This window comes from Molothrus ater, chromosome 23, assembly GCF_012460135.2.
Source record: "Molothrus ater isolate BHLD 08-10-18 breed brown headed cowbird chromosome 23, BPBGC_Mater_1.1, whole genome shotgun sequence".
Taxonomy (NCBI): domain Eukaryota; kingdom Metazoa; phylum Chordata; class Aves; order Passeriformes; family Icteridae; genus Molothrus; species Molothrus ater.
In genome coordinates, this window is record NC_050500.2 from 5,575,034 (window position 1) to 5,699,798 (window position 124,765).

The window sequence follows — 124,765 nt, forward strand, 5'->3', positions numbered from 1 at the left end:
CCCGTGGGGGGACAGGATGGCACTGGGTGCCCCGTGGGGGACATCCCGGTGCCCTCAGGGCACCCAGAGCCACCGTGCCAATGTGTCTTGGGGTGCCTTTGGCACAGGGCACTTTGGGGTGCCTGGAGCGGTGTCACCTGAGTGTCATCCCTGTGGCACCTGGGTACCCATCCCTGTGAGACCTGGGTGTCTGAGGTGCCATCTCCACGGTGTCTGGGCACCTCTCAGGGTCTGTCCCCATTGTGTCTGAGTTGCTGGGTGCCCATCCCTGTGGGATCTGGGTGTCTGAGGATGCCATCTCCAATGGCATCTGGGCACCTGTGGGTGGCTGGGCACCTCTCAGGGTCTGCCCCCATTGTTGGGGAGTATCTCTGGGTGCCCATCCCTGTGGCACTGGGGTGTCTCTGGGTGTCCATGTCCATGGCATTGGGCACATCAGGGTGCTCCCAGTACTGCCTGCTGGTAATGGGGCAGCCCCTGCTGCCCGCAGACCCCTGCCCAGCACAAGGACCACAAGGACACACTGGTGCCAGCAGTTGGTTTATTTGCCTGGTGTCAGGGCAGGGGGGTCGATGACAAGGACGCTGCCATGCTCAGTTGTTTTTCATGGTCTGGAAGGGAGAAGTTTCTAAGACAGGAGGACAGTACCCCAACACCCTGACACCCCAACACTCCAATGACCCAAAACCCCAGCACGGCATCACCTCAGCACCATGGCATCCCAACACCCCAGGAGCCTGGCACACCAGTGCCCAGCACCTCACACCCCAATTCCCTGGCACTCCAGAACCCAGCACCCTGGTACCCCAGCACCCCAGAGCTCTGGCAAACCTTTGTCCTGGCACCCCAGAGACCCGGTGCCATGGTACCCTGGCATCCCAGCAATTCAGAGCCCTTTTTCCTCAGCTCCATGACACCCAAGCACCCCAATGCCATGGCACCCAGCAGCCTGGTACCTTGGCACTCCAGCATCCCAGCACCCCAGAGCACCCTGGCACTGTGGCACTGACACCTGGTACCCCAGCACCCTGGCACCCTGACAGTCCCATCCCCTGGTACCCCAGAATCAGAGCACCCCAACAATCCGGTACACCAATACCCTGGCACCATGGCAGCCCAGGAGCCTGGCCCCTTTTCCCCCTGGTGCCCTGGCGCCCCAGCACCCCAAAGCCCTGGTACTCCATTGCCCTGGCACCCCATTGCCCTGGCACCCCAATTCCCTGCTGCCTCAGAACCCAGCACCCTGGTACTGGCATCCCAATTCCCCAGCACCATAGTACCCAAGTTCCCTGGCATCCTGACACTGATATCCCAATTCTCTGGCCTCCTTGCACCCTGGCAGCCCAGGATGCCATTCCCTGTGCCCACCTCTGCAATCCAGTCCTCGAAGGCGGACACGCGGGTGAACACCGTGGGTTTCTTGGCAGCGTTGCAGCCCAGGGCTGACACGAAGCTGGCGATGCCGTGCACCTCCCAGGTGCCATCCTCAGCCTGGCAGTTCAGGGGTCCCCCGGAGTCGCCCTGAGGGTGGGGTGAGGCATGGTCAGCACCACAGGGGGCCCGGGATGTGCCCCCTCCCCCTGGAGCGGTACCCACGTTGCATCCGGACTTCTCGGCGCCGCCGGCACAGATCATGGTTTTGCGGATGGCCAGGGCTCCCCACCAGTCGGGCTGGGTGCAGTGCTCATAGTCCACCACGGGCAGCTCTGCCTGCTGCAGCCGGTCCGGCAGAGACCCCCCAGCTGTGGGATCAGAGCACCCGGGCTGTGCACATGGCCCTCCATCCATCCATTGAACATCCATCCATCGTCCACCATCCGTCCAACATCCATCCATCCATCCATGGATTCCATCCATCCATCCATCCATTGAACATCCATCCATCCATCCATCCGTCCAACATCTATCCATCCATCCAACATCCATCCATCCATCCATCCATCCATCCATCCATCCATCCATCCCTCATCCATCCATCATCCACCATCCATCCATCCATCCATCCATCCATCCATCCATCCATCCATCCATCCATCCATCCATCCATTCATCCATCCATCCATTGAACATCCATCCATCCAACATCCGTCCAACATCCATCCATCCATCCATCCATTGAACATCCATCCATCGTCCACCATCCGTCCATCCATGGATCCATCCATGGATCCATGGATCCATGGATCCATGGATCCATGGATCCATCCATCCATCCATCCATCCATGGATTCCATCCATCCATCCATTGAACATCCATCCATCCAACATCCGTCCAACATCCATCCATCCATCCATCCATCCATCCATCCATCCATCCATCCATCCATCCCTCCATCCCTCTCTCCACCTCGCCATTCATCTCCCCATCTGTTCTCCATCCCTCCACCCAACCCTCCCTTACCTCCCCATCTCACCATGCTTTCAACTATCTCCCCATCCCATCCATCCCCCAATCTATCAACCCTTCTATTCATCCCCTGTGTCCCACAGCCCTCCATCCATCCATCCATCCATCCATCCATCCATCCATCCATCCATCCATCCATCCATCATCCCTCCATCCATCCATCCATCCATCCATCCATCCATCCATCCATCCATCCATCCATCCATCCATCCAAGCAATTCTCATCCATCCCTCATCCCTCCATCTCCCCAGCCATTCCCCATTTGTCCATCCCCCATCCCTCCCTCCTTCTTCCCAACCATTTCCCCATCTATCCCTCCAACCCTTCACCATCCCTCTGTCCATCCCTCCTCCCTCCATCTCCCATCCCTGCCGGCTGGCTGTCTGTCTGTCCGTACGCACTGGTGAGCAGTCCCCAGCCGCTGAGCACGCAGGGGTACCCGTTGGGCAGCACGGAGCCAGCGGGCGGCAGCCGCCCCACCTGCACCTGCTCCGAGAGCACGGCCGGGCGCTGCAGCTTCATCAGGGCGATGTCATTGCTGCGGGGGGACACGGCTCAGAGGGGCGGCCGGGGGGGGCACGGCGTCCCCAGCCACCCCCCCCCGGTGACCCCGCTCACCCGCAGGCCGCGCAGAAGCTGAGCCACTTGGGGTGCACGAAGATGTCGTCGGAGTTCACGGGGATGCGCTGCTCGGAGCCCTCCCCGGCGCTCATGTCGTACTCGCCCAGCACCACCTGGTACGTGCGGGATTTGCTGCCGGGAAAGGGGGGGGGTCAGCGGGTGCGGCCCTCCCTCGGCATCCCTCCCGCACCCGGGAGCCTTTCACGCACCCAGGCGCTCTGCCCTGCACCCTGAATCCCCTCCCTGCACCACCCCATGCACCAAATCTGCACCCAAACTCGCCTCTCTGCTCCCCGAACCCCATCTCCTCTGCACCCTGAGCCTCTTCCTGCACCAAACACCAGCCCTGCACCTCCCCGTGCACCCACCCTGTGCCCAAACTCGACCCCCCTCCCTGCCCTCTGAGCCCCCTCCCTGCCGCCATCCCTGCACCCACTTTGCACTTCTCCCCCATCCATGCACTCCATACATGTGCCGACCCCTCCCTGCACCGGCAATGCCCTCCCTGCTCCCAGAACCCCGTCTTGCACTCAGGACTCCCTCCCTGCACCCCACTGCAACCCTCCCGTACTCAGGACCCCCCTGTACCCCCATGAACCCTCTCCACGCACCCATCCCTGCACCCCACATCCCCTCCTGCTCCCACCCCTGTGCCTTGCACTCCTCCTGCCGCCCTTCTGCACTCCCTTCAGCTCAGACTCCCACTACAGCCGCCTCTCCAGCCTGCACCCTGCACCCCTCCTGCACTGACCCCTGCACCCTGCACCCCTCCCTGCACTCTGGTGCCCTTCTGCACCCTTCCCGCACCATCCCTGCACCCCACACCCACCCCCGTATCCAACACCCACTTCTGCACCCCAACACCCAACTCAGCACCCCGCGTCTCTTCCATGCACCTCTCTGTGCTCCTCCCTCCCTGCAGCCCCATCCCTGCAGCCCCTTCCCCACAGCCCCATCCCGCAACTCTAATCCCGGTGCACCCATCCCGGTGCCCCCATCCCGGTGCCCCCATCCCGGTGCCCCTATCCGCAACCCCATCCCGGTACCGCTGTCCCGGTGCCCCCGTCCCGCAGCCTTCATCACCATCCTGGTGCCCCCATTCCCAGAGCCCCGTCCCGGTGCCCCATCCCCGCAGCCCCCATCCCCATCCCTGTGCCCCATCCCTGTGCCCCATCCTCCAGCCCCATCCCTCAGCCCCCATCCCCATCCCTGTGCCCCATCCCTGTGCCCTATCCTCCAGCCCCATCCCCACAGTTCCCCTCCCCATCCCATAACTCCAATCCCTGTGCTCCCATCCCGTAGCCCCATCCCAATGCCCGGTGCCGGTGCACCCATTCCCGGTGCCGGTGCCCTCACGAGATGCAGTGCGCGGCCGTCATCACCCAGTTGGCCGCGATCAAGGTGCCCCCGCAGGTGTGGCGGAAGGTCCCGTCCCGCTCGTACTGCAGCGAGATCTGGGGGGGGGGGGGAGACACAGCTGGGTGCCACCGTGCCCCACACGGGTCCCCCTGTCTCGCTGTCCCCCCGTCCCTCCGTCCCCCTGTCCCCCCCGTCCCGCTGTCCCCCTGTCCCCTTGTCCCCCCCGTCCAGCTGTCCCCCTGTCCCGTTGTCTCGCTGCCCCCTGTCCCCTTGTCCCCCCCGTCCCTCCGTCCCCCTGTCCCCCCCGTCCCGCTGTCCCCCTGTCCCCCTGTCCCCCCCGTCCCTCCGTCCCCCTGTCCCGCTGTCCCCGGTGCCCCTGTCTGTCCCTCTGTCCCTCACCTGCCAGGGCCAGCTGTAGGGCTCCGCATCCTGCCCGTTGACCACGCGGGACTCGGGCAGCACCGCGGCGCGGGCACCTGCGGGACACGGTGGCACCGTCACCCCCGGGCCCCCCGCACCCAGGCGAGCCTGGGGACACGGGGGGGCTCAGGGGACACCTCACCGCCGGCCACCAGCAGCAGGACAAGGCTCAGCACGGCAGCCATGGCTCCAGTGTGGCTGTTCCGGGTCACCCGCCGGCCTTAAATCCCCGCGGGTACCGGGAGCCCCCAAGGGCACCCCTGGGAATGGGCACCCGGTGCCCAGCTGGGTCTTGGGGGGGGGTTAAACATTAACCTTGGCCTTGGGGGGACGTGGCACTGGTACCCGGCCAGCGGGGACCCTACAGATCCCAAACCCCCTGTCCCTGCTGCTGCCACTGCCCCCGCACCCCCTGTGTACCCCCAGAGTGCCCCGTGCGCCTCTGCTCCCCCAGTGCCCCCCACAGTCCCTCTGACTGCTCCCCCAGCGCCAGTGACCCGCCCCGTGCCCCCCACAGTCCCCTCTGTGCCTCCCAGAGCCCCCAGGACCCCCCTGCACCCTCACAGCCACCACAACCACCCCGTGCCCCCCTGGTCCCCCCATCTTCCCTGTGCCCCTGGTGGCCCCTCCAGCCCTCCCCACCCCCTGGGCCCTACAACCACTCCAGTCCCCCCCTATTTCCTGTGCCTTTGGGGTGCCCATAGGGCTCCCATACCCTTCATGGGCTCAGTGCCCCACACATCCTCCCCTCCTGGACCCCCAGAGCCCCTACAACCATCCCGGGTGCCCTCCACAGTCCCCATATGGCCCCCATAGCCCCCATGCACTATACGGCCCCATATATCCCTCCTCCCCGACCCCAAAGCACTTCCAGCTACCCCATATGGCCCCCACAGCCCCCCAGTCACCTCTACTGTCCCTTGCAGCCAGCCCCGTGCCCCCCATGTTCCCACACAGCCCCTATGGCCCCCATATACCCCCCTCCCATAGTCCCTGTGCCCCCCTGTGCCCCCCCTGTGCCCTGTGCCCCTGGCAGCCCAGCCTCACCCCCCTGGCCCCCCCTCCCCGAGCCCTCACAATCACCCCCAGACCCTTCAAACCCCTGTGCCCCCCAAATATCTGCCATGCTTCTTGTGTTTCCCATGTGCCCCAATGACTCCCACAGCCCCCTGCACCCCTACAGCCCCCCCATATCACTTTATGTCCCTGGTGCCCCCCACAGACCCTATAAACCTCAGTGTCCCCATAGCCCCGAGCCCCTGGTACCCCCATAGCCTCTATAGCCCCTCCTGTGCCCCCATAGCCCCTATAGCCCTCCCTGTGTCCCCATAGCCCCTATAGCCCCCCTGGTACCCCCATAGCCCCTATAGCCCTCCCTGTGCCCCCATAGCCCCTATAGCCCCCCCTGTGCCCTCATGGCCCCTATAACCCTCCCTGTGCCCCCATAGTCCCTATAGCCCCCCTGGTACCCCCATAGTGCCCTCTCCACACCCCTGGCACCCCCATAGTCCCCTCCATGCCCCCTCACAGTCCCTATAATGTCCTGATGCCCCCACTGTGCCCCCACCTTCCCCGGTGCTCCCAGAGCCCCCCATGTCCCCCCATTGCTCCCAAAGTCCCTCACGTGCCCGGGGAGTCCCCACGCACCCCAGAACCCTCGTGGAAGTTCCCACAGGTGTTCTCCATGTCCCTGCAGTGTCCCCAGGTGCTCCCATGTCCCTGTAGAAGTCCCCAGAGGTGACACCTGTGTCCCTGTTAAGGTTCCCCGGGGTGTCCCAAGGTCCCCATGCACTCCCATGCCCTTGTAAAAGTTCCCAGGGGTGTCCCAAGGTGTCCCCACGCACTCCCATGTCCTTGTAAATGTTCCCAGGGGTGACCCCCATCCATGTCCCCTCGTGTCCCCATAACAGTTCCTGCAGGTGCCCCACAGTGACACCCCCGTGTCACCCTGCAGCTGCCCAGAGGTGGCCCCCGTGTCCCCACACACCCCTGTGTCCCCATAAATGTCCCCACAGGTGCTCCATGATGTCCTGCACCCCACGACCCTGTAAAAGTCCCCAGGGGTGTCCCCACGCACCCCTTGTCCCCCTAAAAGTTCCCAGGGGTGCACTCCCGTTCTCCCCACACACTTGTGTCCCCATAAAGCTCCCGGGAGTGTCCCACGGTGTCCCCACGTGTCCCTGTGCCAGTTCCCACAGCTGCCCCACGGTGTCCCCATGCGCCTCCACATCCCAGGAGAAGTTTCCAGGAGCGTCCCACGGTGTCCCCACGTGTCCCACTAGAGGTTTCCAGAGGTGACCTCCCGTGTACCCCCATGTCCCCACGCACCCTCATGCCCTTCTGGAAGTCTCCAGGGGTGTCCCCCCCTGTCCCCACACAGCCGTGCCCCAGTTTAAGTTCTCAGAGTTGTCCCCTGTGTCCCCCCCGTGTCCCTGCAAAAGTTTCCAGGGCTGTCCCCCACACCCCGCACCCCGTGCAAGTTCCCAGGGGTGTCCCCATGTGTCTCCCTGTCCCCCTGGTGTCCCTGCAAGAGTTCCCAGGGGTGTCACCCCATGTCCCCACACAGCCCAACATAAATTCTCAGAGTTTCTCCCCGTGTCCCCCCTGTAAACGTTCCTGGGTGTCCCCTGTGTCCCAGTGCTAGACCCCAGAGTTGTCCCCCGGTGTCCCTGTGCCTCTCCGTGTTCCCTGTGCCTCCAGTGTCCCTGAAGATGTTCCCAGGGGTGTCTCCCCGTGTCCCAGTGCCAGTTCCCAGGGGTGTCCCCGTGTCCCCGTGCCAGTTCCCAGGGGTGTCCCCGTGTCCCCGTGCCGTTTCCCGGGGCTGTCCCCATGTCCCTGTAGAAGTTCCCAGGGGTGTCTCTGTGTCTCCGTGCCCGTTCCCGGGGCTGTCCCAGTGTCCCCGTACAAGTTCCCAGGGGTGTCCCAGTGCCACTTCCTAGGGGTGTCCCCGTGCCCATTTGCAGGGGTGTCCCCGTGTCCCTGTACAAGCTCTCAGGGAGGTCCCCGTGTCCCCGTGCCCATTTGCAGGGGTGTCCCCGTGTCCCTGTACAAGCTCTCAGGGAGGTCCCCGTGTCCCAGTGCCCGTTCCCAGGGGTGTCCCCATGTCCCAGTGCCATTTTCCAGTGGTGTCCCCGTGTCCCAGTGCCAGTTCTCGGGGGTGTCCCCATGTCCCTGTAAAAGCTCTCGGGGGTGTCCCCGTGTCCCAGTGCCAGTTCCTGGGGGTGTCCCCATGTCCCTGTAAATGTTCCCAGGGGTGTCCCTGTGCCCGTTCCCAGGGGTGTCCCAGTGTCTCTGTGACAGTTCCCAGAGGCATCCCCATGTCCCAGTGCCAGTTCCAGGAGGTGTCCCCGTGTCCCTGTACAAGTTCCTGGGGGTGTCCCACGTGTCCCCGTGTCCCCGTGCAAGTTCCCAGGGGTGTCCCCATGCCATTTCCCAGCCGTGTCCCCGTGTCCCAGTGCCAGTTCCCAGGGGTGTCCAGGTACAAGTTCCCGGGGGTGTCCCAGTCCCAGTTCCCGGTGGCCCAGTGCTATTTCCCAGGTGTGTCCCATTGTCCCAGTGCCAGTTCCCAGGGGGTGTCCCCGTGTCCCGGTACAAGCTCTCGGGGATGTCCCCGTGTCCCAGTGCCCGTTCCCCAGCCGTGTCCCCATGGTGACCCATTGCCCGTTCCCGGGGGTGTCCCAGTGTCCCAGTGCCCGTTCCCCAGCCGTGTCCCCATGGTGTCCCAGTGCCATTTCCCGGGGGTGTCCCAGTGTCCCAGTGCCATTTCCCAGCCGTGTCCCCATGTCCCAGTGCCATTTCCCAGGGGTGTCCCAGTGTCCCATTGCCCGTTCCCGGGGGTGTCCCCATGGTGTCCCATTGCCCGTTCCCAGCCGTGTCCCAGTGTCCCAGTGCCCGTTCCCAGCCGTGTCCCCATGGTGTCCCATTGCCATTTCCCAGGGGTGTCCCAGTGTCCCAGTGCCCGTTCCCAGCCGTGTCCCGGTGTCCCATTGCCATTTCCCAGGGGTGTCCCAGTGTCCCAGTGCCCGTTCCCAGCCGTGTCCCCATGGTGTCCCATTGCCATTTCCCGGGGGTGTCCCAGTGTCCCATTGCCCATTCCCGGGGGTGTCCCCATGGTGTCCCAGTGCCCGTTCCCAGCCGTGTCCCCATGGTGTCCCATTGCCATTTCCCGGGGGTGTCCCCGTGTCCCAGTGCCCGTTCCCAGCCGTGTTCCGGTGTCCCATTGCCATTTCCCAGGGGTGTCCCAGTGTCCCAGTGCCCGTTCCCAGCCGTGTCCCCATGGTGTCCCATTGCCATTTCCCAGCCGTGTCCCCATGGTGTCCCAGTGCCCGTTCCCGGGGGTGTCCCCATGGTGTCCCAGTGCCCGTTCCCGGGGGTGTCCCCATGGTGTCCCAGTGCCATTTCCCAGGGGTGTCCCAGTGTCCCAGTGCCCGTTCCCAGCCGTGTCCCGCCGTGTCCCCGCTGCCGCCCCCCCGTGTCCCCCTCGGGCGCGCGCTGCGCGGCCCCGCCCCGCGGGCCGGGGGGGTGCCGGGGGGGCGGGGCGGCCCCGGGGCGGCGGCGCGGCCGGAGCGGAGCGGAGCGAGCGGAGCGATCTCGGCGGGGCCGTGCGGCGATGGGGCGGCGGGGCCCGGCGGCGCTGCGGACCCTCCTGCTGCTGCTGCTGGGGACCCTCCTGGGGGTGAGTGCGGCCGGGGCCGCGCCCGGGTCCCCGAGCCGAGCCGGGAGGTCCCGGAAAGGAGTTGGGGGTTGGTTGGGGTCCCGCCAAGGAGTTGGAGAGCTCTGAAGGATTTGGGGTATTTGAAGGGAGTCGGGGTCTCTACCCGCGGATTTGGGGGCTCTGAAAGGAGCTGAGGGCCCTTGCAGGAGTTGGAGTCTCCCCCCGCGGAGCTGGGATCCCCAAAGGAGTCGGGGTCCCGGGAGCTGGAATTCCCTGTGGGAGTTGGGGTCCCCTACAGGAGTTGGGGTCCCCGGAGCGGGAATTCTATGGAGCAGTTGTGAGCCCCCTGTGGTTTTGGGGTGCCTTGAGGTACTTGGGGCCCTTAAAGGAGTTGGGGTCCCCACAGGATTTTGGGATCCCCTAAAGGATTTGGGTACCGCAGAACTGGGGTCCCCTGAAGGAGTTGGGGTCCCCTAGAGGAGTTAGGACCCCCTGCCCGGAGTTGGGGATCCCTCTGGGAGTTGGGGTCCCCCGCGGAGTTTGTGTCTCTCGAAGGACTTGAGGATCCCTGTTACCACGGAACTGGGGTCCCCCAGGACACCAAGGAGATGTGGGGGTCCCTGTTCCTCAAGGGGTTGGGGTGTCCCCCCTGTACCAGGGGATCCCTGGCACCCTGCCCCCCTCCCCAAGGGACTGGGGGTCCCCCCCTGTACCTGTATCACGTGGAGACCCCAGGGCCCACCCTGTCCCATCTGGGAATTGCAGCGTCCCCCCAAAGAAGGGGGGGGTCCCTCTCCCCATGCCCTGCCCTATCTGGGAATGGGGGTTGTGGGGTCCCCCTTCCTGTCCTCTATGGGCCTTGAGGTCCCCCATGGACTGGGGGTGCGTGGGGTCACCCACCCCCACGCCCCTGTGGTAGTGGGGTCCCCGTGACCCCCGTGTGAGGGCCCCAGTCGGGGGGGGCTCCGTCACCCCCCCCATTCCTTCAGGGAATTGGGGTCCCCCGTGACCCCGCAGTGGGGATGGTTCCCATCACCCCATAAACCCACCCGTGGTGGTCCAGCCCCCCCCGTCCCCACAGCCTGCCGTGGGTGGGGGTCACTCATAGGGGCACTTCTATCCTGCTTTTGGGGTCCCCCCCTCACGTCCGCACCCGCACCCCATCCCCCGCCCCAGCTAAATTTAAAGGGTGATGGTGGCGCCGGTCACCCTAAAAATAACCGTCCCAAAATACCCGCCCGGGGGGGGGCGCTGCGCCTGGGGGTGCCCCTGGGGGGGTCCCCACCCTGCTGGGGGCAGCGGGGCAGGGGGTGACACCTCTGGGTGTCCCCCCAGCTGCGGGGCCGCGCACCCCCGGTTTACGGGGGGCTCCCCCGGTGGGTGCGGGGGTGATGGCGAGCTGGGGGGCCCGGGGGTGGTTTGGGGTTGGGCGGGTGCCCGGGGTGGAGAACAGAGGGGGCCTTGTGCTCGGGGCCGGGCTGGCAGCGCGGCCCCCCCGCTGCCCGCGGGGCTCCCACCCACGGCCGGGGGGGCCGGCGGCGACAAAGCGGGGGGGGGGGATTCCCACTTTGCAACCCCCCCCCCCCCCCCATTCTGGTGAGGCGCAGGGGGGGATCTGGGGACAGAGCGGCCCCATAACCCCCCTGGCCGGGATGCTGGGCCCTACATCCCCCTACAAACACGTGTGTGTATGGGGGGGGGTGTTCCCACGGAGGGGTTCGGCGTGGGGTGGGGCACGGGGGTGCCACCTCCGCGGGCTGCGAAGGGTTAATTTGGTGGGGGGGGAAGGGGAGGGCGAAGCAGGAATGTGCGATAAGATCGCCGTGCCCGGGGGGAAGGGCTGGGGAAGGGGGGGACACCCCACGCGCGCCTCCCGCGCTCTGCACACGCGTGTGCCCGGGGCACGCACGGAGCGGGCGGGGGGCACGGCCACGGCCGCTCCCCGCGCTGCTCGAGAGGCTCCTGGCACACCTGGGGGCATCTGGGGACACCTGGGGCCCTTTGGGGCTACCTGGGGGCATTTGGGGCCGCCTGGGAGTGCTCGGGGGCACTCGGGGACCCTCCGGGCCCGAGGCTCACATGGCCCCTCGCCTTCGGCTCGTTCCCATCGCCAAAGATGGCCCGGCTGGGATGAGGAGGAGGAGGAGGAGGAGAAAGGCGGGGAGGAAGGTCAGCTCAGACGCTGGGTCCTTGCCAGGACTCCTGGGTTTCCCCTCTTGCCATGAAAAGCGGACACTGCCCCAAAAAGTCTTGTTATCTCACAAAAGAACCTACTCCCCCCAAAAAATCCCCCCCGAAAATCTGTTTATCCCCCCCCAAAAAAACCCCATCTCCACCCCCATATCCATCTCCCCCCCAAAAAAAACCCCATATCCTTTTCCCAAAAATCCATTTTCCTCCCCCAAAACCCACCAACCCCCCTACAACTCATCTCCACTCTCCAAATCCCATCTCCCTGCCCAAAAACCCATCACTCCCCCCCCCCCCCCCCAATCTCCCCCCAGGAAAATCCCCCCTAAAATCAAAGCCTCCCCTCCAAAACCCCATTTACCCCAAACCCGCCTGGCCCGGCCCCCCCATCCCGAGTCCTCCCGGGATAAATTAGGCAATGCCAGCAGGGAGGAATGCAGGGGGGAGGGGGCAGGGCAGGCGCATATTTGGGGCCCCCCTGCCCGCCCGGCTGTGCCTTTGACCCCGCAGCTGTTTCACCCCCAAATCCCGGGGGCGGCTGAAAGGGACGGGGGGGGGTGAGAGCAGCTGCCTCTGCCCCCCCCCCCGGGACCAGCATCCCACAGCTGTGCTGGCAGCCCCCCCAAATCCTGGGGTGACCCCCATCATCCCCCCCAGTCCCCGGGGACCCCCGGGAGGGGGGAGGAGGGATTTTCATGGGGGAAGCACCTTTGAGCATGACCTTGGGGGAACAATAAGCTGAGGGGGGACTGCTATTTATAACCCCCCCCCCCCGGTTATTATTCTTGTGCTGCGTCACCTCCTCTTCCTCACCCGGATGAATTAACGGGGGGGGGGGGGCACACATCAAGATTTGGGGGCCACTTGGAGATTTGAGGAGCCACATGCAGATTTTACTGGGGGAACATCCAAACTGGCGGGGGCCGGCATTCAAACCGAAATAAGGGGGGTTTGAGGTGTTTCCCCCAGTTTGGGGCGCACTTTGGAAGCGGGGGGTTGGCAGGGTGCTGCTTCCTCCTCACCCTCCTCTTCCTCGCCCCCCCCTCCCCCCCGACTTTTCCCCAGGGTGCGGGGCAGGATTTGGGCCGGGGAGTGGAAAATGTGAGCGGCGGCGGCGGCGGGGCCGTGGCGTCCGGCCGGGCGCGGTGCCCCGGCGGCAGCGGGGGGGTCCCGGCTGGCCGGGGGGGGGCCCGGGGGTGCGGGGCCGAGGCGCGGGAGAGGCTTCCGGTAACCGGAGAGGGGAATTGGCCCCGACCCTGAGCGGACACCGCCGGACACCCGGCCCGCAGCTGCCCTTCCTCCGGCCGGGCTGGGGCTGGGGAGCCGGGGCTGGGCAGTGGGGCACGAGTGGGGAGCGATTCCAGGGCACCCACGGGCTCTGGGCACGAGTGGGGAGCGATTCCAGGGGCTGGGGAGCAGGGGCTGGGCACCCACGGGCTCGGTGCACGAATGGGGAGTGATTCCAGGGCACCCATGGGCTGGGGAGCAGGGGATGGCACTCATGGGCTCGGTGCACGAGTGGGGGGCGATTCCAGGGCACCCATGGGCTCTGGGCACGAATGGGGAGCGATTCCAGGGTACCCACGGGCTTGGGGCATGAGTGGGGAGCGATTCCAGGGTATCCAGGGGCTGGGGAGCAGGGGCTGGGCACCCACGGGCTCTGGGTACGTGTGGGGGGCGATTCCAGGGCATCCAGGGGCTCGGTGCACGCGTGGGGAGCGATTCCAGGGCACTCACGGGCTCGGTGCACGCGTGGGGGACGCGGTGGCAGAGCCTCCGCATGCTCCGTGTGGGGACTGAGCAGCCACACACGTGGGGACAATGGCAGAGCTCCCACTCGTGGGGTACACGCGTGGGGATGTGGGGTGAGCGCCCAGTGCGCATCTGGGGAGCGGCAGAGCCGCCCCCAGCCCGCACGGCCTCGTGCCTCAGTTTCCCCTTGCACGGGGGCTGGGCTGGCACCCACGAGGGACCCCTGGGGGTGTTGGGTCCTGCCATCCGTGTGGCAGCGTGTCCCCCCCTTGTCCCCCCGTGTCCCCCCCGTGTCCCCCCCGTGTCCCGTCCCCCCCAGCGCCCGCCTAATCCCCCGGCGCTTGTTTGCACAGCAAAGTGCTGCTGCGACGGATTCCTGCCGGGGCCGGGGCGGGGGCACCGGGCTGGGGCACACCGAGCGTGTGCTCAGCCCCGCGGGCACCGGGGCACACCCGGGCACCGGGGCACACCCGGGTACCGGGGCACACCCGGCTGGGGCACACCCGGCTGGGGCACACGCGGCTGGGGCACACCCGGCTGGGGCACACCCGGCTGGGGCACACCGAGCGTGTGCTGGGCCCTGCGGGCACCGGGCCACACCCGCCTGGGGCACTGGGCACACCCGGCTGGGGCACACGTGTGTGCTCGGCCCCGCGGGCACCAGGGGACACCCGGGTACCGGGGCACACCCGGCTGGGGCACACGCGTGTGCTCGGCCCCGCGGGCACCAGGGCACACCCGGGTACCGGGGCACACCCGGCCGAGTACACGCGTGTGCCAGGGCGCGGGTGTGGCGGTGCCAGTGTTCCCTGGCACCTGTAGGTGCTCACAGCCAGCTGTGGGTGACTGTCGCGGTGTGTGCTGTCACACGCGCGTGCACGGCCACGTGTCAGCGTGCACGCGCATCCCCGTGTCACTGAGCGCGCCCGTCCCCGTGTCAGCGCACACGTGGAGCAGTGCACAAGTGTGTGCACACACTTCCCGCGTCGCTGCACACGCGTGTGCACACCGGGCTCCCCGGCACTCGCCCCGGCGCCTGCACATGCACGTCCCGGTCCCGGCGGTCCCGGCGGTCCCGGTGCCGGTAACCCTCCTGCTGGTGATCCCGGTGCCGGTGATCGAGGGCCGGCGGTCCCGGTGATCCCGGTGATCCCGGTGCCGTCAGGGCAGGAATGCCGAGGGTGTGTGATGAGCTCATCCCGCTTCCTTTTCCCGGTGACGTCACCGCACAGCCACGCACCCCCACCCCCGTCCCCCCTCGGGGTGACGTGTCCCGCGGGTGGCCCCATCCTCTGGTGGCCCTGTCCCATGGTGGCCCCATCCCGTGGTGGCCCCATCCCCTGGTGGCCCCGTCCCCTGGTGGCCCCATCCCATGGTGGCCCTGTCCCCCTGTCCCCAGGTCACCGGTGGCGCCCACGGCTGGGCTGACGCCTTCCCCGAGGACACGGTGGCCGATCACGTCGGGGACACTCAGGGACGGCGCTACTACCGGCACCTGTCAGATGATGAGGACCTGGTGGCCTCTGGAGGTGAGGGGACACCAGGGTGGGTGGGTCCTGACGCCACCCTGGGTGCCACTTGCACAGTCCCTGCTGCGGATGGCACTGGGACCTGGTGGGAAGGTGCCACCAGGATTGGGAGCCACTTTGGCTGAATGTCAACGTGGGTGGGTGTGACATGCATGGGTGGCACCAGGTGGGGGGTGTTACCATCGGCTGGTGCCACTGAGGGTGCCACTCACTCACCTGTCCCCATTGCAGATGGGAAACGGACCTGATGGCACCCAGCACTAAGGTGGCACTGGGTGTGTGGGTGCCACCCTGGATGCTGCTTGCACTGTCCTCATTGTGGTTGGTGCCACTTGGACTGGTGGCATCTGGTGATAATGTGGCACTGGGTGGGTGGATGTCACTGCAAGCGAGTGCCACTCGTGCTGCCCCAGCCACAGATGCCACCAGGATTTGGTGGCAGACGGTGGCAGGGTGGCACTGAGTGGGTGAGCATCACCGTGGGTGAAGTCACCAAGGGTAGAACCACCCTGGGTGCTCCCATGTTGTCCCCAGGGCAGATGGCACTGGTGTCATCTGGCAGTAAAATGTCACCAGGTGGTGGCTACCATGGGAGTGTGAATGACCACATAGTCCCCATCGCAGGTGGCACTGAGATCTGGGGGCATTTGGTGGCAGTGGGTGCCACCATGGGTGGGTGGGCGTCACCGTGGGCGGGTGCCACCCTCACGCTGTGCCCGTGGCAGATGGCAGCGGGGAGGATGGCAGCGGTGTCCCCTGGCCACCGAGAGTCAAGGCCCCGCCTCCCAGCAGCGGGCTGGCACCCACCGGTAAGGGGACACTGTGGATGGCACCTGGCCCCGGGCTGGTCCCCACTGCTGGCACCGCTCTCAACCTCTGTCTCCTCTTCATCCTCCTCCTCCTCTTCCTCCTCCTCCTCCTCCCTGGGGGCAGCGCCCGGGCCCCGCCCCGCGCCCGCGGGCATGGTGGTGGCTGAGCCCGAGGACGACCCCCCAATCAGTAAGTGACACTTTTTGGGGACCCCCCCCTTTTGCTGCACCCCCACTTTTCTTCCTCCTGTGCTTTATGGGGTGGGATCCCAATCCCTGTGGGGAGGGGGAGGACGCAGCTGGGGAGCAGAAGGAACATCTGGATGGGGGGGGAGTCACAGCTGGGTGAGGGGGATTTTTTGGGTGTGCAGGTGCCACCCCCCCAGTTTTGACACCCTATCCCCCAACTCTGGCACCCCCCACCCCCAGTTTATTTCCGGGCTCTGGTGAACTTCACCCGCAGCATCGACTACAGCCCGCGGCTGGAGGACCCTGACTCCGAGGAATTCCGGGAGATTTCCGAGGCCGTGGTGGACACGGTGAGCACTGGGGGGGCACTCGGGGGGTGCAGGGATGGGGAGCACCCAAGGGACCCTTGGGGGGCACCCGAGGGACCCTGCTGAGCCCTCATTTCCTGCCCCCCAACAGCTGGAGTCCGAGTATTACAAAGTGCCTGGGGACCAGGTGGTCAGCGTGGTCTTCATCAAGTGAGTGATGAAGGGGGGATTGGGGAGCTTTGGGGGGCTTGGGGGAGTCTAGGGGGGCTTAGAGGGTTTGGGAGGTCGGGAAAAGAGGTGGGGCAGGGGGGTCTGGGGGAGCAAGGCATCACCTGGGGAGATTTTGGGGTGGAATGAGGAAGTTTTGGGGTGCAGCAAGGAGCTTTTGGGAGTGCAGGGAGGTTTTGGGGATGATGGAGGTGTTTGGAGGTGATGGGGCAGATTGGAGGGGAAGGGGATGTTTTAGGATGCAATGAGGGGCTTTTGGGGTGCAATGAGGAGATTTTGGGGTGCTTTTGGGAGGACAGAGAGGTTTTGTGGGTGTTGGGGTGGGTTGGCAGTGGTGGGAATGCTTTGGGGTTCAAAGAGGGGCTTTTGGGTTGCAGTGAGGACATTTCAGGGTCCAGTGAAGAGCTTTTGGGAGTGCAGGGGTTTTTTGGGGTGACCGATGCATTTGGAGGTGATGGGGTGGATTGGAGGTGATGAGGAATTCTCGGGGTGCAACGTGGGCAGCCTGGAGGCTCAGGGCCGGTTTGGGGGTGCAGTGTGGCTGTTCTGGGACGCTGACCCCTTGTCCCCCAGGCAGCTGGACGGGGATGTGTTCGTGGAGCTGGACGTGGGCTCGGAGGGGAACGGGGACGAGGCGCAGCTCGGGGGGGTCCTGCGGGACCTGCTGGCCGGGGGCTCCATCGCCTCCTACCTCACCTCCCCCCAGGGCTTCCAGTTCCGCCGCCTGGGAGCCGGTGAGCCCTGGGGGGGGCTCTGGGGGGAGCCCCGGGGGGTTTTGGGGTGCTCTGGAGCGGCTTGGGGCTGGGAGCCTCAGAGCAGCGCATCCTGCTTGTGTTGCTCTGCTGGCTGAATTGAGGGAGGGGGGGGATGTTTTGGGGTGCCCCCCCTGACCCTGCGCCCCCTCCCTGGCCACAGTGACCCCCCAGCCACGCGCCTGCACCGCGGGGGAGTTCTCCTGTGGGAGCGGGGAGTGCGTGGCCCTGGAATATCGCTGCGACCGCCGGCCCGACTGCCACGACGCCTCTGATGAGGAGGGATGTGGTGAGGCAATGGGGCACCCCAAAACCTCCTCTGTCCCCTCCAACCCCCCCCCGCCCCCATTCCCCACCCCATGGCCCTGACACTCCCCCTCTACACTGCCCTTTCCTGCCTATAACCCTCCTATAGTCTCGTCCTGCACCCCCGGTTCCCCCTGTAACCCCCTGCCCCATATTTTACCCCTACACCCCCATAAACATTCCCTGCAGCCCCTTTTTCCCATATACCCCATTATACTCTACTGCCCCCTCATTTCCCCCCAAACCCCCTGCACCCCATGAACACTCCCCACACCCCTTTTGCCCAGTACACCCCTCTATACCACTCTGCACCCCCATTTCTCACTTTAACCCCCATGCACCCCCATTTTATCCCTATGCCCCCATAAACACTCCTCACACCCCTTTTTTCCCCATATAACCCCATTTTGCAGAGCATCCCATTTTGCCCCTGCACCCCCAAAAGCCCCCCTTGCACCCCTCCCCTCCAGCCCCACCCAGACCCTCCCTCTTCCCCCCTAAATCGCCCCCTAACCCCCTTCACCCCATGAACACTCCCCACACCCCTTTTGCCCAGTACACCCCTCTATACCACTCTGCACCCCCATTTCTGACTTTAATTCCCCTGCACCCCCATTTTACCCCTATGCCCCATAAACACTCTTCACATCCCTTTTGTCCCCCATATAACCCCCCTGCACCCCATTTTTGCCCCTACACCCCCATAAACCCCCCTTGCACCCCTCCCACAATCCTTTTGTCCTCTATACCACTACACCCCCATTTCTCATTTTAATCCCCCTGCACCTCCATTTTACCTCTATGCCCCATAAACACTCTTCACATCCCTTTTTTCGCCCATATAACCCTTCTGCACCCCATTTTTGCCCCTAAACCCCCCCCTCATAAGCCCCCTTTGCACCCCTCCCCTCCAGCCCCTCCCTCTTCACCCCTAAATCCCCCCTAACCCCCTTTTATCTGCCCCCAGAGCCCTCCCCACGGCCGCCCCCCAGCACCGCCCGCCCGGCCACCACCACGCGCCCACTGAGCACCGTCCCCGTGGGCACCACCCCCGCGTCCCCCCTGCGCCCCTTCACCCCACGGCCCCCAAAACCAGCACCTGGGGGGTGCCAGGGGGGCGAGGCCGCCTGCAGGGACGGGCGCTGCGTGCCCCGGGACTACCTGTGCGACGGAGAGCGCGACTGCGCCGACGGCTCCGACGAGGACGCCTGCGGTGGGTCTGGGGGATGGAGGGGCTTTGTGGGGGGCTCCACCTGCGCTTCAGCAGGACCCTGTGTCCCATGACAAACTGCTGGAATAGGTGGCAGGCCGTGGCTTGGGCAGGTTCGCTCTGGGCTGGGCTGGGAAGGGCTGATGGAGAGCTGGGAGGTGATGCAGTCGGTGTTGGGGCACCAGGTGTGTCCCCCAGGGATCCCTGTTGGGCCCAGTCCTGGTAAAGTAAAGTGAAGATCGTCTTTGCTGATGGTCTGGGTGAGGGCATTGAGATCCACACCAAGCTGGGTGGAGGTGTGATCTGCTGGAGGGTTGAGGGCTCTGCAGAGGGACCTGGACAGGCTGGATCCAAGGGATGAATCCATCGGTGTGAGGTTTAACAAGTCCAGGTGCCGGGTCCTGCACTTTGACCACAACAACCCCTGCAGGGCTACAGATTGAGGGGCTGGAGAGCAGCCAGGCAGAAAGGGACCTGCAGGGACTGATGGACAGCAGGCTGGACACGAGCCAGCAGTGAGCCCAGGTGGGCAAGGTGGCCAATGGCTCCTGGCCTGGCTCAGGAATGGTGTGGCCAGCAGGAGCAGGGCAGGGATTGTTCCCCTCTGCTCGGCACTGGTTGGGCAGCACCTCGAGAGCTGTGTCCAGTTCTGGGCCTCCCCAATTTAGGAAGGCCATGGAGGGGCTGGAGCGTGTCCAGAGAAGGGCAGAAAGGCTGGTGAGGGGTCTGGAGCACAAATCCTGTGAGGAGCAGCTGAGGGAGCTGGGGGGCTCCTGATCCTCCTAACCCTGGAGAAAAGGAGGCTCAGGGGGGACCTTATCGCTCTACAACTCCCTGAAAGGAAAGTGCAGCCCAGTGGGAGCTGAGCTCTACTCCCAGAGAACTGGGAACAGGATGAGAGGACACAGCCCTGAGGTGTGCAGGAGAGGTTTAGGCTGCACATTAGGAAGAAGCTCTACACAGAAAGGGTGACTGGCACTGGATGGGGCTGCCCAGGGAGGTGGTGGAGCCACCATCCCTGGAAGGGTTTAAAGAAAGCCCGGATGTGGCACTCAGTGCCATGGTCTGGGTGACAAGGTGGTGTTGGGTCATCAATGATCTCAAAGGTCTTTTCCACCCTGGGATTTTGGGATTCTGGGTGCTGACCTGCCCCGTGCCCCCAGGCACCCCGTCCCCCTGCGAGCCCAACGAGTTCAAGTGTGCCAACGGGCACTGCGCCCTCAAGCTCTGGCGCTGCGACGGCGAGAACGACTGCGGCGACGGCTCCGACGAGAGCGACTGCCGTGAGTACGGGGGCTCGGGGACGCCGTGGGGACACGGGGACACGGCTGACCCCGTGCTGTCCCCCCTGCAGCCACCAAGGCGCCCGGGGCGGCCTGTGGGCCGGCGGAATTCCGGTGTGTGTCCAGCGGGAGCTGCATCCGAGCCAGCTACCAGTGCGACAGGGAGCCCGACTGCCCCGACCGCAGCGACGAGGTTGGATGTGGTGAGTGACACCAGAGGGGACAGCTCGGCAGGCAGGGGACATGGGGACCAAGGCTGGGCTGGGATGCTGTGTTAGGGATGCTCTGATGCTGGGGGCATGTGGTGCTGTGGCACCAGGATGGGGACACTGTGCCCAAGCTGTCCTTGGGGTACGGGGCTGTGTCTGAGCTGTGCCAGGGACCCTCTGCTGTGACACCAGGCTGGGGACACTGCCCGGGGCCTTGTGCCAGTGCAGAGGGCTGGGGACATTGTGTCATGGTGCCAGGCTGGTGGCACTGTGCTTGGGGACATGGGGACATGCCATGGCACTGGGCTGGGGACTCTGTGCACGAGCCAGTGCCACAGGACCATACCGGGGACACTGTGTTTGGGGACATTGTGCCATGGCACTGGGCTGGGGACTCTGTGCCCAAGCCAGTGCCACAGGACCATACCGGGGACACTGTGGCACTGTGGCACGGTGCTGGCTGCCACACTGGGGACAGTGCCACACTGGGAAGCCTGTGTCATGGCACCAGGCTGGGGACCCTGTGCTGGGAGCTTGACCCCAGGTAGTGCCATGCTGGGGACATGTCATAGAACCAGGCTGGCCACCACACTGGGGACCCTGTCCCCAAGCTGGACTGGAGGCAGTACCAAAGAACCTGTCCCCGGGTGGGTCTGGGGTGGCAGTGACAGTGTCCCCATCTTCCAGCGGTGCCACACAGAGCCGATGGTATCAGTGGCAGTGACAATGACAGTGGCAGTGTCCCAGTTCCCTGGGGTGCCAGCAGGGCAGGTGGTGCTGATGGTAGTGGCAGTCCAGAATGACAGGGGTGACAGTGACAGTGTCCTTGACACCTGGGGCGGGTGGTGACTGTGTCAGTGGTAGTGGTGGTGACAATGACTGGGTGGGGGGTGGCAGTGGCAGTGTCCCTGTCCCCCAGTGGTGCCGGTGGTGGTGACAGTGACTGACTGGGTGGCGGTGGCAGTGTCCCTGTCCCCCGGTGGTGCCGGTGGCGGTGACAGTGACTGACTGGGTGGCGGTGGCAGTGTCCCTGTCCCCCGGTGGTGCCGGTGGCAGTGACAGTGACTGACTGGGTGGCAGTGGCAGTGTCCCTGTCCCCCGGTGGTGCCGGTGGCGGTGACAGTGACTGACTGGGTGGCGGTGGCAGTGCCCCCACAGGTGGTGACGCTGCCGCGGGAGTCGGTGACGGCGGTGCCAGGCCAGACCGTCACCTTCACCTGTGTGGCCACCGGTGTCCCCACCCCCATCGTCACCTGGCGCCTGAACTGGGGACACACCCCCAGCAGCCACAGGTGGGCGGGGCTTGTGCGATGGGAGGAGCTTGCGACTGGGGCGGGGCCGGGATGTAAGCTGGTCATGCAGAGGGAATGGGCTCCTGGGTTGGGGCTGGGTGCTGGGTGTGCAGGGCACTGGGTGTGTGGGGCACTGGGTGTGCAGGGCACTGGGTGTGCAGGGCACTGGGTGTGCAGGGCACCGGGTGTCCAGGCTATTGGGTGTACTGGGTGTACAGAGCCCCAGGTGTGCCAGGTACTGCGTGTGCTGGGCACAGGGTGTGTGTGGCTCCTGGCTGTGCTGGGCTCCACTTGTGCCAGGCTCTGGGTAGCAAACGTGCCCCACAGGGTGTCGATCGTGAGCGAGGCTGGGCAGGGCACCCTGACAATCCGGGACGTGAAGGAGGCTGATCAAGGCGCTTACACCTGCGAGGCCATCAACACCCTGGGCATGGTGTTCGGCATCCCTGACAGCATCCTCACCGTCACCCGCCCTGGTGAGCCGCCCCTCCCCGCTCCGTGCCACCAATCCCACCGTGGCACTGTCACCATCACCCGCTGTCTCATCTCCCACAGGGCCATGTCCCGAGGGCCACTTCCAGGTGACAGGGACATCCCGCTGCCTGCCCTGCTTCTGCTTCGGTGTCACCACCTCCTGCCGTGCCACCAGCCGGCACCGCCACCGCCTCCACCTGCGCTTCAACCGCCCCGACGACTTCAAGGGTGAGCTGTGGGGACAGGGGACAGGGGCTGGACAGGAGCAAGGGACACAGCAGGGGCTGAGCGTTTTCCTTGCAGGTGTCAACGTGACGGTGCCAGCAGCGCCATCCGCACCGGTGCTCTCGGCCACCCAACTCCACGTGGATGTGGGCACTGAGGAATTCCAGCTCCTGGACCTGTCCCGCCGCTTCCTGGCGCTGGACGCCTTCTGGGCACTGCCAGAGCCCTTCCTTGGGGACAAGGTGATGCCGGGGCAGGGTCAGGGCTGGGGCACACCAGTGGCACGGCCGCTGACAGCCTGCTGTGCTGCCAGGTGGACGCCTACGGGGGAGCGCTGAGCTACGGGGTGCGGTACCGGCTGGGCCGGGGGCCCCCCGAGCCCACCGCCCACCCCGACGTGCTGCTGCGGGGCCACGGGCGGCAGCTGCGGGCACGGGCTGGTGACACACAGCCTGACGTCCTCAACCGGCGGCACGTGCCCCTCACCGAGGTGGGTGTGAGAAGGGGTGGTGGTGGTGATGGTGATGGATGAGTGATGGTGAGGATGGTGGTGGTGATGGATGAGTGATGCTGGGGATGGGTGGGTGATACTGGGGATGGGTGGGTGATGCTGGGGATGGATGAGTGATGCTGGGGATGGGTATGTGATGATGAGGATGAGTGGGTGATGCTGGTGGTGGTGATGGATGAATGATGGTGGTGGTGGGTGATGCAGGCAGGGGGTGGGTGACACTGGTTATACTGGTGGGTGGGTGAATCCAGGGATAGGATGGAGATGCTGGTGAAGGGTGGGTGATGCTGGTGGCAAGTGGGTGATGCTGGTGGTGGTGATGCAGATAAGGGGTGGGTGACACTGGTTATACTGGCGGGTGGGTGAATCCAGGGACGGGAAGAAGATACTGATGAAGGGTGGGTGATGCTGGTAGCAGTGATGTTGATGATGGGCACTGATGCTGGTGGGGACAGGTGGGTGATGCCAGCATTACCATCACCCTGCTGTGACACTGCTGTCACCGTCCTGGCAGGATCACTGGGAGGACGAGCAGGGTGCCCCTGTGAGCCGGGAGCTGCTGCTGCTGGTGCTGCAGGGGCTGGAGGGCATCTTCATCCGGGCGGTGTATGACGGGCGCATGGCCAGCGTGGGGCTCAGTGACGTGGCCATGGACATCACCAGCACTGCAGACACTGGCCTGGGGCCGGCTGGCGACGTCGAGGAGTGCAGGTGAGCACTGGCAGCAAGGTGACGGGCTCAGTGCCACTGCTGCTGTGATGCCACTGTCACACTGCTCTGTCTCCAGGTGCCCCGTGGGCTACACGGGGCTGTCGTGCCAACGCTGTGCCCCCCGTTTTGAGCGGGTGACAAGGGGACCCTACCTGGGGACCTGCTCTGGCTGTGGCTGCCATGGCCACTCGAGCACCTGTGACCCCGTTTTTGGGCACTGCTTGGTAAGGAGTGAGGGGTTGACGAGGTGACAAGGGGACAGGGACCCAGCACAGGATCACCACTCCCCTGTGACACGTGTCCCCCTCCCAGAACTGCCAGCACAACACGGAGGGTCCCCAGTGTGAGAAGTGCAAACCTGGCTTCTTCGGCGATGCCACCAAGGGCACAGCCACCGCTTGTCACCCTTGTCCCTGTCCCTACACGGAGCCATCTCGCAGGTGGGTGCCAACCCCAGGGACCAGCCCCTGATGTCACTGCCCTGGTGTCACCGTCATTGTCACCCACAGGTTCTCGGAGTCCTGCTTTTTGGACACAGATGGCCAGGCCACCTGCGACGCCTGCGCCCCTGGATATGCTGGTCGCCGCTGCGAGAGGTGGGTGGGGGGTCCCTCCCCATAACCCCCCCACCTGACACCCCACCCATCACCCACCTATCACCCACCCATCCATAGGTGCGCCCCAGGCTACGAGGGAGACCCCATCCAGCCGGGTGGCAAGTGCACCCCGATTGGTGAGTGGAGGGTGCTGGTTGGGGGGTCCCTGCACCCTTGGGTGCCCCCCACCCTCACCCTCGCTGCCTGCAGGCCAGGAGCTCATCAAGTGTGATGCCCGCGGGGGCCAGGACGAGGCGGGTGGCACTTGTCGCTGCAAGGTGAGGGCAGGGGGCTGGGGGACAGTGGGGCAATATTGGTGGGGACAATGCAGGGGGCAACGGGGGGCTGGGTGTTGCCATCACCCACTGCACCAGCCTGGTCCCAGGTACCCAGTCCCTGCCCTAGCACCCATCTGAACTCTACCCCATGGCACCCAGCTCCCCTGAGGCAACCAGTCCCACTCTCCCATGGTAGCGAGTGCCACCCCCATAGCGCCCAGTTCAATCCCTGGGGTGCCCAGTCCAATCCACCCAGCACCAATCCCATCCCCTGCCCCATGGCACCCAGCCCAACCCCCCAGCAGGACCCTCTCCAACCCCCCATAACACCCAGTCCAATCCCCCCAGCACCAATGACAACACCCCCATGGCACCCAGTCTGGTCCCTGGGGTACCCAGTCCCACCAGTCCCCCCCAGTCCATCCCACCCCCTGCAGCCAGTCCCACCCATTTCCCTGCTCACCCCTGCCCTCCCTGTGCCCCCAGCCCAACGTCCGTGGCCGGCTCTGTGACTCCTGTGCCGCTGGCACCTTCCACCTGAGCGCTGCCAACCCTGCAGGCTGCCTGCCCTGCTTCTGCATGGGGCTGTCCCGCTCCTGCGCCAGCTCCGCCTGGCACCGCCACCAGGTACCCACAGCACGGGACAGGCTGGGCCATCCTGGGCCATGGCCTGCCAGGTCTTGTCATTGTCTCAATGTGCCATTCCATGGTGTGGCGTGTCTTGTCATTGTCTTGATGTGCCATGCCATCCCATGCCGTTCCATGCTTTGTCATTGTCTTGATGTTCCATGCCATGCCATGCCATGCCATGCCTTGTTTTTGTCTTGACATGCCATTCTATGCCATGGCATGTCTTGTCATTGTCTTGACATGTCATTCCATGTATGCCATGCCTCGTCATTGTCTTGACAATCCATGCCATGGCATGGCGTGTCTTGTCATTGTCTTGATGTGCTGTGCCGTGCCATGCCATGCCATGCCATGCCATGCCATGCCATGCCATGCCATGCCATGCCATGCCATGCCATGCCATTGTCTTGATGTTCCATGCTATGTCATGCCATGCCACGCCTTGTCATTGTCTTGACGTACCATGCCATAGTAGTGCCATGCCATGCCGTGGTGCCGTGCCATGTTGTGCCATGTCTTGCTGTGCTGTGCAGTGATGTTCCATTATGTGTTGTGTCGTGCCATATGGTGTCATGCCATGCCATGTACTGTCACGATACACGGTCTGTAGTATTACACTGTGCCATGCCATGTCGTGCCATGTCTTGCCATGTCTTGCTGTGCTGTTCAGTGACGTGCCATTGTAGGTTGTGCCATGCCACATGGTGCCATGCCATGCACTGTCACGATACACGTCACCGTGCCATGGCATGCTCTGTAGTGTTACACTGTGCCGTTCCACGTGGTGCCAGGTAGCACCACATTGTGCTGTGCTGTGCCATAATGTCATGTCACCATGCCGTGGCATGCCATGTAGTGCCATGGTGCCATGTCATGCAACACACATGTCGTGCCTTGTCGTGCCATATAGGGCCATGCTGTGCCAAGTGATGCCATGCAATGTCATGCAGTGTCCTGCCGTGCCATGTGGTGCCATGCCGTGCCAGGCCATGCCCACCACAATCCCTCTCCCAGGTGCTGCTCAGCTCTGAGGACTCGGCGCCGCTGCCCCTGGCCAACCTGTCGGGGTCACGGCTGGCGGGGGCAGTGCCACACTTCGTGTCCCCGCGGGAGCTGCGCTTCGACGCCTTCCGAGAGCTGCCACGGGGTGTTCACTACTGGGTGCTGCCTGCACCCTTCACCGGGGATAAGGTGACACAGCCGCTCTGGGGACACCTCTGTGCCTCTGCATGTCCCCACCGCCCAATTGGGGGAGCCGGTGGCCCCGAGCCATGCTGAGTGTCCCCACAGGTGACAGCGTACGGCGGGGAGCTGCGGTACACGGTGACACACCGGGCCCCGGCGGGCGCTCCCCTGCCCCCCCGGCACCCTGATGTCCTGCTCCAGGGCAATGGGATCCTCCTGGAGCACTTCTCCAGTGCTACCCCCCCGGCTGGTGTCCCCACCACTGTCACCGTGCCCATCCGTGAGGTGAGAGGGGTCCCTGTGTGACACCCAGCGAGAGGGGTCATGGAGGGGGGGGGTCAGACTGGGTGCTGGGGAGGGGTTGGTCTGGGGGCCCCAGGGGTCAGACTGGCTGCCATGGGGACGTCACCCTGGATAGCCCAGGGTGCAGTGGGGGATGGCAGCCCCCATGTCACCCTGGTGTGTGGCACAGGGCGCCTGGCGCCGCGCAGATGGGCACGATGCCACCCGCGAGCACCTCCTGATGGCCCTGGCCGACGTGGACCTGTTCATGATTCGGGCATCCTACTCAGAGCAGCCAGAGGAGAGCAGGTGAGCTCCTGGTGGAGTCAGGAGGGGACACAGCAGGGTGGCAGGGCAGTGCTGACGTCCCCTCTGGCCCCGCAGACTGGCTGATGTCACCCTGGACGTGGCAGTGCCACACGCCACCGGCCGCCCGCCCGCGCTGGAGGTGGAGGATTGTGCCTGCCCCGCTGGGTACCGCGGGGCCTCGTGCCAGGTGAGACCCTCAGGCCCCCTCACTGCCACTGCAGGGGTGCTGAGCCGTGTCCCACCCCACTGCCACTGTCCCCTCTAGGACTGTGACACCGGCTACACCCGCAGCAGCGCCGGGCTCTACCTGGGCACCTGCGAGCCGTGCCAGTGCCACGGCCATGCCAGCGAGTGCCATCCTGACACCGGCGTCTGCCAGGTCAGCTGGGGACACCCAGGGGACTCTCCAGGAGCTCCCATGGCAGGGACACCGATGCCACCACCCCCTTTCTTACAGGGCTGCCGAGATCACACGGAGGGTCCCCAGTGTGACAAGTGCCAACCTGGCTACTACGGCGATGCCACCCGGGGCACCCCGGGCGACTGCCAGCCCTGTCCTTGCTATGGACCCCATGGGGACACCCAGTAGGTGCCATTCCCTGGTCTGTCCCATCCCTGAGGACACTGACTGGGTGTCACCTGTCCCTTTGTCCCCTCCACAGGGTGACAAAGATCTGCTTTGAGGACACGGATGGGCAGCCCACGTGCAGTGCCTGTGCCCCAGGGCACAGCGGGCGCCTCTGCGAGAGGTGACAGGGACACTGGGGTGGGGCAGGGGGCGTTTTTGGGGTGGCTGCTCCTCTCACTGCCTCGTTTGGGTTTGTCCCACCCTAGGTGCTTGCCCGGGTACGTGGGGGACCCACTACGGGGAGAGCCATGCCGAGGTGAGTGTCACAGGGCAGGACAAAGTGGTGTCCCCTGCGGTGGCACTAAGGGGGGTTGTGGCTGACTGTGTGTCACCCCTCAGTGCCTGGTGTCCCCGGTGCACAATGCCAGTGTGACCCACGAGGCAGCACCGGCGAGGGCTGCGATGCCAACGAGCAGTGTCACTGCAAGGTGAGCCTTGTGTGTGTGTCCCCAACCCCAGGAAGGGTGACAGAGCAATGTCACCGTGCTGTCTTCTCCCCTAGGCCAACGTGGAAGGTCCCCACTGTGCCACGTGCCGTCCCCACCACTTCCACCTGAGCGGGGATGAGCCAGCTGGGTGCCTGCCCTGCTTCTGCATGGGCATCGTTCAGCACTGCACCAGCACTGCCTACGCCCGTGGCACCGTGAGTGTACCCTCTTGTCCCCACACGTCCCCAGGGTGTCCCCACCTGTCCCAGACCCCTCTCACCCCTCGATCCCGCAGATCCGGACGTCCTTTGCCCCAGGGGATGCCCAGGGGTTCGCCCTGGTGAACCGCCAGCGCAGCACCCGCGTTGACAGCGGCTTTGGGGTGCAGCTGGGGCACCCCCAGCCCCACCTGACCTACGAGCGCTTCAGGGAGCTGCCCCCTGACTCCTACTACTGGCAGCTGCCACCTCCCTACCAGGGGGACAAGGTAACAGGGTGACCCCTGGGAGGACAGGGGTGCCCGTGGGAGCCATGGGAATGCCCCACCAGGGGCTGCACCCCCTCCCCATGGGCACCCTGGGCACTGTCAGGGGGGAGGATGGGCACAGCCTCTTTGTCTCTGCCCTTCTCCTTTTTCTTCTTCCTTTTCCCCTTTCCCTTCCCTTTTTCCTATTTTCACCTTGTCTTTTTCCCCTTTGCCCCTTCTGTTTTCCCTTTTCCCATTTTCTCCTAATTTTTGCCTTTTTCATCCCTACCCTGTGCCATCCCCTGTCCCCGTCATCATCCCCATTCTCCTCTTTTTCCCCTTTCCCCATCCCCTCCCCATCCTCTTCCGTTCCTCATCTCTATCCTCTTTCTTGCCCTTTTCCCCTTCCACTTTCCCCTCTCTCTTTTCCCTCTCCTCCTCCTCATCCCTATTTTATCTCATTACCTTCCCCATCCCCATCCCTGTCCCCATCATGCCCATCCTCTTCCCTTTGCCCATCCCATCCCATTATTCCATCCAATTCCATCCCATCCCATCCCATCCCATCCTCTTCCCTTTGCCTATCCTGTGCCATTATCCCATGCCATTATCCCATCCATTCCCATCCCATCCCATTATCCCATCCCATCCCATCCCATCCCATCCCATCCCATTATCCCATTATCCCATCCTATAATCCCATCCCATCCTATCCCATCCCATAATCCCATCCCATCCTATCCCATCCCATTATCCCATCCCATCATCCCATCCCGTTATCCCATGCTATCCCATGCTATCCCATGCTATCCCATGCTATCCCATAATCCCATAATCCCATAATCCCGTAATCCCATCCCATAATCCCATCCCATAATCCCATTATCCCGTAATCCCATTTTCCTGTAATCCCATTGTCCCATTATCCCGTTATCCCATCCCGGTGCTCCCAGGTGGGCTCCTATGGCGGTCGGCTGCGCTACACCCTGAGCTTCACCCCGGGGGGACAGGGAGCGCCCCTGCCCGACGCCGACGTCCAGATCACGGTAAGGGGGTGCTGGCTGGGGTGGCACAGGGACACACCGGGTGACACCGGGACCCCCTGACCCCCCTGTCCCCCTTGTCCCCCTTGTCCACAGGGCAATGACATCACGCTGGTGGCCTACCAGCCTGACCTGGCCCCACGGACCCCCCAGGCCTTCGAGATCATTTTTCGGGAGGTAGGAGGTGCTGGGCAGCCTTTGTCCCCGATGTCCCCCTTTGCCACGGCGTGTCCCCCGCTCACCCCCTGTTCCTGCAGCAATACTGGCAGCGGCCAGACGGGCAGCCAGCGACACGGGAGCACCTGCTGATGGCACTGGCTGACCTGGATGAGATCCTCATCCGAGCCACCTACTCCTCGAGCACGGCCGCGGCCGCCATCGCCGACGTGGCCATGGACACGGCCGTGCCCCCCCAGCCCGGCCTGCCCCCGGCCCCCGAGGTGGAGGAATGTCGCTGTCCCCCCGGATACCACGGGCTGTCCTGCCAGGTGAGCCCAGCCCAGCCCTCCCAGTGTCACCCCAACACCCCCATCACCTCCCTACCTTCCTCCCCAGTATCTCCTCATCATCCCCCTAATCATCCCCCAGCATCCCACCAGCAGCCCAGGGTGACCCTCTACCACCACCATCACTCCTTTCATCACTGTCCCTATCATCAACCCCAGCATCACCCAATCATGGCCGGTATCACCCTCCATCCCTCCAGCATCTGTCCAGCATCCCCCATCATCAACCCCCCTCACCTCCCATCATCATCCCTCCACCCTCTCATCCCCTGTCAAACCCATCATCACCCTGCCAGCCTCACCCCTGTGACCCCTCCATTCTCCCTGCAGTATCAGCCCCTCATCACCTTCCATCACCCCCCCAGCACTCCCTCCATCACCCCCGCCATCACGGCACCATCATCATCACCATCAGTCCCATCATTGCCCATCAGCCCCCAGCATCCCCCCAGCACCCCCCATATCACACCACACCATCACCTCCCATGACCCCACATCCTCCCCAGCATCACCCCTACATACTCCCACCCAGCATCACCCCCAGCATTCTCCATCAACTGCCCCAGCCCATCCATCATCATCCATCTGTCCCCAGACCCCCCCTCACCTCAGTATCCCCCCCATCACCCCCATCACCCCTCAATTCTCCCTTCAGCAGGGAGGATTTATCCCATCATTCTCCATCATCCCATCAGCATCCCCCCATCATCGCCATCACTCCCCCACCCTCCCCTCAGCATTGCTACCATCACCCCCATCACTCTTCATCACACCCAGCACCCCCACCATCACCCATCTGTCCCCCAAGCCCCCTGCCAGCCCTGCCCAGGCTGTGGGGGTGCCAGCTCTGTCCCTCCCTGCAGGACTGTGCCCCCGGGTACACGCGCACGGGCGGGGGGCTCTACCTGGGCCACTGCGAGCTGTGCGAGTGCAACGGCCACTCCGAGAGCTGCCACCCCGAGAGCGGCGCCTGCTCCGTGAGTCCCCACGTCCCCAACCTCCTGGGGGAAGCTGTGGTGTTGGCCCAGCCCTGACACCCCCGATCTGTGTCCCCACTATCCCCCAGGGATGCTTGCACAACACGGCAGGGGACTTCTGTGACCAGTGCGCCCCCGGCTTCTACGGGGACGCCACCGCCGGGACCCCCGAGGACTGCCAGCCCTGCGCCTGTCCCCTCCCGTACCCTGAGAACCAGTGGGTGCCTGCACTGGGCTGGGGGTGCTGGGCTGGGTGCCAGGGAAGGGATCTGCCCTCACCTTGCTCTGTCCCTGCAGGTTTTCCAGGACCTGTGAGAGCCTGGGAGGCGGCGGGTACCGCTGCACCGCCTGCGAGCCGGGCTACACCGGGCAGTACTGTGAGCGGTGAGGCTGCTGGCACCCCAAAACCTGCCCCAGTAACCCACCCCGTGGGCTCACCCCCAAACCCCATCCCAATATACCCCTTGCCTGAACCAGCCCCATATACCCCTCCAAAAACCCACTGCATAGGCTCACCCCCATATACCAACCCCGAAACCCCATTCCAATATGCCCATTGCCAGAACCAACCCCATATACCCCTCCAAAAACCCACCCCATGGGCTCACCCCCATATACCCACCCCCAAACCCCATCCCAATGTACCTCTCACCAGAACCAACCCAATATACCCCTCCAAAAACCCACTCCATGGGCTCACCCCCAAATCCCATCCCAATGTACCTCTCACCAGAACTAATCCAATATACCCCTCTAAATACTCACTCCATGGGCTGAACCCCCATATACCCACTCTGCTCTACCTGCCCTGGTGGGTTCACCCCCATATACCCACCCCAAAACCCCACCCTGATTGAGTCACCCTTATATACCTATCCCCAAAGCCCACCTCCACTGCCCCACCTTCACATACCCTGACGGCCTCACTCCCATTTATGCACCCACACATTCCCACCCCGATACACTCCTACTGTACCCACCCAATGTGCTCACCCCTCTGAGCTCACCCCAACACATGCATCCTAAAGAGCATCTGTGTACTCACCCCGAGATATGCACCCCAATATGCTCACCCCAATTTATGCACCCCAGTATACTCACCCTGATAGCCTTCCCCTTACAGACCCACCCCAAAGTGCTCCCCAGTATACCCACCCTAATACACCCACCCCCATATAGTCACCCCAATGTTCTCCTGCTCCACCCTCCCAATGTACTCACCCTTATGAGCTCATTCCAGACTTTTGCCTGACATGAGCACCCCAATACACAGCGCACCTACCCTGATGGCCTCACCCCAGTGGAGACACCCCAAAGTGCCCACCCTTATACCTGCCTTGACACAGTCCCATTATTCTCATCCTGATGTGCTCACCCCAATATACCCACCCAAAATGCTCATCCCCATGCACACCCCAAAGCACCCACCCCAGCCCACCCACCGCACCTTGATGGCCTCACCCCAAAGTGGAGAAACCCCAAAGTGCTCACCCTTATACCTGCCTTGACACAGCCACCACCCCACTATTCTCATCCTGATATGCTCACCATGATGTGCTCACCCCAATATACCGACCCAAAATGCCCATCCCCACGCACACCCCAAAGCACCCACCCCAGCCCACCCTCAAACCCCGTGCCCCCATTGTTCCCCGCAGCTGCGCCCCCGGTTACACGGGTGACCCCACGGTGCGGGGGCAGGGCTGTGTCCCCACGGGGCCGCCCCCGGCGCTGGCCGTGCGTGTTCACCCCCAGCGCACCGCGGTGCCGCAGGGCAGCGCTGTCACCCTGCGCTGCCACGCCGCCGGGGAGCCGCCGCTCTACTACCACTGGGTGCGAGAGGACGGGCGGCCCCTCCCCGAGGGCGCCCAGAGCCGCCACCAAGGTACTGGGTGGCTCCGGGGGTGGCGGGGGACGACATCAGGGTGTCCCCAAGGTGTGGGGTGTCACCTGCCTGTCCCCCTCCAGGTGAGGAGCTGCACTTCCCTAGCATCCAGCCCTCTGAAGCCGGCGTCTACGTCTGCTCCTGCCGCAACCTCCGGCACAGCAATGCCAGCCGCGCCGAGGTCATTGTCACCGGTAGGTCGTTGTCACAGAGAGGGGGACAGGACAGGCATGGAGGGGAGGCAGGAGCGGGGCTCACCTCTCTGTGTGGGTGCAGAGACCCCTGACAAGCCCATCACCGTCACCGTGGAGGAGAAGCGGGTGCAGCGGGTGCAGCCCGGAGCCGATGTCACCTTCGTCTGCACCGCCAAGAGCAAGGTGAGGGGAAGTGGGCACAGCATGGCAGGGGTGCTGCAGGGCACCTCTGGGTGTGTGCAGGGACATTCAGGGTGTGGAGATGCCCCTGGGTGCCCACCTGGTCCTACAGAGCAAAGGGACACCCAAGGGATGTACTCATGGGGACATGCAGAGCACAGGAACCGCTGTGCCCATATGGACCCCCCAAGACCCCTTGGGTCCTTATGGAGCTCCATGGGACATCCTCTTCCCTTTGCCTATCCCATCCCATTATCCCATCCCAGGTGCCACCTTTCCCACAGCTGGGCATGTGCCCTGCCATGTGCCCATCCCAGCAGCCTCAGACCTCCCCCCCTCTGTCCCCCCAGTCTCCTGCCTACACCCTGGTGTGGACACGGCAGAACCACGGGACGCTGCCGGCGGGCGCCGTGGACTTCAACGGGATCCTGACGCTGCGCGGCGTGCGGCCCCAGGACGCCGGAGTCTACGTCTGCACCGGCTCCAACATGCTGGACATGGACCAGGGCACTGCCACGCTCTACGTCCAGGGTGAGCCCCCACACTGTGCCTCACCACGTGGTGACAGCGTGATGGGCATATTGACCGGCCAGCCAGCAGGGTGATGGGCACACACAGTGCCAAGGCAAGGTGTGGTGGTTGCACTTGGCCCCCAGGTGCTGGGTTTGATGGACACGCTTCCTGTTTTGGAGGTTGGTGCCCAGATGCCAGGGTGATGGACACAGTCAATGCCTGGATACCAGGCTGATGGGTTTACTTGGTGCCCAGTCCTTCAGATGATGGGCACACTCACCACCCTGGCTCTGTGGTGACAATACCCAGATCTGGGGTGATGGGGACATTGAATGCCCAGACACTGGAGTGGTGAGCACACTTGGCACCCAGACACTGGGGCAATGGGCAAGTTTGGTGCCTAGATGCCAAGTTGATGGGTAGGTTTAGTGCCTGTGCGCCAGGGTGGTGGGCAGGTTTGGTGCCTGGACTCCAGGGTGATGGGCACACTCCCCTGAGACCCACTCCCTCCTGCAGCTGCCTCAAAGACTCAGATGTTCTATGGACCCGTTGAGTTCATGGAGGGGCACAGACCAGGTAAGTCACCAGGGGAGGAGGGTTCCTGGGGGTCCGCATGCTCCCCCACCCACTGCATGCCAGGGCTCCACATGCACCCTGCTGCTGGCTGTGCCACACCACCCCGCTTCCCACCGCCTGGGGACGGCACCGGGGGGGCCTGGCCAGCCCTAAGCCCCCCCGGTCTCACCGCAGCTGGCACCGCCAGCGCCCCCACCGCCACCGTGGAGCCGGCGCAGCTGAGCGTGGCACCAGGGCAGCCGGCCGAGTTCCGCTGCGTGGGCACCGGCAGCCCCCAGCCCAGCCTTGAGTGGCTCGGTAGGTGCCCGCTGGGGATGGGGGGGACACCGGGAGCAGGTGGGGGGACACAGCGAGCAGGGGTGATGGCAGGCCGTGTCCCTGCAGGTGCGCTGCCGCCACAGGCCGTGGTTCAGGGCGGGACCTTGCGGTTCGCCGCGGTGGAGCCCGCCAATGCCGGGCAGTACGAGTGCCGGGCACGGAGCAGCGCCGGGCAGCACACGGCACGTGCCTTCCTCCACGTGCAAGGTGAGCGGCATCACCATCGTCCCTTTCATCCCCATTATCTTCATCATCAGTCACCCCACTGTCCCCATCACCCCCATCACTTCCATCATCCCCATTACCCCAATCGTCATTTACATCACCCCTATTGTCCCCATTGGCCCTGTCACCCCTCTTGCTTCCATCATCACCCACCATCTGTATCATCCCCATTGTCCATCTCCATTGTCTCCATGGTGTACATCATCCCTGTCATCCTCATCCCCCTAACCCTTATTGTCCCTGTCATCTCCCACTGTCCGTCCCCCTCATCCCTACCATCCCATCGTCTCATCATCTCCTTTGTCCCCATCATGACCACCATTGTCTCTGTCACCTCCCATTCACACTCTTCATTGTCCCCACCATCCCTGTCACTCTCATTGTCCCCACTGTTCTCTTCTTCCCCTTCATCCCACATTATCCCCTCATCTCCATCATCCCATCATTCCTCATCATTGCATTGTTCCCATCACCCTTATCATCTTCATCATCTCCATCATCTGTGTCCACCTCATTGCTCCCATTGCTCCCAACACCCCCATCACTCCCATAGTCTCTGTCATCACCATCATTCCATTGTTCCCATCACCCTTATCATCCTCAGCATCTCCATCATCTCCATCACTCTCACTGTCCCCCCATCGCCTCCATCATCCCCCGGTGCCCTTCACCCTCACCATCTGCATCACTCATGTCACCCCCATTGTCCCCATCCCGCCACTGCCCCCAGCACCTCCCTGATCCCCCTCCCCGCAGGCGCAGGCACCCCACAGGTGCAGGTGAGCCCGGAGCGGACGGAGGTGCAGGAGGGCTCCACAGTGCGGCTCTACTGCCGGGTCTCGGGGACCCCCACTGCCACCATCACGTGGGAGAAGCAGGGGGGCACTCTGCCGCCGCAGGTGAGCGGGGTGCTGCCACCCGTGGGTGCTCCAGGGGGTGTGGGTGCACCACAGGTGCCACTGACACCCACCCTCATGCCACAGTCCCGCGCTGAGCACGGTGACATCGCCACGCTCGTCATCCCTGCTGTGACGGCGGCTGATGGTGGCATCTACCTCTGCGTGGGCACCAGCGCTGCTGGCACGGCCCGTGCTGCTATCGAGGTGGCCGTGGTGCCAGGTGAGGAGGGTGGGGGACACCAGTGGTGTTTGGGGATGGTTTTCGGGGGCTACAACCCACCCCTGTCACCCCTTTTGCTCCCCCCAGGGGTGGCGCCGCCTGTCCGCATCGAGTCCTCGTCCCCATCTGTCACTGAGGGACAGACCCTGGACCTGGACTGTGTGGTGGCAGGACCCAGCTCTGCCACAGTGACGTGGTACAAGCGTGGTGGCTCCCTTCCCGCTGGCCACCAGGTAGGGCACAGCAGGGTGGGCAGCACCCCAAATGCTGCCCTGTCCCCTGCTGTGTGACACCAAAGCATGTCCCCAACTGCAGGTTTCAGGGTCCCGGCTCCGTGTCCCCCACGTCACGGCAGCTGATTCGGGGGAGTACGTGTGCCGGGCAAGCTTGGGGACCGCTGTCCGGGAGGCATCTGTCATTGTCACCGTTGTGGCCGCATCAGGCTCATCCTATGGTGAGACTGGGCTCGGCAGCCCTGGAGGGAGCAGCTGGTTCCCAACAGAGAGTCACAGCTCTGTCCTCCCCTGCAGGACCACCTGCTTCAGGTGTCCCTGTCCGTATCGAGGCATCCTCATCCACCGTGGCCGAGGGACAGACCCTGGACCTCAACTGCATCGTGGCCGGGCAGGGACAGGCCACTGTCACCTGGTACAAGCGCGGGGGGTCCCTCCCAGCCAAGCACCAGGTAGGGGATGCAGAGGGTGATGATGCGAAGGGTGGCTGGGGTTGGTGCACAGCCCTGTGCAAGCCCAGCTGGCTCTGGTGACCCCTGTGTCCCCTCCCCACAGGTGTCTGGCTCCCGGCTGCGGCTGATGCAGGTGACAGCGGCTGACTCGGGCGAGTACGTGTGCCGGGTGACCAGCGGGGCCACCAGCAAGGAGAGCGCGGTCATGGTGACCATCCAGCCCAGCAGTGCCAGTGCCTACCGTGAGTGGGGACAGGGGGTGGCAGTGCCAGTGGCAGGTCCTCATGTGTCACAGCACTGAGCCGCGGCTCAGGTGCCCGTAGTGGCGAGGTCCTGCTGTGGTCACTGGTGTCACCCTCCTGTCTCCATCCCCAGCCCCAGGCAACACGACCCCACTGCGCATCGACTCCCCGTCCTCTGCTGTGGTCGAGGGACAGACCCTGGACCTCAACTGTGTCATTGCCGGCCCTGCACAGGCCACTGTCACCTGGTACAAGCGCGGGGGAACCCTCCCAGCCAAGCACCAGGTAGGGGACACGGAGAGGGAATGTCACCAAAGGGGGTGGATGCGATTGACCAACAGCTCTGGGCAAGCCTAGGTGGCCCATCCAAATCCTGTTGGCCCATGCAAGGCCGGCTGGCCCTGGGCAAGCCCAGGTGACCTGTGTGAATGCAGATGGTCCCATGGAAGCCCAGGTGGCCCCTATAAGGCCAAGTGACCCCATACAAGACCAGGAAACCTCATGCAAGTCCTGGTGGTCCATGCAAAGTTAGATGACCTATGGAGGCCCATGTAGCTCATGCAAGTCCAAGTAGCCCATTAAAGGTTAGGTGTCCCCATTCAAGCCCTGGTGGTCTCATTCAAGCCCACGTGGCCCCATGGAAGCCCAAGTGTCCCCAGTAAACCCTGTATCCCCTCCCCACAGGTGTCTGGCTCCCGGCTGCGGCTGATGCAGGTGACAGTGGCCGACTCAGGGCGAGTACGTGTGCCGGGTGACCACTGGGGCCACCAGCAAGGAAACCTCCATCATGGTGACCATCCAGCCCAGCAGTGCCAGTGCCTATTGTGAGTGGGGACAGGGAACACGGGAGGTTGCCCATGGGGGTGTGACACCGCTCCCAGTGTCCCTGGGAGGGTCACACACACGTGGTGGTGGTCACAGTCTCTAACCCACCTCCCGTCCCCAGCCCCAGGCAGCACAACCCCACTGCGCATCGAGTCCTCATCCCTGTCATCCCCCGTGGTGGAGGGACAGACCCTGGACCTCAACTGTGTCATCGCCAGCCCTGCACAGGCCACTGTCACCTGGTACAAGCGCGGGGGAACCCTCCCAGCCAAGCACCAGGTAGGGGACACAGAGGGAGGATGTCACCAAGCGGGGAAGATAGGGATGACATACAGCTCTGGGCAAGACCAAGTGGCCTGTCCAAGTCCTGGGGACCCCATCCAAGTCCTGATGGCCCCATGCAAGGTTGGCTGGTCCTGGGCAGGCCCAGATGGCCCCATGACTATGGAAGCCTGAGTGACCCCGTGGAAGACTAAGTGACCCCAAGGAAGCCCAAATGACCCCATATAAGCCCAGGTGGCCCGTGCAAGCCCAAAGTGGCCCTGTGCAATCCCAGATGACCCCTTGCCAGACTGATGGCCCCTGTGTCCCCTCCCCACAGGTGTCTGGATCCCGGCTGCGGCTGATGCAGGTGACAGCGGCCGACTCAGGCGAGTACGTGTGCCGGGTGACCAGCGGGGCCACCACCAAGGAGATCTCCATCATTGTGACCATCCAGCCCAGCAGTGCCAGCACCTACCGTGAGTGGGGACAGGAGGAGGTGACTGAGGACTGGGGGGCAGTGCTGCAGTCCTTGGGGTGACCCTCCTGTCTCTGTCTCCAGCTGTTGGTGTCACCCCTCCGGTGCGCATCGAGTCCTCGTCCTCCTCCGTGGCTGAAGGACAGACCCTGGACCTCAACTGCATCGTGGCTGGGCAGGGACAGGCCACTGTCACCTGGTACAAGCGCGGGGGGACCCTCCCAGCCAAGCACCAGGTAGGGGAACACTGAGGAGCATTTTGGGGTGGAAAAGGGATTTTTGGTGGTGTTGAGGCGTTGATATGCCCATTCTCATGTGTGTCACCCTTCCAGGTGTCGGGCACCCGCCTGCGCATCCCCCAGGTGACAGCAGCCGATTCAGGGGAGTATGTGTGCCGGGTGACATCAGGCAGTGTCACACATGAGACATCCCTCATTGTCACCATCCAGACTGGCGCTGGCTCCTCTTACGGTACTGGGATGGGTGAGGGGTGACACAGGGACGTGGTGAGGACACAGTGGTGACCCTATGGACCCTACTGCCACCCCCAGCTGTTGGTGTCACGCCACCAGTGAGGATTGAGACCTCCTCTGCTGCTGTCACCGAGGGACAGACGCTGGACCTCAACTGCATGGTGGCAGGACAGGGTCACCCCCAAGTCACCTGGTACCGGCGTGGGGGGGCTCTGCCTCCAAACAGCCAGGTGGGACATGGGGGAGGTGGCTTTGCCCTGCAGGCCACAACCCTGCATCAGGTACTGATGTGTCCCCAACTTGTCACGTCCCCAGGTGTCAGGGACCCGCCTGCGCCTTGCCCAAGTGGCAGTGGCTGACTCAGGGGAGTACGTGTGCCGGGTGACCCTGGGGAGTGTCACCCAGGAGGCATCTGTCATTGTCACCGTGCCCAGCAGTGCCAACAGCTATTACAGTGAGTGTGAGAGAAGGCAGCGCTTGGGGACAATCAGGTGTCACCTTGGTGATGAACGTTCCCTTTCCCTGTCCTCCCCCAGCCTCTGGCATCTCCCAGCCCCTTCGCATCGAGTCCTTGTCCTCGGCCATCGCCGAGGGACAGACCCTGGACCTCAACTGCGTGGTGGCAGGGTCCGGCCCCACCACCGTGACGTGGTACAAGCGAGGTGGCTCCCTGCCTGTTGGCCACCAGGTAGGTGGCAGGGGAGGGTCACTCTGAATTTGTCCCATCCCCTGCTCTACGGTGCTGACTTGTCCCCTAACTGTTCCCTCCAGGTGTCAGGCACTCGCCTGCGCATCCCCCAGGTGACAGCAGCTGATTCAGGGGAGTACGTGTGCCGGGTGACATCAGGTGGCATCACGCAGGAGACATCCCTCATTGTCACCATCGATGATGGAGACAACCCTTCCCACTGTGAGTGCCACCCTCTGGGGACAGGGTCCCACTGGGGTCAGGGACCACTGGGGCCATTCACCCTCAACCCTGCCCATGCAGCCACCGGCATCACAGCCCCCCATCCACATTGAGTCCTCGGCGTCCTCTGTCACCGAGGGACAGACTCTGGACCTGGACTGCGTGGTGGCCGGCCAGGGACAGGCCACCATCACCTGGTACAAGCGTGGTGGGGCCCTCCCAGCCAAGCACCAGGTAGGTGGGGACACCGGTGGGGTGGGGGATGGTGGTTGCTGTGTGTGGCTGGGTGATGCCACCACCTTCTGCTATGATGTCCCCAGATTTCGGGGTCCCGGCTGCGGCTGTCCCAGCTCTCGGTGGCCGATTCAGGAGAGTACGTGTGCCGGGCTGACACGGGCAGTGTCTTCCGTGAGGCCATTGTCTCTGTCACTGTCACCTCCCGTGACAGCTCCAGCTACCGTGAGTGCGGCCACAGGGTGAGGGAGGATGCTGAGGGGAGATGGGCGATGTGAGTGACCTCGTGGCCTCTCTGTGCCTTTGTTCCCACAGGTTTGCAGAGCCCCATCATCTCCATCGACCCACACAGCATGGCCGTGGCACCAGGTGAAGATGCCACCTTCAAGTGCCGCGTTCACGATGGCGCCCGGCCTGTCAACATCACCTGGCGTATGGGGCCTGGCCAACACCTCCAAGGTATGGCAGTCCCCAGGGTGGCCCTGGCATGGTCCCCAGGGTGGCCCTGGTGCTGATGGCTCCTCCTTGCCCAGACAATGTGAAGATCAGTGCCAATGGCTCAGTCATCTCCATCACTGGTGCCCACGTGGGCAACCAGGGTGCCTACCACTGCGTGGCCTCCAACCGCTTCGGTGTCGCCAGCAGCGTCGTCAACCTCGTGGTGCAAGGTATGAGGTGGCCAGGGTGGCCCTGTCCCTGTCTCTGTGTGCTCCAGGTGTCCTCAGGGCACTTGTGTCCCCATCCCCATGTCCTCCACGTGCTCCAGGTGCCCTCAGGGTAGTCTCTCTGTTACCATGCTGGTGTCCTCCATGTCATGCAATACCACTGGAGTGATGGTGTCCTTATCCCCATTTCCTTTCCATGCTTCAGGTGCCCCTGGAGTGGTGGTGCCCATGTCCCCATGCTGGTGTCCTTCTAGGGGCCCCAGGAGTTGTGATGTCCCCATCCCCATGCAGATGTCCTCCATGGGCTTTGGAAACTCCTGAGATGTTGCGTCCCCATCCCCACACTCGTGCTCATTTCCTCCCGTTCTCCCAGTGCTCCCAGGGTGATGGGTGCCCCTATGGCCAGGCACCTTCCAGCTGCCCTTCATGGTGGTGTCACAATCCCCACCCCAATGCCCTCCTTCTTCTCCAGGCGCCCCCACGGTGTCAGTGATGCCGCCAGGCCCCGTGACAGTGAAGGAGGGCAAATCCCTGAGCCTGGAGTGCCTGGGCCGGGGCGAGCCGCGGCCGCTGGTGCGCTGGAGCCGGCTGGGCTCCCGGCAGAAGGTGGAGCACCAGACGCTGCTGCACATGGACAGCCAGGCCATCCTCCAGGTGAGGGGGCACCCAGGGGCACCGTGGGGCACTGTCTTGGTTTGGAAAGACAGGAGTCTGCTAAGGGAGAAAGGAGCCTCCCCTGAAATGGAGAATGTAAACCCTCCCCACCCCTCTGAATTGCTATAAATTTTAAATTAAGGGGCTCTCAGGCAAAAATATGGCAGCAGGAAATAACAGTTCTTTAATAGGGAAAGAAAAAAAATAAAAGGATAAAATAAACAATGCAGTGCACTAGAACAACACTGACAGAGTCAGAACACAACCTGACACCCTGTGGGTCAGGCTGTTGGTGGCAGTCCCATTGGAATTGTGGCTGCAGCCCTCCTGCAGTGTCAGGGGTGGTTCTGTTGGAGCAAGGGGGTCCTGTAGAGAAGGATGGATTCTTCCTCTGAAGATCCAGTGGGAGAAGAGGCAGCTGCTGTTCCTCTGGGGAATCCCGTGGAGAAGCCGTGCTGGTGTCTCAAAAACCTCTGGAGGTTATATCTGGGTAGCAATGCTTGGCTCCTCCCTCTGGGCTCACCTCTCCCAATGGGATGCTGTAGTTCTTATCAGCCATGCGGTGACATTCAATAGCTGTTATCAGCAGTGTCCCCTCCCGAGGGAGGTGTGAATGTGGTCACTCAAAGAGAGAGATAAGGCAAACTGCCCACTTGACAAAGATAATCTGCTGTACAGATGGGAATTGAAAACATCTTGCATTGCAATCTTCAACAAGCACCCAGGAGTGCCTGGTGCTCATCCCTACCCTGTCCCCCCCAGCTCTCACCGGCCAAGCCGGAGCACGCCGGGACCTACGTGTGCACGGCGCACAGTGCCCTGGGCTCGGCACAGGCACGGGTGGATGTCAGCGTGGAGTCAGCACAGCGGCACCCCGGGGCCCCCGAGGTCATCACACCATCCACCGTCACCGTGGTGGCCGGGGACACCGCCACGCTGCACTGCACGGCCAGAGGTATGGGGAGCCTGGAGGGAGATGTATGGACATCCCTGGGGAAGGGATGTTCTGAGCAGGACCTGGCACCACGGTGATGGGCACGGTGTGGTCGTAGGTGACCCAGTGCCCCGGATCGAGTGGTCGAAGCTGCGGGCACCCCTGCCCTGGCAGCACCGCGTGGTGAACGGCAGCCTGGTCATCCCTCGTGCCGCGCAGCAGGACTCGGGCCAGTACATCTGCAATGCCAGCAGCCCCCTTGGCTCCACTGAAGCCTTCGTCACCCTCGATGTGGAGAGTAAGAAGGGGACAGCCGGGGTTGGGGTGCTCCTGGGCTCCTGCTGCCACCTCTGCTGTGGCCATCACCCATCCTTCCTCCACATGTGGCCACCTCCATCACCACCTCCACCCTTACATCCAGCCCTTCCTCGTGGGACTATCCTGCTCCATTGCAGCACTCATCCTCCTCCTCTCGAGCTCCTCTCAAGCTCCGTCACCAACCCTTCCCATGGGTGTGTCCACCTGCTTGTCCTATCCCTGTGCATGTCCCTCTCCACTTCTGCTCTCTCATCCATCCATCCATTCATCCATTCATCATGGATCCATCCATGGCTCATCCCAGCTCAAACCCATCTCTCTATCTCTGTTCATATCTCTCCTTCCATCTTTTCCTCATGGATCCGTCCATCTCATTCATCCCAGCATACACCCATCTCTCTATCTCCTTACTCTAACATCCTGTTCTTCCTTGTGGATTCACCCATCCCTCATCCATCATAGCTCACGTCCATCTCTCCATCTCCCCTCACACCCTCCATCCATCCCTTCCTGGTGGACTCATCCATTGCTCACCCCCTCCAGCTGACATTCCTCTCTCTGTTTCCTCTCACACCCCTCCATGCATCTCATCCTTGTGCATCCACCCATCTTTTGTTCATTTTACCACGTGCCATCTCTCCATCTCCTCTCACACCCTTCTGTCCATCCCTTCCTAGTGCATCATCCATCTCATCCATCCCAGCACATGCCCAACTCACCGTCTGCTCTCAAATTCTGCCAGTCACTGATCCATCCACCCACATACCTACCTCTTCCTTGTGGATTCATCCATCACTCAACCATCTCAGCTCACATCCATCTCCTAATTTTTCTATCCATCTCTTCTTTGTGCATCCATCCATGTGATCCATCCCAGCATATACTTGTTTCTGAATCTCCCCTCAAATTTCTCCATCCACACCTTCCTGGTACATTCATCCATCATTCAATCCTTCCAGCTCACATCCAGCTCTACATTTCCTGACTCCTGCATCCATCTTTTTCTTTGTGCATCATCCATCTCATCCATCCCAGCACACACCCAACTTGCCATCTCCTCTCAAACTCTCCATCCATCATCCATCCATCCATCCACCCACCCATCATCCATCCATCCATCCATCCATCCATCCATCCATCCATCCATCCATCCATCCATCCATCTCTTCCTTCCTGGTGGATTCATCCATCACTCCTGCCCATCCCACCCATCCATGTCTCCATCTCCTCTCATTCCTCTATCCGCCCGTTCCTCATGGATCCATCTCTCATCCACCCCAACACACGCCCATCTCCATCACCCCCTACACCCCTCACCACCACCCTCCTTGCCCTGCTGACCCATTCCTGCCCCCACCATGGCTGACAGCTCCCCCATCCCGCAGCACCTCCGTATGCCACCATTCTCCCGGAGGACGCGGCGGTGCGGGCAGGTGACGCGGTGCAGGTGCAGTGCCTGGCGCACGGCACGCCCCCGCTGCACTACACCTGGGACAAGGTGAACGGCAGCCTCTCTGCACGCGTGGCCCACCGTGCCGGCCTCCTCCGCCTGAGCCCCGCCGCCCCCGCTGACGCCGGCACCTACCGCTGCCTCGTCACCAACCGCGTCGGCACCGCCGAGGCCTTCGCCCGCCTGGCTGTTCATGGTGAGCCCATCCCCGCACTGGCTGGTGCTCATGTTGGGTGCTGGCAGTGCTGCCAGATGCCCTTGGAGCTCTGCATCCTGCCCACGTGATCCCGGTGATGGGAACCACTGGGGCTCCACATCCCCCTGGGTGCTGCCATTGGGTCTGCATCCCACCCCAGTTATCCTGGTGTTGCTGGGTACCACCAGGGCTCTGCACCCCACAGGGATGATGCAAGTGCTGCTGGGTACCACTGGGGCTCTGCATCCCTTCCAGGTGATGCTGGTGAAGGTGGGGACATCCATGCTGGTGGTCCTTTGGTGGTGCGAGTGACACCAGGGAGCCTCGTCAAGGGGGTGGGTGGCACTGCCGAATTTGCCTGCTCTGTCTCCGGGGACCCCCGTGCCCATGTGGAGTGGCTGAAGGAAGGTGGAGAGCTGCCCCCCACCCACAGTGTGCGGGACGGGGTGCTGAGGTAAGGAGCACAGGACAGGGAGGTGGGACACCCTCGCTGGTCCCTCGTGGGGTCCCTCACCCTGGCTGTGTCCCCGCAGGATGCCGGAGCTGGCGCCGGGGGCGCAGGGCGTGTACGTGTGCCGGGCTAGTGGCCCGGGCGGGCAGGCAGAGGACAGGGCCACCCTCACTGTCCAGGGTAGGAGCATCACCCCGGCACCAGGGGACACATCCACCCCCTGATCTGCCCCCCACCACCAAGGGCACCCCAGGACTCCCATGCCCCCCCACCAAGGGACACCCCAGCACCTTCCATTTCCCTACACACACAGGCACCCTGATAGCCCCCAATGCCCAGGGTGACCTGAAATCTCTCCTCAAGCCTACAGGCACCCCAATACCCCCACCCTTCCCCATGCCTGTGGACACCCTGACACAATCAGTCTCTCTCCACACCCATGGTCACTCCAGTGCCCCCTACCTCTTCCCACACCCATGACCACCCTGGTACTCCCCATGTCTCACATGCTCACAAGGACTCCCAACACCTCTGACCTCTCCCCATTCCCACAGCCACCCCAATTGTCCCACATCCCCTCAGGAACCCCGTTTCTCCCTCTCTCCCACTCCACTGCGTCCCTGTGCCAGGGGTTCACCCCAAATCCCCACTGTCCCCCAAGCTCTCCCCAGGGCCCTGATCAACATCCGGACCGCAGTGCAGACGGTGCTGGCAGGGACAACAGTGGAGCTGGAGTGCCTGGGCTTGGGGGAGCCCCGTCCCCACGTCACCTGGAGCAAGGTGGGGGGCCGCATCCGCCCCGGGGTGCTGGTCCGTGCTGGCACCCTCACCATCGAGCAAGTGGAGCGGGCGGACGCGGGGACAGTACCGCTGCACTGCCACCAACGCCGTGGGCACTGTCCAGTCCCACGTCATCCTCCACGTGCAAGGTGAGCATGGGGACGCAGAGGTGGGGACACACAGCGTGTCCCTGCAGGTTGGTGACACCTCCGTGCGTCCCCAGCCGCTCCTCAAATCGCCGGGCAGCCGGAGGTGAAGGAGGTGTCCCTCGGATCAGCAGCTGTTTTGCCGTGCTTGGCATCTGGCTTCCCAGTGCCGGAGATCACCTGGAGCAAGGTACGGTGGAGGGGTGGAGGGTGGGCGTGGCAGGGGTTGTGGGGGCTGTTTGTGGGTGCTGACCCCCTCTGCTGTGCCACAGCTGGACGGGGAGCTGCCAGCAGGTGCCAGGGTGCAGGGGAACGTGCTGACACTGCCAGCCGTGCGCCCCGAGGACGCCGGCGTCTACACCTGTGTGGCTGCCAACCACCGCGGCCAGCAGACAGCCTACTACGTGCTGAAGGTCCAAGGTGAGGACAGACAGAGGGATGGATGGATGGATGGATGTTGGATGGATGTTGGATGGATGATGGATGGATGGATGGATGGATGGATGGATGGATGGATGGATGGATCGATGGATGGATGGTTGGATGGATGTTGGATGGATGGATGGATGGATGGATGGATGGATGGATGGATGGATGGATGGATGGGGGGCAGGGATGATGTGCCCCACCCTTCCTTACCCTCCCATCCCTGCAGAGCACGTGGTCCCCTATTTCGGGCAGTCGCCCCGCTCCTTCCTCCCCCTGCCCACCATCAAGGACGCCTACAAGAGGTTTGAGATCCTCATCACCTTCCGACCTGATGCTGCTGATGGTGAGCCTGTGTGCCCCAAATGTCCCCTGTGTCCTCCTTCATTTCCCCTCCATTATTTGCCCCTCCCTTCCCTGCCTTCATCCTCCCCTCCTTTCATGCTCCACTTGCCCTCCTTTATCTCCCATTCTCCATTCATCTGAGAGCCTCCAGTTTATGGGGGATTTCTCCTCCATTCTGGGAGGATTTTGGGGTCCCCTAGGATGTGTCCCCCATCTCAGGATGGGGACTGTCCCATCTGATCCCCTGCCACCCTTCAGGGCTTCTCCTGTACAATGGGCAGCGGAAAAACAGCGGTGCCGACTTCATCTCCTTCGGGTTGGTGGGTGGACGCCCCGAATTTAGGTGAGACCTATGAGAGGGTGTACGGGAGAGGTGGGAGATGGGTGCCAGCACACACCCACACCCCTTGTACCCTCATAAAACCAGGTTTGATGCTGGTTCGGGCATGGCCACCATCCGCCACCCCACGGCGCTGCGGCTGGGCGAGTACCACACGGTGCGGCTGCTCCGCAACCTCACCTGGGGCTCGCTGGGCCTGGACGGGCACCCCGCTGTCAACGGCACCTCCCAGGTACCACTTTGGGGTGTGGGGTGGGGGTCAGGGTGCTGGAGCTGGTGCCCACCCTCGTGTGCCTGCAGGGGAAGTTCCAAGGGCTGGATCTGAACGAGGAGCTGTACCTGGGCGGGTACCCCGACATCGGCGCTGTGGCAAAGACGGGGCTCAGTCAGGGTTTCATGGGTGAGTGAGGGGTTCTGGGGGGCACCGGGGTGAGGGGGTGCTGGGCATCATGTGGTAGTTCTGCCCATCTCCACCACCCCACAGGCTGCGTGCGCCAGCTCCGCATCCAAGGGGAAGAGGTGGCCTTTGGGGACATGGACCTGCAGGCACATGGTGTCACCAATTGCCCCACCTGCCAGGAGCGGCCGTGCCAGGTGAGGATGGAGGGGAGGAGGTGATGCCCACCCATCCCTGCCCATGCTGACACCCGTGTCACCCCTCACCCAGAACGGTGGCGTGTGCCAGGACGACGAGAGTGGCACCTACGTCTGCCGATGTCCCCAGGGCTTCACTGGCAGCAACTGCGAGTACTCACAGGCTTTGCACTGTCACCCGGGTAGGTGACACCACTCCCTCCATGGGGACGTCCTCCCAGGGTCCCTTCAGGATGGGTGCTCATGGCTTCTCACCCCACAGAGGCGTGTGGGCCTGATGCCACCTGCGTCAACAGGCCGGACGGGCAGGGCTACACCTGCCGCTGCCACCTGGGCAAGACTGGGGAGAGGTGCACGGAGGGTGAGCCACACAGGGACACAGCTGGCACCATCCTGGGACATGGGGACTGGGGGGAGACCACCCAGGGAAATGGGGACATGGCTGGGACCACCCTGGTGAAGTGGGTGTGGGATTGGGGACCACTCCAGGGAGATGGGGACATGGCTGGGACCACCCTGGTGACATGGGGATGGGGTGGGGGTGGGTACCACCTTGGGGACACTGGCAAGAGGTAAGGACCTGCCAGGAAAATGGGCACCATGGCGATGGAGGCTGGGGTCCCATCCTGGGGATGTAGGTTGGGTCTCACCATGGGGTTGGACATTGGGTCCCACTGTGAGGTTGAAGGTTGGGGATAGAGGCTGGGGATGGATGATGGGGTTCCATCATGGGGATGAAGGCTGGGGATGGGTGGATGGATGGATGGATGGATGGATGGATGGATGGATGGATGGATGGATGGATGGATGGATGGATGGAATCAATGGATGGATGGAGGGATGATGGATGGATGGATGGATGGATGGATGGATGGATGGATGGATGGATGGATGGATGGATGGATGGATGGAGGGATGGATGTTGTCCCACCCTGGAGATGAAGGCTGTGGATGGGTGCTGCTCTGAAGATGGAGCTGGAGGTCCCCCCCTGAGGATGGTGAGGTCCTGTGCTGGGCACTGACTGGGATGTGCAGGTGAGGTGGTGAACGTGCCGTCGTTCGATGAGGAGGGAGCCTTCGTCTCGTACCCGCCCCTCACCAACGTGCACCATGAGCTGCGGCTGGAGGTTGAGTTCCTGCCCCTGGCACCCGACGGGCTCCTGCTCTTCAGTGCTGGCAAAGCCGCCCCTGTCGAGGACTACGTGGCCTTGGCCATGATCGGTGGCCACCTCGAGTTCCGCTACGAGCTGGGCTCAGGTGGGTGGCACAGGGCAGGGGGCACTGGGGACAGGTGGCACCGGGGACTGTGGGAGTGAGGGGGTGATGTGATGGTGTTCACAGGGGTCTTAGAATGAGGGAAGAGACGAGGATCTGACTCCGTGTTTCAGAAGGCTTGATTTATTATTTTATTAAAGCTATGCTAAAAGAATAGAATAAAGGATTTCATCAGAAGGCCAGCTAAGAATAGAAAAAGAAAGAATGAATAACAAAGGACTTGTGTCTCGGACAGAGAGTCTGAGCCAGCTGACTGTGATTGGCCATTAATTAGAAACAACCACATGAGACCAATCCCAGATGCACCTGTTGCATTCCACAGCAGCAGATAACCATTGGTTACATTTTGTTCTGAGGCCTCTCGGCTTCTCAGGAGAAAAAAATCCCAAGGAAAGGATTTTTCATAAAATATGTCTGTGACAGGGTGACACAGCATTACCAGGGTTCACTGGCATGAAAGAGGTCCCTGAACCACAGTGGGGTCCCCTGGCACCATTGGGGTCCCCAAATGTCACTGGGGCCCTTGGGAATCATTCTGGTCCCTTAGCATCACCCAGGGCACATCTCAGGTCTGTGAGCATCCCTGGTCATCCCCCAGCACCCCCCATAACACTACCCCCTGTCCCCACAGGCCCGGCCGTGCTGCGGAGCACAGAGCCGGTGGCCCTGGGCCAGTGGCACTGGGTGACAGCTGAACGGGTTCACAAGGACGGGACGCTGGTGGTGGATGATGCTGCCCCGGTGAAACGCTCCTCGCCCGGCAAGAGCCAGGGCCTCAACCTGCGCAGCCCCCTGTACCTGGGGGGCACCGAGTCCCCCCTGCGCCCCCCCACCAACGCCTCCTTCCGCGGCTGCATCGGAGAGGTGAGACCCCCCTTGCGTCCCCTCGGAGGGCAGGTGACCCCCTCAGGTGGGGAGGGGATTGCCCCATGCTGGGGACATGATCCCCTTGGTGAGGAGGGAGGTGACTCCCACTGATGTCCCCTTGCTGGGGGGATGACCCCTCTTGGTGTCCCACGGGGAAGATGACGCCGTTGGCAGCGTCCCATTGTTCAGGAGGTGACCCCGTTGTTGGAGAGGTGACTTCCCTTCACATCCCCTTGTTGGAGTTCCCTCACCGGGTTGGTGACGCCTCTCCTTAGTGTCCCCTTGGTTGGAAGTGACCCCCGTGGCTGGGGGACGGTGCCATTGGTGCCCCCTTTTTGATGTCCCCTGATTGGAGAGGTGCCCCTCACGGGCGTCCCCTCGGCCCCGTTGTTGTCCCGGTCGGGCAGTGCCCCCGGCGGCAGGGCGGTGACAGTGACAGTGGCGGTGTCCCCGCAGGTGTCCGTCAGCGGGAAGCGCCTGGAGCTGCGGGAGCGGTTCCTGCGCAGCCGGGGGGTGCGGCCCTGCGGCCACCGCGCCCCGTGCCGGCCGGGGAGCCGCGGTGAGAGCGGGCACGGGCTGGGCTGGGGGCGTTTGCATCAGGGTGTGCAGTGCGTGTGTACACTGCATGTGCAGTGTGTGTGTGCGTGTGTGTGTGCGTGTGTGTGTACACTGCATGTGCATTACTCTCTCTCTGTGTGTGTGTGTGCGTGTGTACGCTGCATGTGCAGTGTGTGTGTGTGTGTGTGTGTACACTGCATGTGCATTACTCTGTGTGTGTGTGTGTGTGTGTACACTGCATGTGCATTAATGCATGTGTATGCTGTGTGTGCATTACTGCATGCATGTGCGTGCGTGTGCTGCACGTGTGTGTGTGTGCAGTGTGTGTGCATTACTGCGTGTGTGTATGCGTGTATGTGCTGCGTGTGCATTACTGTGTGTGTGCTGCACCTGTGTGTATGCGTGTGTGCAGCGTGTGTGTGCTGCGTGTGCATTTGTACGTGTGCACTGCACCTGTGTGTGCATGTGCACTGTGTGTGTGTGCACAGTGTGTGCATTTTGTGTGTGTGTGTGGGTGTGCACACGCAGTTCACACCTGCTCACTGCACACACCTGTGCTCTGTGTACACACGTGAAGTTCACACCTGTTCACTGCACACACCTGTGCATTTGCACACAGACAGTTCACACCTGCTCACTGCACACACCTGTGCTGTGCACACGCAGTTCACACCTGCTCACTGCACACACCTGTGCTGTGCACACGTGAAGTTCACGCCTGTTCACTGCACACACCTGTGCTGTGCACACTCAGTTCACACCTGCTCACTGCACACACCTGTGCCCGGCGTGCCCCATGGGCCATGCCCGTGCATGCTGTGCACACTGACCTGTCACCTGCAGTGACTGTGTCCTGCTGTCCCCAGGCCCGCGCTGCGAGGATGAGGAGGAGGAGGAGGCCGAAGGCTGTCACCCCTCCCGGCCCTGCCTGCACGGTGGCTCCTGTGTCCATGGCTCCTGCCGCTGCCCCCCTGGACACAGCGGGGCCCGCTGCCAGCACCGTGAGGGGACAGCACAGGGACATGGGGGGACACCCTGGGGACACCTGGGGACACAGGGAGGAGCATGCAGGGACACTGCCAGCACAGCGAGGGGGAATGCATGGAGGGGCATGGGGAGACACCTGGGGACTCTTGAAGACACAGAGGGACATCTCAGGTCACTGGAGGACATTGGGGGGACAAAGGAAAGACACAGGGACACCCAGGGACACAAGGGACACGCACACTTGGGGGATACTTGGAAATACCTGGGGGTGCTTGGAGATGGTTTGGGACATGTGAGGAAACTTGGGAACATGGGGAGACACTTGGGGACATGGAGGAGGTCACTTAGGGACACACATGGGGACACGTGACAACATTTGGAGACAGCTGGGGACGTGGGGGGGACACTTGGGGATACCTGGAGACCCTTGGGGATTGACTGGGGACACAGAGGGACACCTGGGGACATGGCAGGGACACGTGCTAGGGGAACGCTTGGGAATACCTGGGAATAAGTGAAGCCACCTGGGGACATGGGGGACACCTGGGGACACTGTTAAGGATATACACTTGGGGGATACTTGGGGATGCCTGGAACCACTGGAGACATGCAGGGACGTGGTGAGGGGACACCTGGGGACACCAAGGGGATTCATGTCCCCCCCTTTACCCCTTTTTCTCCCGCAGGCTCGGCGCTGGCAGAGCTGGAGCAGGACTGGCAGGAGGGCAGCGGGGGTGGCGGTGGGTCCCTGCCCCCATTTCCCCTTTTTTCCCCCCAAAATGTGGGCAGGGCCCCTTCCTCCCATCCCCCCTGACCCCCCATCTTCCCCCAGACGCCCCTGGGCAGTTCAGCGCCGCATTCCAGGACGGGTCCTACCTGGCCCTTCCCGGGCACCTCTTCCCCCGTGGGTGAGTGACACGGGACACCCCGAGTGGGTGCTGCACCCCCTCTCACCATGGCACCCCCCCCCCCCCCGTTTTTGGGGTGCTGCGCTCCCCCCCATGGCACCGCCCCCTTTCTGGGTGCTGCCCCCCATCACGCCCCTCCCCTGGCAGCCCCCCCGAGGCTCCTGAGACCATCGAGCTGGAGCTGCGGACGCGCAGCGCCCAGGGGCTGCTGCTGTGGCACGGCGCGGTGAGACAGGGGACAGGGGACAGGGGGACAGGGGGCACCGCCTGTGTGACCCCTCGGGCTGGGGGTCCGGGTGCCCCCTGCTCACCCCTCTCTGTGCCCACAGGAGCCCGGCGAGGGTGGCAAAGCCAAAGATTTCCTTGGCCTCGGGCTGAAGGATGGGCACCTGGTGTTCAGGTGAGAGGGGACCGTGGGGTGACATGTGGCACCGGCGGGTCCCCTGAGCCTGCGGGGTGCCCCCCGAGGTGCCCTGCACACTGACACCGTGCACACTGACACCGTGCCCCTCACAGCTACCAGCTGGGCAGCGGCGAGGCCACCATCACCTCTGAAGACCCGGTCAATGACGGCGAGTGGCACCGGGTGACAGTGACAAGGTGGGCGGGGGTCTGGGCGTGGCACGGGGCAGGGCAGGGGGGGCAGGTGCTGATGGTGATAAGGTGGGCAGGGGTCTGGGCGTGGCACGGGGTGGTGCAGGGGGGTGCAGGTGCTGATGGTGCCCCGCAGGGAGGGCCGGCGTGGGCAGCTCCAGGTGGACGGAGAGGAGCCGGTGAGCGGGGAATCACCCGGATCCAACGTCATGGCCAACACCGAGGGCAGCGTCTACGTGGGTACGGAGGGACTGGGGACACGGGGGACACAGGCTGGGACACGGGGTGGGTATGGGATGGACGTGAGATGGACATGGGGTGGATGTGGGATAGATGGGGTGAGGCGTGGGGTGGGACAGGGGATGGACACAGAATGGGACAGGGGATGGACATGGAGTGGGACATGGGATGGACATGGGGTGGGACATGGGATGGATGGGGGTGGGACACAGAAATGGGGTGGGACACAGGATGGACATGGGGTGGGACAGGGGATGGGCATAGGGTGGGATATGGCATGGATACAGAATGGGACAGGGGATGGACATGGGTGGGACACAGATACGGGTTGGGAAATGGGACACAGAATGGGACAGGGGATGGACAGGGGGTGGAACACGGGATGGACATGGTGTGGGACACAGATACAGGGTGGGACACAGGATGGACATGGGGTGGGACACAGGATGAGGATGGGATGACACTTGGGATAAGACACCCGGTGGAACATGAGATGGGACACGGGACGGACACGGGGTGGAACAGAGGATGGGAGGCAGGGAGAGGCATGGGATGGGTGCAGGATGTGACGCCTGGGTGGTGGCACATGGGGTGGGGACACCTGGCGGGACACAAGACAGACGTGGGCCGGTGTCCCGGGCTGGACGGGGGCGGGCCCAGCGGAGCCCCCGCCCAGCGCCTCCCGTGCCCCCGCAGGCGGCGCCCCCGACCCCCGCGCCCTGACCGCCGGCAAGTTCAGCTCCGGCATCTCGGGCTGCGTGCGGGGACTGGCGCTGGAGTCCGCCGGGATCCCCCGACACCCCATCGACCTCCGGCACGGCGCCCTGGGGGGCTCCCCCGTGCCCCCCTGCCCCTCCTAACCCCTCCGAAACAGAGTTTGGGGGGAATTTGGCCAAGTTTATTCTTTTCCAAAAAAAAAACCACCAGGAGGAAACGGTGCTTCGCTGCCCCGGGGTGACTCGGGGGGGGGGGGGGCCGGGACCCCCAAAAATGTTTACACCCCCCTTCCACCGGCCCCCCGAAACTGTGCCGGGGCGGCCGGGCCGCCTGGGTGCCCCCCGGGGTGGCGGCGGGGTGGGGGCGCGAGGGACAATCGGGGTGCTGCGGGGACCCCCCCGCGGGGACAGCTATTAAAGGAGAGACAACCAGTGCGGCTACCGTGTTTGGGGGGGCTGAGCGGGGCGGGGTGGGGTACGGGAGTGATGGGAGGGGGAGCGTGAGGGGTGGGGATGTAGGGGGGCTGCAGGGGCGTGGTGTGAGTGAGCTGGTTTGGGGTGCAGGAGAGGGGGACAGTGGGAGGATTTAGGGGGTGCAGGGGTGTAGGGGCCCGGGAGGTGATGGTACAGGGAGGATTGTGGTATTGGGGTGCGGTGTGGGGTACGGGATAGGGTTTGGGGGTGTGGGAGCTCAGGGGGTCCGGGCTCTTGTGGTGTGGGGGGCTGTAGTACAGGGCTGCGGGGGATGACACAGGGATGCAGAGGGGTCTGGCGGGGGTACCGGGCTGGGGGGCTCTGGGGGGCTCTGGAGGCGAGGTGTGGGTGGCGGGGGGGCGGTGGGACCCAGCGCGGCCCGCGCCACAGGCCTCGCCCACAACCCCACAAGCCCCGCCCATGGTGGCACAGTCACGCCCATCTTACCAGAAGCCCCGCCCACGCCGCATCAGCCGCGCCCCATCGCAAGCGATCCCCGCCCCCATCGCGCACAGGCCACACCCTCTCCGGCTGCTCACACAAGCCACGCCCCCTGAGGATCAAGCCCCGCCCCTGTCGGACACGAACCCGTACCTGGCGCGCCCAAGCCACGCCCCTGTGACGGAGCCCCGCCTCCAGGCCCCGCGCGTCGCGGCCTGATACCGTCAGCGCCTCGCGCCGTCACCGCGTCGCGCTCGTGGCGTCAGCGGCCTTGACGGCGGCGGGAGGGGCCGGGCGGGATCGGGACCGGGCCGGGACCGGGGCGAGGAGCGGGACAAGGAGCGGGACAAGGAGCGCGCCGGGCCGGGGCAGCCCCGGGGCGCCGGCGGGAGCGATGGCGCCGCGGCTGCAGCTGGAGAAAGCGGCGTGGCGCTGGACCGAGACGGTGCCGCCCGAGGCGGTGGCGCAGGAGCACATCGAGGCGGCCTATCGCGTCCGGCTGGAGCCCTGCCAGCGCGGAGCCTGCCGGTACCGTGGGGCCGGGCCGGGCACACAACCCTCCGAGCCCCTGCTCCCTCCCGCCATGAGGCGCCGGGCGGTCCCCGGCCCTGCCGAGGTTCCGCGGGGTCGATGGAGGCTCCCCCGTGTTCCCTTCTGGGGGACTCCATCCCCGGGGCTGGGCCCTCAGCGCCCTGTGTGTCCTTGTGGGGCTCCCCAGGTATAGGGGACTCCCTTGGCTGGGGGGAACCTCTGTCCCTCTGCTCAGACACAGGGGACGGACCCTCCCCGGGCTGTGGGGAACCCCTCTCCTTCTCTGGCCCCTCTGATGTAGGGGAACTTCCCTGGGGTGGTGGGAGATCCTCCTCCCAACCTGGCTCCCAAGCAGATACAGGGCACCACCCTGGTGTTGTGGGGTGGGTTCTTTAGATATAGGAGAGCCCCCATGGGCTGGTGGGGAGCCCCTGTCCTTGTTTGTTCCTCCCCATTTTTAGGATAACCTTGGGGTTGTAGGGAACCTCTCTTCTTACCTGGCTCCCCAGATGTAAGGAAATATTCCCACCCCAGGTTTGTAGGGACCCCTCTATGCCTGACTCCCCATTTATGGGGGGATCCCAGTGGGCTAAAGGGAACCCATCTCCTTACCTGGATGCACAGCACTCACGCTGGAGTTGGGGCAAGCCCTATCCCTGCCTGGCTTCTCAGATATAGCAGATCCTCTTGGTCCTGGAATCCCCTTTTTTTTTACCTAAAAACCCCTCTGGTTCTCTACCTCCTTCCTCACCCATGACCACTGTTTGTGGAGGGGGGGGGGGGGGGGGGGTGTTCCATGTCTCATCCCATTCAACATTACATGCTTCCTCATATCCCCCCTACCGTCACCCTGCCAGCCCCCAGGGGACCTGGGGGTGACAGCTGGGGTCTGCAGGGGACACGGGGGTGACAGCTGGGGTCTGGCTCCCCAGGAGGAACTGCCGGGGGAACCCCAACTGCCTGGTGGGCATCGGGGAGCACGCGTGGCTGGGTGAGATTGATGAGAACAGCTTCCACAACATCGACGACCCCAACTGCGAGCGCCGCAAGAAGGTACCCAACCCCTCCCATGGGGCCAGGGCCACGCTGGGGACAGGGCAGGTGACCTGAGCTGGCCCTTTTTCTGTCCCCCAGAATGCCTTTGTGGGCCTGACCAACCTGGGTGCCACGTGCTACGTCAACACCTTCCTGCAGATGTGGTTCCTGAACCTGGAGCTGCGGCAGGCGCTCTACCTGTGCCCCAGCGCCTGCGGGGACGGCGTTCCCAAGGACACAGGTGAGTGGCAGAGAGGGGTTTGTTCCCTCCCTAAAACCCCACCTTGGGATTAGGTTGGTCAGGAGAATTCATGGGGGAAGCTCTGGCCGTTGGTGCCGTCGCTGTGCTGTTGGTTCAGATCCATCATCTGGATTTTGGGAATGAACCGACCTTAATCCAGGTGATATCCTAGGTCAGAGTGATCTGAGCTGGTTGGAAATGAAGGTTTGGTTTGGTCTTGCTAAGGCAGCCTAGTGATGGTACTGGGGGTGGAATGTGTGGGTCAGGGCTGGTCTGTGCTGTGGCAGGGCTGAAATTTGGGCCCCACACAGGATTAAGGCTCCCAGTTTTTTCTGCTCTTTGGGAGGCTCTGGGTCAGCACAGCCACCTCAGCTCTGCTGCTGTTTCATGGGGTTGTAAATGATGTTTCACCTTCTGGGGTAAATAAGAAGCTGGTTTTTGGGTAGTTGGTGCATGCTGTATAAACCCTTCACTCATAGCTCATGCTGGGCACTGCAGGATGGAATCATGGAATCCCTAAGGTTGGAAAACTCCTCCAAGATTATCAGTCCAACCATTCCCTCAGCACTGCCAAGTCCACCATTAGCCCATCTACCCAAGTACCACATCCAGACAGTTTTTGAGCACTTCCAGGGATGGGGACTCCACCACTCCCCTGAGCAGCCTGTTCCAGTGCCTGACCACCCTTTCCATGGAGGAATTGTCCCTAATATCCTACCTAGACCTCTCCTGGAGCAACTCAAGGTCATTTCCTGTCATCCTGTCCGTTGTTCCCTGGGAACAGAGCCTGGCTCCACCCTCCTATCTGAAAGTTGCAGAATGTAAATATTTACAGCTGGACTTGATGATCCTAAGGTTTTTTCCAACCTAAATTATTCTTTATTTGGCTTGTGCTGGGATGTGCTATCATCACCTACACAATCCACTTCAGTTTTTCTGACAACTCAAACTACGTTTCCTTCCAAGCCCATGACTTTTAATGGTTGTGAAACACTTGGAGCGATCCCTTCTCACCCTGAATTCCTGCTGTGCCTTGTGTTTTTCCCAGACTATGAGCCCCAGACCATCTGTGAGCACCTGCAGTACCTGTTTGCTCTGCTGCAGAACAGCAAGCGGCGCTACATCGACCCCTCGGCCTTTGTCAAGGCGCTGGGGCTGGACACGGGGCAGCAGCAGGTGTGTGGGAGGGGATTCCTGGCACTTCCAGAAGCTGGGAATCACCCTTGGGTGCTCACTGGGCAGCTCCCAGCTGGGTCTGGCTGTTGGGTGCAAACATGAAGGAAGAGGTGGGGCTGCAGGCCCCTGTCAGAGTGCAGGGGGGAAATAGGAGGGGACCAGGACATCAGGAGTGCCCAAGGAAGAGCCCAGGGAGTGATGGGATGAGGCCAGGGAGATCAGGAGGAGAACAGGGAGCAATGGGATGGAGAGAGGGAGATCAGGAAGGTCCCAAGGAGAAATGGGATGAGGACAGGGAGAGAGGAGGAACCCAGGGAATGATGGGATGGGGCTAAGGAGCAATGGAATGAGGCCAAGGAGAGCAGGAGGAGTCCAGGGAGTGAGAATGGGGAGTGATGGGATGGGGCCAGGGAGACAAGGAGGAGCCCTGGGAGTGATGGGATCAGGACATGGAACAATGGGATGATGATGCAGAGATAAAGAGGAGCCCAGGGGCAGTGAGATGGGGATAGGGAGATCAGGATGGAGATAGGGAGATCAGGAGGAGCCCAGACAGTGATGGAATCACAACATGAAACAATGGGATGAATACAGGGATATAAGGAGGAGCCCATGGAGCAATGGAATGAGGCTAGGAAGTGATAAGTGCAAATCAGGAGGAGCCAGGGGAGTGGTGGGATGAAGCCGGGAGCAATGGGATGGGGCCAGCTGGGAGCCAGAGCTGCAGTGAGGCTCCTGCAGGTGCTGCCCGGGCAGTTGGGTGGTGAGAGGGCCCTCCCAAGGGTGAGGAGATCGTCAGGGGGAGGTGGATGAGCAGGAGCCAGCCAGGATCCCAGGGCAGCACGTGGGAGCTGAGTGCTGTGGGGCTGCAGCTGGAGAGAGCCTGGGAGAGGGGCAGGGCTTGGAAATCCACTTGGTGAGGTAATGGGAGCTTTTGGAGCAAGAGCAGAGCACTGGCAAATGTTTCCTTGGGAGGGTCAGGAGAGGAAGGAAGCTGACCAGGGACACCAAAGGGCAGCTGAGAGAAGCCAAAACCTGTTTGTTTGTGGAAGAGAAGAACCAGGGCAGGAGAGAAAGGCCCTGAGCTGGGTGTGGGGAAGCTCTGGAGCATTGCTGGGATCACCCAAAGGACAGCTTCTCATTTTTGGGGTGTTTTCATTTCTCTTCTTACCTCTGATCTGAGCAGGGACAGCTGCAAAGAGGAGGATCAAGGGGCTCGAAAGCCCCACAGGAGGGTTCTTATCCCTTCCAGAATCCTGGGAGGAGCAGGCCAGAAGTCAAAGCCCCCAGCAGGACTGGCAGGGAGCCAGGGCAGCTCCTGCTGTGCTCCCACACTGAGGGCCTCACGCTCCTGCTCCTTTTAGCCAAATTCCTCTGTTTTCCTCAGTTCTCCTGCCTGGTCTTTATTTTCCATGCTGTTCACGGAGCCTCGGCTCAGCCTGTGTGGAGGGCTCGGGGTAATTAGCAGTGAATTAGTGACAGGGTTGGGATTGTGCTGTGGTGGATTGTTAATGAACTTGGTTTTCTCTTTCAGGATGCCCAGGAGTTTTCCAAGCTGTTCATGTCCCTGCTGGAAGATACTTTGTCCAAACAGAAAAACCCAGATGTCCGGAACATTGTGCAGAAGCAGTTCTGTGGAGAGTATGCCTATGTCACAGTGTAAGTAATAATTCTGGGAAGACCCTTTCTGTAAATATTTAAATTTTTAGAAGAATTCAGGAGGGGAAGATCCCTCCTAGCAACCAGAGCAGGCAGTTAAGCTGCAGCAGAAACACTTTCTGTGAAATATTTACCTTTTCCTTTCCTGTTCCTGTGTGTGTGGTGTTGCTGTGACAATTCTGCAGCTGCTTTTACTCCTTTAATGAGAATTTACCAACTAAACCTACAAGTGAGTTAGTGGAGTGGCAGATCCTGCAGCCAGAAAACAGCATCCTGGGTGTTGTATTTTCATTCCTGTGTTCTCAGAGCTGGGAATTTCACCTTAAAAATAAAATATAATGGTACATGCAAGTTGTGACAGGTCCTGGTAGGTGCTGTTAAGCTGTTTAAAGCTTCTCCTGGAGTTTTTATGGTCTGGAGGTGTGAATCTCCTTAGCCCTGACTTTGGTTTTTCTCCTGGTTTTATACAAGGAATATTTTACCAAAGACTTGGGAGCCCAATGCATGAGCCCTGACCTATCCTCAGATATATTTTTGTCTTCTTTCCATCCCAGCTGCAACCAGTGTGGCAGAGAATCTAAACTGGTGTCTAAATTTTACGAGCTGGAGTTAAACATCCAAGGACACAAGCAGTTGACTGACTGTATAACAGAATTCCTCAAGGTATGAGCTCGTTGGGGTTGGAGTCCTGCTATTTTTAGCAAGGAATTTCAGTTCCTTCCTCCAATTCACAGCCTTCGAGGTCGGTGTCGGGGTGAAGCCACTGACTTGGCTCAGGGAGATGCATCCAAGTGAAAATGGTTTTTTTTCTGCAGACCCAAAAAATGAGGATTGAGGCATGGAGCAAGGAATAGCTCTGTGACATCACATGCTCCTGTTATGGCTTTAAAAAGCACTTGAAAGTTGCATTTTTAGTTAAAATACTTGGCCAGGAAAGTTAGGGAAAAGTCTCTGCCTGCTTTGTCACGGATAGCACTGGGAGAACGGCTGCTTTCCATGTTTTCTGTGTCAGTGCTCATCTGCATAGCAACAGGAGACATTCCCTGCTGAAAAATGTGCTCTCAGAAGTACCAGGGAGTGCTGGGAATAGCTGCAGGAACAGCTGCAAGTGCCCTCAATTCAGCTTGAAAATTTCTCTGGATATGAAGTTCAGCTCTGGCACACTAAGGTGTGGATTCCCCTCAAACTATTTAGGACAGAACTGACCTGAACCCTTTCCTTGAGCTCCTTGCTTGCTGCTGCACTCAGCAAACCAGTTGCTCTGCCTGGAAGGTCTGCCATGAAAAAAAAAAAATAGTTTTGGTGTGCAGATTGAATTCCTGAATTGGAGAACTTGACATTTGTCTGCTCCTCCTTCACACAGAACAACCCTGTGACGTTTTTAGAGGGGTTGGAATTTTCCTCTGGCCTAACCCTGCCCTTGGAGCTGCTTAGGCAGTGAGTGACTCCTGCAGGGTGATTTTGGGTGGCTGAGCAGAGGGCTGTAGTTTCCAGGCTGAAATATGGCTTTACATTAACTGGGTCCATGTGAACTTGTAAAAGGGGTGATTTAATTATTTTCTTAGTATAAACCCACTCAGTCAGGCGAGGAGCAAGAGTAAGAGACTTGAGAACTTGGAATGGGGCTTGATTCAGTCTAAAATTTGCCTTAAAGTGAGAGCAGCCTGTTATGGCCATGCTGTAAAGTGCAGTCATTAGTGTGTCTTTAACTCAGAAAAATTTGGGCAGCAGCTGAGAAAGACTTAAATCGTTAAAATAACTTTGGTGTTTCTCATTCTCCAGCTGTTGAGTAGCTCAATTGACTTTTCAGTGCTGACATGTTCTCAAGACCTTTCCCTCTGCCTCTCCACACTCAGGAGGAAAAATTAGAAGGGGACAATCGTTATTTTTGTGAGACTTGTCAGAGCAAGCAAAACGCCACGAGGAAGATCCGGCTGCTCAGCCTGCCCTGCACCCTCAATCTGCAGCTCATGCGCTTTGTGTTTGACAGGTGAGTGGGAACACCCTGGAAGCTCTTGGGGAAGTCACTACCCTGCTCTTCCTGCTTTAATTTGAGGTGTCTGAGCCTCTCAAGGGGTGCTCAGGGGTTCAAGGGAGGTGTTTTGGGATGGGAGCCTGTTGTTGCTGTGCCCTGAGCCACAGCTTTGCCTCTGCACAGACAAACTGGCCACAAGAAGAAGCTGAACACCTACATTGGCTTCTCAGAGCTGCTGGACATGGAGCCTTTCATGGAGCAAAAAAGTGAGTTTGGGGCAGTTTTTTGTTATCTTTGCCCATTGCCTCTTGGCAGATCTCCTCCAATTCTGTTTAGGAGGAAATTCCTCCCTGTGAGGGGGATGATGTACAGGCTGCTCAGAAAAACTGTGGCTGCCCCTGGATCCCTGTAAATGTCCAAGGCCAGGTTGGATGGGGCTTGGAGCAGCCTGGGGATAGTGGAAAATGTCCCTGCCCATGGCAGAGAGGTGGGCTTTAAAGTCCCTTCCAACCCAAACCATTCTGGGATTCTGTGATTCCTCTCAACTTTTGATTGAATTCCTCTCAATTTTTGCTTGAATTCCTCTCAATTTTTGCTTGAATTCCTCTCAGTTTTTGATTGAATTCCTCTCAATTTTTGCTTAAAAATTCTGTCCAGAGTTGTTCGAAGCCCGTATTTCAATCAACATCCTTGCTACTGAGCCACAGCCTCTTAGCAATGTCCTGAAGCGCTGTGAGTTCAAGTGCAGGCTTTGCTGCCTGGTGAAAACACGAGGTCCTAGGGCAGGAAGGGTGAGTGCTGTTGGCTGCAGAGCTGTGTGTAAGTGCTGCCTGCCTTGCAGACGGGGTGTACGTGTACGAGCTGAGCGCTGTGCTCATACACCGTGGAGTAAGCGCCTACTCCGGGCACTACATCGCCCACGTGAAGGACCCACAGACAGGAGAGTGGTACAAGTTCAACGATGAAGACATCGAGAAGATGGAGGGGAAGAAACTCCAGCTGGGAATTGAGGAAGATTTAGGTAAAACCTTTCAGTTGTGAGTGCCCTTTAAAGTAACTCTTTCTACCACAAGCACGGGCGTCCTGCTCCTCCCCAGAACGGGCTTGGAGAAACGTGGGAAACAGCAATCCTGGGGATTGCAGCCAGATTTGCTTGTTTCAGCCCCGTGTGAGTGTTTACACCTCGTGATCAGCTGCTCTAGTATTTCTCTGGCTGCCACATGGCAGATAAGACGCTGATAACACGGGCAGAGGGTTCCTATCAGGGAGCAACAGGCGTGTGCCACTTCCTTGGAACAGATAAGGAGAATGCTTTCAGTTTTCCTTAACACATTATGGTTCTATTTCCACTGAGGTGTTTGACTTGGAGGCAGTAAAAAAGATTTTGATCCAAATAACAACTTGGAAGCTAAAACTGCCTTTTTACTCTGAGCTTTTTCCTTGGTGCTTTTCTGTTTTCCTGGCTCGCAGTGTCCTGCCCATATCACTGTGTTCCTGGACTGGAGAATTTCTTGGAGATTTCTTGGAAAGCTTGGGCTGAGGATGTGAATTTCTTACTCTGCAGTCAATAAATAAGAACAGCTCGTTTGGAGTTGAAATGGTTTTGTAGTGGCTCAGTGTTCTCTAGTGCAGGTGCTCACAGCGGGGAAATTATGAAGAAATTCACTTGCAGTGCAAGCAATCCATTCCCAGGAATTGTTACCCACCAGGATGCTTTGCTGTGGTTAGAATTTATGGAATGTTGTTTTTCTTTAAGGGATCTTTAGAGGAAAAAAAAAAACCCTGCAGATTTAAGTGCTCCCTTAAACCTTCTCCCATTTCCTTGTTCTCACCTGCACGAGCTGCTGGAATGTGTACAGAGATGGGCAGTGGAGCTGAGGAAGGGTCTGCAGCACAAGGAAAAGAGTCTGGAGAACTGAGGAGCAGCTGAGGGAGCTGGGCAGGGGCTCAGCCTGGAGCAAAGGAGGCTCAGGGGGCCCTTGTGGCTCTGCACAGCTCCTGACAGGAGGGCACAGCCGGGGGATCAGGCTCTGCTCCCAGGGAACAGGGACAGGAGCAGAGGGAACGACCTCAGGCTGGGCCAGGGGAGATTTATGTTGGACATTGAGGAAAATCCTTCATGTAAGGTGTAGTCAGGCGTTGGAGGAGGCTGTGCAGGGCAGTGGTAGAGTCACAATCCCTGGAGGTGTTCAAAAAGTGGCACCTTGGGACAGGGTTAGTGGTGGGCCTGGCAGTGCTGGGTTAATGATTGGCTTTGATCATCTTGGAGAGATTTTCCAGCCTTAGTGAGTCCATGTTCCTGCCTGTGCCACCACTCTGTCCTAGTCCCCTTGGAATGGGGACGTTCCTCCCTCCAGGCTGGAGCTGGCCGGACATCTAGTGGTGCACAGGGAAACTGAGCCCTGAACGGCACCAGGGCAGCTCTGCCTTTGTTTTGACCCTCCCCACTCACCAAGTGCAACAAATGAAATGCAAGTAAACTGCTGTGACCTCAATTTTATAAAGTTTCATGACCTCAATTTTATAAAGTTTCGTGCTTAGCTGTGAATGTTCGTATTTCTCGTATTTCAATTCAAGGCTGTTTAGAAAATAGAAGTAAAGTGTGTTTAGGAGCCTCTTTAAGCTGGGAGCTCAATATTTGTATCAAGTTTTGATGTAATTTGCCTGTCCCAGGCAAAACTGGGGCCTTTCTTTGTTACAAATACATGTAACAGCAGGAGAAGGTCAGTAATATAAACTGAAGGTCTGTAGGGGGGAGAGTCTTGGCCATGCAGATGGGAACAATTCCGAAAATTCTTGGATAAAATGCAAATAAAGAGAGTCTGTGAAGTCCCCTGGATGGTGTGGGGGGAAAGGCACATGAATTTTTTCAGAATTTGGGGGAAAGAAACTTAATAATTCAATGGCCCACTTAGAGTTCAATTTATGGAACATTGTTCCTTTAATTTTTTCCTTTATTTTGAACGGTTTGATTTTTGAAGCTGCAGCTGTAGATAAGTGTTTTCCTTGCCTGAGAATCCATCTGGAAACAGCAGCTCTTGCAACACAACTTTACATCCCCCAGCAGCTGCTCACAAACAACCCTTTCCATGGCTCTTGGCTTCCTAAAAGCTTTGCTGTGTTTTTTTTTTCATATCCACCATCACCTGTAAATACGATTTTCTTCCCTGAGGATTTGACTCTTTTCTTTGGAGTCAGGACAGCAGAACAAGAGGCAAAAGGGAGAAAGGATGTTTTTCCAAGAGTGGCTTTTGGCTCAGAGAAGTTCCACTGGGGAGAGAAGAAAGGCTCTTGAGAAGGGAGGTTCAGAACAGGCTCCTAAATTTAGTCCCTTTGATTTACCCAGAAAGGCTGGAGAGATTTGGGGCTTTCTTTGGGATACAATTTTGAGCCGTGCCAAGCCCAGTGCTTGGCACAGAGGCCTGGCACAGAGAAGCTGGCTGGGTGGCAAACTCATCCCGTTAATGGAGGGCCAGGGAAGGAGCTGGTGTGTTGCTGAGGCTGTGCCTTTTGTTCCCACAGCCGAGCCATCGAAATCCCAGACCCGCAAGCCCAAGTGCGGCAAGGGCACGCACTGCTCCCGCAACGCCTACATGCTGGTGTACAGGCTGCAGGCCCGTGAGAAATCCCTCACTGTGCAGGTGCCAGGTGAGTCCTGGGGGGCTGCTTGTCCATCCCTCACTGTGCAGGTGCCAGGTGAGTCCTGGGGTCCTCCTCTTCCATCCCTCATAGTCCAGGTGATCCTGGGGTGCTGCTCAGCCATCCCTCACAGTCCAGGTGAGTCCTGGGGTCCTCCTCTTCCATCCCTCACAGTCCAGGTGAGTCCTGGGGTCCTCCTCTTCCATCCCTCACAGTCCAGGTGATCCTGGGGTCCTCCTCTTCCATCCCTCACAGTCCAGGTGATCCTGGGATGCTGCTCAGCCATCCCTCACAGTCCAGGTGAGTCCTGGGGTCCTCCTCTTCCATCCCTCACAGTCCAGGTGAGTCCTGGGGTCCTCCTCTTCCATCCCTCACTGTCCAGGTGAGTCCTGAGGTGCTGCTCAGCCATCCCTCACAGTCCAGGTGATCCTGGGATGCTGCTCAGCCATCCCTCACAGTCCAGGTGCCAGGTGAGTCCCTGAGGTCCTGCTTGTCCATCCCTCACAGTCCAGGTGCCAAGTGAATCCTGGGGTCCTGCTCTTCCATCCTTCACTGTGCAGGTGAGTCCCTGGGGTGCTGCTCAGCCATCCCTCACTGTCCAGGTGAGTCTCTGGGGTGCTGCTCTTCCATCCCCCACAGTGCAGGTGCCAGGTGAGTCCCTGGGATCCTGCTCAGGGTGAGGCCCTGAGGTCCTGCTTGTCCATCCCTCACTGTGCAGGTGGCAGGTGAGTCCTGGGGTCCTACTCAGCCATTCCTCACTGTGCAGGTGAGTCCTGGGGTCCTGCTTGTCCATCCTTCACAGTCCAGGTGCCAGGTGAGTCCCTGGGGTTCTGCTCAGCCATCCCTCACTGTCCAGGTGCCAGGTGAGTCCCTGCAGTGCTCCAGGTGGGCCAGGAGGCAGAATTTTGCTTCAAGACCCATTTAGGGCTAGGAAGTTCCTGGAGCCTCTCTGCTGTGGTTCCAGGCTGGGAGAGCTGGAGAAGGCCCCAGGGAGATCTTAGAGCCCCTTGCAGTGCCTAAAGGGACTGCTGGAGAGGGAATTGGGACAAGAGATGGAGTGCCAGGACAAGAGGGAATGGCTTCCCACTGCCAGAGGGCAGGGTCAGATGGGATATTGGGAAGGAATTCCTCCCTGTGAGGGTGGGCAGGCCCTGGCACAGGGTGCCCAGAGAAGTTCTGGCTGCCCCTGGATCCCTGGAAGTGTCCAAGGCCAGGTTGGATGGGGCTTGAAGCAACTGGGGATAGTGGAAGTTGTCCCTGGGTGAAAAAAAATGATCTTCAAGGTCCCTCCCAAGCCACTCCAGGATATCCTGATTTTTGACTGTTTGCCATGAGCCCCAAAGGTGCTGTCTGGCACCTTGGTGTCTTGACCAGTGAAACCCCTGAGTTTTCCCAGCACTTAATTAACATTAAACTGCCAATCCCTCCCATGTGCCCACTCAGGCACTGCTTTGTTACCCAGCTGATCAAGCTGGGAAGGGGACAGGAGGAGCTCATCCCTCTGGGATTCACCATCCTGCTTGGATCCCAAAGGTGCAGGAGAGCAGTGTGGTTAAATGTCATAAGCAAGGCACGAGGAGGTGAATAATCCTGACAAGATGTCAGGTTCTCTCTGTGACTGCTTCAGCTTTGCCACATCAGGAATAAATGACATGAAAATAAAGAGGCTCTGAGCCCCCAGTGGGAATTTGGGCCAAATGCCTTCGTGTTGTGCTGTAGAATTATGGGAGTGCCAGAACTCCCTGTGGGCTTTGCCCTGTGGGTTTCATGTTTCCTGTTAGGCTGCTTCTTGATTAGAAATACTAATTAGGCCCCTGGTGTTGAGGTGTGTTCCCCCTTCCCTCATTTTCTGTGGAGTGGGGACAGCAGAGGTGGCAGGTCCCTTTGGATCTCTGCAGAGGGGGTAAATCATACACCTTATTCCCCTCTAATAACACCCCAAATCTTTCCCAAGCCCCCCCTGTTTAAAACGCACCCTCCAAGACATAAAACTTCAGGAATTAGCACTAATTCCTGCCTGGATCTGTATTTTCAGCCTGTTTCCTGAGCTTTCTTGCTCTCCCTTTCCTCCTACCCCTCTGCCCAAAACAATAACTCAACAAAAACCTCCCCACCCAGCTCCAAATTCCTGCACAGCCCCGCGGTTGCCTTTGTTTCCCGTGGAATCCTGCCAGGGAACAGGGAGTGAAGGGCAGCAGTCAAGCTCTGTGGTTGTGGGGAGGTTTCATGGAACTGTAAATTTGAGGCATTTTGCTTTGATGCTGTTAAAAAGCGGCTTTTCCGGGACAGTGGAGAGACGTAACTTGGCTCTGATCTCAAGGAGGCCAGGCTGGTTATTTTGTGATATTGGATATTCTCCCAAGGTGGATATTTTGGTCAAGAATTAACCTTTTTGCAGCTATTTTAGCTCTTCAGAATAATTCTAAATAGGAAAAGGCCTCAGATAAGCAGAGCTTCCCTCACTGCTCCCTCGCACCAGCCCTCTGAGGGAAGTGGTTTATCTTCTTTTTTCCCTGCTGGTGTTTGGTTTGTTTGAGGTTTTTCCATCAGTGGCAGCAAAAATCCCCATTTCCTTCACCTTTCTGTTGATCTGCCCTGGCTAATCTCCCATCTCCTGAGGGCTCTTTGCCCTTGGGATTGCAATTTGCTGGATTGCAGGTCCTGACAGGCTTTGAGTGTACGCAGAGGGTGAAAAGCTTTTGTTTCTCCCTGGGAATGATGAGGAAGGACAGAGGGAGCTGAACTTAACATTGCAACCAACCCCAAGTAAATTATTTTCTTGGGTGCAAAACTTTGCATTTAATCATTTGCACCAGTCAGTATCAGAGAGAGCAGGGTCCACGTGCTTGGCCTGGGGAAAGGCCTCGCCCAGCAAGGCTGCGGGAGGGAATTTTTAGGTTTGTTGTCCCCAGATAACCCATGGTAATTAACATAGCTGGCATTTTCCCTTCAATTCCTGGTTTGTTGTTTTTTTTTTCTCTTTCCCAGCTTTTCTGCAGGAGCTGGTAGAGCGGGATAACTGCAAGTTTGAGGAGTGGTGCAACGAAATGGCCGAGATGCGCAAACAGAGCGTGGCCAGAGGCAAGATCAAGCACGAGGAGGTGAAGGAGCTCTACCAAAGGTTACCCGCCGAAGCTGGTCTGTAAGACATTGTGGAGTATTGCTGTAGTAGAGCTGTTAAGCTTAGGAATGATTTGTGACTAACTCCCAGCTCCTGTGGCCTTGCTGGAAGGCATTCCCGCAGCCCTCTGCAAGGGGAGAGCTTCATGCATGCTTACATTTGTTTTCCCTTGCTTCTTTTCCTGCCTTAACCTATTTTTCTCCTTTCTTTACTCATTCTCATGGCCTCTGGCATCGCTAATTCCCTCCTGCTCCTTCCCCATCCGTCAGCCTCATGCTTTGTGACTCTTTTCTTCTGCCTGGTGAGCAGCTCAGCTCGTTAGGATCATCGAGGCGGAATAACTGCCTGCTCCCAAATTGCCAGCTCACAGCAGGTTTGGGAGCTGGTGAGCCCGATTCATCAGCAGGTAACAGGCTAAGAGAATGCCTGACCTCCAGCAGAAAATTACTGGATCCATCCCTGCCAGTGCTTCACTGCTCTGTGTCTCAGTTTTGTAGGGAGACTAGGGTTAAGCATTTTCTCCTTGTGTCTTGTTGCCTCAGCACATTGAGTTTTATTTCCCACCTTGTTTTTCTCATCCATCTCTCACAAAACTTGTTCTATCCATCCAGCCCTGAGAATTTGTCTTCACTATGTACCTCTCCTAAAAACTGCAGAATAATTACAATTGAAGACTTAAAAGTGGGTTTAATTGTGTGGCCTGTAAGAGAATTCACTGTTCAACTTTTATTATTGGATGCTCCGAGTCCACCATGAGATTGGAGTAGCCCAACAGCATCTCCTGTTCCTGTAAACATCTGCCTCTCCAGTTTGGGAATGCAGGTGTCAGGAAGGTGCCACAGCTCCCCGTGAGCCTGAGCAGCACTCAGATGTCACTGTGAGATCAGAGTTGTGCTGGAGGGATGAACCTGCCCTGACTCACCCGTGAAAAGGAGCAGCAGCACAGTTCCAGTGTGGTTTTCCTCAGCAGGAACAGAAGAGTTTGCTCTCGGCAGTTCTGATGTGACAGAGGAATAAATCTCAAAAAAATATGATTTTTACAAGTGCAGGTGAAGCTCTTCTGCCCCAATTTAGAGATGACAGGACCTGAAACTTTGCCCTGAGGCACCCTCTGCCTGCTGCTGGCACATCATGGGCACAGCACTTCGAGCACAGCTGGAGGCAGCGTCATTCCAGCACTGCTCCGGGTCCTATCTCTGTGGAGCTCGGGGCTGTCTCTGCAGCTGTGCAGACACGTTTTCTGCCAGCTTTGTGGAGCCTGCCCCAGAAAACCCTCCTTTCTGGGGGAGGCAGTTTCATCCCAAACTAGCAAACCGGTTCTGACAGCGATGCAATTCTCTGGAGGTCACGGCTGTGGCGGGCATTGCGTAAGATGAAAACACCGTGGATTGAGGCTGTGGAGGAAAAGAGGCTTCACAGAGCTCCAGTGCAAGCTGGAGACACAGTGTTTTCCTGTCTGCTGTATTTTCCTCTTGCTTCTCTGTTGCTCCCTCCTAGGAAACATGGAGGATTTTTGCTCAGTTATAAATGTTACCAACGAGTGCATTTCCCCACGGTTTCAGAGCTGCCCTCGTGGCAGCACAGAATGGGTTTGAATTCTTCCTAATTTCTTCCTAAATTCCCAGTCATCCACTGAAGGGTTGAGGTGATACTGTGCCTCAGTATTGAGATACAGGGGTTTCACCCCAGCCTGCTCATACAAACACTGACCTGCTTTTGAACCTCAGCTTTGTATTTCTTTTTCAGCAAACAAGGGCAAACCTGCTGCACTGCTTCAGCAAAAAAAACCTGAGCAAGTTTCCATTTGCACTGTAAATTTTAGAATTTTCTCACCTAAAATTGTAAGAGACACTGAAAATTTGTGTGCTGAAAGGACAGGGGGAACACTGATTTCATCTCTGCTGTTGTTGCTTTAATTTTCAAATTACCCCAGTGAACTGTCTCTGTTGTAGAAAAAGCCTGTAATGTATGATCATGATTTAAATATTATATCAGTCCCTTGATGGATGATAGGAAAACCTTCCCCTTTCCTCGACTGCTCTCCAGTAATCCCCAAAAGGTTTGAAAGCACTCCCATTCCTCCTTGGAGCTGTTGCATATTGATTGCTGAATCCAAAATGATCTGCACATCTTAATCTCACGAAGCTCCTGTCTTCCAAATCTGTGACACTGAGATCAGAATGGGGTGGGAGTAGCTGGATCAGACCTTTGAAAACTTGTACCTCAGAGATTTAATCAACAGTGATTGCCTGTTAATTTTTAAGAGTAATTATAAAATACCACCTGGTGTTGGAGCTGACGTGTATGGTCTTGTTTCTCTTTGTGGTTTCTCCCCTCCCAGGTTCCCCTTACGACTTCATCTCTCTGGAATGGCTGCAGAAGTGGCTGGATGAGTCCACTCCTCCCAAACCTATTGATAACACAGCCTGCCTGTGCTCCCATGGCAAACTCCATCCCGATAAAATATCCCTGATGAAGAGGATATCAGAATACGTCGCCGATTTCTTCTACCGCCGATACGGAGGAGGGCCCCGGCTCAACGGTAACATCCTCTCCCAGTCACCTCCTGCCTTGTGGTTTGGAGCCTTGTTCTGGTCCCAGCCCTGTTTTGAGCCATCCTTCATCATCCTAACTTTATTTCAGTGCATGGCTTTAGTGCTGCCTTATTTCCAGGGGATTTTTTTAATGCCACTTAATTCTGTTAGCATTTCCCAAACCCATTTAGGGTGATCACAGGGTCTGCTTTGGGAAGGGCTGTTCCTGGAGGAATTGCTGTGGAGGAATGGGGCACTTGGCTTAGGAAACATAATACTTGGGAGGTTTGAAGGCGATTCTAGAAAATAAAACTTGCACATGCAACACTCCAAACTCTTGACAATTATTTTCTGAGCACCCACAGCTCCTGTGTGGGCTGGGTTTTACGAAATATTAGGCCAAAAATATCCCTTCCTGTCTGTCACCTCATCCAAGGAAGCACTTACCTGTTAGCCTGCTCCTGCATCTACCACCCATTCTGCTTTTCAGGGTCAGCCCAGCCCCTCCAGGCTTTGGACATCCCCTCATCAAGCCCCAGGTTTCATTCCTTTTAGGAAGTTGCTCAGTAACTCCCACTGAGACCAAATTAGCTCAGCTCCTACTGGGAGCTTGTAGGGAAGAAACTGCTTGTGACGCAGGCAGCCTTTGTGGGGAAAAACAGGGCAAGGTTTATTAGTCAAGTGGAAGATTGCCTGAAGGGTTGTGGGTTGAGTATGGCTGGCAGGGAGGGAGGGAGGGATGGATGAAAGGATGGATGGACGCACTGCCTCCCTTCTCCTCTTGCTCCAGGATGCAGATCTAAGCACACACCCAGCTAGAGGATTGCCACTCCCTTGGTCCAGCCTTGCAGGAGGGTGAATTTTCTGGGTTGCACTGTCAAAGTGCCACAATGCAGGTGTTTGTTTTCCTTGTTCTCCTGGCATTTCCTGCCTCCTGTGGCTGGGTGCTGGGCTGCCCTGGCTCCCTGCGACTGCAGGAGCTGTGAGAGCAGATCTGTGAAGCAGTGGAACAGATCACACCTCATTTGAAGTATTTTATGCTTCTTTAAGCTTCAAACGTGGCCTGATGGGGCTGTAGCCCCCAGGATTTCCTCATTTACACATGAAATCGCCCATCCTGAGGCAGGATAGTTGGTACACACCTATCTGAGGGCCTTCAAACCAGCAGGAAACGACCTGTGCAATAAACCACGCAATTAATAATGTAAAAACCTGTTTTTCTTTTCCCTCCCACCCAGTCAAAGCACTTTGCAAGGACTGTGTGGTGGAAAGGTGTCGAATCCTGAGGCTGAAGAACCAGCTGAACGAGGACTACAAAACCGTCACCAACCTGCTGAAGATGACAGTCAAGGGGTATGGAAGTCCCAAAGATGCTTTTTAGAAATGCTTAAACAGCTTTTTCCTAAAGATTTCCCCGTTTGGGCTCTGAAGAAGGGAGCTGTGGTTTTGGGGTACCACACATTTGGTTGTCTCCCTGCAGGACCGACGGGTTTTGGGTTGGAAAAGCCTCCTTGAGGAGCTGGCGTCAGCTGGCTCTGGAGCAATTAAATGAGCAGGATGAAGATGCAGAGCACAGTAATGGAAAAATGAATGGAAATGCACAAAACAAAGGTATTTACTCCTGATTTCCTCCTAATTTCTGCTGCTGTAGAGAGCTACCAGCTCTGCCTTATTCCTCCTAACAAAAAACACCTCAGAGGTTTCTGTAGCTGTTTTGTTCCCCTTGTATGAGTAGGGAGGAAAGGATAATAAATAAAAAAGGCCTTCATTTAAGGAGCTTTTTCTTTGCTAATCTTGAAAACTGCGGGGTGATCTTCATGCTGGAGAGGGAGATGAGGTGATAAGTGGTTTTACAAAGCCGTGTGAAATTACCACCCCAGACACATGATCTTTTTATCCACTTTTCTCTGAATGAGAGAGCACAGGGAAGGAAGAAACGTGAAAATTACCGTGGGGAAGGGATGATGATGATGTTTATTGTGAAGGTTGAGGGATAAAACAGCACAGCTGATGCAGCAGCACCGGGAAAACACAGCCTGGGATCAAAAATCATGAAGTGCACTCCATTCTGTGCCCATATCATGAAAATAGATGGAGGTTTTATTTGCCTTCTGCTCTTTAAATGGTTGAAAATCGTATTTTCTTGAGCTCCTTTGAACTGGTTAAGAAGCTTGTTGGAATGGAAGTGGGCATGATGGCTCAGGGCATTGATCTTGGGCTGGAGGGCACCTCAGCCCCCCTGATAAGGAGTACTCATGGAGAAAAGGGTATTTCTGGGTTTCCACTCATCCTTCCTCGGGGTGACTTCGATTCACAACAGGTTGCAACTCCCAGTAGTGCATTTGAATTAGTTACAAGCCAGGTTGCTCGTTAGGCAGCTCGTTAGAGGCTCTTGCTGACACGTCATTGTCTTGATGATGCTCCGTTCAGTGGCCAACGCTTGACTTGAACTAATTTAGAGATTGATGTAGGGCTTGTCAGCCCCCTGGCAGGCTCCCCCTCAGTTTGTCAGGCAGCATCTGGTTTAGATCAGGAATTTTGCCAGGAATTCTGCTCCCTTTGCTCTTACCTAGGCTTGTGTTTAGGTTAAACTCGGAGATGTCTGGGAGCAGGGAACCCCTGCGGTGTTCCAGCCCTAACAAATGCATCCTTTGTAATCTCACAAAGGCCTGGCTTGTGCTCCATGCACTTCAAAGGCCTCCTACGTGACCTGGGGGCTGTAATCCCGCCTGCCCACAGGCCAAGACATCGGAGAATAACAAATTTCCTTCCAAAGTTTCCCTTGGGTGAGGGGGTTTGCTGTAATTTGAAAGGCGACCGTGCTCCTTTCCCTGTAAGAATTTTTTCCTTGGGAGAGGAACTCTGTGCAATCCTCTTGTATTATTTTTTTTTTTAATTAGATGAATCAAATGAAGAGAAGAGGGAGGAGGAAGAGGAGTTAAATTTTAATGAAGACATCGTTTGCCCACATGGTGAGTCTCTCCGGGGGATGGAGCTGAATATCTCCGTTGTTGCCCACTGCTGCCCACATTAACCTTGTAGCCTTTGCTCCAACTGTGGCCAGCTCGAGGAGTCACTGCCCAAGTGTGCTTAATTCTCATTTTCCTGGTGTTTCTTGCCTCAAAAGTTTTCCTTGTAGGCAGACTCTGTAAGGACTCAGCCAAGCAGAGCTGTCAGATGCTGAGCTTCCCATCCTTGCATGGGCAGCACCGAAGCTCTGCAGCCGTTTGGAAGCTCTGAAAGCAGTAAGAGAGGAAGAGGTGATGTAAATCAGTGCAGGTGGGAGCTGAGAGTACCTGTTTAACATCCTGGTTTGCATTAAAACAGGAGCACTCAGCCAGCACCTGGGCCAGGACCACTCCTGGATATCGATTTCCCAACCTGCTGTGCTTTGGTGTTTGTTTACAGAAGGTTTTGACCTCCTATCAGTTGTTTTGAAAGTGATGCCTCATTAGCTGCATCCTTGGCTACCCTGTTGTTTTAATCTCACTTTATAAAGCTTGTGTTCCCAGCCATTAAACCCAGTTTTACTTAAGCTCCTGTTTGCAGGCATCAGTTTGTGGGGAAGCTCTATCTTACCTCAAACAGAAGAAAAAATGGCATAAATTAGCCACACATCTCCTGTCATCAGGGGTAGTCAAGAACCTGGAGTAAGGCTTGAGAAATCTCATTTTCAAGCAGAGTGTTTAAGCACTTTGTCACGATTTTAGCTGTTACTCAGTGCCTTGAACGCTGCATTTCCCTTTGCCTCGGGGCTGCTGCTGTTCAATAAAAGCATGGAGCGTGGGGATGGAACATTTAGGGAGCCAGACACGATTAAAAAATAGGCCAATAGGCCTTTGGAAAATGTATGGTGTTAAATTGCTGGTTGATCTGTGACTCGGGGTCATAGCAGAATAAATAATACTAAATAAGGGGGCTGCTGGCAGGGCAGGTTTTGTTGTCTTGAGTTAACCTCTGATTACTCATGGAAAACAAGCTTTCCACCTTGAAAAACTCCCTCTGCAGTGGATCAGCAAATCTGTAGTCTTGTTCCTACGGCCTTAATTTTGTGGTGGAGGAGGTTCCTGCCTCCATGGTAGGCTTTGGAAAAGGCTGTTCTGGATCTGGGAGGGCTGGCTGGCCTCCAGGAATGCCACCCGGGCGTTCCCTTCACAGCTCCCTTTGCATCCCTGCTGCAATTCCTCGCTCTCCAGTAGCTGCCTGATCCCAGGGAATTTTTTCCACATACCAAGTTAAGCCTCCTTTGATGTCCGTGCCCAAAACATGTCCCTGGATGATGGGAGTGGGAAGCAGGGTCAGCACTGGTTGGGTTCATCTTCCAGATGGCAAAACACTTGTGCCCTGCAGACCCAGAGCTGATTTTTCCACCTCTTTCACTCACCATATTAATCTGTTTTCATTAATCATGTGGTGTCAAGGCACTTATTTGTACAAGCTCCTTTCTTTGCCCATCCTTGCTGGCTCTGGGCAGCATCCTGGGCCAGCCTCTGGAGCCATTTGGCCTTGTTGGATGCAGCTCAAGTGGCCAAGTGCTGCACCGAGGCCTGACCTTTGTTTATTAGAGGAAAAGCAGGAGGGGAGCATTGCTATTTTTTCCTCTTCAGGGCTGGCCAAATTCCAGGCGCGGCTGGAGGGAGTAGTGGGCCTGAGGAGCTGCTTGTCATGTTAAAGAGCTGCCTGAGGGTGGGGAGGAAGGAGTTCCTCTCCTGTCTCTGCAGCTCTCCAGGCTATAGAAGAGCAGATAATAAGGGATTGTGCCCTTTGGACACCACAGTTGCTGTTTTCCTTCCCTCTTCACACGAATATTCCCAAATCCTCTTCGCATCCTGGTGTCGCAACGGCTGCTCCCCGTGTTCCTCCCTGCACAGAGGCTTCCCAGCTGCTGTCTCCAAGGGAGATGAGCTTGTGTTTTCCCCTTGGCCATCAGCAGCCCTGTGAGTGGGCAGCTGGTCAGATCCCAGAGCCTTCTCCCGTTTTTCCAAGCCTTGTTTATCCGGCCAGCACGTGCCGTCCTTGTGCACGCGGTGTCCCAGTGCCTGAGTGTGCCTCCTGCTTCCACCCCTGAGACTGCAGGCACAAATGGCTCCTGGAAATCCTTCTTGGGCTCTTGGAGCTGCCTCAGCATCAGGATAGATAATCCTGATATCAGGATAAATAATCCTGGTGGATAAATAAGTGTTCTGAGGGGGGTAGCTGGTAAATCTTGCTTGGTATCTTCACATCCTTTTATTACCCAGAGTAGATTTAGGGTGCAAAATCTGCCATTTCCACATTTTCAGGTGCTTGGATAGGGCACATGAAACTGTGTTGAGATTCTAGAGTGGGAGTTGGGGGTTTTCAAGGATGTGGAAGGCACCTGGTTTCATGGAACACAGGGTTATTATCCTGGGGCTCAGCAATGGAGTCACCATGAGGATGTAGCTGTGGATAGCCAGGATCAGAAAACAGAAGCCCTGTGCCCTCTGGCTGCTCCCCACATCCCTCCCTCTGTTTGATCAGCTGCTTAGGCCATGGTCTTGGAAATCTAAAGAGCATTTTTATAAATTAAAGTCATGTTATTATTATTTTTTTTTATTCTCTGTCTAAAGGAACCAAGGAAGGAGTTGAAGGTGACTTTCCTGGTTTTTGCTGACGTGGTGTGGATTTCTTCCCCGCATTTGTTCCTTGTAATCTCTTCAATCAAGGGCTGCAAAACATCCCTGAGCATGTTGTGATCAAAGCCTTTCCTTGATTCTCTCCCTGCAGGTGACCTGTGCATCTCTGAAAATGAACGGAGGGTGGTTTCCAAGGAAGCCTGGGAGAAACTCAAGCAATATTTTCCAAAAGCCCCCGAATTCCCAAATAACAAAGAGTGCTGTTCCCAGTGCAAGGTATTTGCCAAATACTCCCCTTTTGTTGACTGTAAATACTGCTTGTATTTCTGGTTTCCCTTTTTAACACAACCCTGTGCCATGGAGGAGAATAAAGTCACCTTTAGTAGCAGCTGGGATGTAATTAACTGTTTCCTGCAGATTTTGGAGCGTGAAGGAGAGGAAAATGAAGCTCTGCATAAGATGATGGCCAGCGAGCAGAAGACTTCTCTGCAGAACCTGTTCCATGATAAATGCAGGCCTTGCCTGGGCAGCTGGCCTCAGGTAGGGAAGGAGGGGGATCAGGGGATGCAGCCAAGCTTGGGAGAGGTTTTTGTTGGCTTTAATCCCTCTCCTGCCCAGAGCAGCTGCGGCTGTCCCATGCCTGGAAGTGCCCAGGGCCAGGCTGGATGGGCTTGGAGCACCTGGGAGAGTGGAAGGAGATCCCAAACCATTCCATAACCGTTCACTCCGTGCGTGCCAGCAGAGCTCTCACTGTGTTGTGCTGAGGTCTGGATTGGCTGTGCTGGATCCTGCAGAGCCAGGGGAATGGCTGCTGTGCCAGGGGAGCTGTGGCTCACTCAGGGAGATGACAGTGACAATGTTGCTGTAATGGTTGTATCCGTCCCTGGAAGGAGGGAACAGCACAGCCACTTCCCACAGCTCCTCATCAGCCTTCCTGTGCAGGAGGATGCTGGGACACACCTGAACTTTGCCCCACCACCACCTTTTGCAGCTGCTTGGGCAAAATTCAGGTGTGCTCCAGCACCATCCTGTGTTCCAAAAGCTCAGGGAGCTTCCCAAAGTGCTGAAGCCCTCCAAAGAGCAGCGGTGGCTGTGCAAACCCTCTCCTAGCAGCCTCTCCAGGAATTTTTGGGGGTTTGAGGTGCCCAGAATGAGCTGTTGGCTCCAGTCCTTGGCTCCTGGGAGTCTCGTGGTGCTGATGAATGGCTGACTCTGCAGTCCTGCCAAGGTGCATTGGCAGGTGTCTGCCTCCATCCCTCGCTGCTCCAGCTGGGAAGAAAAACTGAGGCAACACAGATCCATGGCTCAGAACCAAGGAGACCCAAAATGGTTTAAAAGGAGTTTTCCTTTCATGTTGAGCTGGAGAGCTCCAGGTCCTGCCAGTGGAGGTGGTTAAGGTTGTATCTGATTGGATTTGCTTTTGGAGCTGGAGGAAGCTGGAGCTCATCACTGTGGGTCAGACATAGAAGGGCCTCCACCAGCAGGATTAGATCCTTCTTTCCCTTTTTATCCTCCTTTCCCTTTTAATTTCCTAAGGGAGCCTCGTAGAAGAGAGCTGAGGATCTTCCCCTCAAGCCTTTGGAGTTGTCCTAATCCAAAGTTGAGGTTTGGGGAGGAATTTTCCAGCAGAAATAAGGAGAGGAAGGGAAATTAAAAAGTGTATATATATGTTTGTGTGTATATATATTCCTTGGGTATGCTGAGTTTTCCTACAGAAAGATGGAACAAGCCCTTATTTCTGTCTTTGGGAAAGGGGTGAGGATAAAGGAGAGCATGGAAGTAATTTTGTCACCCAGCCCTTGGGGGCTGGGTAGTTTTTTGTCCAGGAGCAAACAATTTAAAGGAAGATTGGGACAAAAACCCACAGATTATCCCAAAAACGCTGTCTCATTTGGTGCACAGCTGTGGTTTTGTATCCCTGCTGCTACCAAAAGGAAAAACTTGTGGATTTTGATGTTGGAAGCGATTGAGGGATGCTGGGCTGGTCTCACCCCATGCCTGTGGGAGTGAGGGGTTCACCAGCTTCAAACACTGAGTACCCAGCAAGAGGAACCACACTGGGGAGTCCTGGCTGCTCCAGGGAAGTGCCCTTTCCCACTGGGAATTAAAAGTAATTGGATCAAAAGCTCAAGTAACTTCACAATAAACACAAGATTAGCAATGGCAGTGCTTAGTACCTGATCCCAAATTATTTTGCTTGGCTTTCTCAGCCCACTTGGATGGAGTTGTCATGGTAAAGCAGCACCGAGGTCTCGAAGGGAGCGAGCGCTGCCGAAAAACCCAACAGTCATTGTTGGGTTCATTAAAAAGATCCTTTTCCCTCCTCTTTTCCCCCAGGAGACGGATGAGCTGTATATTGTTTCGCAGTTCTTTGTAGAAGAATGGAGGAAATTTGTCAGGTAACTTGGCTGGAGGGTTTTGGTGCTTTTTATCTCTTATTTTGGGGGCTGTAGATGTTTTGCTTCTGACTGGCAGCACAGTGAGCTCATGGAAACAATGAAGCTGGTTTTTGCAGGACTTGTTTCAATTGTAATACAGTGTAAGACACTGAATTTCCTTGTTTGCTGTGTGTTAACCAGATGGTCAGATAAGCTGGTAACCTGATTAGTTTTTTCATCTGTCTGGAGCTGTATCCCAAAGGTCACCGCTGGGGCTGGAGATGGAAATCTCTGCTGGTCAGAGTCATTCTGCACCGCAGAGGAACGCAGATCTGATTTCCTCATCACTCATAGTTACTATTCCTTGTTGGAATGCCTTGTGTAAATACTCACCTGCGATTTCTTCCTGTTTTCCTGAAGAATTGTGGGGGTTTTGGTGGGATAACCTGATCCAGCTTTCCAAAGCTCTTCCCTTTTGCAGGAGGCCGACGCGCTGCAGCCCCGTGTCCTCCATAGCAAACAGTGTCCTGCTCTGTCCCCACGGGGGGCTCATGTTCACCTTTGCTTCCATGACCAAAGAAGACTCCAAACAGTGAGTTCCTTCCCTCCACACACTTTCCTTTTGCCAGGAGCCTCGGGAGAACATTCTCAAAGGAATGCTCCTGCCTGCTGAGCCACAGCAAGATGAGGAGTAATCCTTTCCCTCAAAATTAACACCAAGGCTTTCTCAGAGCCACCCCAGCCTTCCTGCAAGGCAAGACTTAAACTGTCCAAGGATGCAGGGTCAGGAAAATAGAGCTTCCTTCAGCTTGGTTTGTTCCTGACAATAAGCACTCTAGATTTGGCCAGGATGCAGAAACATTCTGCTTCCTTACAATTTGCTTTCCGTGAGCCTTTCCCCCCCTGGAGTGCTGGCTGCAGGGCTGGACTTCATGCTCCATAGCCTTGCTTCTGCAGTGATGCAGCACTAAAAGTAGGAAATCTTCCACTCCTTTCCTCCTCCATCCCTCCCTCCGGCACACCAGGAGCACAGCAGTGTCACTAATCACAGGCTGCTGTTATCTGGCTCTACAGGCCCTCCCGTGTAGCTGCATTTTGGATGGATTTTACAGCTTTTCTTTCACTGAGAGACCAACAAGCCAAAAGAGGGAGGGATTTTCTGTGAGTTTAGGGCTTGGCTTTTCCAGTGTCATAAAGCACCTGCCTGTTCCTTTGCACAGTATAGCTCTGATATGGCCCAGTGAGTGGGAGAGGATCCAAAAGCTCTTTGTCGTGGATCACGTCATCAAAATCACCCGGACCCAGACGGCCGAGGGCGCCCGCTACGCCTCCGAGCCCCGTGAGTGACCCTGGGAAGGGCTCCCAGGGCTAGAAACTTCTGTCCCAGGGGGTCACTGGGAACCACAGAGCTTGGCAGGGTCCCCCCTGCAATGCTGTGTCCAGTTCTGGAGTCTTAAGCACAGGAAGGATGTGGAGCCACTGGAGCAAGTCCAGAGGAGCCCATGGAGGTGCTCCAAGGGCTGGAGCTCCTTTGCTCTGGAGCCAGGCTGGGAGAGCTGGGGGTGCTCAGTCTGGAGAAGGCTCCAGGGAGACCTCAGAGCCCCTTCCAGGGTGTAAAGGGCTCCAGGAGAGCTGCAGAGGGATGTGGGATAAGGGCCTGGGGGGAGAGGACACAGGAAATGGCTTCCCACTGCCAGAGGTGGGGTTAGATGGGGTATTGCAGAGAAGTTCTTGGCTGTGAGGGTGGTGAGGGTACAGGGTGCCCAGAGCAGCTGTGGCTGCCCCTGGATCCCTGGAAGTGTCCAAGGCCTGCAGCAATCTGGGATAGTGGAAGGTGTCCCTGCCCCTGGCAGGGGGTGGATGAGATCCTAAAGGTCTCTCCCAGCCCAAACCACTCTGGGATTTAGTGTGGTCACTCTCAGTTAGCAGTGAGGGCCCTGCCCTGGGCTCTGGGGAGCTGCAGCAATGAGATGTTCTCTGTTTCTCCTTGGTGCTTGCCCAGAGCTGTGCCCCGAGTGCCGGGAAGGGCTCCTGTGCCAGCAGCAGCGGGACCTGCGCGAGTACACCCAGGCCACCATCTACATCCACAAAGTGGTGGACAACAAAAAGGTAGGGACTGTCCCCCAGCCCTGCCCAGCCAGGCTCCAGGAATGCCCCCAGGGGGCTGGCACAGCTCCCATGTCCCCAGGGCTGCTGGGGATCCTGCTGGTGGTGGTGAGGGCAGAAAGCCCCAGCTCTGCAGCTTTGGCAAAACCGGCAAATTGGGACATTGTGACTCTGAAAATTCCATCTTCTCGAGGCTGCCTTTTGCCAAACCAAATCCTTTGTGTGTTCAGGGATGCTCCCAGCTGTTTTCTCTGTCTTAGCTGTGTCCCCAAGCTCTACCTGCTCTCCTCCCCCTCCAATATTTGTCATTTCCTTTCTCCTTGCTCAAGTGACATTTTAATTCCTGGATAGAAATGAGCTCTTCCCCTCAGTGCTGGTGAGACAATGAACTTTGAGATGATTCTCAGGATCCCCTGAAACTGTGAATTTTGCTTTTACTGGTCTTAAGTGTCAGGATCAGCTCTAGAACTGGTTTTCCAAGTACCCAAAGCTGGTTCTGGTAAACCCCCCTCCTCAGGGCTCTTAAGAAGGGAGCCAAAGGTGGGCAAGCTCAGATGAAAACAATTTCTGCACCTTTGGAGTGTGGGGTGGGTTTTTTTTAACCCTTTCCTTGATTTCCTCCTCCCTGCCAATCCCAGGGAGGCTCTGGGGAAGCACAGGGAGCCGGAGGCTGGGTGAGCTCCTGCCTTGGATGTGAGATGTGGATCACGCAGCACCGTCTGGAGCCCTCAGCCTTGGGCTTTCAGCCTCAATCCCCAGCCTGAATCCTCTTGGCTCTGGTGCACGAGAGGGTTGGGTGTTGTATTTTTCTGGCACTGGACAGGACTGTGCTCACACGTGGGGCTGGCAGAAAAACAGGGAGCTATTCTTTATGGAGCAGCTGGAGCTGGAGAGAGGGGGTGAGAACGTGCCCACGAGATCCCCCAGTAACAGGGCAGCCTCAGCAGGATGGGAAGCAGCAGGAATGCTGGCCAGGATCACTGTCAGCAGCACTGAGAGCCACTGTGCCCTTCCTGCTGGCTTTGAAAAATCAAGGAGTGTTTCCCAGCCCCTCACCCCTTTTCCTCCCTCCTCTGCACCACCTGGTTCTTCCTTGGGGTGAACGGTGCTGCAGAGGGAAGCCTCATCCAGATAAATCATTGTAGGGTGGCACTGCTGGAATTCAGAGGGCTCTGGGGGATGTTTGGGAGCTGGAATTGCATTGTTAATTGCAAATACATTGATGGAGAAGAGAGCTCTTGGCATCCACATCTCCTGGGCTCCTGCAAAGCCCAGTTCCAGCTACAGCATAGCTGGGAATTTACATCCAGGCAAATCTATGCCTGGAGTGGCTTTCACTGACCTGAACAACCTTTTTATTTTTGTATTTGTGTAAATTATTTAGATTTAATTTACTTACAACCTCCAGCCCCATAAGTAATGGTGCTGTGTGTCCCTGCCAGGCTGCTGCAGGGGCAGATAAATGTCTTAATTCACAGAAAATACTTTCTCCATGTTGAGGCTTTTGTAATACACTTGGATCAGCCAGCTGATGGGAAAGGAACCAGGCAGGGGCTCGGGAGACTTTCCTTTGCCTGGAAAGGAGGGCAGGAAGCACCTGCAATTCCACAGGGGGGGATTCCTGAGCTGAATCCCACTGAGCTTCCACACAGCTGGGGAGGGCGGAGGAGCCTTTGCAGAGCTCATGGAGCAGCTCCCAGGGTTGTTCCTGGGCTCTGTGGATGGAGGTGGCACCCAGAGGTCTCCAGGAGCTGTTTGCCAGGGTGGGACAGGCCATGTGGATGCTGTTGGTTGCTGTTAGAGAATGATTTTTATGACTCCAGGTAATGAAGGACGCGGCTCCAGAGCTGAACGTGAGCAGCTCGGAAGCTGAAGAGGAAAGGGAGGAAAACAAGCCAGAGGGGGAGCAAGATCCCGATTTTAACCAGGTAGAGATGAAAAATCCCATCAGGTTCCTTGATTTTTGTACCATCCTCTTGAGTCAGCATGATGGGATCACCACCCTCCTCCTCTGCATCTCACTGGCAGTGGAAAAGTGTCTTAAAAAGTGTCTTTAAAAGTGTCTTAAACAGTGTCTTAAATTGCCATTTGAGTGGTCAAACCACACCAGTACTGGGTTTGGAGAGATGAAATATGGACAGGGATTCATGTGCATGTGGAAATCTGCCCCAGGCTGGCATTAGGACTAGGAACTGAGGTTTGAAGGCAAATCCTTTGGTCATCTCCACACTTGCATGCTTCAATTGGCTTTCCAAGGGGTTTTCCATCACTTCCTGCCTTCCCTTGCGTGACCAATTGGCCCAAAACACTCTCTGGGATCTGGGAAGGTTCTGTTTATCCCCAAACAGCTCAATCTCCTCATTTTTTGCCTCATCTCCAGGCCAATGGTGGCACAAAACGCCAGAAGCTGTCCCACCAGAGCTACATCACCTACCAAAAGCAGGGCATCAGGAGAAGCACACGGCACCGCAAGGTCCGGGGCGAGAAAGCTCTGCTTGTGTCAGCCAACCAGACCCTGAAAGAGCTGAAAATCCAGGTGAGGCAGAAAACACACAGTGAGGAGTGTGGGGCGCAGGGGAAGGGTCTGGCTGCCCCAGGAGCTGGGGATGTCTCGGGTTTTGGTTGATAATTGCTGCCCCAGATGTGCAGGGTGTCTCTGCTTTGGCCCAGTGCAACTGCAGAACGAGTCTGGACTCCTCACTTTTCGGTCTTGAAGTTGTTTATTAATTCTGATCTATAAAATTTTCTTTCTGCCCAGCCGAGATCTGCTCAGCAGGGCAGCCACAGGCACTCTTTGTGTTGTCCTTTTATACTACAAACTACATATAACATATTGACACTTAATTCCCAATACCTATCACCTGTGTTAGACAGTGCACTTCTACTCTACACCAATCCCAAAGTGCCAACAGCACTGCAGAAAATGGAGAGCAAGAAGAAGGAGAAAGGCTGGACACGCCCAAGTTCCTCCATCTTGTCCCCATAACCCCCATACCAAAAATCCTAAAATCTACATTTTCACCCTGTGATCATTTTGTTATTACACTATTCAAACCTCTGTGACTTTCATGTCCTCATACAAAGCTGGCAACTTGCTCCAGGGGTCACAATCAAACCCCCAGGTGCTCTGGGCTGTGTGCCAGGGTCTCTGAGCCCCCTGATGGGGTCCTGGCAGCTCTGGACACCCAGAGGGATGCGCTGAGCTCTGACAGGGCTGGGTGCTGGGGTGGGAGGTGCAGCAGCTCCAGCGTGAGGTGTCCATGTGCCCCCAGATCATGCACGCCTTCTCCGTGGCCCCCTTCGACCAGAACCTGTCCCTGGATGGGAAGATCCTGAGTGATGACACGGCCACGCTGGGCAGCCTGGGAGTCATCCCTGAGTCTGTCATCCTGCTCAAGGTACCAGCATGGGTGTGGAAATGGGGACAAGGGAGCCAGCTCCTTGGAGGAGGAGAGTCCTTAATTGTTTTGTCTTAGGGGAGGAAAATCCCTATTGTTTTTTGTTTTAGGGAAGAAAAATCCTTATTTTGTTTCAGAGGAGGAATATCCTTGGGTGTTTGAGGGGTTTTTTGGTTAGGTTTTTTCTTCTGGAGGAGGAAGATCCTTAATTTTTTTTTGTTTTGTTTTGGAAGAGGAATATCCTTTTGTTTTGTTTTGGAGGAGGAAAAGCTTCAATTTTTTTGAGTTAGGGGAGGAAAATCCTCATTATTCTTGTTTTGGAGGAGGAGTATCCTTAATTTTATTTGTTTTTGAGGAAGTCAATCCTTTTTATCTTTGCTTTGGAGGAGAAAACCCCCCTTCTTTTATTTCCAAGACTGCTTTGTAGCTGATACATCTGCTGAGCTCTGTGGGTACCAGCCCAAAACACAACTAAATTAGGGAGTGAGTCCTTGCATGGAGTTCCCAGTGTTTGGGCAGCAGAGCCATTCCCTGCTCCTGTCCTGAGCAGAGCTGTGATCCCCTGGATCCCTGTGCTGGTTCATCCCCTGGATCCCTGTGCTGGTTCATCCCCTGGATCCCTGTGCTGGTTCATCCCCTGGATCCCTGTGCTGGTTCATTCCCTGCCCCTGTCCTGAGCAGGGCTGTGATTCCCTGCTTTCTGTGCTGGTTCATTCCCTGTTTTCTGTGCTGGTCCATTCCCTGTCCCTGTGCTGGTTCATTCCCTGTCCTGAGGAGGGCTGTGATTCCCTGCTTTCTGTGCTGGTTCATTCCCTGGTTTCTGTGCTGGTTCATTCCCTGGTTTCTGTGCTGGTTCATTCCCTGGTTTCTGTGCTGGTTGATTCCCTGGTTTCTGTGCTGGTTCATTCCCTGCTTTCTGTGCTGGTTCATTCCCTGCTTTCTGTGCTGGTTCATTCCCTGCTTTCTGTGCTGGTTCATTCCCTGGTTTCTGTCCTGGTTCATTCCCTGCCCCTGGCCTGGTTCATTCCCTGCCCCTGTCCTGGTTCATTCCCTGCCCCTGCCCTGGTTCATTCCCTGCCCCTGCCCTGGTTCATTCCCTGCCCCTGCCCTGGTTCATTCCCTGTCCTTTGCTCCTCTCCAGGCTGACGAGCCCATCGCGGATTACGCGGCCATGGACGATGTTATGCAAGGTGAGAGGGTGGGGAAGGGCTGCCCTTGGCTTGCTGGCCCAGGACTGGGGTTGGGAAGGTGGAACATGGGGATTGTGCCACTTCCTTGTGGCTGTGGAATCCTCAGAGCCACTTCTAATGCTTTCCTTTCCTTTCCATCCAGTTTGTATGCCTGAAGAGGGATTTAAAGGTGAGTCCAGGTGTTTTTTCCCCTTTGTATCCCCTCACACGAATCCCACCCCCGTCCCCTTTCCCTCCTCATCTGCTGGTGGTGTCTTTCCTTCCCAGGGACTGGTTTACTTGGCCACTGATGGTTTTCCAAGAGGAGCCACCAGAAGGGACGAGGATTTGTCACGTGGTAGGGCATTAAAAGAATAAAACCAGGTGGATACAGTACTTTTTGACTCTTCCAGAAGGCAAAAATCCATCGTGAGACGTTTGCTCCCAAAAAAAAAAAAAAAAAAAAAAAAAACAAAACAAATGCCTTATGTCAAAGCAGATTGCACTGAAGGACATCCTGCTTCAGGACAACGTTCCCGGGTTTATTTAACAAAGAACAGGAAGGTTGGGAAGTCGAGCAGCAGTTGGTGTGTGTGGCACAGGGGCAGCCCTGGGTGCCCCAGCAGAGGGGTGCTGCTGCTGTAGATCAGCCCACCCTGATCCCTCTGCAGGAACTCTTTAGGATAATCCTGTCTTTGATCCACTCTCACCCTTTCAGTCCAGCATGGGAGTACAGGAACTGTGACTTCGTGAGGAATGTCTAGCGCTCTCAGACAACAAAACTTCATTTTCTTAACCCAAAATGGAAGCTGGGATCTGCTTCCCAAGCCCTGCCAGGCCTGGGAGCCGCCCCCTCTCCGCATCCTTCTGCTGTCACTTCCACGCCTTGGACAATCCAGTAACCACCTGGGCTCTGGGAACTGCGGGTTTTTTTAGAAATTTGGGATATTTTAATGATTCTGGAGAACATTTTCCTCCAGTCTGGCGCTGCTGGGAGCGTTCCTGGCTCAGGGCAGTCAGAGCTGGCGAGGGGCTGCGGGTGGGTGCCGAGTTTCCCATGGGAAGAGGTTCTGTTACTCCTCTCTCCTCATTTTTCAGCAATGCACTAATTTCTTTTTTTTTTTTTTTCCTTTTTTTAACATCTCCCAGAAAACTTTTCTCTCCATTACTATTTAGCAGGAAATAGTATCCCACTTCCAGACTGATCCACACTGGGCACTGCCAAGAGATCTCTTTAGTAGAGATCCCCTTCCTTTCCAAGCTTTTCCTTTGTTTCTGCAGAAAAATACAATGCAGAGATCGCATCAGTTTTATTTTTTCAACGTTTGCAGGAATTTGGGCTGCAAGAAGAGGATGTGGGCCACAAATTCCATGCCCAAAACCCCACTAGTTTTGATTTCCAGTGTTTTATGCAAAGAATTCCAGCTGCTTTGCCCAGCAGCGCCTCCCTCCCTTGTCCCTGCTGGGTTTGGGGGTGAAGCTGCAGCATTTGAGGGGCTCTAAATTTCCTAAAAAGTGATATTTTGGGGCAGTTTGAACCCGTGGATTCTTTCCCAAGCTATAGACATGGCAAATTCCATGCCAAAGCCCCAGGAGGCTTTTCTTCCCAACCTGAAGCACTCGCTTGTGTACATATTCCTTGGAAATTCCATCTTTTCAAGTTGCTGTTAATTTTTTTAATGTTATATATAAAAAAGTCTCTTCCTTGAGCTTACACTGTTGTGGGAAGGAGCCCCGTGGGGTGTTCAGGGCTGTGGCGGTTCCGGCAGCGCCGGATCCTGCGGAGGATGCAGGTGCAAGGTGTGAGCCAAGGCCCCGTTCCTGGTTTGTCTGTTATTGGCAAATATTATCGGATTAAAGTTGTCATTGGAGCTGTGGCAGCCGCGTCGCAGTGCAAGGTGGAGGTGATTATCCCATAAATCTCACTTGGAGCTGTCCCACAAAGGAATGTGGGCACTGCAGGGTGGGGTGGGAGCAAGAGGGACCCTGCTGGAGCAGGAGTCCCCCCTCCTTTGCACAGGGAGGGTTTTATGGAGCTTGGGCACAGCATTTGGTGGCCCTGGCCCTGTCACATCAACCTCTGTCCCCACCTGGGGGGGTCCCTGCTCTTCCTTGGGGCCCTCCAAGCCAGGGTGTCCCCCTGAGCCCCTGGGGGAGGCAAATGGGTGCTGGAGGTGGGGGGAGAAGAGACCCTTGGGAGATAGGGGGCCCTGGGTACTGGGGATGGGCACTAGAGATGGGATGGGAATGGGGTGGGAGCTGGGGGGCTGTGGGTGTGGGGGGTTATGGGTGGGGGTCCCAGGTAGGGATGGGGGCCGCCCTGCGTGGGAGAGAGGAGGGGTTAAGGTTGGGGGGTCCTTTGGGTACCAGGAATGGGGAATTATGGATGGGGGGGGGGGGTTCCTGGGGTACCAGGGAGGGAGAGGTAGGGGAGGAGGAGCTTGGGCAGCGGGGATGGGGATGGAGATGGGGGTCCCTGAGTCCCAGGGAGGGGGGTCATGGATGAGCGGGGTCTGCCGGGAGCCAGGGCTGGGAAGAGGGGATGGGGGAGGCAGCTCTGGGTCCCGGGGAGAGAGGGGGGGAGCCCCGCGAGCCGAGTCTGGGGGGAGATGGAGGCGACGGGCAGAGCCGTGCCCGGGTACCAACCGCGGGCAGGGGATGGAGATGGACCGGGGGGACAGGGACACGTTTGGGGGACAGGGACACGTTTGGGGGGACAGGGACACGTCTGGGGGACAGGGACACGTTTGGGGGGACAAGGACACGTTTGGGGGACAGGGACACGTTTGGGGGTCCCCCGCTCTGCGGGGCGCTGGGGAAGGAGGGGACACCCCGGCAGTCCCGGGGGTGACATCAGGGATGGAGCGGGGATCCCCAGTTCCGGATCTCCGTTCCCGGTGCCGTTTTCCCGGTGCCCGTGGCCGGCGGTCCGTTCCCGGTGCCCGTGGCCGTTCCCCGCTACGGTGCCCGGTTCCCGGTACCGGCTCCCGGTCCCACCGCCCCCGGAGGGGCCGCCCCGCCCCGCCGCACGTGACGCTGCGCGGTGGCAGCGAGCGCCGGGGCCCCGCTCGGCTCCGCTCGGTACCGGCCCCGCTCCGGGACCGCCCGGCCCCGCCGCCCCCGGTAAGTGCCGCCCTGCGGGGAGCGGGCAGCGCGGTCCCCCCGGAGATGCCCCTCTGGGGATGTCCCCTCATCCCCGCCGCGGCACCGGGGGGTCCGTCCGCCCGTGACCTTCACCGCTGCCGGTACCGGGGGAGGGGATGGGGGGGGGAACGCTCCGGGCCTGGGGGAAAAGACCCGGGGTGGGGGCGGGGGCGGGGGGAGGAGCCCCCCATTGACCCCCCCAACCGACCCCCCCAAATGTCCCCTCCATAATTGCACCCTGACACTTGCCCCCCCCCAAACCTGCCCCCCCTCCCGGGTACCCCAAACCTGCCCCCCTCTCGTGCCCCCCATCGCCTCCTGCCCCTGTTCCAGTCTCCCCGCTCTGACTCCCGTGTCCCCCCAAACCCAATCTCCCCCCCCAGTCTGGCCCCCACATTTCGAACATCTCCCCCCCCCCCGTGCTCCCCCCACCCTCCCGGGCCAGAGCCCCCCGTGGGTGTGGGGGGGGCGATAGGGGAGCCCCCCCGGGCTCGCCCCCAGCCCGGCGGGGTCACGCAGCGGCCCGGGGGGTGCACGGGGCCGGGTGGCGATGTCGCATTGGCACGGGGACACCGGGGTCACACCTTGCACGGGGACGGGTCCCACCTGCACCGGGGCTGTGCTTGGCTGCGGTTGTGTTTGCACGGGGACGGGTCACACCTGCGCTGGGGCTGGCTTTGCACGGGGACGGTGGCATTTGCACCAATGTCCTCTTTGCACGGCGACGGTGACAATTGCACGAGGGTCCCTTTTGCACCAGGGACGTACTTGCACGTCATTGTGTTTGCACAGGGCCGGGTCACACTTGCACCGGGGCTGTGTTTGATGGGGACAGTGCCATTTGCATGGGGCCGGTGGCGTTTGCACGAGAACGGTCACATTGCCACGGGGAGAGCGACATTTGCACGGGGCCGGTGACACTGGCACGGGAATGATCGCACCTGCACCGGGAGAGACCCTGGGCAGGGGGTCGGTGCCACTGGCACGAAAATGACCGTGCTTGCACCGCGCCAGTGACAGTTCCACGAGGGGGGGTGGCACTGGCTCGGGGTTGGTGGCACTGGCGCGGCCGTGATCACATCCAACGGGGTGGGTGACACGGGCACGGGGTCGGTGCCACTGTCTCGGGGTCGGTGCCACCTCACGGGGTGGTGACAGCTCCTGGGGTGGGTGACACCTCACGGGCTCGGTGCCACTGTCGTGGGCTCGGTGCCACCTCACGGTGTCGGTACCACCTCCCGTGGTCGGTGCCACTGTCGCGGGGTCGGTGCCACTGTCGCGGGGTCGGTGCCACTGTCGAGGGGTCGGTGCCACTTCCCGTGGTCGGTGCCACTGTCCCGGGGTCGGTGCCACCTGGCGGGGTCGGTGTCACCTGGCGGGGTCGGTGTCACTGTCGCGGGGTCCCGGCGCTGTCCGTGGTGCTGCCCCGCGCCGCCGCCTCCCGCCGGCAGAGGGCGCCCTTCGAGGGGGGAGGGGGGTGGGGCTGGGGGCTCCGGGGGTCCCCGCGGTCCCCACGCGGTGACCTCGCCCCGCCGCTCCCGCCCCGCTGGCCCTCGGCACCCGCAGGGTGGCACTTGGCTCGCTGCCATCATCAGTTGGCTCCAGGGGTCGCGCTGCTGGCCGGGTGTCCCGGAGAGGGGCTCTGGGGGATCTCTCGTGTCCCCAGGAAGCGCCATGGGACCCCCTGGACGCCCTCACACCACCTAGACCCATCTCCAGCCAGCAGCACCTCCCAACCCCCAGGTAAGCACCCGAGGGTGCCCCCCACCCTTGGGTGCCCACCCAAGGCGGGCAGACAGGCACCCAGAGCCCCTCTCTCCCCAGGGCAGCAGGATGGCCCAGCAGCGCCATGCCATCCCCCCACCTCTCAAGGTAGGTGTTGTTGGCGTGGGGGGCACGCAGCCAGCAGCACCCTGGGGTGCCACCATGGGCATCTCCCGTCCCACCGCCCATGGTGGCCGTCACCGCTCCGTGTCTTGCAGACGGAGGAGGATTACATCCCCTACCCCAGCGTGCACGAGGTAGGGCAGGGGGCTGAGGGGCAGTGCCGGGCTGGGCTGGGCTGGTGAGGGTGCCCAAAGCACCCACCACGGCTGTGGGTGCAGGTGCTGGGCCGGGAGGGGCCGTTCCCCCTCATCCTCCTGCCGCAGTTCGGGGGTTACTGGATCGAGGGCACCAACCACCAGCTGAGCGGGGCCCCCGACTCGCCCCCCACGCCGGTGCCCGGCACCCGGGCGAAGCTGGAGGGCAACCACACGGCCAAGATCTACCGCAAGCACTTCCTGGGCAAGGTGAGGCCCTGGGGGGCTGCAGGGCTGGGGGCTGGGCTGGGGGATGGCCCGTGGGTGTGGATGGGCAGGAGCTTGGAGACCACAAACTCGGGTGCTCCTGAATGTGGGTCGGAGTCCCATGGGCCATGGACATGGGGGTTCATGGATATGGGCATGGCAACAGTGCTTGGGGTGGGTTCTCCATGGGAATGGAAGGACATGGAGACCTCATGAACACAGGGGCTTTGGCACGTGGCTGCTTGTGGGCATGGGTCCTCCGTGGGGTGGGTGGAAGGAGGTGGGTGTTGGGTCTCCATGGGCAGGAGAGCCCCTGGCACGGGTGCCCATGGAATGGGTTCTCCACAGGTTTGCATGGACATGGGGCTCCATAAGTTTGTGTGTCCTGGATGCCCCAAGGGGTGTGAGGCTCACTGAGTGTAGGTGCCCCATAGGTGGTACCTGACCTGTGGGTACAGGTGCTCATGGACACGGGTGCTCCATGGGGATGGGATGGGTGCTTTTGGGTGTGGGGATCCCATGGACATAGGTGTCCCATGGGTGCTCATGGACACAGATGTCCCATGGGTGTGGGTGCTCATGGACATGGGTATCCCATGGATGTGGGTGCTCATGGACAAGGATGCCCTATGGATGTGGGTGCTCATGGATATGGGTATCCCATGGCTGTGGGTGCTCATGGACATGGGTATCCCATGGGTGTGGGTGCTCATGGATATGGGTATCCCATGGCTGTGGGTGCTCATGGACACGGGTGTCCCATGGGTGCTCATGGACATGGCTGTCCCATGGATGCTCACAGACACAGATGTCCCATGGGTGTGGGTGCTCATGGACATGGGTATCCCATGGATGTGGGTGCTCATGGACAAGGATGCCCTATGGATGTGGGTGCTCATGGACATGGGTGTCCCATGGGTGCTCATGGACAGGGGTGTCCCGTGTCACAAGTGCCCCCAGCCTGAGCGCCCTCGGCTCCTTCCCCCAGGAGCACTTCAACTACTACTCCCTGGACCCGGCACTGGGACACTTGGTGTTCTCCCTCAAGTACGACGAGCAGGAGCAGCTCCACCTGCTGCTGCGGTGAGCGGGCTGCGGGAGGCACCCCCGGGAGCCGCCTGCCCCGGGGCTGCCCTGACGCCCTCCTTGCCCCGCAGCACCCGTGCCCGCACCCTGCACGATGTGGTGCCCATCTCCTGCCTGGCCGAGTTCCCCAACGTGGTGCAGATGGCCAAGGTGGGTGCGGCCCCACCCCCCCAGCAGCACCCATGGGTGCCCCCAGCCCCGGGTCCCCCAAGGCAGCACCTCTCCCTCCTTCCCACAGCTGGTGTGCGAGGACGTCAACGTGGATCGCTTCTACCCCGTGCTCTATCCCAAGGTGAATGGGCTGCAGGGAGGGGGCACCTGGGCACCCCTGGGTGCCCCTCCCCACCTTCTGACCCCTCCCCACCCTGCAGGCATCCCGCCTCATCCTCGCCTTTGATGAGCACGTGCTCAGCAACCACTTCAAATTTGGGGTCATCTACCAAAAACTGGGGCAGGTACGGGGTGGGGTGGGTGGGGGTCAGGGTGGGGGGAGTCCCTGGGTGGGTGCTGGCACCCATCCCCACCCCGCTGCAGACCTCCGAGGAGGAGCTTTTCGGCACCACGGAGGAGAGCCCGGCCTTCGCCGAATTCCTCGACGTGCTGGGTCAGCGGGTGCAGCTGCGGGACTTCAAGGGGTGCGTGAGGGGATGCCGGGGGGCGGGGAAGGACCCTCGGGGTCAGGGTGCTGTCTCACCCACCCCACGCACGTACACAGGTTCCGAGGGGGGCTGGATGTGACCCATGGACAGACGGGCAGCGAGTCGGTCTATTGCCACTTCCGTGACAAGGAGATCATGTTCCACGTCTCCACCAAACTGCCCTACACCGAGGGGGACGCCCAGCAGGTCAGCACCCATGGGGGCTGGGGGGGTGAAAGGAGGGGGGGACACTTGGGTGCTTGAGGGCAGGGGGTGGGAGGTGGCCCTGGGCACTTCTATGGGGTGGAAGGGATGTGGGGGTTTTGGGGATGTCCCATGGAATGGATGGGACTCCTGGGTCACCCATGGGTGGTGGTGGTGGGGCCCAGGAGATGGCAGAGCACTCATGGGTGTGGGGAAACATCTTTGGGATGCAGAGGGCTGTTAAGGCACCCATGGGTGCCAGGGGGGAGCTGGGGGATGCAGGGGGCTGGTGGAGCACCCATGGGGCTGGGGTGCATCTATGGGCACCGGAGCTTTCATTCCTTTGATGCCCCCGGTGTGACCACCCTCTGTCCCTCGTGTCCTGCTGTCTCCCCCCATCCCCAATGTCCCCCGTGTCCCTCTGCACCCCACCTGTCCCCACAGCTGCAGCGGAAGCGTCACATCGGCAACGACATCGTGGCCATCGTCTTCCAGGACGAGAACACCCCGTTCGTCCCCGACATGATCGCCTCCAACTTCCTCCACGCCTTCGTGGTGGTGCAGCTGGAGCAGGGGGGCGCCCAGGGCACCCTCTACAAGGTACCCCCCCGTGCCTCAGTGTCCCCGTGCCCGTGGGGGCCCAGTGGGGTGTCCCGTCACCCCCCCCCCCACCCGCCACAGGTCTCCGTCACCGCCCGTGACGACGTTCCCTTCTTCGGCCCGCCGCTGCCCGACCCCGCCGTCTTCAGGAAGGTGAGAGGAGCCCGTGGGTGTCACCGGGGAGCCCCTCGGGACCCCCACGTGCCCACCCACCCACCCACGCTCCCCCCGGCCCGCCCGCACCCCGCAGGGCCCCGAGTTCCAGGAGTTCCTGCTGACCAAGCTCATCAACGCTGAGTACGCCTGCTACCGTGCCGAGAAGTTCGCCAAGCTGGAGGTGCGGGCACGGGGCTGCGGGCACGGGGCACTGGGGGCACCCAGAGGGGCTGCGGGCACGGGGCTGTGGGCATGGGGTGCTGGGGGCACCCAGAGGGGCTGCGGGCACGGGGCTGCGGGCACCCAGAGGGGCTGGGCACGCCGTGGGGCAGCAGGAGGCTGTGGATGTGGGTGCGGTGGGTGCGGTGCCCGCTGTGGGGCCCGCACACACCGTGGGTGGGCAGGGGCTGTGTCCCCGTCGGCGCAGGGCGGTGGTGCCGGGGTATGGGGGGTGTCTCGGGGGTGTCTCACGGGAGGGGCATCAGCGCCGGGGGCGGCCCCGTGTGGGTGCCGGGCGTGGGTGCAGCAGGCAGGGATGGGTGGCAGCGTGGCCTGGCGTGGGTGGCAGCGGTGGCTGCGGGGCGCTGTGGGCGGTGTCGCGTGGGTGCAGCGGGGCGGGGGCTGGTCCTGCGTCGGTGGAGGGTGTGTGGTGCGGGGGTGGGTGTCTGGAACGGCGCAGCCGTGGGGCGGGGTGCGGGGGTTGAGTGCGGGGGTTGAGTGCGGGGGTTGGTTGCGGGGCTGGGTGCGGGCTGGGTGCGGGGGTTGGTTGCGGGCTGGGTGCGGGGGTTGGTTGCAGGCTGGGTGCGGGGCTGGGTGCGGGCTGGGTGCGGGGGTTGGTTGCAGGCTGGGTGCGGGGCTGGGTGCGGGGGTGGGTTCGGGCTGGGTGCGGGGGTTGGTTGCGGGCTGGGTGGGGGCTGGGTGCGGGCTGGGTGCGGGGGTGGGTGCGGGCTGGGTGCGGGGGTGGGTTCGGGCTGGGTGCGGGGGTGGGTGCGGGCTGGGCGGTCTCGCGTGGGCGCAGCAGTGCGGGGCTGGCGCGCAGGAGCGGACGCGGGCGGCGCTGCTGGAGACGCTGCACGAGGAGCTGCAGGCGCGCAGCCAGGCCATGCTGGGGCTCAGCCCCGACGATGAGCGCCCCGACAACGGCGGCGCCGCCCCGGGCTTCTTCGAGTCCTTCAAGGTGGGGCGCGGGGGTCCCGCACCCCCCACACCCCCGCACGGAGCACTGCGGGGCCAGGTCCCCTCCCCGGGTCCCCGCCCAGGACACGCCCCCTCTGCACTGGCCACGCCCCGGTATTGACCACGCCCCTTTGCTGTGACCGCGCCCTGGCCTTGGCTCCGCCCTCTGCGCGCGCAACCGATCTGCGGGGGCGTGGCTGAGGCCACACCCCACCCCCGGCCACGCCTCTTTACGGACCAGAACGACCCTGTGACCGCAAGCCCCGCCCCGTTCCTCAACAAACCGCGCCCGTCTAGGCCACGCCCCCTCATCGGCATAAGCCCCGCCCAAATTACTGGTCGCGCCCCGCGACTTAAACCCCGCCCCTCATTAAAAGCCCCTCCCATTTCACCTTTGGCTCCGCCCCCCCGTACTCGTGTTGCCCCCCGGTGCCCGGTTCCCCCCCCAGTACCCGGTTCCGTCTCGGTACCCGGCTTCCCCCGGTGCCTGGTTCCCCCCCCTCGGTACCCGGTTTCCCCCCGGTATCCGGGTTCCCCCCGTACCTGGTCCCCCCCTCGGTACCCGGTTCCCCCCCGGTATCCGGGTTCCCCCGGTTCCCCCCCGGTGCCCGGTTCCCCGCACCCCGTGGTTCCCGGTCGCTGACCCGCTGCCGCCCTCAGTCGCTGCTGGTGCCCGGGAGCCGCCGGGGACGCCGCGGCAGCGCCATCGGGCTGGGCTCGGTGGAAGAGGTGGGTACCGGTACCTCGCTGTCCCCACTCGGTGTCCCCCCGGTTCCCGGTGTCCCCCCGGTTAACGGCGCCCCGCAGGCGCTGCTGGTGCCCGGGAAGAGCCCATCACGGCGGCGGCCCGGCCCCCTCGGCTCCCGCCGCTCCAGCGCCATCGGCATCGAGAGCATCCAGGAGGCGCCGGCCGGCAGGTGAGCGCCGGTACCGGCACCGCCGCTGTCCCCTCCCGATGTCCCCTCCCGATGTCACCTCACTGCCGTCGCCTCCCCGCAGGGACGGCCCCGCAGCCGCCGACGGCTCCAGCTCCACACACAGCTCCCCCGAGAGCCGCCGGAACCCCGACAGGTCCCGCAGCTGGCACCGGGATCGGGGACACGGGGACAGGAGGGCACTGGGGTGGGAATGTTTGGGGACTGGAGGACTCTGGGATGGTGTGGCAACGGGACAGGGTGGCACCAGGATGGGGTGACTCCAGCAGCAGGTGACATGGGGACTGGAGGACACTGGGATGGTGCAGCCCAAGGACAGGGTGACACCAGGATGGGGTGGCACAGGGATGGGCACTGGGACAAGTGAAGGTGACACAGGGACCGGAGGGATGGGACAGTGAAGGAATGCAGTGGGCCAGAGTGACGGCTGGGTGGGGCGGCACCGGGACAAGGTGGCACCAGGATGGCTGGCAAAGGGACAAGTGGGGGGACAAGACACCAGAGGGACAGGGTGTCACAGGGACAGGTTCACTCAGGGTCTGTATGGCCCAGGGACAAGGTGGCAGGGGCTGTGGGGTGGCACTCGGGTGGCTTGGATGCAGGTTGGCATGAAGGTGGGTGGCACAGGGACACATGGCACGGGGATAGGTTGGTGTGATGACAAGGGACATGGGGACAGGATTGCATGGGGCTGGGACCTCCCAGGGATGGGATGGGGTGGGGACAGGGTGGCACAGGGATGGGATGGGGTGGGGACAGGCTGCCATGGGGATGGGACATGCCGGGGCTAGGGTGACACGAGGATGCAGTGTCCCGGACGGGGTGGTGTGGGGACAGGGTGTCCCGGGGCCAGCACAGCATCTCAGCGGGCCACTGTGGTGGCCACGAGGCGCGGTGCCAGCCTGTTGTGGCCTTGGGGACCGTCCCTGGCCTTGGGGACTGTCCCTGGCAGGGCCGAGAAGCCGGAGCCGCCGGATTTCTCCCGCTCCTCCTCCAGCGCCAGCAGCTTCGGCAGCGCCGCGGAGGAGCCCGGCGAGCCGGGACGGGTACGGGGAGCCCGGGGGTGGGGGGGGTCCGGGGGGACACTTTGTGGAGGGCAGCACCCCCTGACCCCCCTCCGCCCCCTCAGGAGAGCCGCTCGCCCTCGGGGAGCCACCGCGACGCCTTCACGGACACGCCCTGGCCCGATGACCCCCCCGGGACCCCCCCAGGTAGCCCAGCACACCCAGCTCGGGGCGCCGTGGGGCCCGGGGACCCCTCGGGGTGCTCACGGCCCCCCCCCTTTGCCCCAGGCCGCCGCCCGCCTGACCCCCCCTGCCCTGAGATCAAAATCCAGCTGGAGCAGCCCCCCCAGAACCCGGTGAGGCTGCTTGGCCCCCTCCACCCGTGCAGTGTGGGGGTGCCCACACTGGGGCGCCCCCACTGATGTCCCTCCCACAGGGCTCATAGTCACCCCCCCACCTGCGGGGGTGTCACTGCTTCACCCCCCTCTGTGTGCCACCCCCGTGCCAGGAGCTGAAGCCATCGTCCCCGGTGCAGGATTGGGGGGGGACCCCCAACAAAAATTGGGATGTGCCCCCCCCTCCAGACAATCTCTGTCACCCCAAAAACCCTTTGGGTGAGGGGGTGATGCACCACAAAGGGGCCTCCCCTCTGCCGTGACCCCAAAATGAAGAGTGGGTCCAACCCCAGCACCATCCCCTCCCCCCAAAAAACCAGAGGGGACTCAAATCCAGGGTAACCCCAAAGTGGAGCTCCCTCTCCCCCCTTTTATTTTAAGGGACAAAAGTTCCGGAATGTGCTGGAGGCTGGAACTGGGGGGAGGGGGAGGAATATTTTTTCACACCCTCCCAAACTGTGTTTGTGTTTCCCGTGAGTCCTGTATAAAATAAAGGTTTATTTATCGCTACAGTGAGGGTCGTCTCCAACATCTAGGGCTCCCCAAAACTCCAAACCATCAGTGGGGGCTGTAAAAGCACTCATTTTGGGGAGACATTTAGCCAAATCTTGGGCTTTCACAGCAGCTGGGCTGAGCAAAGCCCTCCTTTGATGGTGCCTATTTTTGGGGTGCTGTGAGTACCCCAAAATACAGCGGGCAGTGCCCTCAGCCCCCCCTCCCCGGGTGCCTCTTTCAGCTCTGCTGGTCAGCCCGGCGTCAGGAGCGGCTTTTGGCCCCGGCCCCGTGGCCAGCGGCGTCCTGCCAACCCCCCGGCCAAGGCAGAGTGGTTCCCACCCCCCTGAACCCCCAAAAACCACGCGGCACCCCGGGAGTGGTTAAACATAGCCCAGGTTCTGGGAATGCCAGCAGCCGGCCCTGCTCGGATCTGGCACTGCCTGGGGGGCAAAGGCGGGGGGGTCAGAGCCCCCCAAATCCAGCCCTGCTGAGGTCAGAGACCCCAGATCCTGTCCTGCCAGGGTTAGAGCCCCCCAAATCCTGCCCTGCCAGGGTTAGAGACCCCCAAATCCAGCCCTGCCAGGGTCAGCACCCTTGAAATCCAGCCCTGCTGAGGTCAGAGCCCCCCAAATCCTGCCCTGCCAGGGTTAGAGACCCCCAAATCCAGCCCTGCCAGGGTCAGCACCCTTGAAATCCAGCCCTGCTGAGGTCAGAGCCCCCCAAATCCTGCCCTGCCAGGGTTAGAGACCCCCAAATCCTGCCCTGCCAGGGTTAGAGCCCCCCAAATCCAGCCCTGCTGAGGTTAGAGACCCCCAAATCCTGCCCTGCCAGGGTTAGAGCCCCCCAAATCCTGCCCTGCCAGGGTCAGAGCTCCCCCAAATCCTGCCCTGCGAGGGTTAGAGCCCCCCAAATCCTGCCCTCCCAAGGTCAGCAACCCCCAAATCCTGCCCTGCCGGGGTCAGAGCACCCCGAATCCTGCTCTGCTGGGGTCAGAGCCCACCAAATCCTGCCCTGCCACAGTCAAAGCCCCCCAAATCCTGCCCTGCCATGGTCAAAGCCCCCCAAATCCTGCCCTGCCATGGTCAGAGCCCCCCAAATCCTGCCCTCCCAAGGTCAGCAACCCCCAAATCCTGCCCTGCCGGGGTCAGAGCACCCTGAAATCCTGCTCTGCTGGGGTCAGAGCCCACCAAATCCTGCCCTGCCATGGTCAAAGCCCTCCAAATCCTGCCCTGCCAGGGTCAGAGCCCCCCAGATCCTGCCTTGCTGAGTTCAGAGCCCCCCCAATCCATCCCTGCCAGGGTCAGAGCCTCCACCCGCTCTGGAGGATCCTGGTTAATGAGGAACTGGACCTTTAATTATAAAACTGGTGAATGAATGAAAAACGAGGGAGGGGTTTAGGGGGTTTGGGGGTGTTTGGGGGAGGCAGGGCAGTGTTTTCCCAGCCATCTGCACAAGCACAGGAGCTCAGGGGCACTGTGGGACTTCTGCCCCGTGCCAGGGGTCATTTGCACAAGCCCAGGGACTCAGGCACGTGTTTGCACTGCACATTTTCACTGTGTGTCACTCACAGTGACAGTCACACGTGCACAGTGCCTTCTGTACATGCACGGGGAATTCGGGCACAGTGACATCTTGGTGACATTTGCACACGCAGGGCACCTTTTGCTCAGCTCAGTGCAAGTGCACACTGGCACAGTGGCACAGTGACATTTGCCCGCTTCCGGCACCCTTTGCTCACCCAGTGTCACTCCCAGCACCCCTCCAGCTGCACAAGCCCTTTCCCCTTGTGACCCCATCACTAATTATCCCCCTAATTACCTCACCCCAAAGAAGAGGGCATGCCCAAGGGCGTCCCACCCCTCACATCCAGCTTTGCTGCCTTTACCCCCCTTCCACAACCCCAGCCCCAACCCCTCCCAAAATCCCTCCCGGGGCAGCAAATTGCTTTAACCCGAAGAATTTTAAAACAAAATAAATCACTGAGGAGACAACAAAACCCAAGTTTAGGGACAAATTAACCCGATGAGTTAATTTTTTTTCCCATCTTCGTGTGGTCCCTGGCTCCTCCACGCATGTGACGAGTTGGGCACCAGGGTCAGTCCTCAGCCAAGGGACCACAAAGGCATTTTGGGACCCAGCCCCACGGCGTTTCGCTCAAAGAGGGGGTTTTATCCACCAAGGCTCCGGCTGCCATCCCAAATCCCGCGGTGGGTTTGGGATAGGCCAGGGAACGCTGCTAATTATAGGGAAGGAACCATGTATTTACAGAGGCAGCTCCCAGCACCAAACCACCGGCGGCTGCTTTTGCTCCGCTGAGTCTCTCTGTTCTCTCTCTCCTCTTTCCCGGGCGCTGCTGTCCACAGAAAAATAAAAAGGGGGGATGAATTAAAAATAAATCCCCCTCGGTGATTTGCAAGAGGCACTTTAGCAGAGGAGGAGGAGGAGGAGGCCGAGGAAGGGCAGGAGCAGGGGGGTGGCGGGGCGGGCGGCGGCGTTGCAGTGGCCTCGGTTGGAGCCGATGCAGGCGGCGTAGGCCATGGCGTGGGGGATGTAGTTCTGCTCGTGGACCCCGTGCAGCAGGTGGGCCATGGGCCCGCGGGCGAACACGGCCACGTCCTCGCCACCGTGGGTCTCCTGCCGCAGCGGCACGGCCGACTGTGCCTGGTAGTCGGCGTGTGCTGGGGGCAAACGGCAGAAGTGAGAATCATTTAAGACCCTGGCTCATTTTGGCCAAACTGGGCTGATTTCAAGGGGTTTTGGCCCAAAACGTACGCACCGAAATCCACGGCAGAGACGTTTTCTCGCTCGCCCGCCACGATTTTATAGCCAGGGCCGTTGCCATAGAGGATGGAGGTGAAGGGTTTGCGGTCCACGTCGCTCTGCATCGGGGCCAGACCTGGCGGTGGGGCACAGTCAGCTGGACGGGATCCTCCCATGGTGCCCCTGAGCTGTCCCCAGGCTGTCCCCAGGGTGTCCCCAGGCTGTCCCCCAGCTGTCTCTGGGGTGTCCCGAGCTGTCCCCAGGGTGTCCTCCAGCTGTCTCTGGAGTGTCCCCAGGCTGTCCTCAGGCTGCCCCCAGGCTGTCCCCAGGGTGTTCCTGAGCTGTCCCCAGGCTCTCCCCAGGGTGTTCCCGAGCTGTCCCCAGGATGTCTCCAGGCTGTCCCCCAGCTGTCCCTGAATTGTCCCTGAGTTGTCCCTGGGGTATCCCCAAGCTGTCCCCAGGGTACCTCCAGGCTGTCCCCGGGGTGTCCCCGGGGTGTTCCCAAGCTGTCCCCAGGGTGTCCCCCAGCTGTCTCTGGGGTGTCCCCGAGCTGTCCCCAGGCTGTCCATGATCTATCCCCGGTGTGTCCCCGAGCTGTCCCCGGCGCTGTGGCCGGGCAGGACTCACCAAAGATGGGGTTCCCGCGGGGGGTGTAGCCGCCGAAGGTGAAGACGTGCGAGTGGTCGGCGGTGACGACGCTGAGCGTGTCCTGGGTGGACGTGAGGCGTGTGGCCAGCCCGATGGCCCTGTCCAGCTCCACCGCCTCGTGCAGCGCCTGCTTTGCCTTCCCCTCGTGGTGCCCGTGGTCGATGCGGCCGCCTGCAGAACCCAGCACCTCTCAGCATTGCCCGCTTCTTCCCAGCCTTGCAACCCCCTTTATTCCCTTTCTGTGTCCTCCCCTCACCCCATTTATCCCCCCTTTTTACATCCCACATCCTCCCTTTTGCACCCCCCAGCCCCTTTATGCCTCTTTCTCATCCCCCTACTCTGTTTTAGCACTCCACCTTCACCACTTTATCCCTCCTTTTTTGCACCTTCATTGCCCCTGTTACCCCTCTTTTTTGCAGCCCCCTATATCGCCTTTATCTGTCATTTGTGTATCCCCCACCACCCCTTTATCCTTCCTCCCTGTCACCCCCTTTTTTTGCACTCTCATCTCCCCATTATCTTCCCTTTATGCACCATCACCTTGAATCCCCATTTTTGTTCTTCCACCACTCCCTTTATCATCCTTGTCCACCTTCTCATCCTCACTTTTTGTACCTCCCCTTTATCCAATTCCCCACCTTTTTGCACCCTCTTTTGCACCCCATCACCCCCTTTTTCCTCTCTTTGTGTCCCTATCACCCCTTTAATTCTCCTCTTGCACCCTTCTTTTATAGAATCCCCCCATTTTTGCACCCCCATTGCCCCCTTTTATGCCCCATTTCTGCACCCCCACCTTCAACCAGGAGGAAGAACCCTCGGGGATTTTTCTGGAGCATCCTGATGGCCACGGACACCATCTCGCTGAGGGACGGGTCTGTATCGTTGTTCCTGTCCAGCTCGTACATCATGTCCCCTGGCTCGAAGAGGCCTGGGGACAGGGACACTGCTGGAGACATCCTTTTCCACCAAAAGAAAAAGGGGGGGCCTAATCCTGCTCCTTGTGCTGACTCAAGTGTTTCACACACTGCTGGATCCAGGAAGATTAGATAGAAACCGGACAATCCCAGCCCTTCCTTCCTCCTGCCCTGCTGGATTCCACATTCCAGTTGGGATGGGAATTTCACTGCTGACAAAAGAACTGCATCCCTAGGAGGGAGATGTATCCCAGGGTGGGAGCAGCAGCATCCTTGGGGGTGTAACATTGTCCTTGGTGGGCAGCACATCCTTGAGGGCACACCAGCGTCCCCAGGGTGGGGCACCAGCATTTCCAGGGAAATTGCAGCCTCTTTGGGAGGTGGCAGCAGGAGCACCACCCTTGGGGGTGTAACAGCATCCCTTTGGGGTACCAGCATCCCCAGGGAGGTAACAGGATCATCTGGGGGGGGGTACCAGCATCCCCAAGGGAATAGAACCATGTTTGGGGGCTACCAGCATGTCCAGGACATGGCACCATCCCTTAGAGGATAACTGGCCACTGCAGCTGCCCCAGCAGCCCAGGACAGGGCAGGGGTCCTCATAAAGCACCCAGCTGATGCCAGGGCATCCGTGGGTGCAGGGACTCACCCAGCAGGAAGTCAACACGGGTGAGGTTGAGCGCCAGCAGCCCCCGCCGGTGCCACACGTACTCAGCAACCTGGGGACAGGGGACAGGCATTGTCACCTCCCCATTGCTTCTGCCATCCCTGAGACACTCCCCAAGATATTGCACCCCCAGGAATGGCTCCACAGGGTCCCAGGGGGGAGATGTGTGTGCACCCCACCCCAGAGTCCCTGTCACCTTGCCGCGGGGCTTGGCCTCCCGCCACGCCTGGACAAGGTTCCGGCCGTCCAGGCGGGTGCCCCGCTGCTTCTCCTCATGGGGATATTCCACATCACTGACATTTCTGGGGTACATATATTTCCGCCCTCCACCCAGGATCACCTGCAAAAGAGGGGTGGAAAGGTAGTTTTTAATATTTTTAAATTATTTGAAATCTCCCCCTCCAGCTGGGGTTTAATGGGGGAAGACCCCAAAGGGGCGGAGCAGGATGTCCAGGAAAGCCCTGGAGTTGTGGGCAAAAACACCCGAGGAATTTCACCTTGCCCAAAATAACTCTGAATATCTTCCTATTAATTAAAACCCAGGACAAAAATAACCATTTCCAGCAGGGATTTGGCTTTTTGAATTTTTTTTTCCCCAATCTGTGGGAAGGATGCTCCACATCGGGATCCCCACATGAACCCGCTGGGATGGAGCCCCATCCCGCGGCTCTCCCTGTTTGCTTTGGAGCCTGATTTATTTGGCCTCTGTTATTTATAACCTAGCAGAGATTTTATGGTTTTTTTGTATTTTTTCCCCCTTTCTCTGTGTAGAAGGTGAATTATAAAGCTGCAAAACACCAACGCCAAAATTATTAACAAAAAAGAAGGGAAAAAAAGTCTTTTCCCCACTATATAATTATTTCCAGCCTGGGACAGAGTTAAAATTATATTAAAGGGAAAAAAAAACAGCAAAAGAGGCTATTAAAGAGCTAAATAACAGGCTGGGATGTTTTGCTTTGGGGCTATTTTGAAGGACAGAAGAAGATTTATTTACAGTGCTGAATTTCTGCATAAATCCACAGTAAGGAGCAGAACTGGGGGAAAAAGGAAGAATTTTGGGTCTGGGAAGTATGGGAAGGGAGGAGGCTAAGATGGATTTGTGGGGCTTGATCATACAGGTGCTTGTGGTCCAAGACCTACGTCTGAATTCCCTGGTCCCACGTCCACCTGAAAGTGCTGGTATCTCATCCATGGTGGTCCTGGTCCCATATTTGATGAGGGCCCCAACTCTGTACCCATGGGTGGTCCTGGTTCTGCACCCATGGGTGGTCCCAGCCCACCATTGCATTGGGGTCCCAACTCTGCACCCATTGGTGGTCCTGGTTCCATATCCACCCATGGCTGGTCTCAGCCTCACATTTGCAGGGGTGGTCCTTGTTTTGTACCCACTCACAGTCCTGACCCTGCACCCCTTGGTGGTTCCAGCCCAGCATCTCCTGGGAGTCCTCGCCCTTCAACCACTGGTGGTTCCAGCCCAACATCTCCTGGGAGTCCTGACTCTTTAACCACTGGTGGTTCCAGCCCAGCATCTCCTGGGAGTCCTGGCTCTTCAACCAGTGGTGGTCCTGGTCACCATCTACCCACAGCCCTGTCCCCACCCTTGGGTGGCTCCAACCCCCATCCTAGGCTGTCCTGGTCCCATCCCCCTGCCTGTGGGGCACATTCCTGGTGTCCTCATCCCTACCTCGATGTCAGGGATGTTCTCCACCAGCTGCCGGGCGATATCCTTGCAGCCCCCCTCCAGGGCGTCCGGGGGCATCTCCCCATCCGAGTACCAGTCGCGGTTGGCAGAGTGGGCGTAGGCAGCGCTGGGCGTGGCGTGGGTCACGCGCGTGGTGGTGACGATGCCCACGGCCTTGCCTGCGCCACCAGTTCAGGGGACAATGGTGAGAACACCCCCAAAACCGCCCGCTGGACTTCCTGCCCAGGAGTCCCTCTGTCCCTCACCTGCCTCCTTGGCCCAGCGGAGGATGGAGGTCACCTCCTGGCCCTTGGTGGTGTTGCAGCGGTCCCGGGTGACACCGGCACTGACCCCCAGTGTCCCCTCGTTGGCTTTGACACCGCAGAGGTAGGCAGTGGCCGTGCCCGCGCTGTCGGGCACCTGAGCGTTGGTGTTGTAGGTCTGGAAGGTGGGAGATGGATCAACCCCATCGTTATCACCACCATCATTGTCTTTCTCCACCACCAGTGCCACTGACAGCACCACTCCCACCCTGGGGCTTCCCTCTCTGTGCTGTTTGGCTGCACCAGACCCCCATCCCACCTGTGTCCCCTCTTTTTGCCCTTTGCCCCTCATTTCACCCCCCGCTCCCTCCACCGTGGGGGCACATCCCCCCCTCACTGCATTTTGCTGCTTTTAGCCTTTTTTCAGTCCCTCTTTTGGCAGGGAGATGGAAGCCACTGCCACGGGCATCCCCACGGGGTGAACGGAGGTGGCTGCTGGCTTCGAATTTAATTATTATTTTAAAATGTTTTGTTCAGCAAAACGAGCCCGGGAGAAGCAGGGGGGTCCCGTGGCGTCCCGCAGCCGGCGGGCTCCTCCTGCCCCCCTCCTGGTTCCCACGGCCGGCCCCTGGCACGGCCAGCGGGCACCAGAGCCAGCTGCCTTTGCCCGCCCCTGACCTAATTTCGGCTCGGTCGATGCCGCCCGCCCGTGGCCTTGCGGCGGGTGTCGTGTCCCCGTGAGTGCCCCGGGGGGCTCACCTTGGCCAGGGCCACGAAGGGGAACTTATCCATCTCCAGCAGGCTCTCCTCGCCCTGCCCGTGCAGCTGCCCTTTGAGGATGCGGGCGGCCGTGACCGTGGAGACGCCCATTCCTGCGGGACAGTGTCAGCCCGGCGGCACCGGCACCGGGCAGCACAGCCCGCCCCGCGCAAACCCCGCTCATCTCCACTTAGCCCGTCGTCCAGGTTATCCCATTGCTCAGTTTATCGCAGCAACCAATTTTTGCAAGCCCAGTTTATTGTGCAGCCAGTTTATCCCAGCTCCCAGTTTATCCCAGTAGCCACTTTTCATTGCAAAGCAGTTTATCACAGAACCCAGTTTATTGCAGCACCCAACTTTTTGCAAATCCAATTCATTCCAGCACATGGTTTATCCCAGCACCCACTTCATTGCAATCCCAGTTTATGCCAGCACTCAAATGATGACAAAACCAATTTACCTGAGCACCCAATTCTTTGCCAATTCAGTTTATCCCTGCACCAGATTACTGCAATCCCAGTTCATTGCAGCACCCAATTTATTGCAACCCAGTTCACCCCAGCACCCAATATTCATTGCAAACCCAATTTATTGCAGCACTCAACTTACTCTAAATCCAGTTCATACCAGCACCCAGTTTACCCCAGCACCCACCTTAACACAAACCAAACTGATTGCAGCCACCAATATTTTTTGCAAATCCGGTTTATCCAGCACCCACAAAATTAATTGAGTTTACTGTAAACTCAATTTACAATAGCACCCATTTTTTTGTAAATCCAGTTCATAGCAACACCCAGTTTACCCCAGAACAGATCTTTTTGCCAACCTTTTTGCACCAACACCCAACTTACTGGAACCCCAGTTTATCCCAGAACGCAGCTCACCACAGCACCCAATGTGTTGAAGCCCCAATTTATCCCAGCACCTACTTTATTGCACCCACTTCATCACCCCCTGTGCTGCCCCCGCCCCAGGGTGGGTGCTCCCCTCCCATCTCACCGTCCCCCAGGAAGAGGATGAGGTTCTTGGCCACGTTCTGGTTGAGGCGCTGGAGCCGCAGCGCGTTCCGCAGGGTCTCCTGCGCCTGCCGCCGCCAGTACTCGGGGTCCTTCTCCCTCTCTGCGGGGGAACGGGCTCATAGCACCCCACAGCACAGCTTTTGGGGTGCTGCCCCTCCAAACCTCACCTACCTGGGACCAGCGATGCTGAGCAGAGCTGGGCGAGGAGGAGGATGAACAGAGCCTTCATCCTGCGGCGCTGAGCGGGTGCTGCCAGGAGAGAGCTGCGAGGTGGGTGGCACCCGCTCGTGCCTCAGTTTCCCCACTGAGACCTTTGCCCCGGGGTCAGCCAAGCGAGGACGGAAAGAAATGTCCCCTCCCTGCACAGTCACCGATGTGACCCCCCTGGGGACATGCCAGCTTACCCCCCCTCCCTGGCCATCAGTCCCATGAGGCGTCACCTCACTGTCACCAACCCGAGCTGGGGGAAGCCGAGACGGCCCCTGTGGCACAGTGAGGTCCCCATCACACAGCCATGTCCCCATCACATGTGTGTCCCCCTTCCATGCCCATGTCCCCATCATGTGCTTGTGCACCTCTCGTGTGTCCCCATCATGTGTCCCTGTCACCTCTGTGTTCCCATCCCATGTCCATGTCTCCACTGCACATCTGCAGTCCCATCACACACCCGTGTCCCCACCACGTCCCCTGTGTGTGCCATGTCCCTAATGTCCCCATCACACACCCCTGTCCCCATCCCTATCACACACCTGCGTCCCTGTTGCATTTCTGTCCTTGTTGTGCACTCATGTCCCCACATGACCACGTCCCATGACACATCCATGTCCTTACTGCACGCCCGTGTCCCCATCCCGTGGCTGTGTGCCCGCCACATGCTCGTGGCCCCACTGCATGTCTGTGTCCCTGTTGCACACCCAGGTCCCTGTAGCATCTCCGTGTCCCCGCTGCACACGCACGTCCCCAGCACACTCCCGTGTCCCCATGGCACTCTCCTGTCCCCATCACCCCCACAGCGCCCCCCCTCCGCCGCACGCCCCCTCAGCCCGCGCTCCCCGGAGAGCCTCCGTCCGTCCCTCCCCCGGGATGCCAGCGGTGGCCCCCGGGGGTCCTTACCGGGGATGGGGGCTGTCACACTCGTACCCGCACTAACTTGGGTCCCTACACCCACGTCCCTCTGGGCGGCGGGAGGAGGCCGGGCCAGGGGGACCGCGAGCCCTTAAATCCCCCCGCACCCGGCCTTCGCCTCCTCCTCCTCCTCCCCTTCCTCCACCCTCCCCCTGCTGCCAGCAAGGGGGGGCGGGAGGAGAAAGGGCCACAACTGGGCTTACTGGTGCCCTCTGCCGGGTTATACTGGGAGGACTGGGAGGACTGGGGAGCACCAAGCCTGGCTAGAAGTGCTGAGCAACCTCCCGCTCTTCACACGCGGGAGTTTGGGGTGCCTCTTGGCGGGGTAGATGTGTGCTTTGCCGGATTTTGCATTATTTTCACCCAAACTGTGCTAGCCGCACCAGCGAGGGGTTGGGTTGAGGTGGAGGTGATGGAGATGAGTGGGGTCTCCCTGCCTCAGTTTCCCCACAAGGGCTCCTGCAGCAGCCCACGAGAGATCCCTGGTGGGATCCCGCGGCATTACTGTCGGTCCCACAATAAACACGGCGTGGTGACGAGGGGGTGACTCCCAGCCCTGCCTCAATTTCCCCGTGCCGTGGGCCCGGGGGGCTCCGTGACCCGCGGAGGCGCCCGTGACCTCCCAGAAGGTGGCGGTCTCGGCCCAAAAATCCGCTCCCCGAGAGCCTCGGGGTGCAACCGAGGGAGCCCCAACACGGCCGCGATGCCAGGGGACGGGCACGGCCTCGGCCTCTTGCGGACCCTCCAGATCCCTCCGGAACCCTCTCCCCTTACCCCTTTCCACCCTCCCTTCACCTCTCTGCACCCCCCGGCCCTTTCGCAGCCCAGCAGAAGCGATTTGCAGCCCCGTGGGTGTGATGAGCGTGCCAGTGCTCAGCCCGCCGGGGCAGCGCAGGGGGCGGACGGAGGTGGCACCGCGTGTCCCCATCCCTGTCCCCACGGCCGGGCAGCCGCCGGCGCTTTTCGGCGTGGGGAAGCTGCACCCACCCGTGCTTTTCAGCCGCAGGCGTGCACGAGTGGCTGCAGCTGCGGGCGTGCAAGCAGCACACGCGCGCTCTCGCGGCCGCCTGCGCGCGCTCTTGCACGACCGCGCGCGTGCCCGTCGCTGGCCCCGCTCGCTCGGCCACGCGCGTTCGCACGGGCGCGCTCCCACAGCCGGAGCCCCGTGCGCTGCCCCGCGGCCCCGTGCGCTCTGCCCGCGGCCCCGTGCGCTCTGCCCGCGGCCCCGTGCGCTCTCCCCGCGGCCCCGTGCGCTGCCCCGCGGCCCCGTGCGCTCTCCCCGCGGCCCCGTGCGCTCTCCCCGCGGCCCCACGTGCTTTCGCCCTTGCACAAGCGGCGGCCGCCGCCGGGATCGCGCCTTGCACGCTCGCCCCGGGACGCCACATCCCCTCCGGCCAGGGAGCCGGGGCTGCCTCGGGGGGATGCTGCCAGCAGCGCCGTGGCACGTGGAGCCCCCCAAACGGGGCTCGGGGCCCCCCGAAAGAGTTAAAGGAGGCGTGCGGGAAGCCCGTCCCTCCGCGGCCCCATTGGTTTCCCATCCCAGGTACATCCTTTGCTCGTCACCCTCGCCACCCTCGCTAGGCCGCGGCGGCGTCACGAGAGGTGCCGGGGCTCAGCGGGCGCTCGCCCCATCGGGGCCGGGGCCGGCGGGAGTGGGGTGACGGCCATGGTGAGTGGGGGGGCCCAGCGACACCCCCCAGATCTGGGGGTGGTTGAGTGGGGGCCGCTCGGCCGAAGCGGGGCGCCGGGTGATGCGTCTCTCGTGGGATGCTCTTTGTAACCCCAGAGGACCCCCCCCACTGCATCGCGGGGGACCCCCCGGCATCCCCGCGGGACCCCCTTTGGACCCCCGAGGGACTCCGTGAGACCCTCATTGGACCCTTAAGGGATCCCCCATAGCATCCCAAGGGACCTCCCCCCCAAGACATCCCCAAGGAACCCCGCTGCACCCCTGGGTGCCCCACTCGTGCCCCCCCGCCGCTTTTTCTTTGTGGCCAGGGGGGTCACCAGGTGGAGACCCCAAAGTGGGTGCCCCCCTCTGGGTGCCCCCTCAACTCCCCCGCCGCCCCCAAATCCACTCTTGACCCAGACCCGCGGGGGTTTGCACCGTGTATCCCCCTGCAAAGAGGGGGGGGCGCCCCCCACCTAACCGAACCCACTTTTGTGGGGCTGTTTGCGAACACCCCCAAACTGGGTTGCACTCCTCCCTATTTATTTTTTTTTCTTTAAGTTTAACCCCTTTTTTGCTGCTTTTTAAGCTTTTCTCAAAAAATTTACTTTATCTGCAGTCAGAGCTCCCTACAAAACAGGGGGCTCCCCCAAAACACTTTCCCAGCACCCCTGATTAACACCGACACCCCAGGAGTTGCTAATTACCCCCGGACATCCTAATCAGCAAGCTGAGCCTCACTGGGCGCTTGGCTGCGGGCTGTAGAGGTGCGGGGGCACCCATGGGTGCCGGGGGTGGGGCGGGTGGGCACCGCTTTGCCAGGCGGGGCTTTGGGGGTGGCTTGGGGGGCTCAGGGTGGAGTTGGGGCGTTGGAGGGGCTGGAGGGAGGCGAGGAATCGCCATGGCGATCGTGGCCGCGCTTGCTCCGAAATGGCGCCCGGACGGGAATTGAAAGCAGCCGGCGGAGGCTCGGGGTGCCCGGTACCGGCTCGGGGCTCCCCCGGCGGGGCAGAGCCGGGCGCTGGGGCCCCCCCCGGGCCTTCCTGGGAATGTGCGGGCTCCGAGCACGTGGGGTTCATTGTTTATAGAGCGAAGGAGCGATTTGGGGTAAAACCGGGCTATTTAATGCTGAGGTTTTTGTAAGTTGTAAAGAGAGTGAAAATTCCTTGCGCGGGGGGTAAAGTGTGGGTGCCCCCCCCCACCCTGTTGGAGCGGGGAGAATGCGTTTTTATTCGGATTGAAGCAAATAAAGGCTTGGAGGGGGGAGGTGTACGCCAAAATCTACCCCGTTTTGCCTCCACAAAAAGGGGTGCTCCTGCTTCACCTGCTGGAGAGGGTGGGGAGCACCCCGAGGTGCTACTATGGCCCCAATATGAAGGATATGGGTGTTAAAAATACCTCCCCGGCCCGATTTCCCCTCAAATTAAGGATACTGAGGGTCGACTCCAGTGCCTCTCGGGGGTGTTTTGGGGAACTCGGGCTCAGTTTTGATTCTCTGATGGCTGGTACAGGGTTGAGCCAGCACATCACTTGTGAAAGGAGAACAGAAAGGGATTCTTGTTTTGGTCTTTTTCCTTGTTTTCAGGCTGGGGTAGGCGGGGTGGGGGATCGCTGAGGGAAAAAAAGATTGCATTTCCTCAGGAAATGGAGTGAAAGCTGGGATTCCAGGAATTTGTTGTTGCAGAGCCGTGGGGGCTTCATGGATCCCCCCCTACCGCGTGAGCGGGGATTTGTACCCGGAGCTGCCAATTTCAGCCATGTGCGAAGTACTAAAATAGGTGGAAAAAAGTGAAAGGGGTGGGAAAAAATAGGATCTAAACAGAGATTTTCCCCACGATAAAATCTTGCAGTTGAGGCTCTTTTGCCTCACGTTCTCAGGCTCTAGGCGGGCGCCCAGGGGAGATTTTGGGGCTGCAAACAGAGGTTTCGATACAACCGAGGAGGGAAACCACCTCTTTGTTTTAACCCTTTTTCTTCCCCAGGTGGGTATTGTGGTTAATTAAACTGAGGCTGGGATTTGGGATTCGGGGAGAGGATGAGACTTGTTATTAAGTATGCAAAGGGAGGTTTGGGAATGCTGCTATTGGAAACAAGGCTGAGAACCGGTGCTTTCATTCTGCCTGGGGAAATTGAGGCACGGCTGTGCGGGGTCTGGGTCAACTCATCCCTTTGGGATTGATGGCAGCGGGATGGGGACATCCAGATGGGTTTAAATCCCTTCCCTGCACTGATTGCGGGTGAAGGGTTGTGAGTGGTGCCGCTCGGGCTATTGGTGGCAGGGTCAGGGTGGATTTTGGGGTGCTCAGCCCCTCGGTGGGTTTTGGGGTGCTCAGCCCCTCGGTGGGGAGTGGAGGGTTGTTTGCTCCGTCGGGAGACAATTTGGCTGGATGGCAGGGCAGTGCCAGGGGGAAGGAAACAGCGGCGGCGGCACGATAAGGGCCGGCTGCCAACCCGTGAGGTTTTCCTTGTTTTTCTGCCGGGGATGAGATAAGAGGCGGGCACAGGCACAAGATAATGCCCGGGGGACACGGCGCCGGGAGGGAGCCCGTCCGCAGCTGAAATTCCTGGTGCTGTCGCTTTTGGGTGCTCGCAGGGACGTCTCCGGGTGTTTCACGGTGCGCGGGGTTCGCAGATGGGGCGTAGAGCGCGGGCGAGCCGGGAGTGCCGGGGAGAAAAGCCATTTTCTCTGCTGCCAGCCTTTCCCAGGTGCCTGGCACTCCGGGGTTCCCTGGCACAGGGGGGTCGCTCTCCCCGCTGCAGGGCGGAGGTGGATCCGGATTTATTCCAGGCTGAAGGGGAGGTTGCACAACCCGGCCCCGGGGGAAAGTGAGGCGGGTTCGGGCTTTGCTCAGCTCTTGGCTCCGGCCCTCTTTGCTTTCCATAACCATCCTCCGGCGTTTGTGTAGTGCTTTACTACCTCTGAGCCATTCGGGATTTTGCTCCCTGAAGGAGGAGGTGGCTTTAGAAGGTGTGTAAACCTTCCTTTTCCTTCATCTTTTCCTCATTCTGAGGCCACTGAGCACCTCTGTTGCTGATCTCCTGTGCAGATGTCGACCTACAAGCGGGCAACGCTGGATGATGAAGACCCCCTGGAGTCCCTTGGTGACAGTGATGGATACCCCAATGGCTTTCAGGTATAGCTTCATGTATCTTTTGGGGAGGAAAAAGGGCATTTTGTGTCCTGGAAAGCAGCAAAGGGGGTGCAGAAGGGTTTTCTACCTTTGACCAGTGTCTGGGGGGTAAAGTCCAGTGTGGGCAGAGCCATGTTGGCTCCTGCCACTGCTGCCCTTCGCTCCCCTTCTGGCACAGGGAGCCAGCAGGGCCATATCCTGCCTGCACTGTTTCAACACTCCACCTCCCAGTTTTTCTGCTGCCAAACCCCTTCCCAGCATGGCTGGGGTGAGCAATTATCGAAGCACTGGGAGTTTTGTCCCCACACAAAAGGGGATTAGGTTAATTCCTCCCCAAGCAGCGGGAAAGCAGCTTAAAGAGGGCTGAGGGTGGCAAGAAAAAACTCCACCAGTGCCAGTGTCCAGCCTCACTGGGAAAGGTTCAGGTCTGGAGAGATCCTCTCTGTCCTGGTCCCAGTCCCAGCTCCAGCAGTCTCTAGAATGGTGGTTTCTACCCCAAATATGTTTTTACTTTTCCCGGCGGGGCCGTCTCCGCTTGCCGTCACATCGAGATGTTTCCTGGGGATGTTTTTTGGCTGAGTGGGAGTATCCTGTTGAGACATTTTGTGATGCAGCCCCCACCCTGTCCCAGTGCTGGCAGTGGGGACGGGGACAGCCGTGGGGTTACGCTGTGCTCGAGGAGGGGTTCAGGGTGGCACGGGACAGCAGGTGAGCCCTCCAAAGCGCTCGTCCCGCTCCCTTTCCTGCCATTGTGCCGCCCTTCCTGCCCTGTTTCTGGAAGGCAGCTGCTGCTTTTCCCAGCCCAATCCATGACGGATCCCTTGCCGGGGCTGAATTTCTGCTCTGGGCTGTGGGAAGCAAAATGGGGGCTGCGTCAGTGAGTTTCTCTGCCAGCGGGGAGACGACGCTGCTCTTCCCGCAGGTGAACTTCCGCGGCTCGCGGGGCAGCCGGGGCTGCTGGGCCGAGCGGACGCGTGCCGAGAAGCAGCTGCTGGTGCTGGTGGGGGTGCTGGCGGTGCTGCTCGTGGCCTGTCTGCTGGGACTCATCTTCCAGTACAGAGCCAGTAAGTCCTTTGCTCATTTTTGGGGGGCCAGAACTCCCAGGAAAGGGAGGATCCTGGGCTCAGCCTTTGCCTGGGAACACTGAGGCAGAGCAGCTTATCCAAGCAACCAGCAGGGATGGTTTGTTCAAGCTTTGAGCAAACAATTTCGCAGGGATCCTGCCCCCTTGACCAGAGTGGGTTGCTGGGGAGTTCTCAGAATGCAATATCTGGGGCAAGGGTGGGATGCTTACCAGCACTCCTCACCTCAGGACAGGATTCTTGGGTATCAAACGGGATGTTCAGGTGTGGGGTGGTATCTTTGGGCTCAAGACAGGATGGTCACCTGCACCCCTTCACCCCCCTACCCCAAGATGCTCAGATGCAGGATAAGGTGTTTCTCTGATCCTTTATCCTGGAACTTGATGACTGAGCACAGGATGGACTGTTTCTCTGTTGCTTTGATTTTTTAAGATTTTCTAAGCCTTCTGATGTTGACATTCTTGTAGCTAACTTTCTCACACACTTTCTGTAAATAACTCATTGTTTTGCATTCCTTTATAAAGAAGAGAAAGTTGATAGATTGTTAGTCTGTCCAGTGTCATTAGAAAGGTGGCACTGTCACCCTCCAATCCACTGTCACTCTTGGAAAACTATAAATGTTTGAGTCAGAAAATAAACTTCCCTTTTTCCTTCATCTTGAGAACAGCAGTGTGCACTTGTGTTCTTTCGTGTCCTATAACAACATTTCTCTGCATCCTTCACCCCAGGGTAGACGACAGGGCACTGGGCAGGATCTTTGGGCATAAGATGAGATGCTTGCCCTGGGATAGGATGATAGGGCAAGATGCTCAGACATAGGTCAGCATGCTAGTCCATATTGCTTGCTGTAGAGCATGGTGGTAAGGTACAAGGTGGGATGCTTAGGAACCAGGTGGGGTATTTGCCTGCATCCTTCAGCTCGGGACAGGATGCTCTGTGGTGCTGCTCATTCTGCTGCAGCAGAGGAGCTGAACCTGTCCCTGCCCCCCAGGGCCACCTGCTGTGTGCCTGTCAGAAGCCTGCATCTCCATCACCAGCTCCATCCTCAGCTCACTGGACCGCACGGTGAATCCCTGCGAGGACTTCTTCAGCTACGCCTGCGGGGGCTGGATCAAGGCCAACCCCCTCCCTGATGGTCACTCACGCTGGGGCACCTTCAACAACCTCTGGGAGCACAACCAGGCCATCATGAAGCACCTGCTGGGTGAGTGTGTGGGAGCAGTGGGACCCAGCAATGCTCAGGGGCCCCGTTGGGTCCCGGGGATGCCAAAAACATCTGCATGGAAATTCGAGTTTGGAACTGAATTCCAGCATCAAACTGGTCTGTGACATGTGTGCTGTGAGGACATTGAGAAAGGGATCCTGGCTGTGTTTGCTCTCCTAGATGGTCCTGAGATTTTTGACTGTGGTGTTGCTAGTCTGTGGTGCTGAGTAGGGAAAAGGCCTCTGCTCTGTAAACCCCATGGTGGCATTCCCAGGAGCTCTGACATTCAGGATGTGCATTCCAGACTGTCCAGAGGCTGTAGTGCCCCAGTATCACCCCAAGGATATATATTTTTCCTGTGCTATAACTTCCAGCCTTTGTGAGTAGCCTTTTGGGGGGCTGGCTGCCAGTATGGCCATTTTTGGGGGGCCAAAACTGCCACAGCAAAGGGAGGGTCCTGGGCTCAGGCTCTGCGTGCGAACGCCGAAGCAGAGCGGCTTATCCGAGCAACCGGCGGGGACGGTTTGTTCAAGCTTTGAGCAAACAACTGGCTCCTTATCAGCACTTTCCACTGCGCCAGGGCTGATTATCTGGAAAGAGAAGGTTTGGGAAGAGTGTTATCTTCTGAGAGAAAGGGGGTGGCGCGGGAACAGCTTCGTCCCTGGCTTTTCCCGCAGAAATCTGGCGCTGGTTTTACCGAGAGAAGAGACTGGGCCTCCAGCCAAGTGGTCGCGGTCAGCATTTCCTTGAATTCCTTGGTGCTGAGGGACCTTTAGTTAATAAAACCACACAGCTGGGAAGCCAAAGGTGCAAGCTGTGTCATCAGGAAAATAAATTAAAAAAACCCAAAAACCTTCTGGGAAAGCAGAATTTTAGCTGGGGAGATGAAAGGAAGGTTTTGGAGGCAGAGGAGAAAAATGGGTTTATTGTTCCTTTTTGCAGGAATAAATAATACAGGTCTGGGGGGCACCAGCACAGAGGCAAGGGCAGCACCCAGGGCTGGATGATGCTGGGAATATCAGAGCTGCTGGAAAAATAAAAATGCTTTTTGTTTTTACTTTCTTTATCTTTTGTCCCCAAAGAGTTGGAGCAGTCACTGTGGGTGGGAAAGGAGAGGGGGGGCAGGAGGCCAGGAAGGGATGGGGCTAATGGGATGTCCTTGGGGGCATGGTGGGGACTACTGGGACAATCCTTGGCACCTTTCTGGAGCCTGGCCTTGCCCAGAATGGGGCTGAATCCTTCTGGGTCCAGCAGATGCCCATCCCTGGAGCCCCATGTGATTCTCTCTGGGTACCTCCCACAGAAAACACCACGGCCAATGTGTCCAGTGAGGCAGAGCGCAAGGCACAGCGCTATTACCAAGCCTGCATGAATGAGAGCAAGATCGAGGAGCTGCGTGCCACCCCGCTCATGGAACTCATCCAAAAGGTTTGTCCCAGTCCTTGTGGAAAAGCCATCTTCCCTCTGCAAAATGGGGGGAAAAGCTCAGTCATGGGCAGTCCCAGCACCCTCCATACTCCATTCTTAGTGCTTCCTGCAGAAGAGCATCCCCCAGGTCAGGCAGGCAGAGGCAGAGATTTATAATCCTATAATGGGGCTTTTTAGCCCCCTTGCAAGATGTTTCTCCCCAGGATGGATATTGAGGGGATATTGAAGCAATTTCAGGTGGTTGTTTCTTACTCAAAAGTTGGTTGCTGTCTTTCCCCAGCTGGGTGGCTGGAACATCACAGGTACCTGTGCTGGTGACAACTTCAACGAGACGCTGCGGGAGGTGACGGCGCACTATCGCACCTCGCCCTTCTTTTCTGTCTACGTCAGCGCCGACTCCAAGAACTCCAACAGCAACGTCATCCAGGTGGATCAGTCAGGGCTGGGCCTGCCATCACGGGATTACTACCTGAACAAGACGGAGAACGAGAAGGTGAGGGTGTCAGGGGAAATGTGGGTTGGCTGGGGGGATGCTGTGGGTGGGTGGCACCTGCCGTGCTGATCCCACCTGTCCGACCGCGCAGGTGCTCGCCGGGTACCTGAACTACATGGTGCAGCTGGGGATGTTCCTGGGAGGCACCGATGAGGAGTCAACGCGGCAGCAGATGCAGCAGATCCTGGACTTTGAGACGGCCTTGGCCAACATCACCATCCCACAGGAGAAGCACCGGGATGAGGAGGTCATATATCATAAAATGACAGCAGGAGAACTGAAGGTAGGGATGGAGCTGGCGAGTTTCCCCATTCTGCTGTGGTTTGGGAAGTGGGATGGATGGGTGGAGGTGACGCAGCTCCTCTGGGAATCCTGACACCAGCTGACACAGCCTGGGAAGCTCTTGTGCAATAGCTTGGCCTACGTCCTCCTTGGGGAAATCCTAGCCTGACCCTTCCTCCCAGCCTCTGGACCACCCCTGAGGCCAGCAGCTATCTTACTGCAGCACTTATGTCCTCCTGGGACTGCTGCCCTTGACGTCAGCCTGGTCACCTCCCAGTGTCCCCAGAGGGGCTGTAACTTGTGTCAACATCTCTGACACCCACCCCACTTTCTTCTCCTTCTTTGTGGGAGGAAATTGTTTACTCCCCTTCAACCTTTCAAGGATGCTGCTGTTATAGGAACTGGCCTCTGCAAAATCAGCTGAATTCATCAAAAGGGGATTGATACAGCCAATTCCAGCTCAAGAAGCAGCTGCCACCTCCTGCGATGGTTTTTAGGTCCATAGCAGCGCTGTGGCTTTTGCAGGAGCTGGCACCGGCTGTGGACTGGATGCCCTTCCTCTCCACAGTCTTCTACCCTGTGGAGCTCAATGAGTCAGAGCCCGTTGTGGTCTATGCCAAGGAGTACCTGGAGCAGGTCTCTGACCTCATCCTGGCCACGGATAAGTGGTGAGAACCCCCAGCCTGTACGGAGACCTGGGTACCCAGGGTGGGCAGGAATGTGCTGCTGCCTACTCACCTCCTCTCACCATAGTCTCCTCAACAACTACATGATCTGGAACCTGGTGCGGAAAACCAGCCCACTCCTTGACCAGCGCTTCCGGGATGCCGAGGAAAAATTCATGGAAGTGATGTATGGGACGAAGAAGGTGAGGGTGAAGTCCTCAGTGCCCCTGAATCACCATTAAAATGGTGATGTTTTTTTATCTCAAGGCCCTCTCATGTGGCATCCAAACAATAGAGATGTGGGGCAGCCTTTGGGGTGGCAGAGGGTTGGATGGGCCAGGTGGAGCAAGGGGTGGGAATGTGGAGGGCTTTGTTCCATGCCACTGCTAATGACCACCTCCTGTCCCATGCAGAGCTGCCTCCCACGCTGGAAGTTTTGCATCAGTGACACGGACAACAACCTGGGCTTCGCTCTGGGGGCCATGTTTGTCAAGGCCACCTTTGCTGAGGACAGCAAGCAGGTGGTACGTCCCCAAGGCAGTAGCGCGTGAGTCCCAGTGCTGGGAAAGCCTCTACAGTGGTGGAACTGTCAGGGCAGACAATGTTTCTCTGTCCACCGTGTTGCATTCACTGTGCATCTCCGCATGCCGGGTTTTTCACCATGTGTTGTCTTGGCCTCCCACCCTCTTCTTCCCTGTGGTGTGAAGGTCCTTGACCTCTCTGGGACAGGAAGCCGGCTCTTTGGACTGACGCTGTGCTGCCTTGTTTTGTCTAGGCGGAGGAAATGATCGCGGAGATTAAAACTGCCTTCGAGGAAAGCCTGGAGACCCTGCAGTGGATGGATGAAGAAACGAGGAAATCAGCCAAAGAGAAGGTGAGGCGCTGGTGGCTGCGCTGGGGAGAGGATGAGGGTGGAGGATGGTGTAACAGGGTGAGCCTGTTCTCCATCTCTGGCACTGAGAGCACTCTGGTCCTTGTCACCCTCCAGGCAGATGCCATCTACAACATGATTGGCTATCCCAAATTCATCATGGACCCCAAGGAACTGGATAAAGTGTTTAATGACGTGAGTAGGTCAGATATGTCCCCTGGGTTTTCTGTAGGAGGTACAGGATGTGTCTGTATCACCGTGGCCTCAGGGCAGCCTTGAACCCCAGATTTCCTCCAGAAGGGTCTCACTGATGTCCTTGGCCCTTCTCTCAGGACTTCTTAGAGAGCTGTGGGCCAGTCCTGGGGTGGCTGGGGCTCTTGGGATCCCTGCCTGGGAAAAGGAGGAGCTGTTTTCCGTAATGGTGATTCATTTCCCTCCAGAGACTCTACAGATGTTGGAGAGGAGGAGAAACAGGAGAAGCCATAACTCTGCTGGCTCTGGAGGCTCAGACATGGCTGTGAAGGGAGGAGTGGGGCTGGGCGATCACCACACACCACTCACGCCTTGTTCTTTTGCAGTACGAGGCCGTGTCCGACCTCTATTTTGAGAATGTCATGCAGTTTTACAACTTCTCAGCCAGGGTCACGGCTGACCAGCTCCGGAAACCGCCAAATCGGGACCAGTAAGTCCTCTGCTCCACTTCCCTGTTGTACTCAGTGGGGAATATCAGCATATCTGGAGCACTGGGATTTGGTGTCCACCAGCCTGTGCTGGTTTTGAGAAGATAAATTTAGGACAACGGCTTTGCAACAAAAGTGGATGTTGTTGGAGCAAACACTGGTGATGGCTTGTGTTGCCATGATGGCCACGTTTCTGTTCCTGCAGGTGGAGCATGACACCTCCGACGGTCAACGCGTATTACTCTCCCACCAAGAATGAGATTGTCTTCCCTGCTGGCATCCTCCAGGCCCCCTTTTACACCCGTGCATCCCCCAAGTAAGAGCCACAGGAAAACAGAGAGGGCAGGACTCCCAGCTTTCCTCCTATATCCAAATCTCTGGCTAAGTTTCATGGCTGTGGAGAACAAAAGCTGCTTTCTTAACCTCTGCATTACCCTCCTGCAGGTCCCTGAATTTTGGTGGGATTGGCGTGGTGGTGGGCCATGAGTTGACACATGCCTTCGATGACCAAGGTACAGCCACGGCCAGGTGGGTGGGCAGCTGGAGGGGTGGCCAGTATGAGATGAAGAATCCAAAACTGTGTTTTGGCAGGCCGGGAATATGACAAAGATGGCAACCTGCGTCCCTGGTGGAAGAATTCCTCCGTGGAGGCCTTCAAGCATCAGACAGCGTGCATGGTGGAGCAGTATAGCAACTACACTGTCAACGGTGAGGCAGTCAATGGCAAGCACACCCTCGGGGAGAACATCGCCGACAACGGGGGCCTCAAGGCTGCCTACCGGGTAGGACCACAGGGCTGGGGAGATTCGAAGGGGGACATGGTGTGGTGGGATTTGTCTCCTGAGCCCACTGTGCTCCCTGGTTTTCAGGCATATCAAAACTGGCTGAAAAAGAATGGAGATGAAGAAACACTCCCAACTCTCGGCCTCACCAACTACCAGCTCTTCTTCGTTGGCTTTGCACAGGTACACGTGATGACCTTGGGAGGGTGGGCACACAGATTTTTGGAGGTGGAGCATGCCCAGATGGGGTTGGGAGGGTGTGATGGCAAAACAGTCCTCCAGAGATGATGTAGTTGATGGAGAATGAGATTGGGGTGGTGCTGGTTACAAAGGAAGACAGAACTGCAGCTCGAGCTGCCTTGGCCCCCGTCACCCAGGCAGAGAGGTTGGATTCAGCACCGGGCTGGCCCCATGGTGATGGGTGTCAGTACTCAGGCCCCTTGCCCTCCATTTGCAGGTGTGGTGCTCAGTTCGCACACCAGAGAGCTCGCACGAGGGGCTCATCACCGACCCCCACAGTCCCTCGCGTTTCCGCGTCATCGGCACCGTCTCCAACTCCCGGGAGTTCGCGGAGCACTTCAGCTGCCCCCCAGGCTCCCCCATGAACCCCCTCAAGAAGTGTGAAGTCTGGTGATGGGCGAGTGCCCCAGGGAACCAGCGGCTGGTTGCTTTGTCCTCTGCCAACAGCTGGGCTTCCCCAGTCCTTTGAGGCTCAAACCACTTCTCCATGCCACGGAGAGCCTGACTCTTCAGCCGGAGCAGTGTCTGTGCCCCTGGCATTGTCCGAGGTTCAATCCACTGTGAAAATCCTCATCCCCTGCTTGTTGGCGAAATGACTTCGGTTTGGGGGTCTCTTCTTTGCCACCATGACCGGGCCAAGTGCCGAGGCACAGGCATCTGTGGGCACTGCCTGTATTTACACACACAGCGCTCCAGCCTGACCCACCACATGGAAAACCCCTCTGTTTTGGAGGTGATAAAGGGAACCCCCAGCAGTGGCAGGTTTGTCTGCGTGTCTAAATACACCTGATGTACCACCTTCTCTCCAAAGATGCGCACACAAGGTGGAAAGTATTTTAAGATATATTTTTTTGGGGGAGGAGGGGGAAATACATATATTTTTTTCATGTGTTGTGGAATACACTGGAAATTTTCAGGGAAAATGCATTTAAAAGCCTTTTTTTAGTAAAAGATTAGTATATTTATTAATTTTTTTTACTTAGTGCAGCCATAGGTGCAGTACTCTGTGATGACAGTCCCTTGGCAAGGGAAGCTGGGTAGGGCTGTGGATATCTTTCCAGTCTTGGGTCCTGTGTTTTCTCTGGGAGGGACTATCCTTAGAGGATGCTGATGGGAAAATTAGGGACAGCAGGCCTGGGGACAGGGCTGGAGGATGCTGCAAGTCACAGAGGCTGTGCCGGGATGCTGCAGCTCCTGCGATTAGCTTTAATTTCAGAGTGTAAAGGGAAAAATTGACGTAACCAAAGATGTAACCAAGGTGGTGATGGGGTGGATGAAGCATCCTGTTCTCCCTCCTCTCTCCTCTGAAGCCAGGCCAGCCAGGATTTCCTGGCCCTAAAGCTTCCCAGACAAGTGCAGGCGGTTCCTGCCGCTGCTTCTCTCATGCCGAGCCTGCCCTCTGCCTGGGAAACTGCAAGCTCCTAAAGCACCATGTGCCCCCAGAACTCTGTCCCTCCACAGCTGGTTTGGCACCAGTGTGAGAAATTATCAGGATGGGGCTGAGGGACTTTTTTAAGGGATGTTTTTAATACTTGTTTTGAGGGGAAAAGCACTGACAGGAGCTCAGGTGCTAGGTGCTGTCATCTCGCACTAGACAAAGCAGAGACCTAGAGGGATTTTTAATATTTATATGTAAAGGGAGGGATGGAAGGGGCTGGGTTTTTGTAACTATTTTTTCACCCTACGCATGAGGCTTATTGTAATTGAAATAATAAATACTTTTTACTGGATTTGGAGCTGATCATGACTTTAATTTTCTTATAGCAGGAGGGTCTGCATCCATTTATTTGTGCTCTTCTCCCTGTCTACACCATTGAGACTGTCCTGTGCTGACAAAACTGACCCAACAAGGCTTTTCCCAGCCTGTGCTTGGTGACTGCTGCCTCTCTTGGAGGCTAAATCCAGGGGTTTTTGCCCAAAAACCTCACTCTCACTGCGGGTAGCTCTTTGCTTTCCATCTCTATGGCATGGCCCCACACAGCTCCCTGGCAGGGAGGTCTTTCCCAGATGCTTTTCCTTCCTCCCGGGTGAGTTTTTGGCTGGCTGGGCTGTTGTTGGATCCAGCGGCACAGGCCCTGTTCAGGTTTCCCTCCAAACTCCCTTATTTATGGCTTGGTGATGCTGGTGGGATGCTGCCAGGTCCATAACAGGCCAGCATTTACTCTGAGCAGATGCTCCATGGCTTCATCAGGCTTGCCCAAAAAATGCAAGGCAGGACCTGGACTGCAGGCTCCCTGCAAGCCTCACCCCAGTGCCTGGCAGGGTTGATGGTCATTAACCACACCAAGTGCTGGGTATTCCTTTGCTATTTAACCTAGGAATTGTTATTGGGGGCTGGATTTGGGGCAAAACTAGGAGGCTGCAGCCCACTGGTAGCAAACGTTTGGGAATACAGAGTGTTTCTGCTGCTGGCACAGTCAGGACTGAGCCAGCAGTGAGCTGGGGACATTGGTGTTGCATAAATAAGACATTAAAGTACTTCTCTGACTGTTTTTACCGTGTTTTCTCACCCAGATGGAATCAAAATGTAGTAATAGCACTCGCTTTCTGCTTGCATGACTCGTGTGAGGCCCTCGGTTTCCTGCAGCGCTGAGAGCGGCCGTGGCCGTTGTTTTCCCTGAGATCCGCCTGGAAATGGCGCAAACCCGCAGAGGGCGGTGGAGCCGAGAAAATCGCTGCCTGCACACTCCAGTGCTTGGCTGGCAGGAACCAGCGATGCTACCAGAGTCCTGGTTTGGTCTGGATGTGGCCCCACGTGTTTGAATTGTGGTGGAATACCTGCATTCCTAGGGAAAGAGAAGAACAGCGTGGGTGTAAGGCAAAGAGGAATAGAGTGGGGCTGGGGTGAGAGGGTGTTTTCCCAGCTGCACAGGAGCAAGGAAGGGAGCACAGGCGTCACATGGAGATGCTGTTAGAAGTGGTTTAACCATCCAAACAGGAAACACTTTGGCTTCTGGGACTTAGTTGCAGGGAGAGACCAGGCAGGTGATGGCTTAGGGACAGCCCCAGGGCAGGAAGGACTTCGAGGGTGACCATGAGCTGTGTTGTGGTAGGGGACACCGTGGTCAAGGCTGCCTGTGCTGGGTGCAGGTGGGGGAGTTTTCCTCCCTGGGAGGCTGTGGGCACAGGGAGAGCGGGCAGGAGGTGAATCATCCCGCTCTGTGCCAGCTCCTGGTGTGGGCTTGCCTGGTCCTGGGTGGTATTCGCTTTATTGTGCGCTCAGCTGTGCCCTGGAGGGCTGAGACCTGAGTTGTTTGCCGAGGGCTGAGCCCAGGCAGGGGGAAGAATGGGGAAAGCTCCAAGCAGGACCTTTTTGTTTTTCTTTTTTTTTAATGTTGGGTGGATTTTTTTTTTTTTTTTTGTCTGGAGGGTGTTGGAAGAGGAACAGTGCAGGAAAAGCAGGAGAAGCCAAAAGAGGGAGGTGCTGCTGTGCTGTGCTGGGTGAAAGCAGGCACCTAGAGCGTGCTGGAGCCTACAAACAGAGCTGGAAATGGGGGCTGTTCATAGGTTTTGTGGGGCCAAGACAGCTGGTGAGAGGCTGAACCCAACCATCTGAACTGCCCCTCTCCTTCCTCCTTTGTTCCCTCCAGGTAGGATCTGACCCCTGACACATCACAACAGTACTGAGGTCACCTAGTGGAATAACCAGATTTTAGGGCCAAAAGCTTCCCTGAACAAGCCATACCTTCCTGAAGGCAGGAGGAGGGGGAGTGGGAGGTGGGGAGCAGGTTTCTAAATCCCACCTTGCAGCTGGGACCTGCTCATTCTGATCACTGAGTCAAGAAGGCTGCATCTCCTCACTCACTCCCAGGACCTTGGCTTTGTGCTTTGTGCTTTTCCCACTTCAGGCTCTTCTCTTCACGAGCATCCCTTCAGGGGATACCCTACTCCTGTATTTCCTTAAGTTCACCAACAGCTACAGCAGTCCTCCTACACTCTGTGCTGTGGGGTTGTGTCTCTGCTGTGGCAGGTACAGGAGAGACTGGTGGGACTGGAAAAAGGGCTGGTGATGCTCTGAAACAGGAGATCAGCACTGTAGGCTCCAGCTGCCCACGGTGACACATCGGTTCCCAGGTGCTAACAGAGCTAGCAGGAAAAAGAGGAGGAAAAACAAAATGGAGAGGCGGCAAGAAGGGTGTGAATCCAGCTGGAACTCACTCAGGCTCCAAAATCTGCAGGATTTGTTGGCCAATCATCCTACGTAAGGTAGAAGGGAGACATATCTGCTTTTTCTTCTCAGGAAAAAATAAAAAGAAGGGAAAAACATGGCTGGGGAGAGACTTTGACTCTAGGAGGGCTTTAAGGCAGAGCTGGGAGCCTGGATTCTTTGCCTGGCCAGCACATTTTGGGAGCTTCAGCAGACAATATGGTGAAAATGCCATTTTTTTCCTTTCTAAACAGGCAAAAAGTGTTATATGCAAAGATCCTGGAGTTGGGAAGCTCTTCTGCAGCTGTGTTTACAGGCAGCTATTTCTGTAGAACACAGGCAGCCATGGATGTCAATTTGCTTTTGAGATGAATTTCCTTCCATGCACACGGTGGTAGCTAGAGAGGGGCTGTGCCAGGAGGTGGTCATGGAATGGCACCAACCCCCCAGAGCACACAGCTCTGCTTGCACCCTCCAAGTAAAAACAGCAAGTCTTTACCAGCTATGGAGGGAGAATTGTCTCCCCAGCAGGAGAGGTGTGCTGGGAACACAGCAGCTCTCTGGGATGATGGGAGATCCATTAGTACCTGGGCAAATCCCATACCATGAGAGAAGTTCCTCCTTTGATTCCCAGTTTTGGGGAGTGGAGGAGGATTTGGCCTTTCTTTTTGGTCCTCCTTATTCTCTCTTCAGTTTTCTTGGTGGGGAATTAGTTAATGTGGCAGGCTGAAGGCTGCTGAGGAAAACTGACTCAGAAAAAACAGCTACAGCCCCTCTAAATATTTGTTCCTGGGTTCAGATAGAAATATTCCCCAGTCAGGACTTCTTTACAGGCTGGCAGGGCTTGGTTGGGCTCTTTCCCCTCAAAAAGAAATCTCAGTGTTTCCTATTTCCCCCCATTTCTCACAGGCAGTGTGAGGTATGTATGAGCTCACCTCCTCCCAGGTATTTCCCTTACCCCATGCTGAACAAAGAGCACAGAAAGGGACACAGAGCAGCACATGATCACCTTCCCCTGCTGCACTAATGCCTGCTGGCACTGCAGGAGGTGGCTGTACCCTCCGGGTAGCATGTGAGTAAGTGATAAAGCATTCTAGTTGCAGGGCTGCTTTTAATGCAGACCTGTGTGGCAGCTCCCAGCTTTCCTTCTGAGAACACACCTCAGAGGAGGGAGGGCTTCTGGACTCACTGCAATCCTTGGGTGTCCTAAACCTGCCCTGCACAACCCCATTGTTAGATAACCCAGAGTCTGACTCCAAAGGGAAAACATACTCAAGACCCTTCTCCTATCTTTTGCCCACTGTGCTGAGTTCTGCTCCAGTGAACA

General features: G+C 59.1%; 6 protein-coding genes across 14 annotated transcripts; 4 read left to right on the forward strand and 2 right to left on the reverse strand.

Moving 5' to 3' along the window:
* Positions 1–593: 593 nt before the first annotated feature.
* Positions 594–4,993, reverse strand: CELA3B (chymotrypsin like elastase 3B). The gene is made up of 8 exons (XM_036396310.1): positions 4,951–4,993; positions 4,788–4,864; positions 4,386–4,483; positions 3,027–3,161; positions 2,810–2,946; positions 1,597–1,742; positions 1,369–1,521; positions 594–611 (listed from the first exon to the last, which is right to left on the reverse strand). The coding sequence occupies exons 1-8, from the start codon at positions 4,991–4,993 to the stop codon at positions 594–596; spliced, it is 807 nt and encodes a 268-aa protein (XP_036252203.1).
* Positions 4,994–9,417: 4,424 nt separating this feature from the next.
* HSPG2 (heparan sulfate proteoglycan 2) lies at positions 9,418–53,762 on the forward strand. Its single transcript, XM_036396368.1, is given in 96 exon segments — positions 9,418–9,483; positions 14,804–14,933; positions 15,659–15,742; positions 16,172–16,281; positions 16,391–16,449; positions 17,041–17,201; positions 17,383–17,508; positions 18,493–18,738; positions 19,899–20,018; positions 20,090–20,221; positions 21,375–21,519; positions 21,847–21,995; positions 22,075–22,221; positions 22,297–22,460; positions 22,532–22,708; positions 23,244–23,440; positions 23,517–23,664; positions 23,753–23,880; positions 23,950–24,036; positions 24,115–24,173; positions 24,247–24,314; positions 24,801–24,941; positions 25,959–26,135; positions 26,235–26,414; positions 26,602–26,720; positions 26,796–26,907; positions 26,986–27,099; positions 27,178–27,305; positions 27,383–27,469; positions 27,555–27,604; positions 27,688–27,776; positions 27,851–27,991; positions 28,072–28,263; positions 29,196–29,288; positions 29,382–29,462; positions 29,543–29,773; positions 30,655–30,768; positions 30,858–30,985; positions 31,066–31,152; positions 32,427–32,653; positions 32,737–32,847; positions 32,930–33,030; positions 33,378–33,558; positions 34,057–34,116; positions 34,291–34,413; positions 34,501–34,641; positions 35,416–35,558; positions 35,643–35,778; positions 35,866–36,011; positions 36,094–36,232; positions 36,309–36,463; positions 36,567–36,705; positions 36,839–36,990; positions 37,390–37,437; positions 37,439–37,529; positions 37,652–37,809; positions 38,132–38,270; positions 38,354–38,505; positions 38,602–38,740; positions 38,821–38,972; positions 39,058–39,196; positions 39,279–39,430; positions 39,514–39,652; positions 39,734–39,747; positions 39,749–39,886; positions 39,973–40,111; positions 40,202–40,345; positions 40,420–40,554; positions 41,024–41,205; positions 41,968–42,160; positions 42,258–42,437; positions 43,843–44,103; positions 44,359–44,557; positions 44,637–44,734; positions 45,216–45,412; positions 45,414–45,483; positions 45,558–45,670; positions 45,753–45,900; positions 46,136–46,252; positions 46,510–46,594; positions 46,679–46,823; positions 46,892–46,991; positions 47,076–47,185; positions 47,259–47,367; positions 47,448–47,546; positions 48,221–48,442; positions 49,092–49,324; positions 49,784–49,886; positions 50,752–50,886; positions 51,559–51,612; positions 51,705–51,780; positions 51,928–52,006; positions 52,110–52,180; positions 52,297–52,380; positions 52,511–52,614; positions 53,311–53,762. Coding segments are annotated over 96 exon segments (12,531 nt in total). The 3' UTR covers positions 53,475–53,762.
* An 815-nt stretch (positions 53,763–54,577) lies between these two features.
* USP48 (ubiquitin specific peptidase 48) lies at positions 54,578–86,681 on the forward strand. Its single transcript, XM_036396228.2, has 27 exons — positions 54,578–54,773; positions 55,709–55,829; positions 55,911–56,052; positions 57,101–57,228; positions 58,763–58,887; positions 59,442–59,550; positions 60,744–60,877; positions 61,046–61,128; positions 61,704–61,883; positions 64,385–64,510; positions 67,490–67,639; positions 69,964–70,164; positions 71,395–71,509; positions 71,637–71,767; positions 73,057–73,128; positions 75,905–76,029; positions 76,171–76,293; positions 78,091–78,152; positions 78,613–78,723; positions 79,352–79,470; positions 80,134–80,240; positions 82,061–82,165; positions 82,618–82,773; positions 83,510–83,635; positions 84,777–84,825; positions 84,968–84,994; positions 85,093–86,681. Exons 1-27 carry the CDS (start codon positions 54,640–54,642, stop codon positions 85,113–85,115), a joined length of 3,084 nt encoding a protein of 1,027 aa, XP_036252121.1. The 5' UTR covers positions 54,578–54,639; the 3' UTR covers positions 85,116–86,681.
* Positions 86,682–87,831: 1,150 nt separating this feature from the next.
* RAP1GAP (RAP1 GTPase activating protein) lies at positions 87,832–96,940 on the forward strand. Of its 3 annotated transcripts, XM_036396324.2 has the most exons (22): positions 87,866–87,927; positions 89,515–89,691; positions 89,773–89,820; positions 89,931–89,969; positions 90,054–90,239; positions 91,225–91,319; positions 91,394–91,472; positions 91,561–91,614; positions 91,694–91,777; positions 91,857–91,957; positions 92,038–92,167; positions 92,609–92,764; positions 92,846–92,917; positions 93,015–93,101; positions 93,960–94,097; positions 94,757–94,825; positions 94,904–95,013; positions 95,096–95,167; positions 95,984–96,077; positions 96,161–96,242; positions 96,324–96,391; positions 96,472–96,940. In XM_036396324.2, the coding sequence occupies exons 3-22, from the start codon at positions 89,782–89,784 to the stop codon at positions 96,478–96,480; spliced, it is 1,764 nt and encodes a 587-aa protein (XP_036252217.1). In that variant the 5' UTR covers positions 87,866–87,927; positions 89,515–89,691; positions 89,773–89,781; the 3' UTR covers positions 96,481–96,940. The 3 variants fall into 3 exon arrangements, with proteins under 3 accessions (XP_036252216.1, XP_054373102.1, XP_036252217.1); XM_036396323.2 differs by having other exon boundaries at positions 87,832–87,927; positions 89,615–89,691; positions 94,757–95,013; XM_054517127.1 differs by having other exon boundaries at positions 87,863–87,927; positions 94,757–95,013.
* A 1,965-nt stretch (positions 96,941–98,905) lies between these two features.
* ALPL (alkaline phosphatase, biomineralization associated) lies at positions 98,906–106,863 on the reverse strand. Of its 3 annotated transcripts, none has more exons than XM_036396458.1 (12): positions 106,780–106,863; positions 105,811–105,902; positions 105,620–105,739; positions 104,618–104,730; positions 103,862–104,036; positions 103,599–103,774; positions 102,111–102,254; positions 101,897–101,966; positions 101,127–101,261; positions 100,313–100,504; positions 99,702–99,821; positions 98,906–99,603 (listed from the first exon to the last, which is right to left on the reverse strand). In XM_036396458.1, exons 2-12 carry the CDS (start codon positions 105,866–105,868, stop codon positions 99,350–99,352), a joined length of 1,557 nt encoding a protein of 518 aa, XP_036252351.1. In that variant the 5' UTR covers positions 105,869–105,902; positions 106,780–106,863; the 3' UTR covers positions 98,906–99,349. The 3 variants fall into 3 exon arrangements, with proteins under 3 accessions (XP_036252351.1, XP_036252352.1, XP_036252350.1); XM_036396459.1 differs by having other exon boundaries at positions 105,811–105,888; positions 106,753–106,860; XM_036396457.1 differs by having other exon boundaries at positions 106,753–106,860.
* A 1,486-nt stretch (positions 106,864–108,349) lies between these two features.
* ECE1 (endothelin converting enzyme 1) lies at positions 108,350–121,021 on the forward strand. Of its 5 annotated transcripts, none has more exons than XM_036396387.2 (18): positions 108,350–108,433; positions 111,481–111,567; positions 112,487–112,628; positions 113,638–113,850; positions 115,154–115,278; positions 115,559–115,771; positions 115,863–116,054; positions 116,579–116,721; positions 116,807–116,921; positions 117,132–117,242; positions 117,494–117,592; positions 117,707–117,784; positions 118,168–118,271; positions 118,475–118,585; positions 118,714–118,781; positions 118,861–119,051; positions 119,139–119,234; positions 119,509–121,021. In XM_036396387.2, exons 1-18 carry the CDS (start codon positions 108,431–108,433, stop codon positions 119,683–119,685), a joined length of 2,268 nt encoding a protein of 755 aa, XP_036252280.1. In that variant the 5' UTR covers positions 108,350–108,430; the 3' UTR covers positions 119,686–121,021. The 5 variants fall into 5 exon arrangements, with proteins under 5 accessions (XP_036252280.1, XP_054373101.1, XP_036252282.1 ...); XM_054517126.1 differs by lacking the exon at positions 108,350–108,433 and adding an exon at positions 109,526–109,540; XM_036396389.2 differs by lacking the exon at positions 108,350–108,433 and adding an exon at positions 110,276–110,415.
* The last annotated feature ends 3,744 nt before the right edge of the window (positions 121,022–124,765 follow it).

Coding starts and splice junctions, on each gene's coding strand:
- ECE1 (XM_036396387.2), top strand. Junction 111,568..112,486: donor GATACCCCAATGGCTTTCAG/GTATAGCTTCAT, acceptor CTCTTCCCGCAG/GTGAACTTCCGCGGCTCGCG. Junction 116,722..116,806: donor ATCCTGGCCACGGATAAGTG/GTGAGAACCCCC, acceptor CTCTCACCATAG/TCTCCTCAACAACTACATGA.
- CELA3B (XM_036396310.1), bottom strand. CDS start 4,993: ATGGCTGCCGTGCTGAGCCTTGTCCTGCTGCTGGTGGCCGGCG. Junction 4,865..4,950: donor CCTGCTGCTGGTGGCCGGCG/GTGAGGTGTCCC, acceptor CGTGTCCCGCAG/GTGCCCGCGCCGCGGTGCTG. Junction 2,947..3,026: donor AGCTTCTGCGCGGCCTGCGG/GTGAGCGGGGTC, acceptor GTCCCCCCGCAG/CAATGACATCGCCCTGATGA.
- RAP1GAP (XM_036396323.2), top strand. CDS start 89,782: ATGGCCCAGCAGCGCCATGCCATCCCCCCACCTCTCAAG. Junction 91,615..91,693: donor ACCCCGTGCTCTATCCCAAG/GTGAATGGGCTG, acceptor CCCACCCTGCAG/GCATCCCGCCTCATCCTCGC. Junction 91,958..92,037: donor CAGCTGCGGGACTTCAAGGG/GTGCGTGAGGGG, acceptor GCACGTACACAG/GTTCCGAGGGGGGCTGGATG.
- USP48 (XM_036396228.2), top strand. CDS start 54,640: ATGGCGCCGCGGCTGCAGCTGGAGAAAGCGGCGTGGCGCTGGACCGAG. Junction 78,153..78,612: donor GAATGGAGGAAATTTGTCAG/GTAACTTGGCTG, acceptor TCCCTTTTGCAG/GAGGCCGACGCGCTGCAGCC. Junction 79,471..80,133: donor CCGCTACGCCTCCGAGCCCC/GTGAGTGACCCT, acceptor GTGCTTGCCCAG/AGCTGTGCCCCGAGTGCCGG.
- ALPL (XM_036396458.1), bottom strand. CDS start 105,868: ATGAAGGCTCTGTTCATCCTCCTCCTCGCCCAGCTCTGCTCAGCATCG. Junction 101,967..102,110: donor AGGCCAAGCCCCGCGGCAAG/GTGACAGGGACT, acceptor CCCTGTCCCCAG/GTTGCTGAGTACGTGTGGCA. Junction 100,505..101,126: donor GTTCTTCCTCCTGGTTGAAG/GTGGGGGTGCAG, acceptor TGGGTTCTGCAG/GCGGCCGCATCGACCACGGG.